Below are 135855 nucleotides of genomic sequence, written 5' to 3'. Positions count from 1 at the left end.
TACATCACAAGAAAACTAGAGGAGAAAACAAACGGCGAAAACAATGTTTCATTTAAGGATAAGAAAGCAGAGCTAATTGCCATACGCCAAATAATACGAATATAACTGATTTTGGTTCAAATTGATCTCTGAACCTTCCTATATGGTAATGCCAAGTGTGAAGAGATAGGGACAGGCCGACAAGGGCAGCTTCCTTGGTAACACCATTTCTTATGTCACCATACCATTCCAACACCTTTAACATTCATTTTTAATATTATCTCCTTAGTTTCCTTTTCACATTTTCATCTTGTTCATTTTGCGAACTACTTTTTGTGTCGTCTCGGCCATTATCTTCCGCATTCTAATCAGCTTAGGCTAGAACTTGTTTTGGGACGTCCTGATGGCTTTGTTATCTGTCAATTTTAGTTTCACTATGGCTCTTATTAGTGACTAGTATTAGTTAAATTATAAAAAAGTTATAATCAATGTAACTCGAAGTAAAAATTAAAATTATAGATTTACAGAGTGTGTTTACTGTAAAACTATAGGATACTATATATTGAAAATAATTTATAACGTTTTTGATGTATAAGTCGTATTGAATCAGTTTTTATAAATATTACAAATAGTAACATCTATTAAATTTAACAAAATATGTCTAACCTCAATGGAAGTCACGAGAGGTGCAAGAATGTGCGATGATTCTGATTCTTCCGCAAAGTTTAAACCGGAGGTGATTAGTCTCAACAGATGTAGGCAGAACAAATATCATATCTTACATATAACTCAAATAAGATGGAACTGGACTTGAGCTATATACTTGAATAACATGGAACTGGAAAGTCGGATAACGAAACAATAGAAGATAGAAACTTAAAAACAGAACTCTGCAGCAAACAAAAACCTTCCATGATTGCATACAAACTTCATAGGAACGGGAATAAAAAACTTATACAATTAGACCTCATTGGTAAGGGACCAAGCTTCAAAACCCACTCATTGGCAACATCATTTAACTAGGGAACTTGGCGTCTAGTCCATTTCGTTCAATCCAAATCTCTCATGACATCCTGCGAAGTGAAAAACCAAACTCTCTCAACAAAGCAACAAGCGTGAAGTTTTTTATAGCTTCAAGAATCAAAAGCGTAAAACACATCTAATAAGACTTTACGAGTAGGAATAATGGGAGTGACGTCGATTTTGATTTTCAGAGCGTCGATAACGGAAAGAACTTCTTCGTTTCCAGACGCCATAAACAGTCTTAGAACTCTCTCATTCAACTTCCCAGCTTCCAATGTCCTCTTTTCATTACCCACAAAAACAGAGCAAAAGAGAATCAATTGCAAAAACAGAGCAAAGCTCGAAAGATTCGAACTTTACACTAAATTCGAGAAACCCAGACTAATAAAAAAGGAGGGTTGAGATTTTCTACGGCGAAGAGTTCCGGGACGATGTGATCGGGGAGATGAGAGAGATCGTTGATGCGAGAGAGGTTTAAGACGGCGGCGTTGACGGTGAGGGAGAGCAGAGACGGAGGAGGATTTCTCATTCAATCAGGCGAGAGAGAGAGAGAGAGAGAGAGAGAGAGAGAGAGAGAGAGAGAAAGGCTCCGTCTTTGATTTGTTCTTATAATATCTGAATTTCCACGATCAGAGAGATATCTTTCCTTTCGTTTCCTTTCCACCAAGAAAAGCGACGAAGAACCAAAGGGGACAATGTTTTCCGCGTTTGTCTAAATGAAACGCTAAACGTGGCGTTTGGGTAGCGTTTCTAGAAACCGCCATGACAATTTTTGTGGGGACGTGTTTAGTTGGACTAGTTAACGAGAGTCCAATTAATGGCTAACTGGGCTGCTGGGCCTTACTGGAAACAAACTAGAACATCTTTTTTGTAAAAAAAAAAATAATTTTGCTCTAATATTCTTCTACTGAAAAATGTTACCAATGTAGGCATGTAGCTGTTATAGAACTCTTATATTTAGATAAATCTTATATAATAAATATATCTTTTTGTGTTCATAATTTATGCTAGAACGTAACAGAACTACCACTTTTGCCATCTAAGTTCTAACCTAAAAAGAACTGAGCAAATAAGACATGTGAAGTGTAAACCAAGCAAATTTTTTAAAAAATGAAGATTTAATTGAGAAGCATAGTATAAATGGATAATTAAATCTATCAAAAAGGTATTGATTTAGCTAGTTAAGAAAAACCGAACGCGTGGTGAAATTGCTCCAACCCACTTCTATTTCTTTCTCTATAATAGAGATCTCTATTTTTTTCTCTATTTATAGAGAAAGAAATAGCATTTCTCTATTTTTTTACTCTATATTTTAGAGATTGCTATTTTAGGGGAATACATTGGAGCATATCTTACTTCTATTATAGAGTTCCCTTATTTTAGAAGTGAAAATAGCAAAATAAGTCTAAGAGAATATGTATGTTTTGTTTCTTTTTCTCTCGTTGTTTATGGTTATCAAGCGCTTTCTTCCTTATTAAATTAGCCTGATTGATGGAACATGGAGTATTGTATGTATGTATGTATGTATGTAAAAGGCAAAGGAACTGTTTTTACACAGGTTGAATTGAAACTATTGTTTGTTTGTTTTCTTATAAAAAGGTCAAACATATTGTTTGTAAACAAGTCAAATATATTATTCTCTGCCAGCTCATATGAGCTAATTTTCCTTTCCTTTTACAAGTTAAAGTCTGAATGAATTTGTTACATCTCAAAATATGTTTTAGTTATGAGTGAGACGTTGTCTATTAACTAATAAAACTGAGCCAGAGATAGTTTACGTATATATTTATGTGTATATATTATGTATTCCCCATATTTTACTCTTTCCGTTCACGAAAGTAAGATTTTCTAGAATTTATTCTTATTCCACAAAAATAGATTTTCTATATTTCTAAGGTATTTTTGTATACTTTTGATATACATTAATGGTGAATATTTAAATTGATTAAATTTTATTGGTGGATAGTTATTGGAAATTGTATTGAAAAATATATTGAAAACATTTATTATAATTTTAATAAACGTGAAAACACTAAAAAATCTTACTTTTGGAAACAGAGGGATGGAGGAATATGTTCTTTTCCAATTTTTTGGGTATATAAATGTCTCTTTCTTTAGAATGAAAAACATGCCAAAAAAAGCAATACATGCTAGGGGTGTTCAATCCGGATATCGGTTCGGTTTCGGTTCGGTTTTTTTCGATTTTCGGTATTTCAGTTAGTAAAATATAACTACCATTCTAGATCCATATTTACTTCGGTTCGGTTCGGTTTTTATACCGTCGGTTTTCGGTTTATTCGGTTTTATACCAAAAAAACATAATTATTTTGTTTGAGATCATATTATATGAATTTTTAGTCATATTGTCAAGATAGTCATTTATTAAAAAAATATTACATGTTCAAATAAATGAACAAATAAGTATAAATGATTCTACCGTCAAATAAAATAATCAAATCTATAACTAAAATCAAAACTTGAAATTTTGAAAATAAAAATATGAAACAAAACAGAAACATGAAAGAAAATGTTTTTCACTCTTCCATATTTAGTGTTCATTAAAATCATGCTTTTTCAATTGAAAACTTTCCATTAATTATTGTCCATCAAATTTATAATCTTCATATTAATTTAGTGAAGACTAAAATAAATCAAAAAGATAAAAAAAAAACTTAGAAAATAAAATATCTGAATTGCGATGTATTGTTATTTAGTTATAGTTCAAGTGTTTTACAAATTAAGGTTTTTTATTACTATAAAATTATGGTAATAGTTATTAACACAAATTTAAATTATGTAACAAATAGATTTTCATGTATTGTTATAAAATAGATACATAATTATATGTTTCTACTTTTAATCGGTTTTATTCGGTTTAATCGGTTATATACCAAACCATATCCAAATCCTACGGTTTTTATAAAATTATATCCATTCGGTTTATATGGTATATACCAAAACCAAACCATATTGTCTATTTCGGTTCGGTTCGGTTCGGTACGGTTCGGTTTTACCATATTGAACAGCCCTAATACATGCATATCTTATTATATAAAGCTTGGTTCTTCAAAGTTGCTAATTAATATGATCGCGACACATGTCAATAATATATTTAAGATTGTGACATGTGTTAATTTATCTAATAATTAAAAACATATATACTAAGATATTAACAAAAACGAATTTATTAAAAATCTTATTATATATATTATTTAATAGTAATTTTCCTCTGTTTAAGATCTTACTCAAAAGATAATTGCAAAAGATTATTTGATAATAATTTTCCTTCTAATATTGTGACATGTGTTTAAATATACAATGACTAAAAAAATATATATATATTAAGATAATAAAACGATTTTTGAAAAAAAACTACTTAAAAAATTATTTAAGAGTAAAAAAGATTTAAAAAATAGTTAGTTAAGGGTGTGACATGTGTTAATTTATCTCATAATTAAAAACATATATACTAAGATATTAACAAAAACAAATTTTTTTTTTTTGGTAGGATAAACGAATTTATTTTATTATATAAAGCTTGGTTCTTCAAAGTTGCTAATTAATATGATCGCGACACATGTCAACAATATATTTAAGATTGTGACATGTGTTAATTTATCTCATAATTAAAAACATATATACTAAGATATTAACAAAAACGAATTTATTAAAAATCTTATTATATATATCATTTAATAGTAATTTTCCTTTGTTTAAGATCTTACTCAAAAGATAATTGCAAAAGATTATTTGATAATAATTTTCCTTCTAATATTGTGACATGTGTTTAAATATACAATGACTAAAAATATATATATATTAAGATAATAAAACGATTTTTGAAAAAAACTACTTAAAAAATTATTTAAGAGTAAAAAAGATTTAAAAAATAGTTAGTAGTAATTGTTTTAGAAAATTTCCTTTTTTCAAAATCCTAAAAAATAGATTTGAAAACAAATTATTTAATATAATTTTTTTCTTATTTTTAAGAAAAATCCTTTTTTATTATTTTAGTATATGTATTTTTGATTATGATATAGTTTAACACATAAATGTTTTTAGAAAAATAATGACCATGTGCAACAATCATGTTAATCATCAATTTTGAAGAACCAATTTCAATATAATATTTTATAATTATATTTTCATTAAAACTAAGAAAACAATTCTATTAAATAAAAATATATACACTAAAATAATAAATTATTTGTACAAGTCGTTTTTGGTATACACTAAAAACGAAAATTATATAACTTTTTTCAAAAAAAAAATCAGATTTTAATAAAGGAAAATTAACATTAAACACTCTTTTACAATTTTTTTAACAGTATTAAAAAAATCCGATTTTAATGAAAGAAAATTAACATTAAACACTCTTTTACAATTTTTTGGTTAAAATTTTTTTAAAAGGATAATTACTATTAATATTTTTTACAGTCTTATTATTATTGTTATTATTACTTATTGTTATAATTGTTATTATTATTATTATTTTTCATTATAATGTTTTTTTTAAAAATATACGAAAGAGTGAGAATTATAAAAGATAAACATTAAATTTTCAGAAAAAATGTTAAACAAAAACAAATTGTAAATTCCTACAAGTACAATAAATTATTTAATAAAAACATGAAAAAACTAATTTTAAAATAAATAATATTACTTTTTTAAAAGCATAACTAAAAGAAAATTGTAAAAGTAATCTTATTATTTTCTTATAAGTAAATAAATTTCCTTTTTAATAGATAATTGTATGTTAAAAAATTATGACAAAATAGCTACAAATATTCAAATCTATATTTAGGTTTAAGCTTCCACATATTATTTTACAAAACACAATAGTATTTACATGAAAAGTATTACATGAGTATTTTCTTTTAATTTCTTGATACAACTCAACTTTTTATTATCCTTATTACATCTTATGATGCTATCATAACTTTTAATTTTGATGTTATTGGCGTACATGAGTATGTGTAAATATGATAAATATGTGTTTGTATGTATAAGACAAAACATATAAATAATTAAACATAATTTTTCTATTAAAAATAAAATAGTTGGATAAAAATCTAAAAGAATTTTTTTTTATTAATTTCCTTTTTAAAAGTCCAGATAAAATAAAAACGTAAAAATAATCTTATTTTTCTTATAATTAACTAACTTTACTTTTTTAATAATTTTGTGTTATGAATATAAACCAAAATTAACTTTAAATATTTCACCTGATATGATTGTGATATGTGTCAATTAAAAAATTAGATTGTGAATACGTCAATAAAAACTTTCATTATGTGAAAATAACTTCTTATTTTCCTAAAAGCATAATAAAAGAAATTTCTAAAAGAAAATTATTTTCTAATATTACCAATTAAAAAATTTTCTTTTTGTTTAAATCGTGACCAGAGAGAATTGTAAAATTTTATTTAATAATAATTTTTACTTCAATTAACAAGAAAAATTGTAAAGATATTAATGTTATTGAAAAAAACGAATTTTAAAATTTGCAACTTTTAAAAATAGTTAATATTAACTGGAAATAGTTATTTGATAGAAATTTTATTTATTTTTAAATCCTAGACAAAATATAATTGTACAAGATTATGTAATATTAATTTCCTTTTCTAAAATCCTACAAAACTGCAAAATAATATTTTATAGTTGTTTTCCTTTTTTATAAAAAAAAATCCTAAACCAAAGAAATTTTTATAATATTTTTAAGTCCTAACCAAAAGAGAATTGTAAAACTTTGTTTGATATTATTTTTAAGAGAGTATTTGGTGATGAACATGATGATAAAAATTATTTAACTAACAAAAGAAGTGTAAAATTAGTATTGATATGAATTGTAAAAATAGCAATTTTAAAAATATTCATTAATAACTAAAAATAATTATTTGATAGCAATATTTTTTCTGAAATTCTAAAGAGTAGATAATTATAATAGGTTATATGACAGTAATTTACTTTTTTTTAATCTTAATCAAAATTGTAAAAGAGTATTTAATATTTTTATTTTATCTTTTAATTGTAAATAAAAAGGAGATTTATAAAATATAATGTTTTTATTTTTAAAAGAATCATAGCAAAATAAAACTTTAAAGACTTATTTAATAAAATATTAAATTAGTACAAAAGAACATGTATAATGTTGTCATTGATTCGATCGGTGTATTTAATTTTTATTTTTTTTACTTTTTATTTCTTATTTCGGATTGTGTTCAGTTTAAGTGTTTACGTATATTATTTTCTCTAATCCTTTGTATAAAGTTTATAACAACTAATCTATACACCATGATTATAAAATACAAATATTAACTTGAACTTATGTGTGAAAACGAGTTTCAATTATAAAATAAATCTCAAACAATATATGCAAAAAAACAATCATAATACTATAATAAAATGATTTATTATTTTATGGTTTTTATTAAATTAAAACATCAAACAAAACCCGTTGCAACGCAACGGGCTCATATCTTGTAAATAATATGAATTGATATAATAGTAACTAATTAAATGAAACCGAACGATAATCATAACTACATAAGGCAAAAAAAATGTTAAAAAAAAATGTTATAACTAAAATCACCATAATGTAAATGAAACTTTCCTATAAGCGTATATAAATTTTCTTATGTACAAATACAACTTACTGTCGTATCACATTTTCCATGTCCATATAATATACGGTCCTATCGACCAACAATGATCTCATGATTTCACAAATAATCTCGTGCAAAAAAAAAAGTCTTTTACCGTTCAACTCCAGCATCAGCAGCATCAACAATACTCCTCATCACATTCACTTGTGTCTGAAGTGAGACAATGTAATCTAACGTTTCTTGTATCAACAAGACGTTATTGCTCATAAACTCTCCACCAGGGACAATGTTTCTTAACCCTTGAGTCTTTCTCTTGACGAGCTTCTTAGCTTTTGCTGCGACCTCTTCCATCGCTGATTTCGATTTCCTCCTCATCAAGATCTTCTTGCTTCTTCTCACAATCTTTCTATGACACACAATCTTAGGCAACTTCTTGTTGATTAGCGTTTCCTCTTTGATGCCAGAGAGCATTTGACGTACGAGGAAATTGTCCTGGGTGGCGGCTTTCTGGATTAGGGCTCGGCTCCAACATGTCGTTCCTTTTCTTAGAGACGCCATTGCAACGTCTGCAGAGAGCTTTATTGCTCTCTTTCTCTCGGAGACACTCGTGTTGTCTATCGAAGGACGGAATATTTGAAGACCCATTTGCCATTTCTTTAGGAATTGTTCATTCATTGAGCTCGTAGGTTGCATCCTGAATCGCAATCAAGTAGAAATACTCAAAATTCTGAACAATTCTCTTTTAAATTGTAAATGAATTCTAAGAAAGTAATCATTCATGTTGCCTTTACACATAAACTGGTTTGGAACATACAAAAGAACTCCTTTCAGAAAAAAAAAGAAACATATGCAAAAGAACTGCTCGCTCTTTTGTCATCACGATTTATGCGACAATTTTAGTTTTAGTTGTATGTGTAGGTATATGAAAAATAAAAACACAAACTTATTTGAGGGTATGAAATTATGATTTTTTTTAAAAAAATGTCAGACCGACACTACGTACACATCAAAGGGCTGGGAGACATGTAATAAAAATCAAATCATAGACTGCCCATATATATTCCGTTTAGGGATCCTTATCATCATAACGAAAAGAGACATGAACCATTACCCTTTTTGTAGAATATTTCTTCAGCTTATTTTGTTGAGTGTCGAAGATTGCTAAGAAAAAATCTGCGATCAGCTCACGAATTAGTGAAATCGACAAGATAGAGACAGAGATGTAAGGGAGAGAGAAAGGAGAAGAAGATGGTCCATTTTATTCGTTTCAAAACGAGAGGGAAAATGGTGGGGGCAATAGGAGATAGGAGAAGCACATGCATGCACATGCTATTGTATGGCCCACGTACCCTTTTGTATAACCCTATAATTTAGGAAACTTTTGTCGATTATTATTTGTTTCCGCCGAAAATTTGTGATGATGATTTATGTTTATGATGTTATAAATTTGGTTCGAGAGTTAGATAAATCTATTGATCAACAAAAGGTGGTTTATATATGGACAATGCACCAATAGAATACATAAAGTGGTAATTTGAAGCACAATTAACTGGAAAGCAGTCCCTGAACCAATGTTGGAGAAAGTTGAGAAACCGTAGATTCTCGTGATACTGAAGTGATATATACCACGATTTTCGACTCGATTTGTAATAATGTAGAATCGGTGGTGATCGTTACAACTATCTCACATATAATTTCTTTCTGACAAGATTATCCGATCAGCGCGTTCACGTACAAGTACAACATAAGAGATCCAAGCAATTAGAGGCTCTTAAAAACTGGAAAAAGGCACGCGAAATAATCTAATATTGATTTAACTTTAAAAATTTTTTTGACAAAGGATTTAACTTTAAAATTTGATTTGTAAAAGTTTCATTATATACTTAATCTCAAGTTTAAGATTTAATGTTAAAGAACGTAAACTATTATATAAGTTTGGTGGACTGGTGGTCGATATTGCAGATTGAGTCATCCATCAATGTTTATATATACTCACGTTAGTTAAATCGTCTGTTTGTAAATTATTAGGTCCATCCATAATAATCAATAGATTTTTATCAAATAAACGTGTAAACAAATATAATGTTAGTTTTTATTATGACAGCAATTATAATGCTACAAGACCAGTAATTTTATTATGATGGATTAGATAAAGATACATGCTTAACTGTAACTGATTCACACAGTAGAAATTAACGGTTTTAGTGATTTATGACACCGACCAATATTATTTAATTTGTTGGGACCAATTTTAGATCAATAATTTAAAAGGAGAATTTGAAAACTTTATGCTGCATTGCTCACGAGCCCTAGTTATACGGTGAATTATTCCTTTTTTTCTATATTTTTTTTTTGAACTGAAAAGTAGTGATACATTCACTTAGGGGGCGACTGGTTTTCCCGCTACCACCCGCAAACGCAGTTTTTGCGGTTGTTAGCGGTTGTCGGCGGTTTACAACAATCACTCAAATCGCTCTAAACCGCTTCAAACCGCTCTGAATCTCATAAATTCAAAAGCTGACTCCAGCTAGCGTTTGCGGTTGCGGGAGGGTAAAATTTTTTTCTTTTTTTAAAAACAATATATATACAAAAGTAAAAATATTTAATAAAAAATTTAAAATTGAAATTATGAAAATATTAAAATATATCTATTATAATTTAATTAATATTATAAAATTTTATAATAAAAACAATTTCAATAAATTTTCAAAAATTAAAATTATAACTTTCTAAATATAAATTTTATATTTATTATAATTTTATGATTTTTGATATTTTTATAATTATATTAAATGTAAATATTGTTAATTTATTATTTGACTGTTACCGCATTTGGTAGTTAACCAGTCATAAGTCACCCGCAAACACACTAATTTTTAACCGTAATACCAGTCGTACAAATCTCTTAAAACCGTTAGAAACCGCAACCGTCCGCATCTACAAACTCCTGCAACCGCAACCGCAACCGCTGCGTTTGAACCAGTCAGACCCTTACTATACGTATCAAATATAAACGCATATTTACAACCACACTAAGTCATTAACTGTGCTTGGTATGACTTTCTATACACATACCAAACAAATAACATCAATGGTTTTAGTGATGAAAACGTGGCGATCCGCAAACTTTGGGAAAGCCTGGTTTCAAAAAGAAAAGACAAAATCAATAATAATTTAATTTAAAGAAGATATATATATATATATATATATATATATATATATAAAATTAAATTTTATTATTTGGAAATTATAATCCAGAAAACAAAAAATATGATATTTATAGACGATGTACAATGCTGCACATAAATATTACACATGGATGATAATGATAATGATAATGATAATGCTAATGATAATGATATTATAAAAACATTTTAAATAATAAAAATAATATTTTTCTCCAACAAAATACATCGAACATGGATCGTCTGGTGCGAGAATTTATCAGTGGACCTCCGTAATTTACGGGAATCTCCACAATCATTCCCTGAAGTCTACACGCCCACCATCTCATGTTGTCGTCACCATCTATCTGATTTACATGATAAAAAAAATTCACAAAACTGTTTTGTACCCTTAATTAATATTAGTCACACTGAAAATCACCAATATTCAAATATAGAAACACATTAACGAAGTCGTTAAGGTTTAGGGGAGGATGATCTTACACGCACGCGTCCGCCGGAAGCGCATGTGCACACATGGAGGGACCCTTGTCCATCAGGGACTGTGGGAACCACTCATTCACTTTTTATGGAGTGATTTCGACGGAGGACACCACATCCTTCTCCGTGTCTCTTAGAAGACGGCCGTGACTCGAAACTTTGCATCTTGTTGAACTACTAAAAACATGAAGCTCGTTGGAAAATTTGCTTAAAAGTGTTTGCAAGTTAGTCCAAAAAGCGTGTTTGCAAGTTTCTAAGGAAAAGAGAGACTTTCATTTTATTAAGTGGGCTGCTTCTTTTTTGGAAAGGTGAGCTGCTTAACCTAAATTACATTAACCTGGTTGTTTTGTTGTTGTTTAAATACATCAACAAGCTTGATAGTTGTTTGGCCTCGGTTAAAGTTCGTTTTGTTGTTGTTGTCTGTATAGGGAGTTTGGGACACAACAAAATTAGAAAATATCTAAGTAAGTAGATGATAACCCGCGCGTATGCGCGGAATGAATTTTTATAATAATGTTTATTTATTAAATGATTTTAACATTTTGTAACACTATCCTTTTTATCGATTATAAAATGAAGAATACAAATGTTGATATATTAAATATATCCTCGTTGTTGAATAGTTAACATATTATATTATATTTTAATTATTTTAAGATTTTATATGCACAAAAATAAATTAAGTTTTGCAGCTCACACAAATCACCAAAACCAAATAGGCAACATCGATTGTATAACGATGAAAGGGGATTATGTTTTCTGCTCTCGATTGTTTACTATTGACTATTCATAAGTGATTTCATTTTCTACTTCTATAAAATTATGCTTTTGTTCTCTTCTTTGTTTCATTGATATGAGTTAATTTTTTTTACTTCTTCTATGAATTCAGTGAATTACATAAGTGTCAATTTAAAAAATAGACATCTGTAAAAATTAATTTCACTCCGGATACATATCTAAGAATCAAAATTTTGAAAAAAATCACCGGCAAACAATATTAACACGTTAGTGTTCAAATCTAATATATCAAGTTGTTATAGAATATAAGTGCATACACGAAATATAAATGCATGTCTAGTATATATTCACCTGCTCGGTCTAAAAATCATCTAATTTTAGAACAACAAAACAAATTACCTATTTACCAGTTCGAGTAATATCGAAATCCGAACCGGTAATATCCAAACCCGAATGGATATCCGAAAATAGCCAAACATAAGTATACTTAACCATATATTTCTAGCTTTTTCTCTCATTTTATTCAAATATTTATATTAATGATGCTTATTGCTCAAAATTAGATAATATCTATCCTATACTAAAAGCACGATATGCAGTGTTTTTAACATGTCCACGTCGACAGATTTAATTGCCCAATCAAAACAGAATTAATGTCCACGTAGGATACCAGAGGCGTACGTTTGGTTTACTGGGTTCGTCTTTATCTCGATTTGGTTAATACAAGGTTGCGTGTTATTATCAATTTTTCGTGAGTCCTAATTATTTTTTCTCTAGTCCGTTTGGGTTAGGTTGCAGATGGATGTGTAAAAGAAGCAGTATATTGATAAAATATATATATATATATATATATATATATATATTTCCAAAATCAAAAGATCTCATATGATTTTGTATGGGCTTCGTTATGGTTTATTGGGCTTGGTCTCTTATCGGTATATTAAAAAAAAAAAACAACACGAGACGGAAACCCCGATGCTTTGCGCCTCCATCTCTTCGTCTTCCCCCTTTGTTCTTCATCGTAACAGATCTCTCGATCCACATCTCTACAATCAATACCCCACGACTTCTCGATCCATCAATTTCTTCTTGATGAGTTCGTTTCCGTTTGCTTTTTTCCTCCTCCTTTATATACTGTTATTCTCTTTCGAGTGGAAACCAAACCTCGAACTTCTCTCCTTAATCTACGGCGATGAAACCGAATGGAAAATCCCCTGTTACCTCTGATCACGATGAAAAAATCATGCTTTTCCGCGATGTCACACCGGGTCCCCACGAAACCCAGCTGCGTTTTCGCTTGATTCATTTCTGGGAGGCTTGGAACCCTCTAAAGAAGACGCTTATTGGCCTTGAGATGCTTCTAATAGACGAGCAGGTATTTGATTTCACCCAACATAGTTTTTAGCTTCGTTGTTATTTAGATCGTCCTTAGAGTTGTTATTTAGATCGTGATTTATATCGATAAGTTTCTTCGTTCTTTGTTATTTAGATCGTCCTTAGAATTGTTATTTAGATCGTGATTTATATCGATAAGTTTCTTCGTTCTTCCATATTAGATCCTTCTTAAAGTTGTTATTTAGATATTTAGATCTTGATTTATATCGTTAATTTTTACACTAACGTTAATTTTTACAAAATTAAAACAAAGATTTGATTGGTGCTGTATTTTCTCGCAGGGATCTGTTATCTCAAGTATTCATTCCGCCAAGCCGTATTGAGAGACATTTGCCTAAAATGAAGCCTGGATCGCTTTACAAGCTCAACAATTTCTATGGATCAGGCAACAAAACCGTGTATCGGGTTTCTGATCATGCTGTGACGGTGTCTTTCTCATGGAACTCGGAGCTCTCTGTTCTTGAAGACAGTCCCACCCCTTTTGATGAAGACAGATTCCGTTTTCATTCCTTTGAGGATTTTCAAGCTAGCTGTGATCGCAAAGGAGACCTCTATGGTAATCTCTGTTATCACCCACACCATCTCTGAGTTGTATGTGGTATTTGTCTTCGTTGCTTCTCAGATATAAATCTAGAATTTTGCTTACAATGTGCTTAAAATTTGATTTTTTTAAATGGTTGTATTGTAGTGTAGTATGGTTAGGATCTGTTAGCTGCTTCAGTACTATGCGTGTTTGGTTTTGTTTGCTCATGAGAAAGTAGATTACTTATTGCACACTCTTCTTACTTTCACGGTTGATCTCGAAATTTGGTTAAAATGTATTGTAGGTTTGTGATAAGCATTCTCTGGAATCGTTGTCTTTATCAGTCTCTGCGATCACTCTTTCAGAACATAACATGACAAATGAGATTCACTAATTGTGTTTATAGCCTTAGGGAGGATTTTTTTACAACACTCGGGTTTTGGTTTTTTTTTTTTTTTTTTTTGAGGGTTCTATTGTAGTATAGTTTGATTAGGATGCTTGAGTTCTATGTGTGTTTCAGTTTTGTCTGGTCATGAAATAGTAGAATGCTATTGCGTAGTCTTCTTACTTACACGCTTGATGAACAATGGTATAGATGTTGTTGGGCACATGAAGGTGGTTAATGGACAATGTCTCATTGGGACCCCAGTTCTTGATGAAGTGGAGATAGCTAGGGCGAGACATGTGTTGGTTCATGTGCAGTCATACGAGTAAGTTTTTTATTATTTCTTAAACACTTTATCTGTATACTTATATTAACCATTCAGTAAAATATTTTGCAGTGGGCCTGTGATGAAGCTCTACCTTTGGGACCCGGCTGTAAGAGACTTCTGCAAAAAATTCAAATCATACGAAGGCACCCCCACCGTGTTATTGGTCACGACCGTTAACACTAAGAGTCTCGGAGGTTCAATTTCTATCTTTAGAAAACTTTCTTGTAATTAGATATCTACTCTTTTTGGTCTTTAAATGGGTGTTGCTTAATACAAGAGGTACTATTGCACTGACTTCAATGTCCTCCTCACGTGTCTTTATGGTACGATGTCCAACCTACGATCGACTACTTTAGCTGGTAAATCTATATATATTTTCCCTTTTATATTTAATCTTTCGCTGCCTCGCCCCATATCAATGATTGAATGGATCAAAATGCTACTACTCTGTCTCAGGTTGGGCTCTAACCCACAGAGTGCTGAGCTGGTTAATGCAGAAGTGGTTACTAAAAGGGAGACACTGACTATAGGAGAAATATTCTCCTACATCAAGCAGGAATCTAATAAGGTACGACTTGGTCTAATTATTTCTTAGTCATTTATCAAAAACTTTGAGTCTTATATAGCTTTGCTGTCCAGGAGGCTTTTTTTGAGTGCACGGCTACGATTGATGATGTGGTCCATGGTTCAACCTGGTATTACATATCATGCAGTGGTTGCCATACTAAGGCTACAAAAGGCCCAACTTCTTTGATGTGTTCAAAATGTGGGAAAGTCAACATATCAGGAGTACCACAGTATTTACTCTATACTCACTTCTCAATTCTCAGTAGCAATTTCTTCATGGCAGGTACTGTGCACAGATATCTGTCTATGACAACAGTGAGCAAGCTGTTTTTGTACTGCTTGGTGATGCTGGTTTTGAGTTAACTGGGAAGCAAGTAGCCGAGTTAGTCAGCAGCTATTTTGAGGTAAGTTTCATCAGTCGGAACTGTTAGTCAATATTGGTCTTCAAGTTGCAATTGAATATTGGTAATCTTGAATGTCAGGCTAATGGAGACCAAGGAGTTACCCAAGAGGTACCTTTCCCGGAAGCTTTAATCAGCACTATTGGTCAGAAACATAACTTTTGTGTGAAAGTTACAAAGCACAACTTAGATGGGAAGTCTCGATCTTTAACCAGTGGCGGAGCTAGATCTCACGTTTATATGGGTCATAACTCATTTATTAGAGACAAAAATATACATCTATGTGGTTTGAACCTAGGAACATGTGGGTCAATAGGAGAGATCTTGACCAAATTACCACAATAGCAACATGAAAAATAGCCTTACAAGTTTATTTTTATTAATTTCACATGGGTCATTTGACCACCATGCTTCTAAGGTGGCTCCGCCACTGTCTTTAACTGTGACCAAGATTCTCCCTCTGGACACTCCACCAGTCACAGAATCTTCGGGAGGAAACTACAATCCGGCAACTTCGGAGGAGACATTTGAGACTGGAACGAACGTGTGTGAAGCTTCCAAAATCAGTGTGGATTCGGCAGAGGGAAGTAAGAGAAATGGTGACATTGATGAAATGGGCAAAGCAAAACGCCTCAAGCGTGGGGTGTAGATCTTTCGTGTGTCCTCTTATGTCTTGCAGGGGATTACAGCTAAAGTTTTTTTTTCCAATCTATTATTGACTCATGATTTCTTTCAGTTTTTCTAAAGTTTTTCATATACTCTGAATGCTTATGTTTTGATAATCATTATTCTACTTCTTAAGGCTTATAACTCTGTTTCTTTAGGTGTTTTGAAATCTAGCTTTGTGACAAACAGGTCAATCATTTCTGTATTTTAAAATCATTCTTCACGAACTGTGGATGTTCTTTGAAAAATGCCTGTAATGAAAGCAACAACATTTAAGGAAAAAAAGGAGGTTTTCAAGTACATATTTTATTTTAGAAAAAACGTGTTTTCAATCAGCATAATTACTCCGCTTTCCTTAAAAGTGTTCAACGGCATAAATTTAGTACCGTAATATGAAAAAACAATCAATCAAGTAATTGATATTTCTTTCCAATAACGTAAGAGAATATTTGCATATCTTATGCATTAGCTGCAATGCCTAAAGCATTGTTTTTTATTCCGTAACTCTCAGCAAAATAAGAAAATAGAAGTACGAAGCATCCCCTTAAGCTGTTGCACGGAGAACCAAGCTTTCTATTTCCATTTTGAAAAAAATACTGAAATCACCATTGGAAGTGTCTACCAAGCTTTAATCAACGCTAGACTCCAACCAACTGTGAAAGGGTAAGAATTTTTTAATCATCTAAGAAGATACAAATCTTAGTTCATCAGTCTAACTGGTAATCGGTTTCATTATAAGGATAGAAATATAAAAAAAATGGAGCACCCACCTCCTCCACCCCCTTCGCAAACTGCAGGTAAACAAATCTTTGCCCCTTTTTTTTTTAGTTAAAACTTATGTATTATCCAATACAAATATTTAATAACCCGATCACATAATGTCTATATGTTGTTTTGAGTTATTCTTTATGTTGTATCAATATATTTAGTTATACAGTTGGCCATCCACCTAAGAAAAGCACTATCAATATTTAGCTCTCATCAGAAAGTATTATATATTCACTTAGAATTTAATCCAAGTATAAACTTAGGGATAATATAAAAAGGTTGAATCTTGGTGGGATGGGGTGTAGTGCTGGCCTTATAGCCATGGACTTCGCTAGATGTATTATGTGAATATTGTGTTATAGATTACTTTTATGGTCTTCTTTTTATTCCATAAAACTATTACTGTTATTAATTAAATATGTTTACTGATTATTTAAATAGTAAAATAAAAGTTGATTATTTAGAAACCAAAATATCGCCAGATTATAATTAAATTTAAAGCTAATATCTAATATTATAAAGTTAAATTCACAAAAAATTTTAAAAGATAAATATATTTACGGTTTTTTTGGTATAAAACCGAGTAAACCGAAAATCGACGGTATATAAACCGAACCAAACCAAATTATATATGGTTTTAATATGGTGGCTATTTTTATAAACCGAAAACCCCGAAAAAACCAAACCGAAACATAATTGATATCCGGATTGAACACCGCTAATGTATATATATTATTTCTGTAATTACTCCGTTTTATTAAAACTATAAGAATAATTTTGCAGCCAGTATATGGGACTGTTCGTAGTTATTTAAGTGGGAAATATATGTAGTTTAATACAATTCAAAGTTTCTTATAAAAGCTTCCTTAAAAAGCCACCTCAAGTTCGTAATGGAAAATGTATTTTGATGTATATATATATTATCAGTTAATTTAGACATAGGTTAATTATTAAAAGTTATCTTATAAATCTCCGATAATATTTAACCTTAAAGTAAAATAACATCACCATCACTATAAATACCATTACACATAAAAACCTGAATCTAATATATCCATGTGTGTAATAATTAAAAATATACAAATAATATTTATACATTATTAAAATCGAATTTTTACAGTGACATCTTACATGGAACAAATTCCTCAAAAAATCCACCAACTGAGAGAAGGGATTTCAGTGCGTCCCATCACGGTTTGTATAAGAAATGTCTGGGACATCAGAAAACACCAAACCGATAGTACTCAAATTTGCATCGGCTTCCTGTGCTACGACCACAACGTAAGCCTTTTATTAACTTTAATATATACATATATATATATATATATATAAATGTATTTTCCAATCCACCATATTTGATTTAAACTACTCACTATTTACTAAATCGGTTGGTCACAACAAAATTTGTTCACACTCAGGGTCAACTATTAGAAGGTCGGCTCAGCGGAAACATTCAGCCGAATGATCCAAAATACTTAGCTGAAGGAGATATATATGAGTTTTCGGGATTTTCCGTCATAAATAATCCACGAAATCGGAGACTCACCCAACTGCCGTATTACATTCGGATCGACCAAACGACAATAGTATTGAAGTCACACTCGACGGTCCGATATATCCAGTTCACACTTTAGTTCCTCAGAATTACAGAAATCTATTGCGGTTAGCAACTACACCCACATACTTACCAGGTAAGTAAGTCATTCCATTAATTAATTAAATAAACATAGTTTTTTATTCTAAAATCAATGTGCAGATGTCGTCGGGCAGAAAGTCATAATACAAAAAATAAAACCTTGCCACCCAGAACTCAATATTGATGCCACGATTGGTCTACGGCTGAACAGGTAAGTCTAACACAATAATTAAAAACGAAATAATAATCATCTTCATATATACATCACTATCTCAGGTCGACAATTGTAAAACTCATACTTTGCGACAACCAAGCAGCAGATTTCAGCATCCTACAAAGCAAGAAGGATAAGAAATTTAAAGTTGTCATCATCACAAGCATAATTCCTAAACTTTACCAAGGTAAATACTTTTACAAACACATTCAAAATAATAAAGATCTATGTTTTTTTTAATCAACATAACAATGATATCCAATATGTTCCAGGCAAACTACTACTCCATTCATCACCAGCAACAAATTTCTACTTCAACAAATCAATTGATTACATTAAGCATTTCAAAAGGAAAATAAGAGATCATGCAAAACCATGCAGCACAGAGTGATTCTAATTCATGCATCATTCGGATTGTTATTCTCTTTCTCACAAGACTTAATACGTTGATTCAATTACATTTTAAATTTTTTTTATCATTGTTGTCTTTAGATTTCTACACCTATATTAAATCTGAAACTCAACTTCTTTCTTTCATTCTTTGCTAATCAATGAAAAATATAGAGAATAAATTAAAAGACATAAGTTATGGCTACATGTTAGTCACCAAGAAAGAATGATTAGAGTGAATAAGAAGTCTACCATAAAGATGAGTTTTATTGGGAGATAAAATTGTGTAGAGTTTGTGAATTTAAAAAGTTACTTGAATAATAAAATATATATACACTACTTAAAAAGTTTGCTCACACTTTTATAAATTGCTACTTTACGAATATTTTCCGAATAATTCTGATTTAGTTTCATTATATTTTGCAAATTGAACCTAATTTTATTTAAAATTTGAAAATAATTTCGATTTTTATTTACATATAACTTGAAAGCTATATTAAACTTAAAGCATATAATTTCAATTTTCGGTTTTCAATTTCAAGTAGGTTGTTCAAGCACTTTTTATTTTCGGGAATTTAATTAAGATGAGATCCGATCTTTTTAAATAAGAGAATTATTTTAAACCCCAATGGATAGAATGGTGGAACCAAGGTTTTAAGTTAGATTCTTGATTCTTATGTTTACGTTAATGGGTGTAAGTTATTGTTAACGCAAACGTTCAGACTGAAACACCTTTCTTTATAATTATGATTCGTAATTCATAACTTCTTAAGACCAAGATATGTTTTAAAATTCATAACTTATTTTCTATTCAAACTATATTAATGTTGTATTATAAAACTTACATACTTGCCATCTATTTAACCCCTTGCACCATGTATCCATTATACAACTCATCCATTTATCTAAACAACTCCACGAAAATCTTAACATGAGCCAAATTACTTGGATTGTTCTCCACAAAACGACACCAAGTCTAACATCTCCAAAAAGAAACATTACAATGAAGATTAAGAGACCAGGTACACAACAAACGAAAATTGTGATATCTATTGACATGAAGGCAGCAAGCAGTGGCCATCTAAGCCATGAAACAGCACGCAATATGGAGTACATGCTTGGCTACCACGAGATAGATTTTGACTCGGTTACAGAGATTATCGAGCGGACTTCTGATGAAGCCGCACGCACTATCACTGCGTGGTAGCCAAGCATGTACTCCATATTGCGTGCTGTTTCATGGCTTAGATGGCCACTGCTTGCTGCCTTCATGTCAATAGATATCACAATTTTCGTTTGTTGTGTACCTGGTCTCTTAATCTTCATTGTAATGTTTCTTTTTGGAGATGTTAGACTTGGTGCCGTTTTGTGGCGAACAATCCAAGTAATTTGGCTCATGTTAAGATTTTCGTGGAGTTGTTTAGATAAATGGATGAGATGTATAATGGATACATGGTGCAAGGGGTTAAATAGATGGCAAGTATGTAAGTTTTATAATACAACATTAATATAGCTTTAATAGAAAATAAGTTATGAATTTTAAAACATATCTTGGTCTTAAGAAGTTATGAATTACGAATCATAATTATAAAGAAAGGTGTTTCAGTCTGAACCTTTGCGTTAACAATAACTTACACCCATTAACGTAAACATAAGAATCAAGAATCTAACTTAAAACCTTGGTTCCACCATTCTATCCATTGGGGTTTTAAATAATTCTCTTATTTAAAAAGATCGGATCTCATCTTAATTAAATTCCCGAAAATAAAAAGTGCTTGAACAACCTACTTGAAATTGAAAACCGAAAATTGAAATTATATGTTTTAAGTTTTATATAGCTTTCAAGTTATATGTTAATAAAAATCGAAATTATTTTCAAATTTTAAATAAAATTAGGTTCAATTTGCAAAATATAATGAAACTAAATCAGAATTATTCGGAAAATATTCGTAAAGTAGCAATTTATAAAAGTGTGAGCAAACTTTTTAAGTAGTGTATATATATTTTATTATTCAAGTAACTTTTTAAATTCACAAACTCTACACAATTTTATCTCCCAATAAAACTCATCTTTATAGTAGACTTCTTATTCACTCTAATCATTCTTTCTTGGTGACTAACATGTAGACATAACTTCTGTCTTTTAATTTATTCTCTATATTTTTCATTGATTAGCAAAGAATGAAAGAACGAAGTTGAGTTTCAGATTTAATATAGGTGTAGAAATCTAAAGACAACAATGATAAAACGGTCCCATATACTGGCTGCAAAATTATTCTTATAGTTTTAATAAAACGGAGTAATTACATAAATAATATATGTACATTAGCGGTGTTCAATCCGGATATCGATTATGTTTCGGTTTGGTTTTTTCGGGGTTTTCGGTTTATAAAAATAGCTACTATATTAAAACCATATATAATTTGGTTTGGTTCGGTTTATATACCGTCGATTTTTGGTTTACTCGGTTTTATACCAAAAAAACCGTAAATATATTTATCTTTTAAATTTTTTTGTGAATTTAACTTTATAAGATTAGATATTGGCTTTAAATTTAATTATAATATGGCGATATTTTGGTTTCTAAATAATCAACTTTTATTTTACTATTTAAATAATCAGTAAACATATTTAATTAATAACAGTAATAGTTTTATGGAATAAAAAGAAGACCATAAAAGTAATCTATAACACAATATTCACATAATACATCTAGCGACGTCCATGGCTATAAGGCCAGCACTACACCCCATCCCACCAAGATTCAACCTTTTTATATTATCCCTAAGTTTATACTTGGATTAAATTCTAAGTGAATATATAATACTTTCTGATGAGAGCTAAATATTGATAGTGCTTTTCTTAGGTGGATGGCCAACTGTATAACTAAATATATTGATACAACATAAAGAATAACTCAAAACAACATATAGACATTATGTGATCGGGTTATTAAATATTTGTATGGGATAATACATAAGTTTTAACTAAAAAAAAAAAGGGCAAAGATTTGTTTACCTGCAGTTTGCGAAGGGGGTGGAGGAGGTGGGTGCTCCATTCCTTTTATATTTCTATCCTTATAATGAAACCGATTACCAGTTAGACTGATGAACTAAGATTTGTATCTTCTTAGATGATTAAAAAATTCTTACCCTTTCACAGTTGGTTGGAGTCTAGCGTTGATTAAAGCTTGGTAGACACTTCCAATGGTAATTTCAGTATTTTTTTCAAAATGGAAATAGAAAGCTTGGTTCTCCGTGCAACAGCTTAAGGGGATGCTTCGTACTTCTATTTTCTTATTTTGCTGAGAGTTACGGAATAAAAAACAATGCTTTAGGCATTGCAGCTAATGCATAAGATATGCAAATATTCTCTTACGTTATTGGAAAGAAATATCAATTACTTGATTGATTCTTTTTTCATATTACGGTACTAAATTTATGCCGTTGAACACTTTTAACGAAAGTGGAGTAATTATGTCTGAAACCCGTTACCTCCTATCTGGAGAACAGCGTGCCACCAACAATATCTCATAACACAATAGCCCATATACACGACTCCACTCACCCTAAGCCCAAATAAAAATCCGAATAAAAAGCCCAGTAGCACCAATCCATCCAAATATCATATACTCGTCAGTCTCACCTGAAATGGGGAAGAGAGAGGGGTGAGTAACAGGTAAGTCACTCAATGAGGTATGGGATACTAAACCCGAAGTCCATGGACCCGGACAGAACACTCCGAATAAATATAATTTAATCCTAACACGTTGCAAACACGGTACCTAAAGTACCCAGAGATCAAACAATGATCCTAGCGAGGTGCACACTCGCTGCCCACTAACAGGCCAAAAACACCACCGAATATGTGCTCGGTAACACACGTCCGTAGACAATTTATCGATCTCTGAAGCCTTGGCACAACAGGTCGACTAAGCTGTGCCGCAGCATACACCACACCCAATGTACTGGTCTCCAGCCGACACACAGAATTACGTCTCCATGGTCGGCTAACATCCAAATCACCTCAATATACTATATACATATATATTATCAATTATAAATGAACAATCACTGTTGAACCATCTAATAACCCTAGTTCTGGTTTAAGCAAAGAACCTAAAAACTAAACAAGCAATGACAGACTCGATTTCACACAGACGGAACACATTAGAAATAAATTATACTTATTCGAGGTCCTAAGCCGTGTAAGAGAAGCTCGGGAAAAGACCCTCACCTGAGCCAATATTGAATATAGCTCATGAAATGCTCGGGAACGATCTCGCCTAACATCACTTTAAAAGATTCCTTCCTAATCATGGTGTTGAATAAAACGTGTTCCATAAACCTTCTTACGCCTTATTTAAAATGATGGGCAAGTAACTGCAGGTTGGCATAAGATTCACTACACATAAACACATGCAAGGACACGTTTATGATTGTGCTATATACGTTTCTTGTATCACAAGGAACAAAGGAGGAAGTCACTTAGATAATACGGCTTGGATCACGGTTGATGATGGTGGTTGGTTGACATGCCTTGTTTCTCCAATGGCTCACGGCTAACGCGGTATAGATCGGAGCCGGTGGTGGTGAGCCGCGGTGGTCCAGCTTTGCTCACGTTCCACACTTCTCGGACTTGGTACATAACGTAAACGGTTTGCGGTGATGGCCTCTGAAAACACAACGTCTCATCTCTGGTGGAGTAAGACTCGTGGTGGTGATCCATGGTGGACGGTGGCTCCGTTTTGTTCGTCTCTTCTCCACATATCGGATATGTTCACATTAACAACACGTGATAAAGAATGGTGATGGATCCAGTGAACTGTGAACGATTGCTCCGGTTGTTGTGGTGGCGTCTCTTGTGGTGAGTATTGATGACGGCAACGACGAGGCTCTTTTCAAGGTTACGGGAGTGAGAGAAGGATGAGAGATAGAGAGGTGGTGCGGGAAGAGATGGTACAACGATGGTGGTCTCTCATTTGTAAAGATGACGGCTAGGTTAACATGAAGAAGGAGATGCATACAAGTATATATATTGCTTTGGTTTTGTAATTATTTTGGTTTAGTCTAATTAAATAATCAACCCAATCCCAATACCGGTTTAGAGAAAACCGGGTCGTTACATTATGTTGATTGAAAACACGTTTTTTCTAAAATAAAATATGTACTTGAAAACCTCCTTTTTTTCCTTAAATGTTGTTGCTTTCATTACATGCATTTTTCAAAGAACATCCACAGTTCGTGAAGAATGATTTTAAAATACAGAAATGATTGACCTGTTTGTCACAAAGCTAGATTTCAAAACACCTAAAGAAACAGAGTTATAAGCCTTAAGAAGTAGAATAATGATTATCAAAACATAAGCGTTCAGAGTATATGAAAAACTTTAGAAAAACTGAAAGAAATCATGAGTCAATAATAGACTGGAAAAAAAAAACTTTAGCTGTAATCCCCTGCAAGACATAAGAGGACACACGAAAGATCTACACCCCACGCTTGAGGCGTTTTGCTTTGCCCATCTCATCAATGTCACCATTTCTCTTACTTCCCTCTGCCGAATCCACACTGATTTTGGAAGCTTCACACACGTTCGTTCCAGTCTCAAATGTCTCCTCCGAAGTTGCCGGATTGTAGTTTTCTCCCGAAGATTCTGTGACTGGTGGAGTGTCCAGAGGGAGAATCTTGGTCACAGTTAAAGATCGAGACTTCCCATCTAAGTTGTGCTTTGTAACTTTCACACAAAAGTTATGTTTCTGACCAATAGTGCTGATTAAAGCTTCCGGGAAAGGCACCTCTTGGGTAACTCCTTGGTCTCCATTAGCCTGACATTCAAGATTACCAATATTCAATTGCAACTTGAAGACCAATATTGAGAGTACCAATACTAACAGTTCCGACTGAAGAAACTTACCTCAAAATAGCTGCTGACTAACTCGGCTGCTTGCTTCCCAGTTAACTGAAAACCAGCATCACCAAGCAGTACAAAAACAGCTTGCTCACTGTTGTCATAGACAGATATCTGTGCACGGTACCTGCCATGAAGAAATTAGAAGCTAATACCATTCAAATTGCTACTGAGAATTGAGAAGTGAGTATAGAGTAAATACCGTGGTACTCCTGATATGTTGACTTTCCCACATTTTGAACACATCAAAGAAGTTGGGCCTTTCGTAGCCTTAGTATGGCAACCACTGCATGATATGTAATACCAGGTTGAACCATGGACCACATCATCAATCGTAGCCGTGCACTAAAAAAAAGCCTCCTGGACAGCAAAGCTATATAAGACTCAAAGTTTTTGATAAATGACTAAGAAATAATTAGACCAAGTCGTACCTTATTAGATCCCTGCTTGATGTAGGAGAATATTTCTCCTATAGTCAGTGTCTCCCTTTTAGTAACCACTTCTGCATTAACCAGCTCAGCACTCTGTGGTTTAGAACCCAACCTGAGAGAGAGTAGTAGCATTTTGATCCATTCAATCATTGATATGGGGTGAGGCAGCGAAAGATTAAATATAAAAGGGAAAATATATATAGATTTACCAGCCAAAGTAGTCGATCGTAGGTTGGACATCGTAGTCCATAAAGACACGTGAGGACGACATTGAAGTCAGTGCAAGAGTACATGTTGTATTAAGCAACACCCATTTAAAGACCAAAAAGAGTAGATATCTAATTATAAGAAAGTTTTCTAAAGATAGAAATTGAACCTCCGAGACTCTTAGTGTTAACGGTCGTGACCAATAACACGGTGGGGGTGCCTTCGTATGATTTGAATTTTTTGCAGAAGTCTCTTGCAGCCTGGTCCCAAAAGTAGAGCTTCATCACAGGCCCACTGCAAAATATTTTACTGAATGGTTAATATAAGTAGAGAGATAAAGTGTTTAAGAAATAATAAAAAACTTACTCGTATGACTGCACATGAACCAACACATGCCTCGCCCTAGCTATCTCCACTTCATCAAGAACTGGTGTCCCAATGAGACACTGTCCATTAACCACCTTCATGTGCCCAACAACATCTATACCATTGTTCATCAAGCGTGTAAGTAAGAAGACTACGCAATAGCATTCTACTATTTCATGACCAGACAAAACTGAAACACACATAGAACTCAAGCATCCTAATCAAACTATACTACAATAGAACCCTCAAAAAAAAAAAAAAAAAAACCAAAACCCGAGTGTTGTAAAAAAAATCCTCCCTAAGGCTATAAACACAATTAGTGAATCTCATTTGTCATGTTCTGTTCTGAAAGAGTGATCGCAGAGACTGATAAAGACAACGATTCCAGAGAATACTTATCACAAACCTACAATACATTTTAACCAAATTTCGAGATCAACCGTGAAAGTAAGAAGAGTGCGCAATAAGTAATCTACTTTCTCATGAGCAAACAAAACCAAACACGCATAGTACTGAAGCAGCTAACAGATCCTAACCATACTACACTACAATACAACCATTTAAAAAAATCAAATATTAAGCACATTGTAAGCAAAATTCTAGATTTATATCTGAGCAGCAACGAAGACAAATACCACATACAACTCAGAGATGGTGTGGGTGATAACAGAGATTACCGTAGAGGTCTCCTTTGCGATCACAGCTAGCTTGAAAATCCTCAAAGGAATGAAAACGGAATCTGTCTTCATCAAAAGGGGTGGGACTGTCTTCAAGAACAGAGAGCTCCGAGTTCCATGAGAACGACACCGTCACAGCATGATCAGAAACCCGATAAACGGTTTTGTTGCTTGATCCATAAAAATTGTTGAGCTTGTAAAGCGATCCAGGCTTCATTTTAGGCAAATGTCTCTCAATACGGCTTGGCGGAATGAATCCTTGGATAACAGATCTCTGCGAGAAAATACAGCACCAATCTAATCTTTGTTTTAATTTTGTAAAAATTAACGTTAGTGTAAAAATTAACGATATAAATCAAGATCTAAATATCTAAATAACAACTTTAAGAAGGATCTAATATGGAAGAACGAAGAAACTTATCGATATAAATCACGATCTAAATAACAATTCTAAGGACGATCTAAATAACAAAGAACGAAGAAACTTATCGATATAAATCACGATCTAAATAACAACTCTAAGGACGATCTAAATAACAACGAAGCTAAAAACTATGTTGGGTGAAATCAAATACCTGCTCGTCTATTAGAAGCATCTCAAGGCCAATAAGCGTCTTCTTTAGAGGGTTTCAAGCCTCCCAGAAATGAATCAAGCGGAAACGCAGCTGGGTTTCGTGGGGACCCGGTGTGACATCGCGGTAAAGCATGATTTTTTCGTCGTGATCGGAGGTAACAGGGGATTTTCCATTCGGTTTCATCGCCATAGATTAAGGAGAGAAGTTCGAGGTTTGGTTTCCACTCGAAAGAGAATAACAGTATATAAAGGAGGAGGAAAAGAGCAAACGGAAACGAACTCATCAAGAAGAAATTGATGGATCGAGAAGTCGTGGGGTATTGATTGTAGAGATGTGGATCGAGAGATCTGTTACGATGAAGAACAAAGGGGGAAGACGAAGAGATGGAGGCGCAAAGCATCGGGGTTTCCGTCTCGTGTTGTTGTTTTTTTTTAATATACCGATAAGAGACCAAGCTCAATAAACCATAACGAAGCCCATACAAAATCATATGAGATCCACCTTGTATTAACCAAATCGAGATAAAGACGAACCCAGTAAACCAAACGTACGCCTCCGGTACCCTACGTGGACATTAAATCTGTTTTGATTGGGCAATTAAATCTGTCGACGTGGACATGTTAAAAACACTGCATATCGTGCTTTTAGTATGGGATAGATGGTCGTCCCCTCAAATCAAGGGAAAGATTAAATTAGTCGCTTCTGCCGTACTCTTCGAAGTACAAAAGTAAAAAACTCTCATCGGTGAAGATTGAAAAGGTCAAAAAGCTTGACCCCCCTGAGTAAGTAAGACTCTCTAGCCTTAAAGAAGGTGGGCTTTACTACGAAGCGGAACAAACAAACACGTTTCTAGAGCAGAACCTTAAAATACAAAACAAAAATTAGAGAAGTGGGCGTCTCCATTTACGAATCTTCTCTTCTTAATGGCAGCCAACCGAAGGTTGACTTTGGGTCGTTTGCCCGTTTTGTACTTAGTAAATTGTGTTATAATAACACCCCGCCTTGAACATATTGTATTTATTGATGTATATTGTAACACAAATTCAACCATATCCTGAAATCATATTAGGGGAGATGATATAAGCATGTAATCGGACTACGGTTCACCATATGTTTTACAGTTAACATTATCATATTATTATGAAAAAGACCGTATGTATATAGATTTTCACGGAGTAATCATACGATGCATATATATGACTACACATATGGGTCTAGTTGAGTGCTAGCTACCATGTGCAAACTTTTGTTAGTGATCAAGGCTTCAGACAAGTCCCCTTTTCACATTTTGTGTATTTTAATATGATTTTCCCATGCATTTTAAAGGTTGGATCTTAATTTAGTCTGTCTATTAGTAAAGTCTCTGGTAACACATGTAATCACATGTTGTATATTAAAGATCAGGTTAAAATTCAAAATCCTCAATATACAGTCGATTAATTTAGTCTATCTATTAGTAAAGTCGCTGGTAACACATGTAATCACATGTTGTGTATTTAAGATCAGGTTAAAATTCAAAATCCTCAATATACAGTCGATTTAAAATAACATCTTTCCATATATATTTTATGGCTTTAACTTAATTAGGAGAAACACAATTTTAGAGTTATATATAATAAGCTTGTCGACCAAATTGAATTGATTCAACTACCAATTGGGAAATCGTTACTAGGAGCTTTTAATGACCAGGACATGTATTATATTGGTTTGTTTGTTCTAGTTCTCTAGCACTCTTTCCTGGTCTTTTTGTCTCACATTTCGGGTAAACTTCATCAACAAAAAAAAGATCATTAGGTTTTTTTGGGCGGTGACTTGCTTTACAAAATGGGATTTTACTACAATCTATATACATCATCTTGTATATATTTTGATGCTTTCTAGCTTAATCGGAGGATTATGTGTAATAATGACTTTACATTGTGCTCTCTGGGGTAAAGCAAAAGGTGCAATAATGAATCAAGAGTAAAAACTCTATAAATTAATAAAATTGAGATTCAGTTGCATAAATAAATAAATAATAATGTTGAGATTATGTATTTTATTAATTTACAAACTATTTCTTTTTAGAATTATTTTTCATAAAATAAGAAAATAGTTAATTTTGTTGTATATATATTAATTAAATTTTAGAATTTTGTTTTTATATCATTTTGGTTATACTATTTGGTGTATACGAAATATGTTTCATAGAATTAAATGTAGGTTTATATATAGTTTTACTAAATATTATTAAAATATGCTGAAGTGTTCAGAAAATAGAGATGAATTTTATTACGAATATAAAAAAAATTACAATATTTTGTTTTTACTTATATAAACTTTATATAAAAATTATTAATTTATGATTTCAGTAGGACTGTATATTTACATAGGATTTACGAAAAAAATATTACCTTATTATTTTATCAATTTGTGTCATATTTTAAACTAATCCAATTTAGAGCAAAAAAATTTAATTTAGCGTGGTTATTAATTTATCAAATATTAACTTATAAACTTTGAACCAAATTCCACTTCTGTAATAGAGGTTTTCTATTTTAGAAGAAAAATATAGAAGTGGTTGGATATTTTCTAAACTCAACTAGTTTTTTCAAAGTATAATTATATTTGTTCAATTTCAAATTTAAACAGGATCCAACAAGAATAAAAGATCTGAAATGGTTTAATATTTTTTTAAAGGATTTGTTTGCTCCAAAAAAAAATAGATGACACGATGTATAGTCATGTCGAATACATCCAACTTCGAGAAAAGACCACTTGAAGTTTGAAACCCCTATACGACAACACAAGTACGTGGTCGCCAACCGAGTCGTTTTGGTTTCTTTTAGCATATGTAGTGTATTATTGAAATGATTAACATTAGTTTATACTAACAAGAACGTCATAATAGTACTTACTTGTCTATTTAACATGAGATGATTCGGTTTTGTGAACACGTAAACGTTGGTATATATTGTTGGAACTATTTCTACAAGCTTTTTGGGTTGAGTAAAAATTAACGGTGTGCGTAAATAGAATTTTACAAACCTATTAGACTAAATAAAAATCTAATCTAATGTAAAATAAATGTTATACTTTATATAAACAAAATCTATCATATTTGCAAGTCCATGGACTGACTAAAATGATGGAAAAGCTTTTTACTAAAATTGATGACTAAGCTAAGTAAATTTGTGACAAATGAATTAAGCTAAGTAAATTTAGTGACTAAGTTATGCAATTTAGTGACAAATGTCAAATATTAAAACTCACTTGGTGTCTAACCTTGATGATTTAGAAGTGTCAAAAGCTTAAGAAAACTTAATGACACATGTCAAAGTTGCTTTATGACTAAGTTTTGTGAATATCTCCTATAAATAGACATCTTATGTCTCCATTAAGGATATACTCTCATACAATTAAGAACTTACAAATTTATACATAAGCTTCCACATACAAAAATTTCAGCAATACCTCTAGTCTTTCAAAGTAAGTTTCAAGAGTATAGTGTGGTAGTTGGTTCGCAGTTTCTGTTTTGGGTGAAGCAAAACAGTCTCATGTAGTTTTATCCTGGATTCAAAATCGTACAGAAACCGTCTCACCTACGGGCGATTTATTGAGTTAAGGAAAGTGATCAAATCACGACTCCACGTATTTGTCCTTTTCATATTGGTTTTAAAATGTTTTTACCATTTTATATTATCGTTATCATCACATATTGTTTCGTAATTTTCAATTTGGATTCTCGCGTCCTAACATACTTAACTCAATAAATCCGCTTCCTGCTTATCAGTTGAATCAGATTTAATATTGGGAACAATATTTCTAATATAAACGTTTTTAAATCGTCTGAAACAGTTCTGAGAACACTCTTTAGTTTTTCATCAAACTTTTTGTTAAAAAGACGAATCATCTTTAGAAAATGATTTTAAGTGACATTCATTGAAAGGTTCACGATCTCATTTTTCTAAAAGAAAAAAATAGTGTTTAGGATAGCCTTTTGACGAAATTCGAAAATGACTATTAAAGTTCAAAAACGCTTCTTAGGGGACGACTGGTTTTCTCGCTACCATCCGCAAACGCAGCTTTTGCGGTAGGTAGCGGTTGTCGGCGGTTTGCAACAATCACTCAAATCGTTCTAAACCGCTTCAAACCGCTCTGAATCTCATAAATTCAAAAGCTGGCTCCAGCTAGCGTTTGCGGTTGCGGGCGGTTGCAGGAGGGTAAAAAAAATTCTTTTTTTTTTAAACAATATATATACAAAAGTAAAAATATTTAATAAAAAATTTAAAAATTAAATTATGAAAATATAAAAATATATCTATAATATTTTAATTAATATTATAAAATTTTATAATAAAAACAATTTCAATAAATTTTCAAAAATTAAAATTATAACTTTCTAAATATATGTAAATATTCTTAATTTATAAAATGTAAATATATGTAAATATTTTTAATTTATATATGTAAATATAGAATTTATATTTAGAAAGTTATAATTTTATGATTTTTGATATTTTTATAATTATATTAAATGTAAATATTGTTAATTTATTATTTGACTGTTACCGCATTTGGTAGTTAACCAGTCATAAGTCACCCGCAAACGTACCAATTTTTAACTGCAATACCAGTCGTACAAATCTCTTAAAACTGCTAGAAACCGCAACCGCCCGCATCCACAAACTCCCGCAACCGCAATCGCAACCGCTGCGTTTAAACCAGTCAGGCCCTTAGTGATTCTGAGAACTATTATTTGCATTTAAATTACATGTTCGAATTGAGTCACAATACTTACTACGGTTTGGAACTTGTGAACAGATTCAACAATGACTACGGCCAGTGGGGCGAAAAGTGATTCGACAAGTGAGCCGATAACCTAATCCGGGAATATTCTACCACTTGGAACACAACCTATACAAGTTCCGGTTGTTCCAAGCAACGTAAGTCGACTTCATCCTGATAGGTTCGATGGATTGAACTTCAAACAGTGGCAGCAAAGAATGCACTTCTTTCTGACAACATTGAATTTGTCTCGGTATCTTACTGAAGTGAAACCAGTGCTACCTGCGGACAATACTGATCCAAGGGCACTGACAAGCCTTGAAGCATGGAGGCATAATGACTTCCTATGTAAAGGCTATACCCAAAACCGTTTGGTGGACCAGCTGTTCAATGTATACACTGAGATCGAAATCTCCAAAGATCTTTGGGATGCTTTGGAGAAGAAATACAAATCCTTCAATGTAGGCTCGAGGAAATTTGCTACATCAAAAATTTCTAAACTTCGTGATGGTTGATTCACGACCTATCATGGAGCAAGTACATGAGCTGCAATTGATCTTTCAAGAGATCGCTGACGAAGATATGAAGCTCTGTGAGACCTTCACAGTGAATTGCTTCATCGAGAAGCTTCCTCCAAGTTAGGAAGACTTCAAAAATTATCTTGTTTACAAGCAAAATACCTTAACTTTGGCACACTTAATTACCCGGCTTCAGAGTGAGTCACTGAAACGTGACAAAGATGGGCCATTCCGTTCTCAAGATAATAATGTTGCTGAGTATTGGAACAAGGGAAAAAGGAAGGCAAGATTTCAAAAGTCAGTGTCGAAGCGTGTTCAAAAAGCATCCTCGAGCTTCAAAAGACAAGCTCAACCGTCCATGAAGAATAAATTCGGACGGAGATGTGGTAGTTACGGCAAGATGGGATATAAATCATCTGAATGTCGTAGAAAAAACATGGGAAAAAATTAATCCAATCTAACTGAAGCGGATCTGTGTGTTGTGGTCACAGAAGCTCATATGGTTGAAGAAAATCCCAAAACTTTATTGTATGACACATGTGCCACTACACATATTTGCATTGATAGAGATATATTCAGTACCTATCAGAAATGTAAATCTGAAGATCATATAAAGATGTGAAAGATATCCCAATCTAAGATCGAAGGTACTGGAAAAATTGTATTGAAGATGACTTCTGGAATGGTAAACACTCTCACCAACGTAAAGCATGTTCCAGACATGATGAAAAATCTGATTTCCGGATCTCTGATGAGTAAGCACGGTTTTGGAATTCACTTTGAATCCGACAAGCTGATACTCAGAAAGAATGGTGTTTTCATAGGAAAAGGCTTCGTTAAATCTGGATAAATCAAAATGTGTGTAATGACAATCCTTAAAATAAAAGATGTACCTATTTCCAAAAAGTGAATAAGAATCTAGTTGCTTATATCACTGAGTCATCTAATATTTGGCATGAGATTAGGATATGTAAATCAAAAGTCTATACAAAGACTAATGAATTTAAACATGATCCCAAGGTCCAAAATTAGTAATGACAAATGTGAAGTTTGTGTCTAAGCAAAACTCACGAAATCACCATCGCCTCATGTCGAAAGAACCACCGAACCTCTAAGTTTAATACACACATAGTTGTGCGACTTAAAGTACGTAAAAACTAAAGGCGGTAAAAAGTATTTTTGTGACTTTCATTGATGACTGCACAAGGTACTGCAACATATACGTAGTAAAGATGAAGTTTTGGAAAAATTCAACGAGTATAAACTCGAAGTTGAAAAACAATTAAAAAAGACTATCAAAATAGTCAGAAGTGATAGAGGAAGCGAGGCGAGTATGATGGGCGTTTTAATACGTTTTGTCAACAAAATGGCATCATCCATCAAACAATCACTCCTTATTCACCAGAATCTAACGGAGTTGCGTAATGCAAGAACCGAACTCTGAAAGAGATAATGAATGCAATGTTGCAGGAATCTGGTGTAGCTTAGCATCTGTGGGGGAGGGGGTGGAGGGGGAGCTCTTCTCTCCGCAAATGAAATCCTTAACAGAATACCTCATAAGATATCTGACAAAACGCCATTTGAATTTTGGAAAGGTAATGTACCTTCGTACAAATAACCTCAAAGTGTAGGGGTGCCTAGCAAAAGCGGCAGTGCCATCTCCTAAAAAAGTTTCAATTAGACCGAAAACCGTGGATTGTATATTCATTGGTTATGCACGCAACAGCAGTGCATATAGGTTTGGTTTATAAATCAGATATGCCGGACATTCATGTCAATACAATCATGGAATCAAGACTTCTTCATTCTTTGAAAATATATTTCCATGTAAGGATAAACAAAAAAAGAGATATGGTGACCTCTTTTAATGAGGCAAGTAATTCTGGCACTTTTGTAACTAGAGCAGAAGAAATGAAAGACGAACCTAGACGAAGCAAAAGAGCTCGTAAGAAAAGTCGTATGGTGAAGATTTCACAATGGTAGTTCTCACAGAGAATGAGCCAAAATCTTACGCCGAAGCCATGTCTACACCCGATGCACCTTTTTGGAAGAAAGCAGTCAATAGTGAAATGAATTCTATAATGCATAACCATACCTATGAGTTAATAGAGTTACCTCAAGGGTTCAAAGCATTAGGGTGTAGATGGCTGATGAAAACCAAATTGAAACTTGATGGGTCGATTGATAAGTACAAGGCCAGACTTGTGGTGCAAAGAAACATAAAAAAAAAAAAAGAAGGTCTAGATTTCTTTGACACTTGTTCTCCTCTGATGAGAATAACTTCAATCAGAATATTGATTGCAATTGCAGCATTAAGAGACTTGGAAATCCATCAAACGGATGTTAAAACTCTCTTTTTGAACGGAGATTTATAAGAGGAGATATACATGAAGCAACCTGAAGGATTCATATTCCAGGATCAAGAACACAAAGTCTGTCGAACTGTGAAGTCATTGTATGGGCTCATGCAAACACCAAAACAATGACATGAAATGTTTGACACAATAATGATGTCAAACGGATTCAACATCAATGAATATGATAAATGCATCTACCTCAAATGTACTTCTAGCGGGTATGTTTTGTTGTGTTTGTACTTTGATGACATGCTCATTATCGCAGTAACAGAGATATCAACCAACGAACCAAGAACATGCTTCATAGTCGGTCTGACATGAAAACATGGGTATTGCGGATGTTATTCTCGGCACTATAATCACTCAAACTCCTGATGGGATAATTTTTTCTCAGGATCATTATGGTGAAAAGATACTTTGAGAAGTTTAAAAATTACTCAAATGGAATTACAAAAACTCCACTAGACACTCAACTGTTGTTTCAGAAAAATGCAAATGAGTCAGTGTTGCAAGTGGAGTATGCAAGGGTCATTGGAAGTCTAATCTACTTAACCAATTGTACACAAACCGATTTAGCGCATGCGGTAAAAAGTATTAAGTCGCTATACAAGCAATCCATGTCATATACACTAGAAAGCCATAACAAGGGCATTGAATTATCTACGGTACACCAAACGTTATGGGCTGCACTATGGTAAAGAACCATGTCTTAGAAGGATACAATGATGCAAACTTGATATCTGACTCTAAGAACTCGAAATCCACAAGTGGATATGTGTTTACACTTGGAGGTGCAGCGATATCTCGGAAATCTTCCAAACAAACAGTATTGACCATATCCACAATGGAATCTGAGTTCATTACTTTAGACAAAGAAGCTGAAGAAGCAGAATGGCTTTGTAACCTTTTGGAAGATATTCCAATGTGGGAGAACCAATCCCAGCTCTAAAAATACATTTGCGATAGTCAGTCGGCTATAGCTCGAGCACTGAATACTCTCTATAATGGCAAGTCACAACACATAAGACGACGTCCTAAGACCATTAGACACTTGATCTCAAGCGATGCAATATCTATGGACTATATAAAGTCAATTGATAACCTTGCGGATCCATTTACTAAATGTTTATCAAGAGATCAAGTTTTAAAATCATCGAAGGGAATGAGTTTATTGCCGACGACTAAGGATGTTTGATGGAATCCCCACCATCGAGACTGGAGATCCCAAGAAGTTGGTTCAAGGGGACAATTAAATCAAATAATATCCGATAAAAGCACTGAAACCTGCCCGTATCCCAAGATGATAACAATGCTCATGTAAGTAAAAGGTTAAGCATTGGCTTTTAATGAGATAAGACCATAGCCTTCATATACATGTATATAAAGTATAACATGTACTTTATTGTGTTTATGACAAGTTCAATTAGCAATCACCTAGTGAGTGTGAAATGTGGCCGTTTCTAGGAGGTGATCAGGCTATAACCTCCAACTTCATTCATGAAACACCAGGCAAGTTCACAGCCAAAATGAACACAAACATGAGAACTTAACACCACGAGAAAACACAGCTGTGTTAATATCTGTTGACTCGGTGTACATAAACTTTCAGGTGGTTCATGACATCAAGTTCACCACTAGAAAAGTAAATCTGACAGATACTAACAGTGAGTAGTTCAAGGCTAGAAAATGCTACTACATCACATACAGTTAGTTTTTCGCTTATACTCTCGTAAAGTACATTTGTCTAGTCTTAGTTAAGTCTAGTCGTCGAGTCTGTATAAGTTTTTTCGAATCTTGCATATGTTTAGATTATTTCTATTCATGTAGGGGATTATTGGAACTATTTTTACAAGTCTATTGGGCTGAGTAAAAATTAAGTATGTATGAATAGAATTTTACAAGCCTATTGGGCTGAGTAAAAAAATTAGTCTAACGTGAAGTAAATGTTGTACTTTATATGGAGAAAGTCCATCACTTTTGCAAGCCCATGGGCTGAGTAAAATGTTGGAAAAATCTTTTACTAAAGTTGATGACTAAGCTAAGTCTATCCGTGATAAATGGCTTAAGCTAAGTAAACTTGGTGACTAATCTAACTTAGTGACTAAGCTATGCAACTTAGTGACAAATGACAAATACTAAAGCTCACTTGGTGTTTAACCTTGATGAGTTAGTAACAAGTGTCAAAAGCTTAAATACACTTTATGACACATTTTGACACATGTCAAAGTTTTTATGACTAAACTTTGTGAATCTTTCCATTAAGGATATAATCTCATACACTTGAGAACTCACAAATTCATACATAAACTTCCACGTACAAAAATTTCAGCAATACCTCTAGTCTTTCAAAGTAAGTCTCGAGAGTGTAGCGTGATAGTTGGTTCGCAGATTCTGTTTTGGGTGAAGCAAAACAGCCTTACGTGGTTTTATCATGGGACTCAAAATCGTACAAAAATCATCTCATCTACGGATGATTTATTGAGTTACAGAAAGTGATCAAATCACGACTATTTGTCTTTTCCATATCGATTTTAAAACTTTTTTACCGTTTTATATTATCGTTATCATCACACATTGTTTCGTAATTTTCAATATGAATTCTCGCGTCCTAACATATATAACAAGAACGTCATATAACAATAGAGTCTACTACTACACTTCATATAAACAGACAAAGAGAACCGAGAGAGAGAGAGAGAGAGAGAGAGAGAGAGAGAGAGAGAGAGAGAGAGAGAGAGAGAGAGAGAGAGAGAGAGAGAGAGAGAGAGAGAGAGAGAGAGAGAGAGAGAGAGAGAGAGAGAGAGAGAGAGAGAGAGAGAGAGAGAGGGATAGCAAGATTCTAGAGGAGATGGGAAAGTTCGAGGAGCATAAGCCAGCATTGGCCATGATCGGGATTCAGATGTGTTACGCAGGAGTGACTCTTTCTGCAAGAGCTACTATGGTTAATGGATTAAGCCCTCGCGTTTTTATCCTCTACAGACAAGCTTTTGCGACCATTTTCATCTTCCCGTTTCTCTACTTCTCAAGGTAATTTTGATCACATCTATCTCTTTCTCTCACAGTATATGGATATGACTAACAAAGAACTAACCAAGTAACTAAAAACTCATAGTAGAAGTTTAAAGGGTCATGGGTTCGATTCCCGTTAGAAAGAATCTGCTCTCCTAAGAAGAGTTAATTTTAACATAGTTTGGATTTCTATTAGGAGATGTACGATCCAGATAGAAAAAATATTAATATGATTTGGTAATTACTAATTAGTTCTTGATAATTCTTGTTTTTAATACCTTTTGCTCTGGGCTGTAGGGGAAAACCGAAGATATCTTCACTGGATCTCAAGAGTTTTTCTTTAATTTTCTTGGTCTCGCTTGTAGGGTAAGTGTATACGTATTACATTTTGAAATATTTTACTAACTTTTTTTATTTCTTAGCAACTCTTGTTTATAGAATCTTGGACCATTTTGCTATATTTTTGCAGCATTACAATCAATCAAAACCTGTATCTTGAAGGTCTTTACTTAGCTTCATCGGCAATGGGAAGTGCCGTGGGTAACATCATCCCAGCAATCACCTTCCTCATCTCATTTCTGGCAGGGTACATACACAAATCTTAATATGATAACTTATAAAAACAAGATTCATCATGTGTAACTAATCATTGCTGATCTTTAGATATGAGAAAGTGAATCTCTGGGATAAAAGAGGCCTAGCGAAGATAGCAGGGACTATCCTCTGTGTAGCAGGAGCGACCTCCATGACTCTGCTTCGTGGACCAAAGATTCTCAACTCAGGATCCACTTTACCAGTAGCCAATGCAGTATTAGGAGATTTGAAAGACCAGAACACGTGGCTGTTTGGTTGTTTGTTCTTGTTTTCTAGCACTCTTTGCTGGTCCTTTTGGCTTACACTTCAGGTAAATTTTACTCCATTAAGAAAATCAAATATAATAACCTTTTTTGTTAGATGTCTTGCTTTACAAGTAAACTTTGTTTCAACAAAACCCTAGGTTCCAATCTCTGCCTATTACCCAGATCACCTCTCTTTATCAGCTTGGATGTGTTTATTTGGAACATTACAATGCGCAGTGGTCACTTTCTTCCTTGAGAAGGACCCAAACAGTTGGATTCTCCATTCATACTCCGAGTTTGCAACCTGTCTTTACGCAGTAAGGGCATAAAGCACTCCGTTGTAGCATTTTTTGAATAAATTTAACATTTTTTTATTTTTTTTTAACTCATCCTCTGTGACCCAAAGACTAATATAAATCTTTTTTTCTCTTTTTTGTATAAATCTTAATCTTGAAATGTGTTTGTTAGGGAGTTGGGGCGTCAGCACTTTCGTTTACGGTCCAAGCTTGGGCTATATCAAAGAGAGGTCCTGTTTTCTCTGCTTTGTTTAATCCTCTCTGCACAGTCATCGTCACAATCTTGGCTGCTCTGTTCTTCCAAGAAGAGATTTACATTGGAAGGTAATAAAATATCCTTTTTAATCGTAAGAGAACTATAATCCATAAACATAATCCTGTTTTATCATTTTTGATCTTTTGGAATAGTTTAATCGGAGGATTAGGTGTCATTATGGGACTTTACATTGTGCTTTGGGGTAAAGCAAAAGATGTCATGATGAATCAAGAACAGATAGACAGTGAAAACGACTCAGAAGTGAAGATTCATAACGAAGATTTTTCAAACACAACAAACTGTAACAGGGATCTTGAGGATCCCCTTCTGTCAAAATAGATATCAACTGAAGAAATCAAAACACAGCAACAACTAAACTGATTCAAGAATATTTCATTCTTCTATTTTCAGAATTTTAAAAAGATGTTTTGCTATAGTAAAAAAACAGTAAAATGATTTATTAATGAAAAATATCATAGTCCAGTCTAAATAAGAAGCATACTTCTACGATATGATATTTGCCATAACAGGGGGAAATCAAGAATTCTAGATCCGTTTAGAACTTTGAGTCTTGTTCTTGAAATGTTTTCATATTTAAAAACACATGCTAAACCTTGAAAGGCTATATACCAAAAAAACTTCAATGTTATCATAAATTTTCGAAAACTTCAATACCATTTCTTCAAGTTCCTATTGATGGGCTCTTCTTCTTTGCTACCTTCAAATACAAAATGATAACTACAAAGGTTTTACTTGTTCCACCAGAGTGCTTACTATGCGGTACAAGTCATGAATCACGACAACATCTACTCTTTGATTGTGTTTACTGTAGGAACGCAAATTCTACAATAGGGCGAACTTTTTATTAAAATTTAAAATCAATACTTACAAGGTTTTAGGCATTCGCTTGCTCTCGGATACATCACGTGTATTTGCACTGAGCTTGATATGGCGTTTACTCACGAGCTCTGGATCACTTTGGGTCGCTTGGACAACAGCTTACTTGTTGCGTTCTTAAGTGTTGAAAGACTTTTAAATATTACAGGTGACTATGGCACACAAGTCTTAGGCGTTCCTCGCTATGCGACAGTCTCGAAAGCGGCTTCTGGTGGACAATAGAGCATTCGTCGGTGTCGTGGCCATCACCTACGGGTGATGATGGCCTGCATCCACTCTTTTCCAGCTCCGGCAGAAGACGCAGCTGCTGATCGTCGTCTATGGTGGCACGGGGAAGATGACTACAAGCCGACTTTCTCTAGCAAGGAAACATGGGAGCAACTTCGGACCCATCACCCACGGCTTAACTGGAGCAAGGTTTTCTGGTTCCAACAGGGCATACCTCGATTTTCATTTATAACATGGCTGGCTTTTCAGGACATATTGGCGACACGAGCGAGAAGCAGAGCATGGGGTTGTATCCAACCGTGTATCCTTTGTGGTGAACCGGACGAGACTCGCGACCACCTCTTCTTCGCTTGTTCCTATTCTTTTACAGTGTGGTTTGACCTAACATGATTTCTACTGGGCTCTCGTGTGAATCATGACTGGTCTATCACTATTGCTTATCTTCTTTCTCCGCGTAGGAAGGAGATTGATACATGCCTCCTAAAGCTTGCTCTTCAAGCTACAATACACACAGTGTTTGGCGAGAGAGGAATAGCAGACGCCACCATGGCGATCCTTTTAGCAAATCTCAAATGGTTCGCTTCATCGACAAAACCATTGGAAACAGGATATCCCTCTTCTCTACCGGAAGCCAGCCTTCTATAGCGACATGATGCAACGATGGGTTGCAAGGACTGTTCCTCCATAAGTTTTCAGTTCTCTGTTTTCTTTTTGAAAATTGTATTCAATTTCTGAAAGAATACACTTCAATAGCCTGTATTTTTTTTTTTGTTGATAATCAATTTAACAATTCAACCAAAAAAAAAACACGATAATCCAGGCCATGTGCTTTATGATTGAATCAAAAGACTTATAAAAAAAGAAAATAAATTACTTTGTCATCAATAGAGAATATTTGGAAGCTTGTTGTTGACTCTTCGTTCAAAAACATAACAATTCCATAAAATTAGCAGAGAGGAGTTGTGATAAAGAGATAGAACAAGTATACTCCATATCAAGTGCTAAGAGATCAAAATTTAAAGAAAGAACCAACAAAATGCCATCGTATTGAATCCCCAAAGTACTCCACACATAGGTCTTGATTGGCAGAACATATGATAAAGCAGTAACATTATGCTATAGAAGGAGTATGCTGCAGAAGTTGTATGTTTTTGATAAACTGTTTAATAGGATGATTGATAGAGAAATATGAATATATTATTTAAAATTATTATAAAAATTAGTATATAATATATTTATTTTTAATGAATATATTTCTAATATATATAAATATATTAACATATAAAATTAAAAAGATATATAACTAATTTATTTTATTTATTTAATAATTTTAAATTATGTTTATATCTAAAATATTATTTTAAAATAAATTTTATAATTAAAATATCCATTTTTTAAAATAGTATTTCACATTTTAAAATATAATTTAATTATATATAATTTAATTATATTTTAAATGTGAAATATTATTTTTTAGAAAATATTTTTATGGTAAATTAATTTAGAAATCAAAATTTTATTTTTTGAATATAAAAAAGTTATGATATTATTAAGTAAAATAAATTAATTAATTATATATTTTCCTTAATTTTATAAATTATAAATGCAAATATTATTTTAAAAACTTCATATGAGAGCATTTGCCAGAGAGCATTTGAAGAGCATTATCATTTATTAAATACTTTTCTAAATATTTTTCTAACAATTATTAATTGGATAATGTAAAGAATATTGATAATGCGAATGCTCAACCAATGAAGGTCTATAGTTGATCATAATCTGATTCATAAGCCGAAAACTTGCGGCTTATATATATAATAAATTATTTTTTGAGTTTTATGAGTCATTACCTAAATACTATATATATATATATAATTTTATTTTCTATACACCTTATCTTTATCTTTTTCTGATTTTTTGCTTGTTTTTCCAAAAATAATAATTAATTGCTCATTCGCTTGTCCTTTGTATAACTTTCTTTTCGAGTGAACCTTCATATAAATTTTTAGTTATAGATATATTCAATATATGTATTATTCTAATCGTTTGTAAGCACACACAAAATAAAATTATTGATAATCATTAAAAAAACTGACATTAGTCCCCTTAACATCTTCGAACGACACTTCGTATGAGTAGCCGTGATGACAAGTATGGTTATGACCACAAGCGCATTTCTATTTCCATCTGATATGCCGCTCATGTAACGTGTCATTGTGTTGAGCATTATTCGCAGAAGTTAACCGGTGACCTTAAAAATTCAGACGATGTATTGACTTTAGATAGAGAAGCCTTGCTTTTTCCACCCGATTTTCTATTGGGTTTTTAGTTCGTTTGTCCAAGAAGCGACCGTTGTCTCGAAGGAGATCAAGGGGTGTGAAACCATTTTTTGTTCTAGGCGTTCTGGTCAACACAGAGGAATTTCAACAACGGCTTCACTGCCTGACAAATTCCCACCCTCATAAAATATATTATTTTCTGTTAAACTAACATGAAAAAGAAAACAAATATATATATTATTTCTTCGTAGTGATGGGTAATTTAGTAGTATGGCCAAATAGCCCAAATGACAGATCTCATAATACTATTTTCGAATGGTAAAAGCAGTTCAAGTTCAAGGAGGACAGATCAAACAGGATAAGTACAGATCAAGCGGATCATGCATGAGAGAACCAGATTAAATAATTTAGTATAACTTATGAATGACAAAATCAGTTCAAAACTATAGATCAGATATTAAAACAATAAAAATAACACTTAGATATCTAAACAAATATCTTAGATGTTATAGGATCGACCGAAATGCCTGTAAATGTTTTTTTAAGATACTTATACTTTTTTTATTTTCTTATTTATAAAAATTAAAAATTATATGACAAAAAATAATAAATAGAGAATGATAATTTTGTATTGTTAAAGTTGTAAATAAAATAAAATAAAAATATTGTATTCATAAAACTAGATAAATATATTTTTAAAGTTATGTGTTGTAACAAAGTTATTTATTGACCAAATAAAAAAAAAGCAGATCAACACCACCAAATGTTGGATCTCCTGCTTTTTCCACAAAAAGATAGAAAATATTGAATTGCATGCAGATCTCCCGCTTGAACTGCTTTTGCAAACAAAAAATGGTGAATGATGAATGCAGTGCGGGAGAACTGCATGTGCAGGAGATCTGCACTTGTCCCGCTCCTCCATTCGGACATATGTCTTTCTCTTTCTTTCTTTTTTGCTCAAATTAAACTTGTCATTGACCAAATGGGAATTAGATGTTTTCTACCACAAGATCATTCGACTATATTTACATACAAAGTAATTCAGTTTCATCCAGGATCGCTACCTTGGATCCTACACAAACCAAATTTACCCTTTGATATAATTAAACCAAGTAAGAACAAGTTTTGTCTAAGACAAAGAGATGCCTCTTAAACCCCTAACATTCGACTTCTATAGTGAAGAACATATACCCAGATCTAAGCTAAAACCAGATAAAGATTAATCATTAAAAGCACAAGCGCTAATCACCAAAATATATGAGTGCAGAGCCCGGACTAACACCTCATCACTGGAACATTGCAATCCCAACAGGAACCAGCTACATCGGGCACCATGTCTCACTCCATAGCCAACAACCGGAACCACTTCATAATGAAACTCGGGCCTTGGAACCAAAAACGCTGGCAGGTACCGCATACCCAAGCTTTCAAAGAGAAAGGAGTAAGTAAGGGGAAATGGGGATTCTTCGGCACTGGCAGACCCCGAGCAGAAATTAGGCGTTTTGACATTATTTCTCTTTCCTTTTAAATGTCAAATCCAACCTCCCTATAGATATTTAAATTAATAAATAGAAAGTATTAATATGCGAAAATCATCAGAATCAAAATCAAAGAGAATTGAATCATGTGCATTTGAGGAAAATATTAGATCAAAGCCATGCTCGACAAATATAAAGTAGAAATTCTATAAATTAATATTCTACAAATAAATAAATATAATATATTAATAAAAAATTCCCTAACAAGGATACCATTTCATTTAAACTCTAACGAGAAGCATATTATATTATTAATAATAATAATAATAAATTTTATTGATCCTAACTCTAAAGGAATATTAATTCAAAATGTAACATAAATTGATAAAGTGTTAAGATAATAATATTTAAAATGCTATGTAGATATGTAGTTTTATTAACATATTAATTAATAATTTTATATGTATATATATATAGTTAAAATAAAACAAATAATAAATTATATTATTTTTTATATTCACAATAGACTTTATTTCTATTTGCTAATTTTTATTAATTTTAATGATACTTTATAAAATTATATTTAAATATATATTTAGTAGTGTGATACACATTTCATATACATCAAATAATATAATAAAAACATATGAAAATTAAATTATAAAATTTAGTGAACATATAAACTATGAATTTCTTATTTTACAATAAAGTTTATAAATATAGAAATCTAATAAATGAAACTATTTATAAAATAATGAAATAATCTTAACATTATTAATTCCTAAACTGTTTCTATAGTTATTTTAAAGTACGAATAATGTTCAGATTAATAGTTTGATACATATTTCATATACATCAAATAATATAATAAAAATCATTTGAAAAATCAAATTATAAAATATAGTGAATATATAAACAGTGAATTTATTATTTTACAAAATAATATAAATCTAGAAATCTAAAACAAGGAAACTATTTATAAATTAATAAAATAATATAATCTTGACATAACTAATTTAGAGACTATTTCAATAGTTAATTTTAAAGTACGTTCAGATTAAAAATGATAAAAAAAAAGTATGAAATATATTTTCAACACATTAATGTTGCGCGAACTTATAAAACCGGCGTTACTGACTTGCGACTTACGGATTATATGATGGTCCTGGTCAAGAATAGATGATACTTGAGAGAGAAAAACAAGCGAGGTTTGATACGATTTTTCAAGTTCAAAACTTTTGATTCTCGGTCAAAAGCGTGCAATAAATAAAGACAAAACTAAAGAAGACTATAAGAAAATTTCGAATTCTAAATCCAGGTGCCTAAGAAATTTACAAAGCTATAATATAGTCAAGCAAGTCATCGATAGTTAATTCTTATTCTATCTAAACAAGTTTGATTTAAATATATAACTTGGATTTATTATTGATGACTTTAATTTCTTACTTTTGAAAAGAAAATCACATAAATGTTTTTTTATTAAAAGGCTTCAGGTATTTGATATTGGCCATCACACAAATATATATATTTTAAAAATAATAGTGATGCTATTATATCAAAAAATGTTTTCTAAGTTTTTCTTTTGAAAATGATTTAATAAGTTAATCAGTGATGTTGTAATAAGTTAATCAAATATATAGATATTTTAATGATGTTCTTAGAAAGGTCTAAATTAGTCAAGAAAGTCGATCAATTGGAGCTTTAACGATCCGATCCGATTTACATAACGAAACATTATATACTTTTAACAAAAAAAATTCCGATGCGCGTTAAAGAATTGCTTTGGGCAGGATAATAAATCCAATACAAACAATTCTATTAAATTTTATTGTTGTCAACAATCAATGTAAAAATTATTTATAAATGGTATCCTTAAGAATTCAATAAAGGTCAACAATGGTAAGCTAGCTGTCCATTACATAACACTACTACATAAAACGTGGAAGTTTCAAAACCAAGTAGGTGGGTCTACCAAAACCAATCTTATATAAATACTTATAAAATCTATGCCATTGTCTCCATCTCTACCTCCTAATCATTCTCTCTCTCTTTCTCTCTCTCTTGTGTTTTCTTTCACCGAGAAAATGGTTGAGCAGAAAAGGTACGCTCTGTTTCTAGCGACTCTTGATTCAGAGTTCGTGAAGAAAACGTACGGAGGGTACCACAACGTGTTTGTGGAGACGTTTGGAGACGAAGGAGAGCACTGGGACTCGTTTAGGGTTGTCGAGGGCGAGTTCCCTGAGGAGAAAGATCTTGAGAAGTACGATGGTTTTGTTATTAGCGGAAGCTCTCATGATTCGTTCGAGAATGACCCTTGGATTCTTAGGCTATGTGAGATCGTCAAGAAACTTGATGAGATGAAGAAGAAAGTTCTTGGCATCTGCTTCGGTCATCAGGTTCTATTCTTCTTTTCCCTATTATTATCCCTTTTTAGAATATTTTTTATTTATTTATTCACTAATTTAGCTATTAACTATTGGTTTTAAATTGAAATCTTTCACTTTAAGACTATATATTGATTTTTATAATTATATTTAGTGACATTAACCGTAGCATATTAAGATACCATTCTACACATAGAGACAATTTATTGGAATTTTTATTCCCTGTTACGAATTTTTTCGTATGTAAACCTCTCTTATATCTCATAAGTTTTGCTGATTCTAGGCTTTTAGCCATTTTAGAGCATTTTCGTTAGGCTTATTTTGATTTGTTTTCAATTGTTAACATATGAATATTAAAATAAAAATAAAAATCAGAATATCTATATTAAAAATTGAGAAACTTTAGAAAAACGAATGTGTATTATTAATTTATACATTTTCTAATTTTAAATTAATTAATCACCTAACTTAGTTATTGTAAAATTATTACTATTATTATTATTATAGTGAAATACTCACATGAGTTCTTACCAGTAATGATGTCTTTATTCGAATTTTGCGTAAAAATATAAAATGCCTATTAGAAAAATAATTTGAAGTTAATGAATGAATTTGGTTATTTTTTGATTGGTATAATGTTTTGAAATTAACAAATGCATCATACTCCTTTGTTTGTATAGTAGTGTTTCCGATAAGTAGGTGAAATATATTTACGAGTGAACTAGTGAAGAAGCATGTCAATAAAAGTTATAGGATCTACTAGTATGAAACTCACTAACCACTTAATATAATATTTTCGATTGAGATTACGAGACTCATCTAACCAGAAAATTTCCGATCTCCTTTAGATCATAGCCAGAGTAAGAGGAGGAACAGTGGGAAGAGCAAGGAAGGGACCAGAACTCAAGCTTGCAGACATAACCATCGTGAAAGATGCGATTACACCAGGAAGTTACTTCGGAAACGAGATCCCGGATAGCTTAGCGATCATAAAATTGCACCAGGATGAAGTGTTAGTGCTACCAGAAACTGCCAAAGTACTAGCTTATTCCGACAAGTACGAGGTGGAGATGTTCACCATTGAGGATCATTTCTTCTGTATTCAAGGACATCCTGAGTACAACAGAGACATTCTCTTTGAGATTGTAGATCGTGTCCTTCGTCTTGGCTACATCACGGTTAGCTTCATTTCCCTTTATCCCCCTTTACGAAACACAATTATATAAAAAAAAATTACCAAAAATAGAACTTGGTATATTATTATTTTTGTTTGTAAAAATATGGTATTAATTTGAAAAATAATGAATTAATTTTGCAGCAAGAAATGGCGGATTCGGCAAAGGCCACGCTGGAGAATAGGGGAGCAGACAGGAAACTATTGGAGACGATTTGCAAGAATTTTCTTAAAGGCAGAGTTCCAGCTAATTAGTTTCACTCCCATATGATCTATTTGGCTCTTCTTATGTTACGGTTTTATCATCTTGCTTTATCCCTTTTCAATGTATAATAATAACCTATTAATCTCAAGCGTGGCATCGTTACTTATGTTTTGTGTGTACCCATAATGAAATGAATTTTAATAAACACCAGTTATAGCTTTTGCATTGTTTACTTATTATTTTATTTGATTAACCTGCGGGATACCATTTACTGTTTTTTTTTTTAATTTAAATATTATAAATATAATATGCCTATATCGGGAATCAGAGACGGTTACAAGCTTGTTTTGAACAAAATATCGAAATCAAACTATTACAACCTAGCTTCGCCCACCCACTAAACCCGGCACGTTCCGCTAGTTTGTTTTTTAAAATCCTTCAACATCGGTAGCCGTTCTCAACCATCAACGTAAATCTTGGGAAAATGAGGTTCTCCTCGTTGCCTCGGATGCCGGAAATTCCCTTGACGTCTCCGGAGTAGCTAGTTCCCGATGATCTCCACAAAGCTTATACCTTTCTCTGTCTATGAAGCTTAAACGACCAAAGGGGATGGTTCAAATACTTACCAAGGCCTTGCAAGCCACAAAAGCTGGTTTGTATGAAGCGCCACACAACGCCTTGAACCGCATCCCATAAGAGCAAGCGTTCGCTTCTGTCGCTAACGGATCCTGCAAAAGATCGAGTTGTATCCGCCGACACATTCTGAAACGAAGTCTCCAAACCTACACAAGAAAGTCAGTTGCACCACCGTAGAAGTAACAAAGCCTACACCACGGCCGGGATGTGAACTAGACGAGATGTTGACTCAAAGACGGCAATGACTCCCGAGACCATTTATACTGTTAGCATGCACATATTGACAACATAACAATTTTGATCGGTTAAGCGAAATATATTAATGATTGGTGTCAGTCATCACATTAATTAACAAATGCATACTTTGAAATCATATAAACATGTCACGCAACAACATGTACTAAATTAATTTTTATGATTCAAAGTAATAAAGATTAAAACCTTAATACTCCAATTTTCTAAATATTTATAGTCATATAAACATGTCAAAAAATATTTCTCCCCAAGAATAATATAAGAGACGATCGAGCTTAATATCTAAAATGATTGAACTATGGAGAATAAAACATCAAATTCCATATAAAAGACATACATACATTCACACATACTGTATCACTAGATCACAATGATATAGTAAAAGCAAATCTAGCGATGGGATACACATGAATGTGTATTTTGTTTGATCATCTTTTTGTAATTAGCGGTGGAGTACTGTTCCTTTTCACATAGAGAGAGATACAGCTAATAAAATAAAATAAAATAAAGTAAAATAAAATAAAAAGTCTGAGCCTTTATTTAAGGGATCTTCCAAGTAGGATTCTTCTCCAAAACGTATTCACTTATTTAAAGCGTGTGCGAGCGAGCGAGAGATCAGAGAGCGATCATCTTCTTCCTTCTTCTCCTCTATTATAAAGTTGACCCCGAGAATAAAAAAAAACAATGGTGGTGGAGCAGCAAAAGAAGAACAAGAAGAGGTTCGCTCTGTTTCTCGCCACGTGCGACTCCGAGTTCGTGAAGAAAGCTTACGGCGGCTACTTCAACGTCTTCGTCTCCGCTTTCGGCGAGGAAGGCGAGCAATGGGATCTCTTCCGAGTCGTCGACGGCGACTTCCCCGACGAGAAGGATCTCGATAGCTACGACGGTTTTATCATCAGCGGTAGCCCGCACGACGCGTTCGCAGACGCTGATTGGATCGTCAAGCTTTGCTCGCTTTGTCAGAAGCTCGATGAGATGGAGAAGAAGGTTCTCGGCATCTGTTTCGGCCACCAGGTAGGGTTTCTTTGATTTGGGTGTCTGATCGAATTGGATTCAGCAACTATTTGGGTTTAAAGTCTCAGACTTTGGTAATCTATAGTTAGTTAAATTGCATTTTTATTACATCTTCATGTTGTGAAATATTATTATTAGCTAAAGTCTCAGACTTTGGTAATCTATAGTTAGTTGAACTGCATTTTATTATAACATCTTCAAGTTGTGAACTATCTATCATTAGTCAAAGTCCCAAACTTTGGTAATCTTATTTATTTACTGGGGCATTTTCGATTTTTATCCAATTGATCACTGCATTTTACGAGATCTTTTCATGATATTTTGACTTCATATTCTTCCTTTCAAGTTTTCATAAAGTTCATGTTTAATTTGATTGGTAGGTTGAAACCGTGTCCCTACCATTCTTTAAGTCTCTGAAGAGAAAGTCAAATGCTTTTGGCACTGTTGAATCATTTTACTTTCTCCTCTAAATGATCTTTTTGATTCATTGGCATGAAGAGATTATTATTTTTGTGGTGATGTGTCTTGCGAATTGATTAAGTAAGCGGTTTTGTTTGATCCATAAAGTGTTTCTCTCTTCTTCTTTTTTTTTGGTCCAGATAATAACTAGAGTCAAAGGAGGGAAAATAGGAAGGGCTCGTCAAGGCCCAGACATGGGACTGAGAACCATAACCATTGCAAAGGACAACGAGAAACTCGGCCTTTACTTTGGTGACGAGGTCCCCGCATCTTTAGCCATTGTGAAATGCCATCAGGACGAAGTGTTGGAACTCCCTGACTCTGCCACAGTCTTGGCCTCTTCCGAGGTATGCCAAGTCGAGATGTTCTCTATTGGAGACCACTTGCTATGCATCCAAGGTCATCCCGAGTATAACAAAGAGATTCTCTTTGAGATCGTCGACCGTGTCCTCAACATGAAGCTTATGGAGGTTTGTTCATGCTCCCCTCTATGTCGTTTAACGTTTAAGTGTTTCAATGTGATCCATCTTTTTCTTGGTTTTTTTTTTTTCAGCAAGAGTTTGCGGATAAGGCTAAGAGTACGATGGAGAGTGCGGAACCAGACAAGGATCTATGGCAGAAGCTCTGTAAAAACTTTCTGAAAGGTCAAATCTGAGCATGTCTATGCCATCTCTTGCTGAAAACCTGCAACTTCCTTCATATTTATTTATCTCCAACAGACATTAAGGAAAAACATGAAAACAATCAGAAATAATCATTTTATATTACTACCACTTGTTTCTTAAAAAATCAAACTAAAAACAAATTTCAATCAAAGAGTCGAAAGCGTTCATAGGCTGAGAAGCGTGTATATATCCAGAAAACTGTGGTGGTTTGATACATATACAGCATCCTTGGAAATTCACTTAACCTCCGTGATCTCTTGTCATGAACTTTGAAAGGATCACATCTTATAGAGAATAAGAATCAAGAAATAATCCATTGTTCACCGGTACACCTTCCTCTCGAAGCAGCAGCTAAAAAGGAATATAGACATGAATCAAGAAACTCATAAACTACAAGTGTTTTATATAAGAGCAGACTGATTCAAAATATATCAGCAACATGACCGCATCAAGAACTAACGAGTGTGTGTTGTAATCTTCAGAAGACAAAAACTTTTTTGTCTTACCATGAACTTTCAAAGGATCACATCGATTTCAGAAACGGTGGCATGAAATCTCTAAGTGAAACGGCTGTACTAGTAATTAATCAGATTTGACAAATTAATTAAAAGCCACTAAAAATCGATCTATTTTCTAAAATTGTATCATATCAGGCTATCCTATCCACCCATCAATATTCAAATCTTGTTTTAGTATATCAAATCGTGATTCAAACCGTAAGAATAGACTTTGGAGAGTGAATATCACATAACACAAATCAAAAGAGAGAGATCTTTTATGTTGATAAAACAAGGAACAAAAGAAAACTTAACGATCTGAAGAAAAAATTCTGCTAAAAGTTTAAAACAATAAACGCTACATTCTCTCGATCAATCTCTCTAAGCCATAGCCAAACCAATCGCAACCGCTGCCAAGAACAAACCGCTTCCAACATCCAATCCACCCGCAGCGTTATGGGCTGGAGCTGGAGCTGGAGTGTTAGCCGGAGGACTAACAGGAGTAACCTTAGGATTGTCACCGGCGCCGCGGTCAGCGCTGCCACCACCACCACCAGGATTGCGTTCAGCCAATACAACAAGATGAATCTTCTGGCCTTTGGCACAGTGATCAGGAGCACCACTGATGAAGAAGCAAGCTCCTGAATTGTCTAGCTCGATCTTTGTGTCTCCATCATTGAATTGCTTCAAGGGCTTTTCTGTGTTACAACTATCATAATCTTCTTTTGTAACTTGTAACACCGAATCAACTTTCGCGTCGTACTTCCACACTAATAATAATCACATGCATGCATGAACACAGATCACATCGTTGTAAAACCATATATATCATGTCAAAGCTTAACCAAACTTCCTTTTTTTTTGGATCAAAACTAAACCAAACTTTTGAAATGGATATTTATGCATGAGTTAATCATTATAAAACCTTATAGTATATCAAATATGTGATATGATTGCATGAAATCATGTTTCCGGAGTATAAAGGAAAAATAAAGTAAACCAAATTTGTGAAATGGATATGAATTCATCATTATAAAACCATATAGTATATCAAATATATATATATATGATATGCTTCTGGAATATAAACGAAAAAATCATTAGTAAACCAAACTTGTGAAATGGATATTATGCTTATGAAGAGATGAATAAATAATAGAGTACCGAGAATGTCTCCGAGTTTGAAACGACTGTTCTCAGCCCAGTGATTTAGAGTGTTGCCTGGAGAATCTGGAACCTTCCATGCCTGTGCAGATCCGCCGACCAGAATCATCCTCGGTTTGGAGGCAGCATGGCTCATTGTGGTAAGTAAGAGGAAGACAAGAGTCAGAACTGGAACTATGATACCCATTTTCTTGAGCTCTCCTTTAGTAGGAATTAGTTTTGTTTTTGGAGTTTTTAGAGTTAGTCTCTCGTTTGGTTTGGTTTACACAAAGGTGAAGATAATTGGAAGTGGTGGATGCTGTTTATATAGCGATTTTGGGTTGGAGTTTAACTGTGTTTTCTGCTTTTGAAAATCTGGTCTTAATTAATACTTAAGTGTCATCTTTCTCTCTGATTTGCTAGATCGATGTCAGTTTTTAATCACTTTTTATTACAAAATTAATGTTCCAGAATTCATTAATTAATTTAGAAACCGACGACATGAGTTCTTTGGTTTGAATTATTTAATAGATTTATACTAAATAGTTACAGTTTTAAAAATAATAATTAATAAGAGCTAATAAAACAGTACCTCTAACTCTCGTATTAGTGTGGTACGTTAGCCATGCAAGTCTTCTGAATACAATTGATAGTTACGACTTACGGTGCGGAGACGTTGTGATCGAGAACGGATTCAAACATCTTAATGGCTATTAATTAGTAGACCAACGACAGATTTAAACATGTCTGTTTTCCCTTAAAACATGTCTAAACATTGCCTTTGATTGATCGCATGAATCACCATTATTCATTTGACTTATGAATCTAATTCAGATATAATGTCTAGACGTTGGGATGTCTACATTCAAAAAAAGAATTAATTTAACGTGGTTTAAAATTCGTTTTAAAAGAATGTAACAGGTTTACTAGAATCTCCTAGTCATTCAACTGGAAATCTTTTAGCATGTAACGAGATAGATAATCGTGCATTCGAATTTTAAGTCTTGTTCTTTACCTGTATGGCCGTATGGCCAAGGCGCTCTACCCTTTGATGAGATAACTGGTCCGTCAAATGGCCTAGATTGAGAATTATAGAGATGAATCAACTCAAATGATTAAAGCAAGTAGCCAAGAATTGCATGATTATGATTCGTCTATAGTTCAAAACAAAAGTTGCATCATATAAAGACATGGATGGGACAACAAAACCGGTTCCAATCTGTATCTCAACAAGGTTCCATGGAACAAAGGTAAACTATATGACTTTATTTACAATAATATTTCATATAGAGAACATTATTTTAATTTTGAAAATTTATTGGAAAGAACTATTTATCTAAAGTTTATTTTCTAAATGTTTCCACTAAAAGATGCATGCAAACACAATCTGGATATCAGATTAGAATCCATTCCGAGTAAAATCTTGTTGTGTCTTCTCCTGTGTAAAGCTTCTCGATTCATTTCCACAATTTGGAAATCAGAAAGACGATTTGAGAGCATTCAAGAAAATTGTTGATATTCAAAGAAGTACAAGGGCCCCAGATATTTCTCTCTTGGCTCATTAGAGTTGAGTACAGAGGTCTAGTTTCTTTTTGCCCGATTGATATACAAAAACAAACTGGACTTCTCTCTCATACCTGAAAGTTGAGTATAAAGACAAAAAAAAGATCTGGTTCTGTTACTTTAATCCATCACTGAGACCTGGTGGCATGCCTAAGCTCTGAGCAAGATCACTCATTCTCTCTTTCATAGCCTGTGAAATACAAAAGGTTGTATTAAGCAAGAGATGAAAGAAAATGAATAGTGAAAAAAAAAAGAAAAAAAAAATGAATAGTGGCAGTAGTTGTATGGTAAAATAATACGGGTATGTGATTGTCTTTACCAGTACACTCTTTGCATGTGCGTCCTTGTATGCTTCTGTAACCAGTAGTGATAGTTTCTGCCAAAGGAAAACATAAATCATGAGAATATAGCTTTGATCATTCCCTTGGTAAGAAGTAAACGCAAGAGACAGTTACTCACTTCTGAACCTAATTCCATAGCTGCATCAGTAATATCAGTGCGGATTGGTTGCTGGTTACCAGATAACGTAACCTGGATGCAAATTCAAACTTCCGAATGGTCACATACCACATAAGAGATATAATCAAAGAAAACATAGCACTCTGATTGGCTAGAACTGCTGTAATTTATCCAAAAAGTAACAAATTAGACACGGTCTCACATATATCAAATCAGACATAACAGGTCTCACAGAGATAAAGTATGGAGTAGTTAAGAGTGGCTAATCAGACACAATTGATATGATAATAGACGAACGTAGTGTGTAATAATGATCTATTAGGACAGAGATCAAAAGAGTGTGTAATAAAATACCTTGACAAGCTCGCCTTCACAATAACCATCAAACTCAGCACTGAAAATAAAAGCAGCATGAAACTCATTCAGACATGAGAAGAAGAAACTTAGTAATGATTAGGGGACATACACAGCAAGCTCCTTCTGGACACGAACAGCCTCAACTTGGACAACCATTTGAGCTTTCTTCACAGTCTCATACAGATTCTGCATATTACCAAGTATCCCTGCCTACGAAGAAGAACCATTACAAAGAAACTCACTACAGCTCAGAATGAATGTGATATTATTGTACAGAGCAAACCCATGGTGACATTCAGCTTTTAAAAAGTTGCTACCTTTGATTGTCCCTCCTCGTTATTCTCTTTCTTTCCACCTCCGAACAACCCATTAACACGAAGAGACCTGTTAGGGCTCTTCCGATTCAACCATACCACGTTGTTCTTCTGTCTACTACCTCGTTGCTGCGCCGCCGCGTTCCCTGGAATTTAAAACAGTGTGGAACTCATTGAAATGTGTAATTGAGATGGTAAATCACACTGGCGGACTTTCTCAAGATTCGTGATTCAAAATCTCATTTTCGGAAGCTCATTAAACCGAAAGCTATACACTTCAATTCACACATACACACTCAAGCACATACCTATCGCCGAAACGCGACAGAGAGAGAGAGAGAGAGAGAGAGAGAGAGAGAGAGAGAGAGAGAGAGAGAGAGGCTAACCATTGGAGAAAGGAGAGAGGAAAGGCTTGAAGAAATCAGTCGTCGTCGCCGTCGAAGCCATTGTTCACCTCCAAGAGAGAGAGAGAAATCTCGAATTCGAGAAGATAGACTGAAAGAGAAAGGAAGGAGATATTTCTATTGACGAATAATATTATGACACGTAGGATCTTTTAATGAGTTTATTGGAGGCATTTAGAAGAGTAATTGGCCTAGATGCACCCAGAAACCATGTAATTTATCATATAACCTTTTTAAAAAAAAATATTTTTAATAACTATAATACCCTTATTTCTATCTCTCTCTTCTCCCTTTTATGTGTTCTAATCTCTTTATCTCTCGTACAAATTATTCAAATCATCTTCTAATTCAACACAAATCTTTATTTTTTTATTCTGATTCTTTTGACACCCATAATGATAATCTTATTATCTCACCACAATTCCAATGTTTCTAATTTTAAATCACAATCAACTTTTAAATAATATATACGTTAGTAGATATTTTATTACTTACCTGCTATTATTTAGATTTTAATGGATTTTTAATTGATACATGAAGTGTTAGCTGTTACAAATAGATTTAGAGCTATTCAATAGATAACTAAGTAATTGTTAATAGTTTCATTAACTGATATATGATTTGTTAGTCGATACATTTGTTTGATACATAGATTGTTAGATGATACTGAAATTATTAGCGGATATGTTAGTTGGTATGTAGATTGTTATCTGCTATGTAAATATTTAGCTGATAAATCTAGAGTTACTTGTTTTCGACAAAGCATAAGGGCATTTTCGTCTGCACAGTATCAAAAGGTTACTCTTTTTTGGGTTATCCATAATTACGGCCATTCAACAAATTTGGACCTTAATTGGGGATATTCCACACATTGTCTTGTTAGAATTCAAGTAACATTGGCCCCATTAAAGCAAATCGGATAGGATGATTGGATGCGAAAACCCGAAAACCACAAAACTGATTATTCTCCAACTCGGTGTTCAATTTAGATTATAAAGAGAATTATAAAATTATTGTATTTTTTTTTTAATTATTTGTAAATTTTAGATAGAAATGGAATAGATATAGAATATATTTAAGAAGTTTTGAGGTGATTTGATTTCTTTTTAAATCATATAATTTTAGATGAAATATAAAAGTTACTATGATTTTAATTATTATTATTTTTGCCAAATATATGCATTCATTTCAATGAAATGGTAAGAAAATACAATAAATTTTGGATCTAAAGTTCCGACCGAGTCCCCCCAGATAAGATAAAAAAAAAACACCTCGATACAAGCTCAGGTTTGGTCTAAACAACATGATAAGACCAAAGCTAAAACTGAAGTTCAAGATGTGAGCTTTAGCCTCCGTTCAAAAGCAACCGGATTACAGAACCTGCAAACAAAGTTCATTTGTCATTCATTAATACATTTTAAAATCGTGGGTTCGTGCCCCACGGAAAAAAAAAAAAATCTCATGTAAAACCATGCAATTTGAATTTTGATATTTTAACGATATCAAAACATTTCACCACAAAGGCAATGAAGATACATCGTTGCAAGATTGGATATATCAGAAACTTCTTAAAAGAAAAAAAGATATAAAGAGGAAATTGAACAATTAATATGAAAGACCAAAAGTAAACAAAAAAAACAAATGAAATGGCGAGGAAGGAAGGATTGCTGAGTTAGATTTTTTTTTTTTGAATTAATGTTAAATTTATTCATGCAAAAACATATTTACATCATGTGCAACTGTTTATGAATCAAAGAATCAGACTCATGATCAACTAAGAACAAAATTCCTAAGTTAAGGATCCACTCTAGACCCAAACCATGTTGCAAGCCCTCCTTCCATTTTTCCTCTACCTTGGAGTGAAAGCAACCAAAGTCTAACATTTTTATCTACAAGCTTTGCTAGACACTGAGCTTCTCTTTCTTGTTCCCCATGTCGTCGAGCATTGCGCACGCCAGGGAGAAAAAAGTCGTGAGAATAATGTTACTAAATTTCATTCGTTATAGAAAAAGGAAAACAAACCATTTTGATATATAATATGTGACCAAAATGGTCTAGAAATATTATTATTTTAAATATCATAGAACGTCAAACATTTTGAAGGTAGTAGGTGCTCCGTCATCGCGCCCTGAAAACTATAAGTTCTCCTTAGCCATTAGCCAAAAGACCAAGATCTCTATTTATAATGGAAGTCAACGACGAAGGAGAAAAGCTCAAGATGGGATCCTTACTCAGCCCGGGTTGGGCTGACTTGACTAGAGAATGTCTCATCGACATCTTCTCACGGCTAAGCGTAGACCAAAGATGGATCGGGCCGATGCTGGTCTGCAAGACCTGGATGAACGTATGTCATGACCCGTTATTCAACACGATATTCGATCTCGAAACTCGAATTCAATCATTCCCTGAGTCGATCAACTGGTGGAATCCTGAATTCGAGGACAAGGTCGATTCCTTCCTCCGATCTGTTGTTGACCGGAGCGAAGGCGGTCTCACTGAGATTCGAGTCAGGCACTGTACAGATCTCTCTCTATCTTACGCTGCTGAGAGGTACGTATCACTGCGCTAGGTTTCCCTATTTCAGCTTGCTTTGCTTGGAAGACAAGGAACACAATTGCATAATTATGATTGAACGAATGTAATCATGGCCATAGGACTCTGAAGAATATAGATAGTTTAGTAAGAATTTTAATAAAAAGATTGTTTTAACAATTAGACCATGTGTTATATGGATTTTAACAGCATTTTCAATGTATTATTTCATTTTCCAAAAAAGGAGTGAATCTAGATTAGAATTTTATTTTATTGGATGGAAAATAGATCACTAAGTAAAAAAAATAAAATCATAACTCTAAATGAAGTAATCTCAATTTTATTCTGTTATATATATATAACAGAAAATGGAGTATGATTGGAAGATTTTACTGCAAATTATATTTTGAAATAAAAATGGAATAAAGTTGGAGATACTTTAAATCTTAAAAATCTAGAGATTCTAAGTTAGTGTTTTACTTGTCCATCCGTAGAACCGGTTTATGAATGTAATGTGTTGTAGTATAAAATCTAAAATTTATTATTTGTAGTTTTGTAGCAACTAACCTTCTTTTGCTTGATTTCTTGCCAGTTACGTTTCTTTCAGATGATGATGCTTTTATTGCTAAATGAAGTGATCTCTTCGTTAATGATTCTTCCATTTTCAGGTGCCCTAAACTAGAGGTACTTTGGATAAAGAGCTGCCCCAATGTCACAGATGCATCAATGACAAAGATAGCCTCAAACTGTCCAAACCTGAAGGAACTCGACATGAGCTACTCTTATGGCATATCTCACGAGTCTTTGGTTATGTTGGGGAGGAACTGCCATAACCTAAAGATCCTTAAACGGAATCTATATCCTCGGCTTGATCCCAACATGCCCACAATCATCGCGCCACTAGACTATCTTGCTACATATCCTAAACACGCCAATGTGGAGGCTGAGGTGATTGCAAGGCACATGCCTCAGCTCAAGCAACTGGAGTTTCGGTACACTACATTGACTGCTAAAGGTCTTGCTTTGGTTTGTGAAGGATGTTTGGATCTTGAGTACATGGACTTATACGGGTGTATATCATTGAGGAGCGAGGAGATAACTAGGTGGACCTCGAGCTTGATGAGTTTGAGGGAGATCAATAAGCCGAATTTCATGTTCCCAATGGCGATTCTACGCATGTCAAGACCGGATCATCCGAGATATGGATGATCTTCCAGCTTTGATGCTCTGCTTTCTCTATATCATGTCCGCTTTGATCTTAAAACAGTTTGGAACTCTTCTACTCTGTGTCTGAATATGTTTGTTTCTTGAAATTGTTCACTCTTTGTACCCAATAAGCTGTATTGTAATGTGTTTACTTATGTACTGAAATATATTTGTAAAACATTGTGTTTTGATACATTGGTTTCTCCTTTTGGTATATATATATGCAAGATTGAAGGTGAGATTAGTTTATGCATCAAGACCAGTTTGCTCATCAAGAAATAATTTATCAATGATTTTTTACATTTCAGTACAAGAAAAGATGGATCAGAATTGCAAATGTTACTTGAAGCATTGCAAGTGAAGCAGATTTAGTCATGGAGGCCATGGCCATGTTCTTTTTTCCTTTAGGTCTGATAAGAGATCCACCTCCATAAACACCTCTTGCCCTGCTCATTTGTGAAATGCTTCCATGAGCTCTCTTGCCACTGATCACTAGTCTCTCTGCAACAATACAAAGGTCAGTTGATAAATGTATGTATAAGATGTTAAAAAAATACTGAAAGCAACCTTTGTGAACCAAGTCGGTTGTTTTGTCTGAACAACATTGAAGCTCTTCGGAAAAAGCAAAGGTGATGAAGAAGATGGTGATGATTAGCAATAAATCTCGACAGTATCTCTTCATTGAAATTGTTTTGAGATGATCTTTAAGTTAATCACTGAGTACTAGAATATATAGGGATATACATCCGCACAAAGAAAAAAAAAATAGAGATATCAAAACCTTAAGGTGGAAGATTACAACTCACAGACAGAACAAAGATTGATAATTTGATATGGATAAAAAAGCAAAAGCAGTTATTGTCGGGTAAACTTTGATTCTTATAGTCCCCACCTGACCTTGCTTCTTTCACTTTTCATATGTTCTCTTCATGTATGATTTCCTGATACCATGAGCCCATGGAGGGTCCTACTAGCCTTCTCAGATTATTTGAAATTTATATTTATGCCCGGTAATGAATATGAGAGGAGTATGTTCTTTGAGCAATGAACAAGCTAGTCTGTGTTTGGTATCCCTTACTTATTAATACAGAAGCATTTTAATAGAGTAACCTTAATTTTGTAATTTATTCATAAGTTTGCCATTTTAGCTTATGTGGCATCACCACAATTCTTCTCAGTTCATTATTAAAATCACCCTCTAATTACTAGACATATTACATAAATTGCCATTGGTACCTTACTAATACATATTATAATTTTATATGATACTACCATTTAATGTATTACCTACAAATAGAAATAACTAAAACGAGGACCCCTCATCATTTTCTTTCAAGTTCCTAATATCAACATTAACCAACATCATCAATTGCAAACAAAATTGATAATTTCGTATTTCATCAGGCTTCGTATAACATTTGCTTACTACTAAGTCTGTTGTTTACCTATACCAAAAAAAAAGATTCAGTCAGAAACTAAGAAACAATGTTCAAATTTTTTTAGAAGGATATGCTTCCTCTGATGTGTCACTATCCCATCAAGTTACGTGATGTTTATGATGTTTTATAAGAATTAAAATTTGAACTCACAAATTATGCATATATATATATATATATATATCATGTAACTTGATGGTATATATATATCATATTTAACTGAATAGTTCATTTATATTTATCTATTTCTCTATACATATCTTATAGTTTTTTATAACAGAAAAAAAACTAAATTGTAATGATACGCATCTTATAGTTTAACAGGACAGCTCTCAAAAAAAAAAGTTTAACAGGACAGTGTTATGATAAATGGTTAAAACTATACTGCAATGAAAATGATATGGACGGTCCTCTGTAAATATAAGTTTCATGATATACAACAAACGTTAGCAAAATTAGCGCTATGCAAATTTAGTTTCCATAATTCTAAATATATCTTGACCTTATAAAACTATAGAATTTATTGCATGATTCATGATGTACAATTCAAATCTTTGACTCTTATTTGGGAATTGATTGCAATTATTTTACAAGTAAAATCTTACCTTAAAGAAAGTAATTCATTTTGTTACAAAAAAAAAAAGTAATTCATTCATAATGTGTTTACGATTTAGGTAAAAAAATTTAACTACTTAATATTGAACTTGATCAAAGTCCATTATGAAGTTATAATGTACTTTTCAAGAAAACTTATAGTCCACTTAGTTAATCCAATTGAGTCCTTTTTAGTATGAAATTCACGTTTTGAATTGAAATAATCAAGTTAAAATATACTTTATATAACAAATTATATTTCATGTAATATTATCCCCTATATATTAATTGAGGAACATTACAACTTTTTTTTGTAACCATGTGTCATCACTATGATGATTCTTAGAATCATTAGAGAAATAGTTTGGTCCATCTAATTATATAATAAACTTTTTATTAAACTAACATAAATTCATTATTAATGTTCTTTATTATTTTCTTAAATAAAAGTTACGGAATTTTCTAATGTGGTTAAAGTATATATGAAAATTAATAATTTTGAATAACAAAGATTTGATAAAAATTAGTACATCTTCTATCATATTTGTTTAATTTTGAAAACTATTAAAATATTAAACAACACATTAACCATATAATAAAAATTTAGATTTTTCTGTATATGTTATATTTTGAATTTTTAAAAACGATTATAAATTACTAAAACTGTTAAAAGTCTCATATTCAAATTTATATTTTCTGTATATTTTATATTTTGAAATTAAAAAATGACTATAAATTCCTAAAACGGTTAAAAGTTTCACATTCAAATTTTGTGATTCATGATTTAAAAATTTTGCTATGACAAAATCATATAAGTAAAAAGTATAATTTAATTAATTATTAATATTAGAAGATATATATATATATATATACTATATAAAATACATAAATATTTTTAAAATATATCGTTTTAAATTAAAATATATACCATATACAATACATAAATATTTTAATTTTGAAATTTACTTTGAAAATGTTTCTTGATAAAAGTTTTGAACAAACATTGACAACTTAATTTTTTAAAAATATAAATTACTACAACTATTAATCCCACAATGAAAATTTTGTTATCAGTATTTTAAAATTTTTGCTATAAAAGATACAAATGATCAAAAAAACCATATGAGTAGAAAGCATTATTTAATAGACATTAATACTAAAAATATACTATTTATGTTAATATCATTTAAATTATTTATATATCCTATTAAATAGAAAAAAATTGTTTGGATTAATAAAATTGATTTATATACTCGCACCAATTTAATTATGTATGTAATAATTACTGACTTTTAATTATTTAATATATATTTATTATTTTATAATATGTAACAATACATAATATGTAAAATTATGTTGATATATAATGTTCACTCCGCGCAAGGCGCGGGTCTTAACCTAGTAAAGTATGATTTGTTTAACATTGGTTTAAAGTATGTTTCATTCTTGCTTTCTTATTTTCTTCAAACTCAACATCTATGTTACAGATTTTCTAATGTACATGTGTAATTGATAACTCATAAAGTAATTTTCTCTATATTCTATGCGTGATTAAGTAATGATGCATTAGGTGAAAGTCATCATTCGATCCTAATTAATCTGATGTAGTGCACAACACGTAACAATTAACCACTCTAAAACTCCTCGCTACTGCATTGAGATTTGAGAATATAATATAAGATCATATGTTTAAATAAATTATTTCAAAATGTTTATTCACTTAAAACGCATACTGAATATATATTACCAATAAAATGAGAACAAAAACAGCACTGATCAAATTAATACATATCACAAAATAAAAAGGCCAAAAATAATAATTAGAAGATGAAGAACATCAGCAAGACTCATGATCGCTCACGAGTCACGACCGTGGAACGGGACACTATCGAAAGAGAAGGTTGAGTTGTAGCTAACGAATTGAACCACCACAACAAGGGACAGGAAGGCGAATACTACGACCCTGACTGCCACCACCACGAACTTTCCTCATGAAAATTGAAAACTCAAAGAGATTCACGATGATTTGATGGATTGAAGTCGCCTTGTTGCAAAAGCCTTCGTCTCCAAGAGGTGTCAATGTTTGGGCATTGTTTTCTTGATTTTCAGGTGAGAATGGCAAAGGCTGATCAGAGAGTAACAAAAGGAACATATTCAATGAACAATAAAAGCCCCAGTGAAGTCATCATTTATGATTTTATCAAATAATATGTGTATATGTATATTTATTTGATACAAATAAGATCATATATTAATTTGTGTTAGTGAAATTATTGGGTTCAAGAAGAGTGACTTGTATATTATATGTTTTTTTCTTCAATTTTTATTATATTGATGAATTAATGTAATCACAATGAATTACATCAGTGAGTGACTATGGGCACATATTGATGAAAACCCGTGTATATGATATGTTATATTTTAAGGTCACATCATTGTAATGTATTTTTAAAATTCCTGCGTTAGGCTGCCTACGATGTCGTTTAAACTTACCACTTGGAAGTCTCTCGTTGATCAATGAGAAAAAAAGGAAAAGGCATTCACAAAACGGCCTCGTTTCAAATTAAGTAGCAATCCGACGCCGTTTACGCCACCGTTAGTCTGAGTAGGTTTCTAGAACTTTCTATAAATCACTACGCAAGCTTCTTGCGAGTGTCACTCTCCTCTCCTCTCCTCTCCTTCTCAGGTAGCTTTCTCCTCCCTCTTTCATAGCCGTCTGTCTCTCTGTTTGTTTTCGCTTATCTTGCTTTCGTTCCTCCATTGATTCTGCTTTGTAACTTTGCCTCTGCCGTGCAACTAATGAACAAAGCTGAACTTTGATATCTACGTTTAGGGTTTCATTTTTTTTTTGTCTTGGATCTGAATCTTTCTTTCAGTTTAGTGTTCCTTTGCTATCATGTTACTCTAGGAAGCTCTAAAGCTTCTTTCTTGCCGATTATTTTCTCGGAAAGTAGCTATCTTTATGCAAGCTTCGAGCTTGAAACCATGTTTCCGCTTTGCTAGTTAGCTGTTGGCTTTGTGTTCTTCTGATGGTGTCTGTGAATGTCTGACCTGATTATGAAGCAACAATGCTGAACTTTGATCTAGCGCTTTAGGGTTTTATTTTTTGTTTCTTAGATCTGAAGTCATCTTCCGGTCTAGTGATTCTTTGTCGTCATGCTACTCTGTCTTACTCTAAAGCTGCTCTTTTGATGTTTTTCTCCCTGAAAGTTGCAATCTTTATGCATAAACCGAACCTGAAACCATGTCTTCGCTTGCTGTTGGTCTCTCTTTCTCTGATGTTACTTAATATAACTTCTTTGTGAAACCGAGTCTCATGGAAAGGAACAGTCTTTATACTCTGCAAACAACGAACTTGAATCTATGTCTCCGCTTGCTAGTTAGGTGTTGTTTCTGTGTTGTGATGTCACTTTATATATCTTCTTTGTGTTCTCTGCTAGTCTCTCTTTGATGTTTGCTTTACATGTCTCTTGTGCTTGAATCTGATTGAAAGCAACAGTCTTTAATACTCTCTTGATTCACTCTACTTCGAGAATGTGTAAAGTAACATCTTTTTGGTCTGCAAGTTTCGTGTTTGTGCAGAGATTAAGTCAATTGCAGAAGATGTCTCACGAGTGTCATCCCGACTGCCAACGATCAATGGCTTCCAAAGAAGAGCATGGTAACTTCAAATGACTAACTTTGATCCGTTTTTTTGCGTGATCGATAGTTATGTTTGGTTTGTTTAATTTCTGTCGTGTAGATTCAGCTGAGAGAGCTGCCACGGTAGCAGCCAATCTGATCAGCGCTACGAGGCACGCACTCAAGCTTGACAGTGAGATGACCGAGTACTCGGCTCAGTTCCTGGTGGACAACGCTCTCCTCGAGGAGAAACCCGGGCAGAGTCCACACAGCTTCACGTTGACCGTCGAGGACTGTCTCCAGTATCTGGTGAACATGGCTTCTCCCAAGATCGAGGCCGAGCTTGAAGAGATGGAGAAGCAACAGCAGCGACGCGCCAAGATCACTGTCAAGGACTGCCTCGAGTGCGCTTTCAAGGAAGGGATACCGAAGAGAGAGAGCTGGGCGCATTTGGGATGTGTCTCCCCTGTTCCTGCGTTTGCTTCTTTCATGCCTCGTGTGCCCATGAAAGGGAAAGTGATTGAGGTTAAGAAGCTTGAGGACGCGATTAAGTTGATGAAGCGTCATCCGATAGCAGCGAAGCTTCTTGTGTTCAGTCCTGAGATTGATCATGTTGGAAATGTACAGTACCTGTACCTCTCTCTTTCTCTGATTAGTTGATAATTAAAGTTTTGATTCTAATCTTTGTTTCTTAATTATGTGTCAGGGAGTCTACGTTGGTCCATCAGGTGCTGTTGGTGAATCACGTTACGTGGGACTAAGAGACGTGATCCTTTGTGGAGAGGAGAAGTTCGAGGGAGATGATGTTATGAATGTGCAGATTTGCTACAAGAAGAGGACTTCGATCTTCAAAGTGTCTTTGACTCGCATGGTTACCACACTAGCGGATGAAGGAGACAAGTCTCAGACCATTGAGCCGTCGGGTCTTCTCGTTGACTTCGTCGTCCCTCGCATATTCAAGTAAACACAAGGTCTTAAGATGATCTTGTGGTAAGTTTCGATCTAGAGAAAACAATATGGTATGTAATAAGTGAAGTAATCATGAAAACCTTATGCTAGTAGTTCTTGTGTGACTTGTTTGATGTTTAAAGCCTTGTTCTAGGAGACTCTTATGCTATCAGTAAAGATGTTTGTGATTTTATATCAGTTTGTTACACATGATTCCAATCAAAATCCCTCGTTAATTGCATTCTACTTTCTTATAAAACTATTTAATAAATCGGAGATACCATAGAACATGCAAAGGTGTACGTTTAGTAGTTCCATGTGACAATTTTTTTTGGGATACACTTTCTCATTAAACTAATCAAAAGCAAGATGTTGGCACAAAAGGAACACAAGGAAAATACAGAAATCAACAAAGAAAGAAAATAAGTAACATATGGAGAACAAATTGTTTATGTTTATTTTACATTACTAGACTTAAAGTAATGAGACTATTGCTTAAAAATGGGTGACTTGTTCTTTAATCTGTGTACTAGATTTTTTGATCCGTGCTTTCAAAACAAAGATTATGTTTTTAAAATAAAAACTTTTATCTAAATAAATGTATATTTTAAGTTAATATTTACATTAAATATTTGAGTATGAAGTATTTAATTGACCAATTTTGTATTTTGATGTTTCAAATTATTTTTTTAGCCTTTTTGACGTGAATTTGTAATATTATAGCTTAATGTTTTGTTTTTAATAATTATTTTTAAAAGTAAATAATATATAGTAGTTAATAATGAAAACAAAAGTTTAAAAATGGAACCAAATTTTACTAATGCATAATAATATGATGGTCCACGTTTTGTACTGAATATATAGTATTTGATGACTAAACTATAAAAAGGAAGTTTAATCAATTAAGTCCAGAAAATAAAAGAGAAAATCTGATCAATTTAAAATATTAATGAAAATTTTAAATAGAAATGATATACTATTGTAAATAATTCTAAAAAGTATGGGCATAATCCTATTATAGATTCTGCTTTAATAGTATAGATATTTTATACTATGTATAGTTTCATCACAAAATTATACTTGTGTATATATATAAACACTTAATTTAAAACGTTCTATAAATTAAACTCTCTACGCAAGCTACTTGCGAGTTGTTCTCTCCTTTTGCCGTCGTTTCTCTCCGTCTCAGGTAGCTCTCTCCTCTCCTCTTTCTTTCATACTTGTTTCTCTCTTTGTCTTCTTCGTGTATCTCTTGCTCTGTTTTCTCCATGGATACTGCTTGTTTGTGACTTTGCCTTCCCCGTGCAACTAGTGAACAAAGCTCAACTTTCTGATTTTCTCTCGGAAAGTAAAGATCTTTATGCTTGAAATCATGTTTCCGCTTGTTCCTTAGGTCTCGTTCTGATGTTCTGTTGAGATCTCTCTCTCTCTCTAATGTTTCATTATATATGGTATTTGTGGATTGTGATGGAACATTTTTCTTATTATTTGTACAGGGTTAAGTCATTGAAGAAGATGTCTTCACGCTGTCATCCAGATTGCCAACGAGCAGCTGCTGCCAAAGAAGAGGATGGTAACATTGATTTGGGTTTTGCCTGATACTAATTACTATATAGATTGATGCATTTTGGGAACTCATTTATGGTTTGGTTTCTTTGTCTTGTAGATTCTGCTGAGAGAGCTGCTACGGTAGCAGCTAATCTGATCAGCACTGCGCGAGTGATCCTCAAGCTGGACCGTGAGTTTACCGAGTACTCAGCTCAGTACCTGGTGGACAACGCTCTTGTCGTGAAGGAACCAGTGCAGGGTCCACCACGCTCCACGTTTACTATTGCGGACTGTCTTGAGCATTTGGTGGACGTTGCTTCTCCCAAGACCGAGGCCGATCTGGAAGAAATGGCAAAACAACAGCAACGACGCTCCAAGATAACTGTCAAGGACTGCCTCGAGTGCGCTTTCAAGGAAGGGATACCGAGGAGAGAGCATTGGGCACATTTGGGATGTGTGTCCAAGGTTCCACCATATGCTTCTCTCATTCCTCGCGTTCCCGTGAAAGGAGAAGTCATTGAGGTTAAGAAACTTGAAGACGCACTTGAGTTGTTAAAGCATGGACCCGTAGGTGCAAAACTCCATGTGTTCAGTCCGGATATTGATCGTGTCGGAGAAGATGTACTCACTGCTCTCTCTCTATCTAATTAGTTAAATTTTGTAACTCCCTGATAAATGTTTTGATCTACTCTTGTTGAATTGCGTGGCAGGGAGTTTACCAAGGCCTGGCAGGTGCTGAAACACGATACGTGGGACTTAGAGACGTGATCATAGGTGGAGTGAATAAGATCAATGGTGTTGAAGTTGCGACTGTGAAGATATGCTACAAGAAGAGGACTTCACTTATGAAAGTGGCTTTGAATCGTATCATTATGTTACTACAGCATCATGCCAACGAGTCTCAGAGCGTCGAGCCAACGCATCTGCTTGTGGACTTCATTGTGCCTCGCTTGTTCAAGTAAAAACAAGATCTTAGGATCTTGATGAGTAAGACAAATATCTAGAGAACAATAATATGGTATGTAATATGTTGAGAGTATCGTGAAAACCTTATGCTAGTTGTGTAACTCGTTTGTTGTCTTATGAAAACCTTATGCTATAATATCAGTAATGAAGTCGTTAACAAATTTAGTATATGTTTGTTAAACCGTATGCTAGCAATCATTATCCCTCGTTGCATATAACTTTATTCTAGGCGACTTTTTAAAACTATTCAACATGTGGGAGAGACCAAAAAAGACACCACTGGCTGCCACCACTAGGGATACTGCCACCACGTGTCCTCATCGAAGAAGGTCACGATGATCTGATGGACTGGAGTTGCCGTGTTGTGCAAGTCTTCGTCTCCAAGAGTGTCAATGTTTGGGGCTTTGTTTTTTTGACTTTCTAGATGAAATGGGAAAAGGCTGAGAGAATAACAAAAGGAAAATAATGAATGAACATTAAAAAGCCAATGAAGTCCTCATCATTCATGTGTTTATCAACTGATATGTGGTCTATGTATATGTATTTGATCCAAACAAAATGAGATATTTCTGTTTATTGAGTAATTAAGTAATGTGATTGCATTATAATGCATAGTTTGAAGACTTTCTATTACCCAAAGCCAACTTTCAAAAGAAGCATCCAAACGAGAAGTGATACATGTTTAAGTTCATTCCTTTACGCTTTAGCAATCTCATTGTTTGCCAGCAGGTAAAGCTCCACTCACCACTTTCCATAGAAATATTTTAATTTTTGGAGAAGAATCAAGAGACCATATACAATCTCTTTAATGCCATTGACTGATTGAGGGGAGGATATTTCCATTTGCAAAATTTTCTTTGTTTGCTACTCTCTCCACTAACCACTAACCAGTAACCAGAACGAACAGAGTACTCTCCAGAGCTGAGTATGGTTCCAGCAGAAGTAACCTTCAGATGAAATGACTGGTTTAATCCTTAAGATTATCTCTATGTCCTGAGGGTAAAAAAATGATCTTCCAGCTTATCAACATCCCATGACGAAGTTCCTGGCACTAGCTAATAGATCCTTAACTCTGAGATTTAAGATCAATTAGGATATTCTTCATCAAAGGGATCCTCATTCGATCACCATCAGCTAACCAGCTTCAAAATGGGGAACTTGTTATTTAAACCGTGCATATTTATACAATGTATTGTTTGATCACAAAAATTATACTCACTTGTGTATTTATAAACACTAACATCCTACTTAAATCGCCTAGACGATGTCATGTCACCACTTGGTCATCCATGAAAGAAAATTAAAAAAGGAAATTATTGGCAGTAAAAACGGCGCCGTGCCAAACAAAATACCAATCCGACGTCGTTGTGTCACTAGCCTGAAGAGAGTGAGGGGTTTTAGAACGTTCTATAAATTAACTCTCTACGCAAGCTACTTGCGAGTTCTTCTTTCCTTTGCCGTCGTCTCTCCTCGTCTCAGGTAGCTCTCTCCTCTTTCTTTCATAGTTGTTTCTCTCTCTGTCTTCGTGTTTCTTGCTCTGTTTTCTCCATGGATTCTGCTTTGTGACTTTTGCCTCTCCCTGCGTGGAACTAGTGAACAAAGCTGAACTTTGATCTACTTTTAGGGTTTCATTTTTTTTTGTCTTCAATCTGAAGTTTTTCTTTCGGTTTAGTGTTCATTTGCTCTCATGTTGCTCTGTTAAACTCTAAAGCTTCTTCCTTGCCGATTTTTTCTCGGAAAGTAGCTATCTTTATGCAAGCTTCGAGCTTGAAACCGTGTCTCCGCTTTGCTAGTTAGCTGTTGTCTCTGTGGTCTTCTGATGGTGTCTCTCTGGTTTTGCTTTTTATTATATCATCTCTGTGAACGTCTGACCTGATTATGAAGCAACGATGCTGAAGCTTTAGGGTTTAATTTTTTGTTTCTTAGATCTGAAGTCATCTTCCGGTTTAGTGATTCTTTGTTGTCATGCAACTCTGTCTTAGTCTAAAGCTGCTCTTTTGATGATTTTCTCTCTGAAAGTAACAATCTTTATGCATAAACCGAACCTGAAACCATGTCTTCGCTTGCTGTTGGTCTCTGTCTGATGTTGCTTTATATATAACTTCTTTGTGAATCGAGTCTCATGGAAAGGAACAGCCTATAAACCGAACTTGAATCCATGTTGCCGCTTGCTAGCTAGGTTTTGCTTTTGTGTTGTGATGTGATGTCTCTCTCTCTGATGTCGCTTTATATATATTCCTTGTGTTTGAATAAGCAACAGTGTTTTTACTCTCTTAAGAGAAACGTCTTTGGTTTCGCTTTACTTTGAGAATGTGTTATGGAACATTAGTGTGTGAGCAAGTTTCTTATTTGTTGCAGAAGATGTCTTCCCGCTGTCATCCTGATTGCCAACGAGCAGCTGCTGCCAAAGAAGAGGATGGTAACTTTGATTTGGGTTTTGCCTGATACTTACTATATAGATTGATGCATTTTGGGAACTCATTTATGGTTTGGTTTCTTTGTCTTGTAGATTCTGCTGAGAGAGCTGCTACGGTAGCAGCTAATCTGATCAGCACTGCGCGAGTGATCCTCAAGCTGGACCGTGAGTTTACCGAGTACTCAGCTCAGTACTTGGTGGACAACGCTCTTGTCGTGAAGGAACCAGTGCAGGGTCCACCACGCTCCACGTTGACTATTGCGGACTGTCTTGAGCATTTGGTGGACGTTACTTCTCCCAAGACCGAGGCCGAGCTGGAAGAAATGGCAAAACAACAGCAACGACGCGCCAAGATAACTGTCAAGGACTGCCTCGAGTGCGCTTTCAAGGAAGGGATACCGAGGAGAGAGCATTGGGCACACTTGGGATGTGTGTCCAAGGTTCCACCATATGCTTCTCTCATTCCTCGCGTTCCCGTGAAAGGAGAAGTGATTGAGGCTAAGACACTGGAGGATGCGTTTAAGTTGTTGCAGCATGGACCGGTAGGAGCAAAGCTGCATGTCTTCAGTCCTGAGATCGATCTTGCCGGAGAAGATGTATTGTCTCTCTCTCTCCTCTCTAGCTAGTTAGAATTTTCATAAAGCTTTCATCTAATCTTGTTTCTTATTGTGTGGCAGGGAGTTTACGATGGCCCGTCAGGTGGTGGAACAAGCTACGTTGGGCTTAGAGACGTGATCCTGGTAGCAGTGGACAAGATCAATGGAGAAGCTGTTGGGACTGTGAAGATTTGCTACAAGAAGAATACTTCGTTCATCAATGTGTCTTTGAGCCGTATGTTCACCACACTGGCGCACCATGGCGACGACTCTCAGACCATTGCGCCGACGGGTCTTCTCGTTGACTTCATCGTCCCTCGATTGTCCAAGTGAAAACAAGATCGTGGTGAGTATCTAAGTAAACAAGATGTTGGATGATCTTGTTAAGTAAGTGTCTAGTGATCAATGGTATGTAATAAGTGAAGTAATCATGAAAACCTTAGGCTAGTAGTTGTTGTTTGTGTGACTTGTTTGTCGTCTGATGTTTAAAGCCTTGTTTTAGGAGACTCGTATCTACCAGTAAAGATGTTTGTGATGAGTACTTTCTTGTGACAAGTTTATTATCCTTTTGTTAAACCTTGCGCTACCATATCCCTCGTTGCATGCTACTTTTAAAAGTTATATAACATGCTGCGTACAGTTAATTGGTCCATGTGACGAATTATACCTTATTATAAAATTTTGAGATGCACTTCCTCATCATTCCAACCAGAACAGCATATAGTTTATTCAAATACCATTCTCGCTTGTTAATTAAAATGTTCACTCAAAGATTGTTAAAACTACCGTTCAAATACATTCGTCTTGCTCATCTCGAACTAATCAAAACCAAGATGTAGGCACCAAAAGGAACATAAGCAAAAATACACAAATCAAGAGAAAACAAAACTGACACTAATCTCGATTACAAGTGTTGTATTATAACATTTTCTCTAATTAACAATATCAAGAAAGGGCTCATCTGTTTACTGGCGAGCACCAAAGCTTTACACCAAACTACGGCAAGCCTCGACTTCTGCTGCTTGCGTAGCCAACACAGACTCGCTTACACTCTTCACCACAGCATCCAAAACTGCTTTCTTGAACCACTCATCCTCCATTTTCAGATGCACTGGCCATAACCAAACTCCCAAGGATCTCCCCAAAGTTGTTTGGCGCCTTTGGCAGATCAATCCCAGTGTCATCCAGCGTAGGCCCGTAAAGCACACAACCACTCCCTATGTCTTTAGGAGTCAGAACGTTCTTAGAGACCAAATGATTCAAGAGTTTCGCCACTGGTTCAACGCACGGTGGGTTTTTCTCCAATCCGAGTGAGATAGCTTCCCTGACGAGCTCAGGATGGTAAGATGGGGATTTCAGTTCCTCTACGCATTGTAATGCTTCATCCAATAAGCGGACACTGAAGTATTCTTCCAAAAGCGACTTGGTTTTTCTGCTGAGCGCTTCTGAGTTCAAGCTAGTAGCCATCTCCTGTGGGCTGTGGCTGTGCAAAAGGGCACTTCGTCTACCATTCAAGATGCCTCCACTGCCTTGATGTAAGAGCCTTGAGTTAACAGAGAGTGACTTGTCCATTATAGAAGAAGACTGAACATGCCCTGAGGGCTGCGGATTCTGTCTATTCACTCTAGGCACGGAACGGGACCTTGCCATCTCCCAGACGTCATCATCTGTTCCAGGAATCTTCCTAGCCCCTGGCATACCAGGCATCATTCCTCCAGTACCAGAACGTCCAAAGAAGCCTTCAGACCCAATAGCTTCAACATCTGCACCACCACGGTTGTTACTGCTTCTCATATTCGCCATTGCACCGGGGCGCAAACCAAGATTCCTCTCTGCCTCTGAATGAATCTCAGTAATTTTCTTGGCTTTCTTCTGCCATTTCAAACAAGCAAGAAGAAAAGGTAAGCACAGAGATAGATACCTCCGTAAGTAATTCGTACCTCTTCACGCCTTGGTACCCAATTGTTAGCTCGCAGGTCAATAACATTACGGACCATAAACCTCAGGCGTGGCGCTAGCTTCGGGTGCATGGCTAGTTCCTTCAAACGAATGAAGTACGTGTCGTTTATACCTCGTGATTTTGGACTCTCATCAAGCTGTTTTCCAATAGTGATGAAAAGTTGACAGAGAGCCTCTACATCTTCTTCTGCCGGACAAGCTTTATTGTCATGTCCTATAAGCTCCTATGACCAGAGACACAAAAAATACCATGAGCTCCACAGAAAAGTATCTTTTAACGGTGCATAAGGAGAGGGTGAGTCATCATACTTGGACGATGTGATGAACTATCTTCTCAGGCACCATCTTCTGCTTCAGAAGTGATCCCAGAGTCGATTAATTGACCTTTGAGGAGATCATACTTCTCAGGTGTCATCTTGTTCAGAATACTGCAGAACAATAATTACACAATCCAATCAACTATATAAAGAAAATAACTCCAAACACAAAGAGATACACTCATTATAGTAATGCTGAATACAATACCCTTTGACAGTCTTGAGAACTTGGTCCTTTTCTGAAAGAGTTCCTCTTCTAGCTGACCAAGGAACCTCTGCTTTGGTCAAAGCAAAGCAGGAGGAGGACCAGACTGTTTCAGTAAGTTATCATGTAAGTTAAAAGTAATAACCACAACAAAAAAAAAAAGAAGAAGCAAACTAAGTTATTGTAAAAAGAAAGTGCCAGAATAGTTAACACTCACCCTTTGGACTGATCCAGTATGTGCATCTCTAGGTTCACGTTGGCCTTGCTGTACTTGGGGAAGGAATAGGTGCACTACTATGCCAGTCACGGTTATCATCAGTCTCCGAGTAACGATTCTGAACTTGAACCGCAGGCTGAATAGAGCAAACAAGAAGGGGAATATTAAAAAACCTGAAATAAGTAACATAATAGAAACCAACATTTCTTTGACTCACCTGACTTTCAGAACGGCTCCAGCTCTGGTCTTCTCCAAAAAGATCAGATGAAATTTCCTGATTGAGCTTCAGGATTGCCTCAGAGACTTCCACCGCCTACACAGACAAAATGGTGAATGACTAGAAGTTCAAGAACCGGAGCCTGCCACTTAGTTAAGAAACTAGTCAGAAACTTCTATGCAATTAAAAAGAAACTAGTTACCTCTTTAAGCTGAAGCAGCTGTTCTCTGGTGAACCTCAAAATCTCATGACCCTCAAATCTAGAGTCTCCTCTCTACAAACACACAAACAAAAGTCATGAGAACTCCAACTACAGAACTCAAAAGCCTACAAGTATCAATCTTTGTCCATATTTACAGAAAGGTAACATTGGCTTAAGCTCCCCACCAAGAATCAGGACGTTGCATGTGTCCAACAAAGTAAATCTAAAACTTCAACCTCAGAATTCAAAGCGCAAGATGAAAAACATGGAGGGATGATTAAAAGCACATGAGTTCAAATCAAGAAGATGAATCAATCATATACGTAGGGTCCTTTATGAGCATCAAAGGACTTAAAGAGCGCCCACCTAAAAAAAGCCTACAAGTTTCAATGTTTGTCCATATTTACAGCAAGGTCGCATTGCTTAAGCGCCCCACCAAGAATTAGGACATTGCATTTGTGTGTTCAATTCAACAAAGAACGAATCCAACCATCAAAGTTACAAACTTTCAGCTTATCTATCTCTAGAAGAAGACAAAAGCAGAGGAATCATCTTACCTTAACGGCAAAGGAAGGAGCGTCTCGCACAACGGTAAGATCAGAGAAAGAAGATAAGGTGGAGTGTGGGGGAAAAGAGTCTACTTCCTCCACGACCGCCTCCAGGCCTCAAGCTCAACATCACTCCAATCTTTCGTTGTAAAGGAAGGGCAGGAGCAGATATGGTTAAGTTATGGGTTCTGGTCGGTGAGAGTGATCGGCTTGACTCTAGAGACGAAGGCAATGTAGACCAAAGAGAGATATTGGAGAAGCTTTACCTGTGAGAGAGAGTTTTGTGAGGAAGAGAAAGAGATAACGCGGCGCAGAGTGGTGAAGACTGAAGAGTGTGTTTTATTTTCTCTGTTAGGGCTTCGGACAGTGATTAAAACACTATAATAAAGTTTTCGTAAGTATAAAGAGAAGACTACTTAATCTTATGATCAGATCATAGTCCTAATGCTGACAAAAAAAAGGATCATATATAGTCCTAATCTAAGGATGGTTTAAAAAAGATTTTAAAAGAGTAATTTAAAATCATTTTCAATGTACATTGCTATTTTTTTTCTAAAATATAGTATTTTGTAATAGAATATTTCTTTATAATAGCATTACTCTGTATATCGAGTAAAAGATAAACATTACTATTTATTTTTCTAAATATATAAAAATAAATATATATATATATATATTTTAGAGGAAAAATAGTAATGAATTGAAGTGAATTTATTATATAAGTAAAAAGAGCAATGGTTTAAAAATGCTCTAAGATATATATTATTATTTACTTTTTTGTTGATATTTGTTTTATTGTTTTTATTATTAAAATAATAAATTTAGGTGTTAGGTTTTATATCAACTTTTTGAGGTTTTGGATTTTCAAATTTAACTTTTTATATCCCATTCACGTTTTATATATGTTATGATCAGATTCTATTCAGTTATATTTTATAGTTCTATATAATACCCATCTTAAAACTAAATACATTTTGGTTCAATTAATAAAATTTTAAAATATATGTATTTTTAGATATCATATTCGAATAAATATAGAACAGAGTATTTTAGATATTTATTTGTTTTAAGATATTTATTTTAGATACTAATGGTTTGGTCGTTTTTCATATTATTCGAAAGATTGTGTCCTGATTAGTGTTGGTGAAACCAATGTAATTATGCGTATGTGTGTTTATAATGGAATTTGAATTTCGAGCTCTCTTTACAAGTTCATAAAGTTCCTATCCAAATTACGCATGTCAATGCTCGCTAAACACATTTTTTTGTTGTTGTATCAAGAAGATGTAACTATATATTGGTTTCACCATCATTATAAAGTGAGCCATTTGCATATGCCAGCATCCGATATCTTGGCTCGTAAGTCAAGTTCAAAAAACCTCCAAGTGTTAGCCCTAAAATCGAAGGCTTCACAACAAGTATTATATTAACAAATTAAACTAGTTATTATATACAAAAGGTACATGAATTTCATGAATCTCAAACGTTAATCTACCCTATAACATCATATCAGCATTACGCATGTACCACACCGAAAACATCTTAATCTATACCCCTTGTAACAAACATTTCTCTCTTGATTTTTAGGGTTTGTGTTTTAGGAGAACCTTTAGTAATGGTAAAAGGTGTAATCTCCCTTCTTCTTCTTTTTTTTTTGTCGAATCTACAAATCTATTTGTATAAGATACAAAATAAAAACAGCAAAATCTCCCATGTTTTCAAGAGGCTGCTTAGCATCTCCATCATGATGCTATCTATACCAAGAATCCCTTTTTCATATCAAAACATATATGATCATGAACCCATAGAAATGGCTAGTGGCATCTCACTTTCATGTGAATCAACAGTAGAATTACTGGAGGTTGACATTCTTTTCTTCGATTGGTTCCCTTCAACTTGCCCTTGTGGGTGAGCTATTGCCTCAGGATCATCATCTTGAGCCTCTAAAGATTGCTCGGGAGGATCAATATCACGTGCATTGGACTCTCCGGTCGCATTGTTGTTATTACCACCTGATCCAATGACCATCCTAAACCCAAAAGTGCGGGAGACAATGCGGTAGGCAAATGTTAGGATCCAAAAAAACCAAGGGAGACAAACAAAGAAAATGCCGAGGTAAGAAAGCCAAACTGGAGGGTAAGGGAGGATTGTGTATGCAATCAGACAACCACCTCCAACAGCTATTGATAGGAAAAGAAATAAGGTAATGAGAAAGATGAATACTCGCCCCGCCCCTGGATCTGGCACAGGCATTGTTCTTTTAAGGAAAATATCGATCTTAAATTTGAAGAAGGATCAAGATCCTACTATAATCATCCTCCATTTTAAAAGTTGATCCTTCTTCTTCTTCTTTCAAGTTTTTTTTTTTTTACAAATGAGGTTGATGGGTTGAAGAGGATAGCTTGAAACAATAATCAATCCCACACACACAAAGAAAAATAGCGATGAGGAGAAAGAAAACACAAGAGGATATTTTTGTTTTGCTTTAATTTGTTTTATTTGTGTGTGACTTATAATTTGACAAGAATAGCCATTAGTCATTTTTTTTTTCTACATATGCCATTCCATAGGAGAGGGACGTCCGTAGATAAAGGACCTATAACATTGATCAAGATCATTTTTAAGATTTTTGCAATCTTAATTAATTCGAGAGATATGTACTCATCGTGTATACGAGTAAACTCATATTATACCAAGATAAAATGCGAGGAAACTTATTTTACTGTCTTTACCATAAAAAAAATAGACTATTCCAGTTCTGGGGATTTGTTTTCTATATTGTTAATATACTATTTATAGGACGTGGCAAAGAATATGGTTCTTGCAAGCTCTTCTACATGTTTAGAATTCAAATAAACCAAGAGTTAAAAATGAGTATGATCCAATTTTAAGAATTTGTATGTTTATGATATTAGTTTTTATTTTTTTACAAGTTTATGATATTAAGTTTATCAGTAATTATACGATTGTATTTTTGTTATTAACGTTTACAGATGGGACTCAAGGAATTTAATTGCATTTTCTGCTTGATTTAAAAGGAAGTTGGAAAGAAGTCTTGTTCTATTCTCAAGTCCCGGCCACAGTTAGAGAATGGGAATTCAATTTTCAATATCTACCTTATTAAAGTAGAAGTAATTTAAGCTTTTGTTTGGCAACATAGATAGCAGTTTAAAAAAAATAGTATTGTTTGGAAACATCAATAATAACACTAAGTTAGAAAAAAAAAGTAATAGGTTTATGCAATTAAAAAAATTGAAAGTCTATTACATTATACTAAAAAGTAATGAGTTTATGTTACTTGAAATACTTATTCAAATCAAAATAATAATTTAAAATTTATTTATATCAAAATTTCATTCAAAATATATATATATATATATATATATATATTCAAAATTTGATTTTTACTAACCGTTATAAAAATGTTTTCCATATATATAAGAAAAATATAATACAAAGCCCAATTTCAAACACCAACTTAAATTACAGTTTTTATATTTCACACTGAAATTTTAAAAAATAATATATGTGATTATTTATATGATTGTATGTATAAAATATTATTAATTATAAAAAACTTATTTGATGGTACATATAAAATACGATTAAGTATATGATAACACATATTTTTATAACATATGATGACACATATATGATATATAATAGTGATTAAGGGTGGGCGTTCATATTCATTTTCGAGTCTGTTTGGGATTTCGTGTTCATTTCAGATTTTTTAGGAGATTTGGATAACACATAAATTGGTTTGGTTTAAATATTTGGATAGAGAATTAATAATTATTTAAAAGTATCATATATATTCTCGATGTTTTATATATATTAAATCTAAAAATTATTAATATATATATAAGTATATAAATCTATTTTGGATACTCAAAATACTTCGGATCGGATTAGTTTTCAGTTTTTCAAATACCAAAATTCTGAATAATTTGGATATTTAATTAATTTTAGTTCGGATTTGGTACTTATTCGGATTAGGATTGGTTCGATTCTTCGAATTCGAGTTTTTTGTCCAACCCAAATAGTGACATAAAAACAAATAGCATCATATTTTTTAAAATATACATCCGCGCGAATGCGCGGGTCAAAATCTAGTTCCTTTTAAATTAAATACTTTTCCTTATAATCTTGTCTTCTTTTGGCAAACCTGGTTTACAAATATTTGATTTGACTTGTATATGATTAAGATAAGAATGTAATCTAATTTATGTTTGAATACCCTAAGAACACACTATTGACTACTGACTACTGACTAGTGACTACAACAAAAAGCTAAGTAGAAAACCAGTGATGACAAGTGACACGTGGCGCGTTCTCTAGCTATAGCCGTCAAAGGAATAAACAAATGCGGGTCCCATGTAATATATCCATTATCCAGAACTACTGGCTCTCTGTCCGCCAGCAAACTAATATGATACGTAAATAACCATATTACCCCTCCTCCAGAGCCACAAAGCGGTGGCTAGTTCCGTAATTTCAAAGAACTCCAATTTACTTTTTAATCAAATGACGATAGCGCGTGTCAGTACATAGCCGGATACTCGCGTCGATAGCCGCCAGGAGAATCCACCGTTTCAATCAAATAGAGAGAGAGAGCGAGAGAGAGAGAGAGAGAGAGAGAGAGAGAGTGATCTACTCTAAATTTCTAGGCTTTGCTGATTCTCTGTGAAAGTTTCTTCCTTTTTTGATTCTGGAGAAAGGGTTTTGTCCTTTGGATGGTTGAAATGAGACCCGAGTCTTATTCAGCGGCGAAGTGCCGAGACGAGCTCCCGGTGAAGCTGGAGATCGCGGAGGACGGTTTAGAAGAAGAGCACGGTCCTTTCAACAAGCGATCTAAGGTTTGTTAACTCCCAATTAAGCCAATCTGTTTAAGTTTCCTCGAGAATTTGATATAAAGTTTTCTCCTTTATTAGCTTATTATTGATTGTTATTGTTGCAATGGATGATCAGTTGTGGAGCTCATCGCCGATGGCACCGGCCAAGTATAGCCCGTTTGCTGAGCCGAGTCCTCTTGGACTAAGCCTTAGAAAGAGTCCATCTTTGCTGGATTTGATACAGATGAGGCTAACGCAAAGCGGTGACCCAAAAGCCGGAGGCTCTGGTGGTGTTAAACAAGAGAGTAAATGCATTACTGCTGGATCGAACTTGGGGCCAGGAAGTATTGAGAAGCTGAAAGCTTCAAACTTTCCTGCCTCGGTATTAAAGATCGGGCAGTGGGAGGTGAGCTTTTACCTTTTGTTTTGATATATGTTGCTTTCAGAACCTGACTTGTACATGGTTCTGTTTTTTTTTTTTTTTTGAAGTATAAATCGAGGTATGAAGGTGATTTGGTGGCGAAGTGTTACTTTGCAAAACATAAACTTGTTTGGGAAGTGTTGGAACGAGGTCTCAAGAGTAAAATCGAGATCCAATGGTCAGATATTGTGGGGTTGAAAGCAAACTGTCCTGAAAAAGGACCTGGGACGTTGACTCTCCTGGTACAAGATTCACTCGTGCGTCCGAATGCTTTTTGTTCAACTCTAATGTTTGGTTTCTTTTTCTTTTGTTTCAGCTTTCTAGGCAGCCTTTGTTTTTCCGAGAAACAAACCCGCAGCCTAGGAAACATACTTTGTGGCAGGCAACTTCAGATTTTACCGATGGACAAGCCAGTATGTACAGGTACATACATTTTGTGACTGGATAATGTTTTATGTCCTAGCTTCAGCTTATGATAATCTCACTGTGATTTGTTAGGAAGCATTTTCTGCAATGTGCTGAAGGGATAATGAACAAACATTTGGAAAAGCTTGTTCAGTGTGATCACCGCCTGTTGTATTTAAGCCGTGAGTCAGAGATAATTATGGACTCTCCCTGCTTTGATGCACGGCGATCTATCTTTGAGGATCCGAGTGAATCAACAAAGGGTAATAATCCTTTTGGGAGTTTTAATCTTAGCAAAGCTCCTTCAGTATCTGGGACTCGGAACTTAGCATCTCCTGTTGGAGCACAGTCATCCTCTGAGCATATGTATCTGTCTCATGAAGCACCGTCTCCCAGCTCAGGTATCTGTCTTTTTTGTAGTTTTCTTTTACTTTTCACTTTTGTTGAGCCAAGTTAAGTTAACGTGTGTTTTCTTTGTTTGATTCATCTCTAATGATAGATGCTCGTGCAAATGAAGCAGTCAATTCAAGAAACACAACGGATTGTGGTCAGATGGGAGGACTGCGCCAATCTATGTCACTGAGTGATTTCCTTGCAGTTCTCTGTGATCCAAAAGATACAAGTGATTCGAGTCAGGTTGAAGAAGTAGCTGGACTACACCAATCTATGTCAGTTAGTGATTTCCTTGCAGTGTTATCTGATTCAGGAAACATAACTGATTCGAGTCAGATAAAAGTACCTGGACTACAACAATCCATGTCAGTGAGCGATTTCGTTGGACTTCTCTCTGATTCTGCTGTTGGAAACCATCCGGAACATATGGAGAATTTCAACGGCATGAAGCAGCAATTGCTAAGTGATAACATCCAGTTCGATGCACCACAAGATGAGAAGTCTCTCATGCCAAGGGTTGATTCCTTATTCAACCTCTTGTACAAGGATCTCAACGGCGCTGCAAACTCACAGCTCAATACTGAAGTCTCGGTTGGATTGAAGTCTGAACTCAGTGATCTGAAGGGGATAGTTCCGGACAATAACAACAACAGAGTTCTTGATCCAGCTTCCAGCAGCAGACCACAGGGTATGTTGAGGAAAGACTCGTTCAGCGATCTGCTATTGCATCTCCCCCGGATCACATCCTTGCCAAAGTTCTTGTCCAACATATCAGAAGAAGATAGTGATGCATATAATAGATGATTATATATATAGATTCCTTCTTTCTGTTTCAGTATTTGGCAAGTATAGGAACCTGAAGTAGCAGCTTTATGTTTTTTCTTGTAAATCAAATTTTGTTTCTTGGTCACTAAACCCCATAAGGAATTGAAGAAACATGTTTTGATAATGATTTTATGTAGTCATCCCATTTATAAAACAATGCCTGAAGAAGCTTAGGCATTCCATTATATTGTTCTTTTATTACAGCATCTATAAAGCAAAGCAGAATATGTACAAGGATAAAATATTAAACTAAGATCAGTGCTCATCAGCTGTACAGAACGACGAAAGAGATGAAATGAAATCAATATCTGAAGAGACAAATGAAACCCAACACCCAAACTAGATGGTTGTGCTATTTGAATAATAAGTATTTACATTTTTTAATTCCTTTTTAGGGAGGGGTTTCTTCCATCACATCAATCTGCCTAGAGAACAAGCAAAAGGATCAGGAAGCTTTTTGATGAATGGGAGTGTCTGGAAGCATTGCTATTGTCACAATGAAGTATTCACATCCTGAAGAAAGACCATAAGGGTTTGTTGGTGTTGTTCCTGAAGATGATGTTGACCTTGAGCTTGATGCCAGAGTTCTTGAGCCCAGATAGTCCGACTTACCCGCCTCTGGAGATGAAGAAGCTGAAAGTGCTGATGGCTGCTTCACTGCTTGGCGCTCGATGTGGACAATCTGTCCAACGATGTATGTAGGTCGGTTTGGGAGGTGATCTGTGAACAGTGCCTCGGATTCAGAGGACAAGTAGTAGTTTGGGCAGTTCCTGCTAATCGCCTCGTAATGCCCTGCTGGATTCAGCACAAATGCTGCTACCTCATGGACTTCAAGACGACCAAATGATATCTTTTCTCTATTAGCCTGTCAACAAAAAAGTTCACCGATTTTGCTCATTCAAAACTGAGGACGCTCCAAATTTCATATGCGCAGCAGAAGAGAAAGTTTGGGATAATAAACACGTTTGCTGTATTAGGGATAACAAGAGTCTACCTGCTTCCCAAGTTGATGCTTAGTGTACAATGTTTTCACCAGCTCTTCCTTTTCCTCCAAGTCCTTCCTTGCCTGGTCACTTGTAGCTTCAAGATTCCGGCACTTTTCAAAAGATTCCTCCCAGTGTTTGGAGAGGATGCTAACTTTGTCTGCCAGGACTCGGATGCATTTCCGGAACTCAACAGTACCGACATCTTCATTGTCATTAATGGACCTGTGATATTCCCAAGAAAGAAAAGAATGAGAAACAAGAACTCCAAAAGAGAGGAAGGACTAGGCTATATATTATTGGAAGCAAAGTGGAACTTACTTGGCTAAAGCTTGAGCCAAAGTACGCAAGGACTCGGCAAAACCAGCAACCCCACCACCAGCACAGACGGAGCTTCGGAGTCTTTCAAAGAGGCCTCGCATCTTCACAGATGATGCGCGTAGTGTATTGTACTCAGAAGCTCGACGATCAGCAGCGCAGAGATGGGTCTGGGCTTCTTCTCTTGCTTCATGTAAGCAGTTCTCCAAATGCGCACAGTTCATCTACAACCAAGATAGTAATATTTTACCACATACAGAAGGAATAATTTAGCTAACTGGAACTGATTGGATTTAGCTAATTTAGGCATTACGGTAAAGCATATTGAACCTTCCTAGAGTTCATTACCAAAGATCACAGAAAAAGGCCTGATACTAGCCCCTTGGATACCAAAAACTTGACGTGTAGGACAAAGCTAATACCAGCAACCAGAGGAGTCACAGAAAAGGATCACAGGATAACAAACCAAAAAGTAAAGACTAACTCCTAAACTAGCAATGCAATGAGTATCAGAGTTGGAAGGATTAGAAAAGGAAAAAAAAAGATGAAGTAGCTGCAAAACCTGGGATTCTTCGAGAAGCTTCTGATTCATTCCCAACTCTCTGCTCAGACTGGCTACCTCTTCCATAGCTCCATTTAGCTTGGACTCTGTCTCACTCAGTTTACTGGACTTCTCCATCAGCTCATTTCTAAGTTCCAAGACAATATCATCACTGTGTTTGGTATCTAAACCTACGCCAGTCGCCACATTATTATTCAAAGATTTTGGTGAGCTCTCGGCGGTCGAACTGTTACTTAGAAACACACCCATCTCCCCCTCTGCGTTACCCTTTCCACCTTTCTCATTATTTTGCTGGCTTTCCAGCATTGATGAATCAAGCGGATGACTGAGCACCAGAGAGGAATCCACCATATTCTCATCCATACGTTCCCGAGCCTTACACGGCTGCTTGCTAGAAAGATTTGAAACACACGAGCCCTCCTCATCCATGTGCTCCGAGCCAGATACATGAGCTTTGTTGCCTTCCACGTCACCTGAAGCTTCTGCTTTGTACTCAGTAACTTCCAAGCCAGACGCATCCGTATTATTATTAATATTTCTCTGTCCCAGTAGATAATCATCGTTGAGACGTTGTTCCAGTTCACGGATTCGCTTCTCATATGAATCACAATGTCTTTGTTTTTCCTTGAGCATAGATAAGAGATGTTTCTCATACTCATCTTTGGCCTGCAGTGCCTCTGCTGTCTTCTCCGCGGCGTTTTTCAGCATATGTTCTACTTCGCTTTCATCCATCACCTCATATTCAACTTGTGGGCCTAACGAACAGATCCGAGAGATTGCAGAAGCGAGGTCAGCTTTCAGTTTCGCATTCTCAACTTCCATCTTGCTAGTTCCAGCTATCTCCACTAATTCAGAGGCTGCTAGGTAATCATCAAAACTGTCTAAACCTATCTCCTCAGTCTCACTATCACTAGACATGCCCAGTGAACTCCTTGAGGATGCAAACTTTGAATGTAACCCAACTAGATACTCAGGAGCATATCGATCAACGTCTGCCATTTCAATATTGATCAAACTTGTATCATAAGGAGCTACATTGACATCACACTGAGTGGGCGTATCATATAAACCCATTGAGGCCAACACGTCACGAGGTACAAAGGGACCATGCGTTTTAAGAAACTCCTCACGTCTCCTGACCTCTGTTTCCCTCTTCATAGCAAGCTTCTCTGCCAGTTGCCCAGCCATTCCCATGTAAAGTTTCATAGAGGCTTTTCTTCTCACCGCCTCTGCGAGGCAGGCTCTATAAGCAGGGCCAACACCACGGAGTAACTTCAGGTCTGCAAATAAGTCATCCTGACGCACCATCGCCTCTCTAAAAACAGGAAACTGTAATTTAGCATCTTTGATGATATATGTGACGTACGTTATCTTTTGCATGTAGCTGTGTACAAAGCTGTTCATCTCGTTCTTCTTGTTCTTGCAGAAACCCAGCAATTCAGAGATAGAGTTATAACAAGCCTGCATCTTGGGGAGGTGGTTCTTATCATGCACTTCGTACATAGGACCCAGGGCTGAAACAGCATCATGAGGTCGGAGACACGAGGACATTTGGCTAGACATGCAATCATCCACAAGCTTCTTAACCGTATTGACATCTTTGCTGTTTCAAGATTCATACAACACCATCAGATAACAGAAGACTCCATATATATAAAGTGGAAAACATCATCATTTGCAATATACCTGAGAGATTGCAATATGCTCTTTTGCTCGTCAATGAAGCGTTCGTGATCCTTAACAGTCACTTCTAAGTTCTTCACCGATAAAGAAGCCCTGCAAGCAAACAACTCCTCTACCTTGCGCTTGACCTCCACAAACATCTGCTGGAACTGAGCAATCTTATTCTCAAATTGCCTGTGAGAGCTTGCACAGTTCTCCACAGCCTTCTTGAGGTTATCCTCCTTGACAAAGTCCAGTAAGCATCTCCTCGAATCAGTTAGCAGACAAGGGTGAACCTTAGCCGACCTCAATCTCTCGATATCCCTTTCAAAATTCATCAGCAAATCTGAGTGGAGGCGGTGTTGATGCTTATAACGCTTCATAAACTCAAGAAAGTTCTGATAGATCACCTTGTAATACTGCTCCAGATTCCTCGTAGCAACTTCAACAGCCCGCTGCTGCACCTTCTGCTCTCTCGTAAACCTCTCGCAGTTCTCATGCTTCACAACAGTACAGTTGTAAACGGTGCGGCCTTTATGGAAATGGTAACGAAACTGCCTTTCATACAAAGGTAAAGCCTTTAAAGCCGGATCTAACGCATCATCCAATGGATGATGATGATCATGCAATGAAGCAGGTGGTAAAGCATCATCATCAACTCCCTGTGAATCTACAACCTCTTCCGGTGATGGCGGATGAGAGTTGCTTTGCAGCTTAGCCTTGTTGAAGACAAACACTTCTCTGTCATTAGCGGGAAGTCCAAAAGCAGAGAGCAGCTTCTGCGGCTCGAGTCTCATGTCCAGCGAGAGAAGAAGCTGGTCAGAGAAGGCAATGCCAGAGACAGACTCAACGAAACGCATCACAGACTCAACTGAAGTCGTCGTCTCGCTGCATTCAAACTCAAAAGAGTGGCCACTCTCAGCCACACAGAGAATAAGCTTGCCACTGGCATCACCACTGAAGCTTGAGCTCATCGTAGACTCACCTAATGAATTACGAATCTGTAAAAGACTAAGACTTTATGTATCTACTACGATCCTTGAGACCAACATACCGATCAATCAACGAACTGATTACGACACAGAAATATCCAACAAGCGTTCGTACCCAGGACAGTTTTTGATTAAAAGGAACAAACTTTATGAACGTAAGAGCAGATGTGATACTACAAACGAAGGCGATTGCGGGAAGAGACGAGGGATTATACTTCTGATGATGTAAGTTTTACGAAACAGAGAGACGAGAATTAGATACCCTTTCGCCTATCTCCCTCCCTCTGCGCAAGAGAGACCAGATAAAAAGCCTAGTTATGTTTTATTTTTTATAATAAAAATAACTATTTTTATTTTTCCCCGTTAGTTATATAAGATGTTATGTGTCACGATCGTGTTAATTAGCAACTTTGAAAAACCAAACTTTATATAATAAGATATATATATATATAATCTATTATATTAAAATGAAAAAATAAAAGACAAAACTTCACTTCATGTGTAATAATTAACTTTATGTGTAATACTTAAATCGGACCATTTAATCTTTTTTATTAATTGTCGATTTGTATTATTTTCATAATATCTCAACAATATATATTTATTAATGACTAAATAATCTTTATTGAACTGGACATAAATCTAATTATTTCATTGACGGTTAAATTATACTAGCATTTTGATATATTTAAACTCCTAATTTATTATCTTATTAATTATACCGAATGGTCTTAATTGAATTTTTGGATGGAAGCTATGACATTTGATATGAACATTTATTTAAACTATGTCATTAAACAACGTTTTTCTATTTTGAATTGTAAATCTAACATATGGTATTTGATATGCAATATATTTTTAATATTATTTGCTATTATTGACAATTACATGCAATCATACTCTTAATATTTTTGATATGTTAATTATAATAATAAAATTAATAGTATTTTATTGTACTTAGTATAACAATTCAAATAAAAGCTTTCAAAAGTAATCATTTTTAATGATTAAACTAGCCGTGTAGAGAATTCATGTTAAGGAATATAATCGACTGGTGCTATTGGAATTGGGGCTTTCTTGATGAAGTTAGTATCCCATGAAAAGGAGAGATTAAGATATGGGGTTTCAGTGCTGGTGCTGATGAAGAAGATTGATTAATGTCAAAATTTGCTAATCGACAGCTTGGCATCACAAATAGCTGGGATGATAAAGAAAATAAACAAGAGACGAAGAGAAAAGATTATTTGGTACATTTGAATGTGTTATTTGCTTAGATTCTTTTGTGATGCAAAAACTTTTTGGAAGCTCGTGTGGAAGACATAGATCAAGTGCAGTTTTCGTAAAAACTACTGAATTATAAAAGAGTCGATGGCAGAAAAAAAAAGATAACAACAAACACAACAACATAATATCATATAATATTTTAAAATAAACTCTGCTTAAGTTTATAATTACCTTCAATTAAAGTCAGTGATAATCTACACAAAAAAAAAAGAATTAACAAAATCTATATATCATCATAACACTTTTAAAATCAGTTTAATGATTTATTTTAAAATCATCAAAACTCTTTCCAAATCACAAACCAATAACAACCCCTAAGTATATTAGTTATATATATTCACTTTAAAAATAATTTTTAAATAGTTTATTAATTGATATATATTCATTTTATAAAATAGACATAAATGTATTAAGTATTTAAATGAGGATAAATATATGCTTAAATAATTTGAATATGATTATAATGTACTAAAATATATTTAATAGAATCCCAAATATATTTAAAGTTGATCATTTAGATTTGCATTGATGAAATTTAGGGGATGCATAATTATACTAACTAAATTCTAAAATTTGAAATTAAAAATCTCAACTTTAATACTAATATAAATTTAAGATGCATAGTTCTTTTTAAAAATGTTTTAGGTGATTGCTTCATATAACTTACTTCGAAAAAATAACATATATTTGGTAAATTATATATTATAGACGTATAACAATACACAATTATACTAAATAACTATATTTATAAACAAATACAGTTGAAAATGGTCCATATATTAAAATATGATCAAATAACATTATTGGTTAAGGATCAAAAATTTATTTGTTTTAAATTGTTAATGATACCACATTTTCAATCATGTGATACAAAATTCTAAATTGAATAACATTATTGATTAAGGATCAAAAATTTAATTTGAAAAGTATAATACTCCTTTCGTTTCAATTTAATTATCATTGTATAGTAAAATTTTCATTTCAAAATAAGTGTCATTTTATAATTTTAATACAAAATTTATTAACTTTATATTCTAATATATTTTTCTACTGGTTAAAATGTGGTTATGTGTATTGGTAGTGATGTTTTTCTTTTGAAAAATTAATAATTAAATATTTTCTTAATATGTGTGTCTAACTCTAAAACAAAAATTAAAATGAAACAGATGGAGCATTAAATTACTAAATCATATATGAGTTTAGTTATAATTAAAAATACAAATTAGAAATTTAAAAGGTTTGTTTAGTTAAAATGAAATATGCATTTATTTTTTAAATAAACACAAAATTAACTAAATATTTAAAAGTTTTGTTTAAGTGAAAAATTAAATATACATTTATATCTTACATAAATACAAAATTAGTTAATTGTTTAAAAGTTTTATTTTGATGAAAAATAAATATGTATTTATATTGTAAATAAAAAATACGAAAATATTTTATTCAGAAACAATTTTAGAGAAAAATATAGGAATATCTGATTTGTTTGTTTTAAAATAATTCAAATATTTATATAAAAATAATTAAAATAATTTTCTAAAGGGTTGTCCAATTAAAAAATCACACATGAATTAAGTCATGACTTTTATTTTAATAGGTATAGATAGATTGAAGTTATCATAGTAGACCCAAAGGGGGTCGTGGATATGGAGAAAATTACTGAAGCTAAGACCACTTGTCTACCAGTTTCTACGGATAGAGGTAAATGATGGACGCACGGCGTTTTTCTGGTTTGATGATTGGCTACAAATAGGGAGACTCATAGACATCACAGGATCTATTGGAACATGCTATCTTGGAGTTCCTCGTTCTGCACGGGTGTGTGAAGCTGTTACACAGTCGAGTTGGAGCGTACGAGGGCATCGAAGTCGCCAGTTTCATGACTTGCACTCTCGCATTCAGAGAGAGCCAGTTCCAGACATCAACAGAGGCAGCGATGTTATGCTATGGAGGCATTCTGATGAATCCTATAAGCCTTGTTTCTCTTCGGCTAAAACATGGGAACAGATCAGAGAAAGAAAACCAACAGTTTTTTGGAGTAAAAGTGTTTGGTTTGCTCAAGGAGTTCCAAGGTTCTCCTTTATAGTCTGGTTGGCTGCTAAGAACAGATTAGCTACTGGTGACAGAATGAGAGTTTGGGGGTTGCAGCAAGGTTGTATGCTGTGTGGAGAGCCAGATGAGACCCATGATCATGTCTTTTTTGCTTGTCCGTACTCATTTACTATCTGGGATAAGCTGGCAAATAAATTGAGTGGGAGTAGGACTGATCCAGATTGGACAATAACTCTGCAGTTTGTGTCTGAGAATAACCTGCAGGTCATGGATAAGATTCTGCTCAAAATGGTGTTTCAAACAACCATCTATCATATCTGGAGAGAAAGAAATGGGAGGAGACATCAGGCGGGTTTTCGTAGTGTGGATCAGTTGGTTCGTATTATTGACAAGGCGATACGAAACAGAATAACGTCACTCCGGTACAGGGCTGATCACAAGAATGCCGGCTTAATGCAGAGATGGTTTGTTGTTTCGGACAACGCTTAGATAGAACTTCTTTTTGCAACATTTGCCTTGTAAATCTTATAAAATGGCACTTTAGAGTCTTGTAAATGTTCATTCTTTTTACAGTATCAATAAATTTCAAATTTCATCAAAAAAAAAAAAATTGTTACAAACTTAAAATCGCATAAATATCTCATACTAGCTCTCTGCTTCATTTGTTTTGGGCTATAAGAGTGTGTATCAAAGTCTCCTTAATCAGTCGATATTCTTTACACGACTAAGATAATCCATTCCATCGGCGTCATCTGTTTGAGCTACAAGGTGATTTAGTGGTTATAGTTTACATTTAGCAGTTATATAATAAGAGTGAAACTGTGAATACATCTAGAGTCGCGGCTGCACCACATAAGTTTTTAACAAAGTCATTGTAGTATAGTGGTAAGTATTCCCACCTGTCATGCAGATGATCCGTGTTTGATCCCGGCAACAGCGTTAATTTTTAAACCCTTTAACAAAAAAAAAGCCTAGAACCGTACCAAAAAGTAATGCTAAAGAAGGGATGCTACGAACGTGCAACAACAACCACAAATAATCTTCTAGCTAGTAACCTGCACCTTGTGCAGGATAAATGAATTAAAAAATTATATTGTTTAATTTAATAGATATAATACACATAAAGTGATACTCGAACAAAGTTTACGTGTTAGAGATCACTCGTAGTCTTTGTGTGTTTTCAGTTTATAGATTGTGATACTGTAGATTAAAATTTACTCTGATATACATATAGTAATAATTAATTGAGTTTAACCGCGCCTTACACATAGTGAATAGATTTAAAGAGATTATAACTTTGAATCGATAGGTATTAGAAGGGTAAAAGTCATAGAAAAAATTACATTTTATGTAATAAGGGATTCATTGAAATTGCATATGTCTATATAAAGCAAGATTTTTTTAAGTTGTGTATTTGTTTTGTTTAATTTAAGTATATATCGTGAAAGCTAATCTATAAGAGTAATTAAAAACTTATATAAACTAAATTATGAAGCAAGAAAACACATGCAATAGAATTATTGTTTTCATAAAATAAAATATACATATAAGATAAAACGAAACATAAGCAATAGACTAGTAAAAATTTTGAAAAATACGAGCAAAAACACCATAAAAACACACTTAATGATGACGTTACTGTAATCATAAAAACATAATATTTCAGCACATGTCATAGAATAATTTTTTTTTCTCATTCGTTTCCTGAAGACTGTGCCACAAAAAAAGCTTGCTGGTGATGCCCAAGGGGAACCTGACGTTTGTTCTCCCGCCGTACTCGTTCTCATCCTTCCTTCGATTTGTTGAAAGAATCTGCCGCACATACCAAGATGCCAATATCTGATTCTTAAGCAATAAGCAAGTAGCCGATTTTACTTATTTTAGTGTCAATAAAACGTGTAGAGATCCGGAGGTTTAAATAACAACTAGATTAAGATTTGCGCCTTGCGCGGGATAATAAAAATTATTTTATGTATTATATGTTCTTACATATTATGAAATAATAAATATATATTGAATAATTAAAAGTCAATAACTATTACATATATAATTAAATTGGTGCGAACGTATAAATCAATTTTACTAATCCAAACAATTTTTTAAAAAAAATTTGATAGGATATGTAATTAAATTTAAATGATATTAACATACATATTATATTTTTAATATTAATGTCTATTAAATGATGTTTTTACTCATATGTTTTTTTTATCATGTGTATATTTGATAGCTAAAAATTTAAATTACTGATAACAAAATTTTTATTGTGGCATTAATAATTTTAGTAATTTATAATTTTAAAAAGTTTATTAATGTTAGTTTAAAACTTTTATCAAAAAAAATTATTCAAAGTAAATTTTGAAACTAAAATATTTATTTATTCAATATGGTTTATAGTTTTATTTAGAATGATATATATACGTATATATTTTAAATCTTAATGATTAATTAAATTAGATTTTTACTTATATGATTTTGTAATCATTTGTATTTTTTCATAACAAAAATTTGAAACCATGGATCGCAAAATTTGAATGTGAGACTTTTAACAGTTTTAGTAATTTATAGTCGTTTTTAAAAATTCAAAATATATCAAATACAAAAAAATCTAAATTTTTATAATATGGTTATTGTGATTTTTTAAAATTAAACAAATTTGATAGAAGATACATTATTTTTTATCAAATTTTTATTAAAAATCATTAATTGTCATATATACTTTAGCCATATTAGGCAATTATGTCATCTTTATTTAAGGAAATAAAAAGTAACATTAATAATGAATTTATGGCTAATTTAATTAAAAAACTTATTATATAATTACATGAACCAACCTATCAATTTAGAGAATCATCGTAGTGATAATATGTAGCTACAAAAAAAGGTCGTAATGTTTCACAAATAATATATAGGTGATAATGCAGAGGACCCCTCAAGCTTTTATCAAGTCATCGTCTAGGAAGGCTCCAATTATATTATAGAGTCACTTAAATGCAAGATAGAGATTTGTCAAAATAAAAAGCGACACAAGATTCTTCATTTGAGCCTATAAAAAAATATTCACATGCCTTTTTTTTTTTGAACACAATAAATATTCACATGCCATGGACTGATATTACCTTACCAAACGTAAAGAATGGTATAAATTCAGTTTTTTTGTTTTGTTTTTTTGTTGTTGTCAAAGAAAGCAATAATTTCGTTGAGAAGTGTGAGGTTGCTTGGAAACGGTCCAATAGCAGAAAACACGTGAAACCATTTGGCACTTGCTTCTGTTCCACACATCTACATCACAGTTTCTGCCTCTTACACGCAACCATTTCCCAACGCAAACGCAGCGATACGTTTTTCTGCGTTCGCGCGTTTGACCAACCGCGTTTACCGTTTAACGCCACATTCGTTTTATGACGACCACACACACGCACGATGAGTGAACTAAAAAGGTCCGAATCTTTGGGGGATTAGTCAAGTACGCTTGTGACGTCATCTTCCACATGCTTTCTAATCTCTCATCCTTTTAAAATGCACAAATGATCTTGTGCAAGGTTGGTTAACAAAGAACAACAACAATGGCTAAAACCACCAGAGGATCTTGTTTTGTCGTAGTCGTCGCTCTTTTAGCGATCACCCATCTGTGTATCTGTGAAGCTCTCTTGTCTCAGAAAGAACAGGACAAGGTCACGAAGTTGCCCGGTCAGAACTTCAACGTTGACTTTGCTCACTACTCTGGTTTCGTTACTACTAATGAGAAACTGGGAAGAGCACTCTTCTACTGGTTCTTTGAAGCCACCGATGATGCTGCCTCCAAGCCCCTTGTTCTCTGGCTCAATGGAGGTTTGAAAGCTCTCTCCTTTACGCCTTAATCAATAGTACCTAAATGGATTCTCAACTCATTATGATGATATAGATCTTAATTACTTTTGGAGATTGTCTTGTAGCTACTTTGGTTTTGATTTGTTTACTTATTGTTGCTTTTAAGATTCTTGTAGTTATGACTGCCACTATATTGTTTTGATTCCAAAAAAAAATGGAAAAGCTTCAATAAAGTTACTCTCTTTACAGGACCTGGATGTTCATCTGTTGCATTTGGTGAAGCAGAAGAGATAGGACCCTTTCACATTAAGTCAGATGGGAAGACTCTTTACCTTAACCAATATTCTTGGAACCAAGGTAATGATAGTAACATGTTGCAGTGTGTTCTGATTCAAAAAGCTTAGAAATCTTTTTTGTGTTTGCAGCTGCGAATATTTTGTTCCTTGATGCACCTGTTGGAGTTGGCTATTCATACTCAAATACTTCCTCTGATTTGCGTAGCAATGGTGATAAGAGAACTGGTAAAAATGATGATTCACCTCCTTAATCTCATTGTCTAGTTAGATCCTCTTGTTTTGTTTAGTGAGTTTTATTATGATTTTCCACAGCTCAAGACTCACTGAAGTTTCTGCTGAAATGGGTTGAGCGTTATCCGGAGTATAAAGGAAGAGAGTTTTACATAGTTGGGGAGAGCTATGCAGGTTAAAGAAAAAACATCAAACCTCGCCTTACGTTTTAGCCTTATAATTACTTAAATTCTCTTTTGATGGTTTTAGGACATTACGTTCCTCAGCTGAGTCAAGCCATTGTAAGACATAACAAAGCTTCTGGCGACAACACTATCAATCTGAAGGGCTACATGGTGAGCCTCTCCTCTTTAATGATCTAAAAGGTTTATAAAACTCTTTTGATGGATGTTTTGTTTACAGGTAGGAAACGGTCTGATGGATGATTTCCATGACAGGCTTGGTCTTTTCCAGTATATTTGGTCGTTAGGTTTTATATCCGACCAAACATATAGCTTACTGAAGCTTCAGTGTGGTTTCGAATCTTTTATTCACTCCTCCAAAGCGTGTGATAAGATTCTGGAGACAGCCGACAAGGAAATAGGTAACATAGACCAATACAGTGTCTTCACACCAGCATGTATTGCGAATGCTTCCCAGTCAAACATGTTGCTAAAGAAAAGACCAGTAAGTGACCTTACATTTTAGTTTTGATGGAGATGATGGTAAGGGTTTTGAAGTAATGTCATTGTTTGTTTTTTCTTAGAGGACTAGCCGTGTGAGTGAACAGTATGATCCTTGCACGGAGAAACACTCTAAAGTGTATTTCAATCTTCCAGAGGTTCAAGAAGCTCTCCATGTCCCGCCAGGACTTGCACCATCCAAATGGGATACTTGCAGGTAATATTAGCCTGAGAAAGCTTTTGGCTTTGTAACAGTTTGTGATCCGGAGAGCTTTGGTTTTTGCAGTGATGTAGTGAATGAACACTGGAAAGACTCTTCTTCCTCGGTTCTAAACATTTACCATGAGCTTATAGCTGCTGGTCTACGCATTTGGGTTTTCAGGTCTCTTTCTCCTCTATATAGTGTGTGATCTTTTAGTTCAGTATGGCGTTTGGATGGTTAGAGTAGTTTTATTCTTTGGTTAACAGTGGAGACGCAGATGCTGTTGTACCAGTAACAGCAACCCGGTACAGCATTGATGCACTAAACCTTCGTCCATTGAGTCCTTACGGTCCTTGGTACATAGACGGACAGGTATTTTAATAAACAAACTCAACTGAGAAAGTGAGAGATTCTTTGTCTTGTTTATGTTTTTTAGAAAACGTTTTGAAACCTTTAGTGATGATTTTGAAACTAGGTGGGAGGGTGGACTCAGCAGTATGCTGGTCTAAACTTTGTGACAGTGAGAGGAGCAGGACATGAAGTTCCTTTGCATAGACCAAAGGAGGCTCTTGCGCTCTTCAAGGCTTTTATATCTGGAACCCCATTGTCCACACCAGAGAGCAGCATCAGCAAAGACATGTCTGAACTCGTTAGTGACTCATGATGAGTGGGATTCTCAGTCAGAATGAAGAAGAATGATAGAATAGTGAATAAGAGTTTTAAATGTTTCGTTTGGATTGGTTCTTCTTCTTGTTGTTTGTTTGTTTTTAACATTTAATACTGAGGATTATATCAAGCTTCTTCTACCATTTGAGTTTGAGCCATAGACAATCAAATTCATATGTATATTTTAAAAGAAAAATATGGATTTATTATGGGCAATTGTCAATAATAGCACCTTTTGAAGTTTATGTCTCAAAAATAGCACTAGAAGGAGAAAGTCACAAAAATGACATTCATTAAAGGGTAAAATATCTTTAATACCTTTGGTTTAAAATTAAATAAACAAACTAAAATAAATAAAAATAAATAAAACAAAAAATAAATAAAATGAAAAAAAAAATTTATTTTTATAGTTTCAGATTATATGTTTTCAGATTCGAAATTTTTATAATTTTTTTTTGAAATTTTATTTTATTTTTTTTCAAACTTTTTTTTATAATTTAAAAATACTTTTTGAAACTGTTTTTAAAATTTTTATTTTTTATTTTAGTATTTATTTTTTATAAAATTTTAAACTCTAATTCCAAAACCCTACCCCTTAACTCTAAACCCTAAGGTTTAGATTAATTAACCCAAGGGGTATAAGTGTATATTTACCTCTTTAATGAAACCTATTTTTGTGACTTTGAGCCTTGAGTGCTACTTTGGGAACAAAAACTTGGTTTAGTGCTATCCTAGTCTTTTTCTCATTTATTATTGTATTATAAATTATGAATAATATTACATACATTTTCAAAAGTAAGAAGTCTACATACATTTTGATAGTTATTTTCTTACATCAAATTGAGTTGCTTTACGAATATTCACGTTTAATGTTAAGTATTGGATATCTCTATTGGGACTTCCACTAATCCAATTCAGTACATTGTTTAATGAGAAATTGAGTAAAACTGTAATAGGTATGAAGAGTATTGGTAGAAAAATGCAAAATAGAATTTTTACGAGGGTCTAAATGAAAGTTTGGGCTTAACTTGACCCAATAAAAGCCCAATAGGTAGATTCTCCCGGTGCTTCTTGCGTTGCATCTTGCGTTTTCCTCCGGAACTTGGAGAATCAGTTGATCGGTAACTGAGTTTTACGCCTGAAGTTGCTCCAAAACCGTCATGTAATGAAATATCCCGTTTCTCATCTCTGAAACACTGTTGTGTTGGAAGCAGTAACTTCAAAGGTGAAGACTTTTGATCTGCTTTGGTGTGCTTGCTCTCTTTTAACGGATTGAGATCTACGACGTTGTGTAATTGAAGTTTCTAACTATTAGCTCGCTCGCTCAGGTTCTGATTTTTATTATACTTCTCTTCTTGATTAAATTATTGTCCTTTCCGGTCTCTAGTTGTTCTCGAGTGGCTTGATTGTATCAAAGCTTATAATCTTTAATCGAAATGATTTTCAGATTCCTCCCCAGATTGTAACTTTATGTTGGGAGTTGCAGCTTTTAGTTGTAAACTCATGTTTGAACTTTGTAGCTAGAGAGACGAGACAAGAAGCAGAAGTCATGGTGTTGGTGTCTAATTCTAGCCATCAAAACAAGGAAATTCATATCAGAAGGAGAATCTCTGAGATGTATTCTTCTTCTTCTTCGTCCCTTTCTTATTTTGCTCTTGCCTGTGCATCTAAAACCTCCAACAGATGAATCTATTTGGCATTGGTCAGTGCTGACTGGTATCATTTATAGTCTGATAGGAATCGTAAGGCAATATATAATAAATTGACCACATGCACTTGATAAAGCAATTCACTTGATATGGTGACTCACTCACATGAAAGAAAGGATGGTTTGAGTATCTCAATCTTTTTATTAATGGAAATGCAGATACAATAAAAGGGAAGAGGATTTTCCATCACTTAAGGACTACAATGACTACTTGGAAGAAGTGGAGTGCATGGGTTTAGTCTCTCTCACTTGTTTCCCACCTTACATTCTCTGTATCTATGTGTGATGATGAGACCAATGTCTATTATTATATCTTCCGTTTGTACAGTATTCGATCTGGTAGATGGAATCAATGTTGAGGCCATTGAAGAGAAGATAAAGAAGTACTCTCAAGAGAATGCTGAACAGATTATGATCAACCGAGCCCGCAAGGTAATTAACTGCCTCCAATAGCCTCTTTACTTTTCTTGTCTTGGTTAGGTGAGTAGAAATTCAGATGAATGTGCAGAAAAAAAGAAATGAAATAGTAGAAGCACATATAATAAGATCATGCATTATGTTTTGTAGTATTCTATTTAAGCTTTTCGTCACTGTAAAACTTACAAGACCTCTGTGCAAATGGACAGTCTTGTTTCATTTTCTGTTCCACAATCTCAATTTTCTTTTTGGTGTATTCTCACGTGGTCCTACAGGCTGAAGATTTGACTGCAGCCTTGGCGGCTTGCAAGGCCCAACAACCACAAACTGATGTTGACACGGTAAATAGAGTTATTGTTTTTCATATCGACAAGAAGCTGTGAACGTTTCTGACAGGGAGCTTGTTTATGTATTGTTTAGTCTACAAACAATGGGAGTACGTCTGGAACTGCATACAGTCAGGCTGCAAGACCAACGGGAATGGGTCCACAACCTGTACCTATAGGAGGAGGAGGAGGAGATCATCAGCGTTACTCAATGGAAGACGAAGCTATGATGAGGCTCAAAGCTGAGAGAGCTACACGGGCTGGAGGATTTTCTTTAGAGATAAGCAAGAAGAGGGCTTTGGAAGAAGCATTTGCAAGCATTTGGGTTTGATTCCTCGAGATAGAGAGACTTTACTTTTATCTTCATTACAGTGACAAGGAGGTCGTAACTGGCTGTTTAGCTATTATGATTATGGAAGTAACTAGACTCTCCATTATTGTCACAGTTTCTCGTGTGGTGTTTGTTTTCTTTTTGTATAGTTTGTCAAACTCGGCTACAGCCAATCAACATATAACTGAAGTTTTGAACCATGGCTCAATAATGAAGCCGGTTTGATCTCCGGTTTACTAAAATTGGCAGAGCAATTCTAGAAATTAGAAAACAATTGTATTTATATTAATAGGTATCTCAAATGCTTTGAGATACTTTTTTTATATAATTGTTTTCATTGATTGGTTATGAGATAGCCACATTTGAGAACCCCCTGCAACGAGGTTGATCTAAGCCTCTTCTTCTATCGTTTTTATAAGTGAAGAAATGTTTGGGGCTTTTACGAAAATACATAGAAATACAAGACCTTTTCTGTAAAATTCGAGGACAATGCCAAATCCTTTTTTGACTCTTTACAAATCTCCCGCCTTAATTTCCCTCCATATTTTTTTGTGGTTTTCTCTTACCAAACTAAAAGTAACAGACTTTCACTTGTCCTCTTGACTTCACGTGTGAACATGTTAGATCTGGACAACATGTCTATGTCGGCATCCGTGTCTCTCACTTGCTGCCCTGCTTTTCTCCCGGCGGCAACAGGGCCGGAACTAGCTAAACCGATCGATTCCCCGGGGAACATAGCCGAAGACTGCAATCCAGAACATAAACCGATGATTCCTCCTGCGGAAGAGGTCAGAGACATCAACAATGCCATCACTGTTTCTAACGGAAGACAAGATCCGTCTGAAAAATCAAAGAAAGGGTTGGTTCTTGAAGATCATGTGAAAAATTGGGTCAAGAGAAGAGTTGAATCCGGAGTTTCTGAGTCGAGATGTGTACTCCCTTTTCTCGTTGGAGCTAAGAGAATGGTACAAAATGGTGTTATCTGTTTATTTAATTATCAAAGTGTTTTACTTTCACTGTTACGATTGACTATGTGGTGGGTTTGGTGTTAGGCTGAGTGTCTTGTTTGCCGTAAGCTGGTGTATCCTGGAGAAGAAGTGCTGTGCTCTGTTCGTGGCTGTCAAGGGGTCTATCACTTGCTCTGTGCCAAAGAAAGTCTCGGTTTTCATAATCTTGGGAAGTTTAGATGCCCTCAACATGTAAGATCCTCATGTGTATTAGATTGCTGTCTATTCAAAGAATTCATCATTAGGAAGATTATATGAAATGACATGTCATGAAAAAGATGCTTAATCGTTAGTTCTGTTGGTAAAGAAATGGTGAATAGCTTAGGTGAATGAACTGGATTAGATTGACTTTGCAGTTATCTAATGGGATGCAATGTGCAGGAGTGCTTTGTCTGCAAACAAAGAACTCAGTGGCGGTGTGTAAAGTGCCCAATGGCGGCTCATGATAAGCACGCTCCATGGCCTAAAGAGATACTTCACATGAAAGACCAACCAGGGAGAGCAGTCTGTTGGAGGCATTCAACTGATTGGCGGCTAGACACAAAGGTCTAATTCTCCAGTTTCTTGCTTTTAATTAGATATTATCTGTAATTTATTACAAGCTGTATTCTCATACAGACTCACTTACAGAACTGATAAAATATAATATTCGTTGAGCAGAGTGGAGATGCACAGAGTGAGATAGAGGTCAGTGTTTTCTTTGACTCCTGCTACCGATGTGACTATTGCCAAATTAGCTAGTCTAGTGAAGAAAAACAAAGAGGGGAGAGTCTGGAAAGCTGGATATTGTTTCTTTTCTTTCACAATTTCAAGAGCTAAGCAAGTAAATTTAATTTACTTTGAAATTCAGGAGGTGTTTTGTCAATTGCCTTTGCCATATGTGGAAGAGGAGTTCAGGATTGACTTGACATGGAAAGATTCTGCTGCTAAAGATGATCTGCCTCCTTATGTGCACATCAGGCGTAGTATCCTTTATAGTTTCAGTTCACAAACTTTCTTCCAATTCAGTAAATAGTTCTCATTTTTCACTACTGAGTCCTTGACTAAGTTAAGATATTTATCTTGTGAAGAAGAAACGTGATAATGCTAATGATGGTGTTGGGTGCACTAACTGTGGCCCTACTTGCTGTAGAAGCTGTGTTTGCAGGTATTCTCTTTGACTAACTAACCAACCAACCAACCTCTTCTCAACAACTGAAACTTTGCTTGAATGGTTTCTGTTTTTGAAACAAATTTGTTTCAGGGTTCAATGCGTAAGCTGTTCAAAGCGATGTGGATGCCCTGAAACTTGTGGAAACAGACCATTCCGCAAGGATAAGAAGATCAAAATTGTTAAGGTAAACTTAGTATTTAGTTTCCTGATTCCTACATTATACACTCTTTTTGTCTTGACATGTCATGTTGTTGTTTCTTATAGACCAAACTTTGTGGTTGGGGGGTAGAGGCAGCAGAATCCATTAACAAAGAGGACTTCATTGTTGAATACATCGGTGAAGGTAAAGCTAAACTGATTGTGTATAAAAAAGAGAGAGTGGTTTTTAAGTGATTGTGTTCTCTCTATGCACAGTGATTAGTGATGCTCAATGTGAGCAAAGGCTTTGGGATATGAAGCACAAAGGACTGAAAGACTTTTACATGTGTGAGATTCAAAAAGACTTCACAATTGATGCCACCTTCAAAGGAAACGCTTCTCGCTTTCTAAATCACAGCTGCAACCCAAACTGTGTTTTGGAGAAGTGGTAAAGCATATATTACATCATATTAATATGTTTATGCTTAAGATAGAGAAACTGAGTCAGTCTAATTATTGTATATGTGTGGTTAATACAACAACAGGCAAGTTGAAGGTGAGACCCGTGTAGGTGTCTTTGCAGCTCGTCAAATAGAAGCAGGAGAGCCACTTACATATGATTACAGGTCAACTTCTGGATCATTGGTGATAAGCTTAAGCAATCTGAAATTCTGATGTATTAGTTTGTTTTTGTTTTCTTTTTGTGCAGATTTGTGCAGTTTGGTCCTGAAGTAAAGTGTAACTGTGGTTCTGAAAACTGTCAAGGTTATCTTGGGACAAAGAGGAAAGAACCAAACTGTTTGGTTGTATCTTGGGGAGCAAAACGCAGAAGAGTGTCTCACCGACCTTTAGCCCATAAGTTGCAGCAAGACTAGCTTCAACAAACCCTGGAGAATATCTGTAAACAAGCTTGTCTGTTGTACTTCTGTAGTAACCTCTGAGGAGTTTCACTGTAACTTCTATTTTCTTACACACAAACAACTCTAATGAGCAAAAAACCTGATTCTTTGTGGCTTATGCTTATAGTTTGTCTTTTATGTGATTGTGTTTTGATTATGGACAGTGGCTGATGAAAACACTTTTGCTTGTAATAAAAGCTTAGAGGTTCACAAAGGTTTAACAATGCTAAGATAGTTGTCTAGCTGTTAGCTTCTAAAATGGACTGGTTATGCTTGAAGATGTGTGACTGAAGAACCTTTTTTTGGGCTGGGCTTGGCCACCGCCTACTTGGTAATGGTGGATGCTCATTGGCTGCCTGCCCCTGTAGTTGTAGTTGTAGTTACGAGGAAACTCATCAGAATCTCACATAAAACTTACAACTATTTTTGTCACATGAAACCAATAGGAATTGATCAACAGTATACAGTCTCAACATATAAAAAAAAAGGAAAAAAAAAGTTCACATGCAAGCCTAAACCCATTATATAAGCCCTTTGGGCAGCTTCCTTCAAAACCACACAGACTAGATTCAAACTAAAAATGGCGATAGGTTCTCATGTTTTGACCGGTATAGTAATGATCCTTTTCATATCAGGAGAACTAATAGTTCCAGGGAAAGGGACGTGCCAAGGAGACATTGAAGGTCTTATGAGACAATGTGCGGTCTTTGTTCAGCGTCCAGGTCCAAAAGTAAACCCGTCAGCAGCCTGTTGTAAAGCAGTTAAGAAATCAGACATACTTTGCGCATGTGGTCGTATCACATCCTCAGTTCATAATGCAGTAACATCCTTATTTTTGCGGTTTTGGCGGGAAACGCATTTTACCACCGAATAAATGATTGAACTTTTGAGAAATTTATGATTTTCCAATTCTATCAAATTTTAGAATTGGGTGGTTTATTCATGGTTTTTTTAATTGAAAACAAAATGGGTCAGAGTTGACCCAACCAAATAAACCCATTAACTTGTTAACCCATTAATTTGTTAACCCATTAACCTATTAACCCATTAACCCATTGGATCAAAAATAAAAATTCATTTGGATTAATGAGTCAACTTGGGTTGGGTCAACCCATGGATCATGATCCATGGGTTGACCCAACCCATGGATCATGATCCATTTTGATGTCCCTATCTATACATATACTATAATTTTTATTAAAACTATAAAATTAATTATTAATGTACAAAAAATACTCTTCATTATTTCTTTAAATAAAATCTATGGAAATACCTTATTTTATTAAAATATATAAGATAATTATTGATAGTTAATAATAACAATTTGATGACAATCTATGTATTATATATCATTTTTGTTTAATTTTATATTATTAAAATAAATTAAACAATCATTTTAATCATAAAATAAAATTTAAATTTCCGTATATATTATATCTTGAATTTTTAAAAACGACTATAAATTACTAAAACTATTAAAAGTCCTACACTAAAAATCTTTGATCAATGATTTAATTTTTTCTTGTTATAAAAAAGATAAAAGTGATCATAAAATCATATGAGTAGTCTCATTTTATAGATATTCAGATTATATATATATATATTAGTTTCGTTTAAACTAAACTATATACCACATAAAAAAATATAAATATTTTAATTTTGAATTTTGCATTGAACAAGTACTGAGAACTTAATATTTTAATTTTGAAATTCGCATTGAATGTTTTAAATGGATTATAAAATTACTAAAACTATTAAAAGGCTGAGGATAAGCCACAATCAGCTGAGGATAAGCCGTCAGTGGCCGTGGAGGACCTGGTGGCCATGGAGGACCTGGTGGCCGTGGAGGACCTAGTGGCCGTGGAGAACCTAGTGGCCGTGGAGGACCTGGTGGCCGAGGAGGAGCTGATGGCCGAGAGGGACCTGGTGACTGAAGAGGAGACACAAGCAGCTGAGGCGACATCAAGTCCATGAAAGAGATATTTTCCCTGGGACGACGTCGCCTCAGCAAGGTCTACATGCACAAGCTAGCCGTGGGAGACATCAACAACAACTTAATATATCAATATTTTTGAATTTTAGTTTCTAGGGATTTTGAGACATTTTCTGTGCAGAGTGATACTTCTGACATTTACTATTTTTTTCATTTACAGAAACTCTTTTGTCAACCTTTCTCATTTGGTTCCATTGAAAAGTTCGCACAATGACCTATTACTAGTACCAAGTAACTACATAGCTTTGATTATTGTACCTAATTATTCTTGTTAATTGATCAACAGTTACAATAAGACTACTAGGCACTTGACAGAACCTAAAATTGTAAAAGGGACCTAAAATTGTTTTTACAAGCTATCCTTAGAATGTATCTAATGATGGAAGTTGCATCATTGATGTGTGCTTCATGTATTCTCCCATCCGTAGGCTCATGCTCTAACTCTAAGCTTTTAAACAATTCGCCACGGTAACCTAGAAATGTAACTCTTTGATATGCAAGACGGTTCACTTGTTGTACTGCTAACAACAAGGCCATTGCTTCTGATACCAGAGAGGAACTGGTAGGTTCAATTGCATAGCTCACTTGAAGTCTTGGAATGCCTTCTTTGCTGAGTAAGGAACACCTTATTCCAGCTTGATCAACAGGTGATTTACAAGATGCATGTACAATACAATAGAAATCTGTTTCTCGTGGGAAAATCTTGAGAATTGTGCTTGGAAAAGAGACAATATGAACTTGATTTCGAGCTGTGTGATAGGACATGGTGCTTGTGTTATGAATTGTTGCGTCATCCTAGAGTTTTTGTCTAAGATTGTTGCACTGATGACTTGAGTTATATGGTCCCTTCTATTAAATGCTTAACCGTTAGAATAGAACTGGTGAATAGGTAGGGGAATGAACTGGATTAGTTCGAGTCTGCAGTATAATTCAGTCATCTAATTGGATGCAATGTGCAGGAATGCTCTTTGTTTGCAAACAAAGAACTCAATGGCGGTGTGTAAAGTGCCCAATGGCGGCTCATGATAAGCATGCTCCTTGGCCAAAAGAGATACTTCACATGAAAACCAACCAGGAAGAGCAATCTGCTGCAGAGTTGTTAAGAGATCAGACAATAATAAACATGGATAAGGTTGTTCATGTCACTGGCTTTTGTGGGAAACCTCTCGCTCATGATACCAAGTGTGGAAGTAAGTCTATTGCTAGTTAAGAAGCTTCATACTCTTTTTTAATATAAACACAAACATAAATACAAACATTGCAAGATTTTAATGTGCTGCTGTTCCTATGTGGCAGGCTACGTTGTGCCATGAGACTTGGGACCAGAACTTAGCTAAAGGTTTGTGGAATAAATTATTTGTGCTTGGGACCTTTACTAGTCCCCACTTATCTACTTTTGTAATCTCTACTATATTGAATAAACCATGATCTGGTTTAGTTAACAAACATTGGATCCAGAGTATCAACCGTACTGTTAAAACATCATATAGACTAATACAGCCAAATCTTTAAACCAGTTTATCTATTAATTGCTACAACTTTGATTTGGTTCTAGCATCAATAACAAGAAACTAGGCAGCATAAATCAATAATTTCTGAATACAAGTCTATTAAGTAATAATAATAAACGTTTGAATCACAATAAAAACACTCCCATCTCAAAGGAACCAAAACAAAACTTTCATGTAAACCAGGTACTCTAAAACTATTTACCTATTGAGATGTTGCTCTCCTTCAAAGTTTTTATAAGGAGAAACAATGTTACTCTCTTTTCCCCAGACCATGTAAATAGATTTGCTTTTGATTCTCTTACACTTGTTTGTAGAACAGAACATAAGCTTGGTCGTGCAAAACCTGTTTTGTCCCTACGGCAGTCACAGACGCATCATCAAACCTAAGCCATTGATTGTTCTTTCGTCTAGCATCTGTGGTGTAGTGCCCTTTCGAAGGATCCCTTCCGTGGTGGGTAATGGTTGCCACAAGTTCATATTTTAACCCCTAAAAGAAGAAACCTGAGTTAAGTAATAATAGTTCAAAGTCATAGAAAGAGAGAAGCAAAGACAGTTTTGTTTTCAACTTCATACCCCGTTGGAAGGAGAAACAAGAAGGTAGCGGCCTAGGTTGAGATCGAGGGGAAAGTGAACACGTTTATGGAGCTTAGTACTCCCTTGGTTTCCATAGCTAAAACGCATAAGGTGCAGTATCATTATCTTTGAGAGTTTCTGTATCTTTATTGACTTTCTAGCACTCACTACACCAGCCTGGTAACAAGCAAATAGGCAAATTATTAAGGAACCTTTACTCAATATAGTGAGAAAGAGAAAGATAGTTTACCTTCCCAGTAACCGAAGCTCGATATCCTTCAAGATCTTCTGGGGCAGAAAACAAATGCAATGCATCTTCTATTGTACTAACAGCTTCTGGGTGGATATCAAGGTGAAGTAAGAGATATGGCTGTACAGTAGCAGAATCTTTGTTCCCTGTTTCCATAAACGACACATTAAGTAAGTGTCTTAAGAAAGCAGAGAGTATCAAGAATGCAAAATACCTTTTGCCTTCACAACGCTTCTTAGCTGCCCACCGAATATATCACTGAGCTGAGAAGGAACAAAGCTTTGTGTTCTTGTGACAGCAGATTTGTTTTTGGGTCCAACTGTTTCCCATTCATCATCATCGTTGGCAGAAGAAACAACAGAGGACTTCGAAGCATTGAGTTTGGGGGACACTTCCCTGAGTTTCAGCAGCTCATCGTGCATTTGGTCCATTATAAAGCTCAAAAACTCCTGAGCATCTTCCTGCCTGGTCAACACAAGCACACAATGTGTTAGAATGAAAATAGGTTAGGAACAACAAAATTTCAGACTGTGTAAGATAATCACAGACCTTGGCCGGCCAGACATGTTGTTGAGTACATCTGGGGTAAAGTTTCTAAGCACCCCTTCAAACATGGCAGGTGTAAAAGGTCTACCAGACTCAACAACGGCAACGTTATTTCTGAAGCTTGAACTGCTTGGCATATCTAACTCAGAGATGAACTCAGAAAATGCAGCCAAGGTTGGAGACTCAGCCTGAGAACGAAGAACAATCACGATAAGACAACAAAGACAGAAGCTAGAATTAAAGCATGGAGAAAGAAAAATGAAGATCATAAACCTTTGGAATAGCTTGGAGTTGTATTCCCTGGAGGAGCTGCACAAAAGGAGAACAGGAGAGCAAAGCCTGCAGTGTCGCGTTGAGGAAGCACAAGTTTCCAGCGTTTATTAATCCTCTCGGTGTAAAATCTTTCATGGCTGGAATAGATTCAGCAGATACCATATGGCTATTCTTTCTTGGTATGGTGGTGCCAGATGAAGAATCGTTTGGGAAAATATCCGTGTCCAGGGCTTGGAATTTTGAGCTCGAAGCTATACACAAAGAATCACTTTCACCATCTGACACACACAGCTTCTCCAAACCAATATGATCCGCTGCCTTCACCGCCACACCGTTGTTGAGAGGTGGGTTTCTTTCAGAGACCTCGTTAATTATTCCATTTTCTTCCACATGCTCTCCTGAAGAGTGTTTTCCAGAGAGTTTTTTTGCAGTATTATCATTGATCTTATCAGAGCTGGGAGGTCTAGAAGCATCAAGGCTCTTTTGAGACTCAGCATATTGAAAAGTTTTATCTTCCTTATGAGAGCTTGAAGGTCTAGAAGCATCAAGGCTCTTTTGAGTCACGGCAGACTGAATTTTTTTATCTTCCTTATGAGAACTGGAGGGTCGAGATTTAACTAAACCATCAGCTGGACCCTTCTTCAACTCGCCATTAGCGCTGTTTACTGGATTAAAGGAGCCGAATTGTATACTCTTGACAGACTTTTCTTTATGACATTGAGGAGGGTTAATGGGTTTCTGCTCAAGTAGTGACCTTGTTTCATGTTCTGTAAAGGATCCAAACACAAATACCTGCCATGAACAAAAGCAAAGTGTCAGTTAGAGAGGCTTTAAGCAATAAAATGGCTTTTATAGCATCAAGTGGACAAATTTAAGAATCTGAAAAGATAATTAATAGTCTCTTTGCATACACATTGCCTCAGAGAATAACTACAAGTATCAACCAACATGATAGCTACATAAAAATCAAAACTTTTAATATCATCTACAGAATATCAAAGCAAAGATACTAAAAGGTACTAGCTTTTGCCTGTTTAAAGTTCACAGCTTTTTGTCGGGAACAGATCAAACACACTTGATAAACGACAATAACAGAATCTCAGTTCGACTCTAAATGTAACTCTGCAAACAAGATAGGTGAGAAACTCAGAGGCAGACAAGATGCAGGAAAGTTACCTTCTTATCACTCATGTTTGGCGGCACATACAAGGCGACGGAGAAGGTTAAGAGCAGGGCAAGGGCTTGAAAGAGAGATCCAAGATGAAAGAAGTTTGAGAAGATTCAAAAGCGGAAACAAAATCTCTTAGGGTTTGAGACCCATGATGAAAGTCAGCGACTTGAGAAGACATGAAAGGGGAAGAGGAGCCCTCTCTCGGTTATTCTCTGCAGCTTCGAAATGTGGAATCATCCCAATTTGAAGGAGGAGAAAAAGTATGTGAACAGCCTGAGAAGAGAGACGGATCTTTTTTGGGGATTTGACAGAAAAATTAGGGTTCTTTCTCCTTTTGGTCGGATAGTTTTGAGAGGAGGAGTCGAGGACGGAGCTTTGTGAAACGCGTCGTCGCGTCTTTTACAGTTAACATCTCGGTTCGATTGTTAGTTTACTTCGGTTTAGTTCGGTTAAATATAAAATCGTGTCTTAAACAAGAACAATAACTCCGGTTTGGTGTGAAGGTTAATTGTGGTGGTTTTGGTGCAAAGACTTTACCTATATGATCAAACCTAACTCATTACAACACTTCCTGTTTGGTACCACTCTGGTGTGGTTTCCTATTGTCTTTACAGCAACTCTTATGTCTTGGGTTCGATTGTTAAATTTATTTCGGTTTAGTTCGGTTAAATATAAAATCGTGTCAAAACAAGAACAATAACTCCGGATTGGGGTGAAGGTTCTTAAATTGTGGTGGCGGTGGTGCAAAGACTTTACCTATATATGATCAAACCTAACTTATTACAACGCTTCCTGTTGGGTACAGTCTGGTGTGGTTTCTTATTGTCTTTATAACAGCTCTCTTATGTCTCGGGTTTGAAGCCTGTCTTACTCTTTTTAATTTTCTGAAACTGATTTTATTATTGTTAAAGAGAGTGTATAGCATGACGTTCACGGAATTTCCGGCAGCAAAACAATAAAACTTGATCTTACAGGACAAAAGCATAGTGCAGCAACAACCACTGTTTCCGCAAATATTTATTTTTGAATTCTGAAACAAAAACAAACAGGATCAAAGGCCTGAGCCAGTTTCTGTAGAAATAAAGAGCAAAATCAAACAATGTGGTGGAACGAGATAGCTAAAGGCAATCACGTTCATATCTTAGGAGCCTAGTGATTGCCACTAACTTACCAAGAAGGCCTTTTCGTTCTTTCAGACACTAGTTCTAACTTGTAAGAAAAGGTGAACTTACTTCAACTTATTGGCATCAGTAAAAAACAACAAAAAGCAATTCGTCTCTCTAAGCAACTAGCTCAGCCTCTGTATGAGCTGCCTTGGAAGGCTTATGGACAATCTTCGGTTCTGGTTTCTCAATTCCTTGTATATCCGTTATTCTCAACTTCGTTAATTCCTGGAAACATAATTAAAAAAAAAAACATACTTCATGAACAGAGCTTGAAGACAAGTAACTGACAAAGGTGAAACAAATAAGGGAGTTGTGAACTATACCTGTCGATGTCCTGTGGTTCTCCTATAGTTCTTCCTTCGTTTCTTTTTGAAAATGAGCACTTTTTCATCCAATGCCTGTCACTCGCACAAAGAAACTCAACTAGTTATTAGACACAAAAAAACGAGTAAATCTTTCTACCCCTCACCTATTCTAAATAAAGGCATTCAGAACAATAGATAAACACTAATCTAGTAACTCGTCGTCCGCAAGACTTTCAATCTCTTATCAGTAGTTGATTTAGTTTCTTCTTTCATCCACCATCACCAGATTCAGCAAGCAAACTCTCATGAAAGTAAATGTTTATTGACTACTTAAACGCCATTTTCAATTGCCAATTTATTTAAGACAAGGAGACTACTTACATGCTCTTCCACAACAGCATGAACAGTGGCATCAGGCAAGATAGGCCTCCCAATAATCGTCTGGCTTGCCGAGCCCAATAGAAGAACCTTGATCAGTACCAACTGCCAAAAGAAACATAAAGAGACAAGCTTTAAGAACAATTATATACCGGAACAAAGATCTCAACTGTTAGAACAATCTTCATAAAGAAGCTAGCACACCTTATCATTGATGTCACAGAACTTCAACTTCTCAGTGAAAATGGAGTCTCCGTTGCTTACTTTGAACTGATGCGAACCAATCTACAGCGAGAGCAATACAAACATTCCTCATCAGCGAAATTCAACCAGAGAGAGAGAGAGAGAGTGACGAAACCTGAACAACGGCAAACACTGGCTCGTAGAGTTTGAATAATCTCTCCGAAGGTTTCAGAGGACCCATCACTTTATACCCAATCTCCGCCGCCGCCTCTACTTTCTCCGCCGGTGAATACTCTCTTTCTGCTTCCATCTCCGCAGAATCCTCCTCGTAGTCCTCATCATCTTCTCCTTCACTGCTTTCATCAGTGTCCTCTGTTTTCGAGGAGAAATGCCGACCTTGGGAGCGATACCATGGCAAATCCCTAGTGAGAGATTGATTCGTAATTGGGATCACATGAGTAATGCTGGTCCCGGGAAGCTCTAATCGCCGAACTGAAGTGATCAAACGCGTTTGGTTGATCGAGAGAACCGTCGTGGCGCGGCGGCTCAGCTCTCGGAGGCATCGGAGGCTCGCCATCGGAGAGCACGAGTAGAGACTTAGGGTTTATGGAGACTAGAGACGTATCCACTGAGTAGTGGTTTAAGGGTGCGACTTAGGCCTATCCATCTCTGTACCGAATTAAAACTTGATCCGATCCAAACCGGTTTTAAAAAAAATACTTGGGTGAAGTGTAAGGAATGAATATTTGAATTGAACTCAAATCCGGATTAGTATACAGAAACATTGAAATAGCCACTAATTTTTTAACTGATGAGGAACGGTCTCTTTCAGTCCTAGGTCTGGCTTGCCTACACCAACAGATTCTTAGAGAAGCATCTTCTACTTGCTCATAGATCTTTGTTAGCATTGAGCGTATTTGTGTTTCTCGTTTTCTTTTTGTTTTTGAAACTCTTTGCCAGTTGAGCTTCATATCAATGCAGTCGTTAAAAAATTAATTCACATATTTAAAATATTTTTGGAGATCTTAACAATTTATATTTAAAAAATTGGTTATTTTAAATACTTTTTGAAAATTCGGATAGCTTTTTATCCATGAATAGTTCAGATACTTTCCAATAATATTTGGTGAAGTTTTTTTGAATGATTTTAGGCATTGAGTATTTTCCAATTCCCATTTCGAAAATTATAGAACTTCAATGGAACTTAACTCCACAAAAAAAAAAAAAAACTGATTAAAGGGTGACTGATGATGCAAAATAAGAAAATATAAGATTAACATTCAAACCATTACTATAACTCTATATAAGTAATATCTTCATGAGTTTTGTTTTATTATATAACAAGAACAAGACAACAACTTGAGTCTATCAAACTCTAACTCATACATACAAGGGATCATCAGCATTGCTTTATTTCGAATCCAATGCTCAACAAAGTCCGAGCTGATTCCATCACTTTCTCGCCACCACCAACATCCACTGCTTCACTGTTCTGCTTGTCACTTCCTCCTCCCACCGAGCTATGCCCTGAGGTGGGAATGTTCACCTGATCCTCTAACCTAGTTCTCATTGATGTTGGTGCAGCTGCAGCCACAAGCGCTGAGCTAGGAGGACCATGGTGTTTCTTTGGCACCGGCATGTCGTGGTTATGTACTCCTTTGTATGTGATTACGACAGCTGTTCTGTTCTCTAGTGCTGTCTCGATGTGTTTACGGACAGAACAACCAGCAGAAGTACATCTGTAGTAGTTCCTGATATGTTTTTGAACAATAATATATCAAATCATACATGTATAGAGAAAACGTTTTAGAAAGAAATGGGTAAATGTGTTTTGGTTTATACCTCGGATTGGGATTCCCCTTCACCATTTTCTGTCCGTATTTGCGCCATCTGTATCCATCACCAGAGATACCGACGTCACCAGCTGCGTGTACTACAACTTTATGTTTCTTTCCAGGTTTAGAGACAGAATCTGAACTTTGTGAGTTACTCTTCTTCAGTCTGAAACACAGGAAAGAGGAAAGTATGTTAGTTTTATCCCTCAATGTGAAGGGTAACAAAATTATACAGAACTTGCCTTCGTTTTGGCTCTGGTTCCTCCACAGCTTCGTTCTCACAATTTCTCTTCCCTTCAACGATTGCTAGCGACTGGCATACGTTTTCTTTAGTTGAAATGGACAGAGCTGAACCGGTAGGGACTACTGTATTGTCCTCCATAGGCGGGATAACTGATGCAGCTCTAGTCTCTCTTGGCGAGAAGCTATTCTTCCGGAGAGGTTCATGACTATGCGAACCTTTGTTAACAATCTCTATCACGTTTCCTGAATCGTTGGAGCATTCAATTTTCTTTGCGCAACAATCAGAATACGTACACCTATAGTAGCTCCGTGAGCCCTTGGGACTCTTAACCTGCTTCTGCCCATATTTTCTCCAATGATAACCATCACGAGCCGGTCTCCTCAGAACAGGAGAAACTGACAAGTTGCTAACCACCCGAGAATCAGATCTTTGCTCTCGTTTAGACGGAACTGAAACCGGTGATACACCTTGAGCAGCTGAAGGATTCGAAGATAGAGATGCCTCCACCATTGATGGATTTATCAACACAGTCATAGACGTAGATGGTTCCACCACATGGTTTTCTACTGCAACTTCATCAACCGGCACAATTGCACTTACTACACTTTCCTTGCCGCTACCTCTATCCCTCTCCTGCCAATGTTCCATAGAAAAAAAAAATCAAATGACTAATAAAAAACTCTTATTGGCAAATGATTAAGACTGATCTTGGCCAAAAGATAAACACCACTATGATTACTACTCTTCCCAAGTACTAGTATAATCACTAAACGGGTACCTGTCCAATCATTAAAAGAAACAAACTTTCCTTCTTCTAGTTCATAAGTAGCCAATAGTCTCAATGTTCAAGCAGCTTTGCCTAGTAAGTAGTAACTTATACAAGTCAATTTGATCCCTTGTTTACAAAGCGTAGGCCATGACATCGAGTACAATGAAGTGAATTTGTAGATTTGGTAACTTCAATTTCTCCAGATATCAACGAGAGAATCTAACTCGTTAGCGTTCAGAATTCAGCTAAGAAATGAACAAATATTCAGCAACTCACCTTGACATCTTCACGATTTGGTTCCACCGACGAATTTTCTCGAACATCTGGTGAACACAGACATCATTTCATCAACAATTAAACACCCTCAGAAAATCAACAAAGAATCTTCGTTGGGGGATAAACCGTTACCTTCGTCATGATCCTTAGCTAGGGTCTCTCGCACAGGTGATTCTTCGCCTCTGAGTTGACTCAATCCATCATCGTCACCGTGACACAGCTCCTTCTCCGGTTCCACTTTCTCGCCCTTTTCTGTCTCCGCAGCCGCGTAAACGTCAGCTTCGCCGCTGTCCTTGTCGTCCATGGACAATTCTCTTGTCTTTTGTTCTGTCTGTCTCCTCCAGGCCTGTCTGTATCGTGGGTTTGTAAGGAAAGAGTAAAAGAAACAGAACAGATTCTGTAAGGCAACAAAGGTAGCCGCTTTCCGACCGATAACAAAACGCTGCGTTTCATCGGTTATGCTTCCGCTCTAAAGCAGTCTTTTTTTTTTCTTTTAACAAACTCCTTGTTCTATTTAATTAGTGATTTTGGAACGCCAAAAAACAAAATTAGTGATTTTAGAATATTTGTTTTAGAATTATAACAAATATTATGTCTTGTTGCATGATGGTTATGTGCATTGTGTTAAACTATATTTTCTTCTAAAAAACATCAATTCTTTTAGTTGAAGATTTGCTTTTTAACAACAATCTCAGTGGAGCCTAACCAAACATACAATTTCCTATAGAAAAAAATGAAAATTACAATTTCGGATTGCATTCCAAAAAAAAGAAAAAAAAATTTCAGATTAAAAAAATAAACACTATTTCCGATTAATAGTTTTACAAACGATTTCTTAATTGCGAAAAAGAAATTGCAACATATAATATATACAAAACACACATAATTTATGTGATTAATTAGTCTCAGAGAAAACAAACACAAGAACCTTGTCTTCATTGATGTCCATCGCATTTAGAAAGACCAGCATCTTCTTCTTTGTCTAACTCGTCTTGCTTTTTATGGAAGCTTCACATGTTTGCTTTCCCGAATCACTAGAAACTTTTTTTTATAAACAGTGAGAGAGTCATATCCTATGATGAAGAAAGAGGTTGATGTCTTGATGATGAAGACCCAATCAACGAGGAGGTGAAATTGACATACCTTGATGACTTAGTGTTTACCGATTTAACTTTCAGGCTTTTGTTTTGTATTGCAACATGTAAGAAGAAGTCGACGATGGAGCTCTAGAGTCGGAAACCAAGTTGTGATGCGGATGTTTTACAGGTTGTTTAAGGAAACTAAAGGTTTGACACTTGTTCAAACAATGTCTTTTAGGTTTTTGTCTAACAATATGAACCTAGATCGTTTTGTAATTGTTATCTAAATCCTCTTTTTAATTATGTTATTTTTGTTAAATATATATATATATATATATATATATTTAAACCTAAATTAAACACATGAGATCCATAACGTAATATTTTTGACTTAAATCTTATTGGAGTGGTACATGTTAAAGAACGTAATGGAGGTAAAAAGGAAGTTCACACACATAGTCAATGTTATTATGCTTTGGGGACTCATTTTTATAATCAAATAGTCTTATAAGAATATATCATGATTTTGAAGGTGCATATAAATGAAACATTGTTCAGTACTCTAAAGCCATTACATTCACAAGATGAGTGAGTTTATTTCTTAAAACTTACATTTAGTTTTATTATTTTCTTTGTTGTTTTTCAACATCTATCTTCTATTTGTGTCTAACCTACGCTATACAAATGTTTCATTAACATCTAAATAAACAAACTGATTTATTGTGATGATGAATTGACTAACTTAGAAACAACTAAAAATGTTTGCTATGAGAATAATTTCGTTTACATCTAAATAAATAAACTGATTTATTGTGCTGATGAATTGACTAACTTAGAAACTACTAAAAATGTTTGCTATGAGAACAATTTCACTTAAATATGTTGAATTTTAGTCTAGTCAATATACCCAAAAACCAATTATATCTAAGAATTTTGACACCTAAACGCGAGAAAAACACTGATGACCATGACTAAGCAACTGAAAAGCAATATTTTAGTCTATAGACTTCAACTTCAACTTCTCTCATTTGTCTTTAATGTCAAATTTTCTCAAACAGAAAATGAGAATCAATTATGTGATTGTTACAGTTTTTTATATATCAAATATAACAAATGCCCAAAACTAGCCCATTACAAAGACGCATCACAACGCTAAACAAGATAGTTTCACCAAAAATTTCTCAGTATCTTTGCTTGCCATTAGCTGTTGATCGGAGTGCATTCTTCATTTCTTCTCAATAAGCTTTACCGGTAGGCGTCCTGATCACGTTCAAGCAAAATTTAGTTGGTGAAAGCTTGGTAAACAGACTCTTGGCATCCAGCGAAAGCTCTCCGGCTCCTGTAAAGTGACGTGGAGGATTGATGTTTTCTGTGTCTTTGTTTTTCAGGTGACAAAGTATCTTTAAATGGTCTCATAGTTTAGGCTAAAGAACTGATCAGGTATAAAGAGTAACTCTTTCGTTAAATTTCATGCTGAAACTTATCTCTAGAACTTGTCTCACACCCTTTTGGTGCTCTTTATTTAATTTCCTCTATACAATACTATCTAAACATAATTATAGTTTGGTTGCATTATCTTTGTAGGCATGGTGTCACACTCTTCTGCATTGTGCTTGAGCCGTATGATGAACCATCGTGAACGTGCTCATCTATAGAGAAACAAAAAATGTGTAACCATTGTGGTTTATGATGCTTTCTCAAACGAAAAAGGAGAGAGAGAACAGAGAGAAGCATTTACCCAAAAGTGATAGCCCAACCATGGCATCAACCAGAACTCAACCCATCCTAATATGCCAAAATTTGTATATGATCAGTGGCCACCCAACGGCCATGAAGGCGAAAACACAAGCCAAGCTAATCTTCACCCTATTCACTTCGCTTGGTCTGAACTTTCTCAGATTGAAATGCCAGTTCACCCTATCACAACATTTACTATTAAGTAAACAGGTATACGGAGAAAAGAAGAGTAAAAGAGCTTCATGTATATATATATATATATACCAGTGAGCTATGGACAGCCAAGGTCGGATTGGACTATATCCAAGAATGATTGCTTTTCGCAGGACTGGTGATGAATCAAAAACTCTTCTGGTGGAACTGGTTGTTAAGCTGTGTCACGAACTAACCTATAGAGAACAAAAGTAAGACGTCTCATCTCTTATCCAATTGTGAACATGTATATATATAACAGTGTTAAGTAAGTAAGAGTTACGTGTTGGTTTTGGCGTGATGACGGTCATGCTTAAACCTCCATGGCTCATAGGGGTCGACAAGAGGTAGGAAAGCTAGAGTACCCACAATGTCTTCAACCAATTTGTTATTTGAAAATGATTCATGAGCACAATCATGTCCTATCACAAAGAACTAGAAGAAAGATCAACCCCTGTAACTGCAGTTCCTGTCCAAGCCCAAGCCAACAGAAGCAGATACCATGGCGCTTTTGCGATCATGAAGAGCCCCAAAGCGTAGGAAATCACAGATGCCAACACAGACTTCCAAGCTTTCAAAACATCAATCTTAAACAGCTGAAAAAGAAGAATCATAAAACAATGAGTAACAAGCAGAAGATAATGTGGGAAGGAGGTGATCATTAAGTCGGTGGTTACGGCTCTGCCAAATCATGTCATGTCTGTTTATAGATTACCAAAAGCTACAGTTAAAAAATTAACGAGTGCTGTAGCGAAATTTTGGTGGAGCCCAGGGGGAAGCACAAAAGGAATGCATTGGAAATCATGGGATAAATTATGTCTCCCTAAAGATAATGGTGGTTTAGGTTTTAAGGATCTTATGGATTTTAACACGGCGATGCTTGGAAAGCAACTGTGGAGGCTGATTGAGAAGCCAAACACTCTTTTCTCGAGAGTCTTTAAAGGACGGTACTATAGGAATGCTTCACCTCTTGAACCGATCCGATCTTACTCCCCGTCATATGGCTGGAGAAGTATGATTTCTGCTAGATCTCTGGTTTGTAAAGGACTAATTAAAAGGGTGGGAACAGGTTCATCTATTTCGGTATGGAATGATCCTTAGATCCCAACCACTCGCCCGAGACCAGCAAACAAAAATATTCACAACAGTTACCCGGATCTCACAGTGGATTCCCTCATTAATTTGGAATCCCGAACTTGGAATATCGAGGCAATTAGGGCTTTGGTGGATCCTCATGATGCAAAGCTTATTGAAAGTATTCCCTTAAGTAGACACCAGATGGAAGATAGGAATAGATGGCATTTCACTAATAATGGAAAATATTCGGTTAAATCAGGGTATCAAGTGGAACGAGTCTATCCTGATAAAGAAAAACCACCAGATTTTTATGGACCCACAGTGGATACGTTAAAAGCTTTCTGTTGGGAAGTGCGGTGCCCGCCGAAGTTAAAGCATTTCCTATGGCAACTCCTTTCGGGTTGTATAGCGGTAATGAAGAATCTTCGGGGGAGAGGGATACAAGGAGATATTTGTTGTGCTCGATGTGGAGACCCGGAGGAATCAATAAATCATGTGTTTTTTGAATGCCCTCCAGCACGTCAAGTGTGGGCTTTATCTAAGATACCATCGAATCAGAACTATTTTCCTACTTGTTCGTTTTTTGGTAACATGGATCATCTCTTTTGGAGAGTTACTACAAAGATGGATGATCACCAATTCGCATGGATATTATGGTATATATGGAAAGGTAGGAACAATAAGGTGTTTAGTAATCTGGATATTGATCCAAGGGAAACACTTCGATTAGCAGAACTGGAATCGACACTTTGGGCTGAAGCACAGGTAATCACTACTCAAAGTAGGGAGCGACAAGTACAGACCAGACCTATATTAGAAGCTACAGGACGATGGTGTTTCATAGATGGTTCGTGGAAGGAGAAGGAGATATTTTCGGGACAAGGATGGTATAGTACCTTACCGGGTTTTGATGGTTTACTTGGAGCAAGGAATGTAAGGGCGTGTCTATCACCTCTTCACTCGGAGGTGGAGGCTTTGATTTGGGCAATGGAATGTATGAAGAACTTACGACAGTTTCAGGTTACGTTTGCAACGGATTGTTCTCAATTGGTGAAGATGGTTTCGGAACCAGAAGAATGGCCAGCATTTGAAAGCTACGTGGAAGATATCATGCTTTTACGAAGAAGTTTCCTCAACTCAGACATCATCCATGTACCCCGAACGGAGAACCAAAGGGCGGATAGCTTGGCACGTAGTGCTAGGAAACAACCGTCTTTCGTCGTTCATATGGATGCGGAGTAACCGATTTGGTTTACAGAGTCAACATGAGTCTGTGAATGTCTTGCTGTCAAAAAAAAAAAAAAAGCAGAAGAAGTTCCATGCCAGTGAAGTTGCCTGCCACAAAGTATGTTTCCTAGGCTGTGGGTTTGTTTCCCAAAAAAACAAAGGCTGCCTAGAAAGCTGAAACAGAAAAGAAACCAAAGATTAGAGTTGAACAAAACCATTAGGACGCACGAATGAAAAGATCATGAATGAATCTTGTACCAGGAGAGTCAACGTCCCAGGTCCTTCAAGTCAGTTTGCTTTCAATCCCACAATATCTGACCATTGGATCTCGATTTTACTCTTAAGACCTCGTACCAACACTTCCCAAACAAGCTTATGTTTTGCAGAGTAACACTTCGCCACCAAAGCACTTTTTTTTTTTTTTTTGCTAACCGAGTATTCTGGCTCCATCGAGGTGGTCCAGACTAGAGACCGAAGTGAGCATGGACGCTGCCAGGACGTCACCATGTGGTTCACCGTGTAACGGTCTTCGGTCTCGGATGCTGCAGCCCATATGTAAATTCCGCAGTGGCCAAGACTCGAACCCAGGGGCGGGCACTCCAGCTGGAGCTCCTATACCACTAGACCAAAGCACCTTCTTACCTTGATTTATACTTTTTTTTTTAAACAAAACCATGTACAAGTCAGATCTTGAAACCACCACGAAACAAAAGGCATATATTTTCAAAAGGGTGGCAGGAAAGTTGGGAATATATATTATGAATTTATGACTATACGAAATATCACAAGTCTTGTTGCATGATGGTTATGTGCATTGGGTGTGTTAAACTATATATTTTCTTCCAAAAGGCATATATTTTTCATAGTTGAAGATATGCTTTTCCCAGATTAAAAACTTACAATCTATATATATAAAAAGGAAATTGCAATCTATGATTAAAAAATTACAAATATTATTTCCAATTATTAGTTTTAAAAAACAATTTCCTATTAGTAAAAGGATTGTGCAACATATATATATATATAGAGAGAACACAATTGTCTCACAAAAACAAACACGAGCCCTAAGTAACCTTGCCTCCAACAATGTCCATAAGATTCGGAAAGATCTTCTTCTTCTTTGTTGCCCTCGTCTTGTTTGTGGAAGCTTCGCATGCTCGTTATCTACTGCCACCAATAACTGATTTGATAAATGGTGAAATAGTCGAGCTACATCCTATGATGAAGAAAGTGGTTGATGGAGAAGCCAACAAGAAGGTGAAATCGAGATACATTGGTGGCACCAGACGTTTTCGAGTTCGGAAACCAAGTTTGATGAGGATGAGTATGTTTTAGAGCTCAGATTAATTAGGTCTTCAAAATCTGCATAATGTTGCTTCTTCTTTTTTTTCTGTTTAATTATTTAATCAATGTTGCTCCAAGCTTTTTACTTTTGATTTCTTTGTACCATCGAAAAAAGTTCAATCAATCTGATTTTTGTTTTGGTCAAATTCTTATTTCGTGCTTCTTTAAGTTATAGTTGGTTGGTAGTTTATTATTGTGAATTTGCTGCGAAATAATGTATACTCGGGCTAATGTGATGTGTACGTTCATATGCCTAATGTTTCTTTTTGGCTTGTTTCCAAGATAGGATAACGTTACATAGGCCGCTTCACGTGTGTGAAGGATCAACTCCCAAGTGAATTCTCAAAGCTGTACGGTATTCATGTACGACTTTAAACCCCAAAAAAATCTTGAATAACACAACAACAAGAACCAATCTTTGAGCAACAATGAATCATCCGGGGGATAAACCCGTTACCGTCAACATGATCCTTAGCTAGGGTTTCTCGCACCGGTAGGCCTTCCATATCCGCAAGTGATTCTTCGCCTCTGAGTTGACTCAATCCATCATCGTCACCGTGACACAGCTCCTTCTCGGGTTCCACTTTCTCGCCCCTTTCTGTCTCCGCAGCCGCGTAAACGTCAGCTTCGCCGCTGTCCTTGTCGTCCATGGACAATTCTCTTGTCTTTTGTTCTGTCTGTCTCCTCCAGGCCTGTCTGTATCGTGGGTTTGCAAGGAGAGAGTAAAAGAAACAGAACAGATTCTGTAAGGCAACAAAGGTAGCCGCTTTCCGACCGATCACAAAACGCTGCGTTTCATCGGTTAAGCTTCCGCTCTAAAGCAGTCTTCAATTAAAAGCACATCGCTTAAGCTTCCGCTTCTGTTTTTAATTAGTGATTTTCGGACGCCACAAACAAAATTTAGTGATTTTGTAATATTTGTTAGAATTATAACAAATATTATTAGTCTTGTTATAATTCTATTCTTTTAGAAAAAAATGGAAATTACAATTTCAGATTGCATTCCAAAAAGAATAAAAAAACATTCTCAGTTTAAAAAAAATAAAATACTATTTCCGATTAATAGTTTTACAAACGATTTCTTAATTTCGAAAAAGAAATTGCAACATATAATATATACAGAACACACGTACTTTATGTGATTAATTAGTCTCAGAGAAAACACACACAAGAACCTTGTCTTCAGTGATGTCCATTGGATTTAGAAAGATCAGCATCTTCTTCTTTGTCTAGCTCGTCTTGCTTTTTATGGAAGCTTCACATGTTTGCTTTCTCGAATCACTAGAAACTTTTTTTTATAAACAGTGAGAGAGTCATATCCTATGATGAAGAACGAGGTTGATGTCTTGATGATAAGACCCAATCAACGAGGAGGTGAAATTGACATATCTCAGTGACTTGTAAGCGAAGCTTATAAATAAATACGACATCAAAGTGATGTGGATTGTGGAGGATTGATGTTGTCTGTGTCTTTGTTTTCCTTTAGTGTTTACCGATTTAACTTTCAGGCTTTTGTTTTGTATTGCAACAGGTAAGAAGAAGTCGACGATGGAGCTCTAGAGTCCGGAACCAAGTTGTGATGTGGATGTTTCAGAGGTTGTTTAAGAAAAATAAAGGTTTGACACTTGTTCAAACAAGGTCTTTTAGGTTTCTGTCTAACAGTATGAACCTAGATCGTTTTGTAATTGTTATCAAAATCCTCTTTTTAATCATGTACTTTTTGTTAAATAAATATATATATATATATATATATATTAAACCTAAATTAAACACATGAGATCCATAGCGTGATATGTTTTACTTAAATCTTATTGGAGTGGTACATGTTAAAGAACGTAGTGGAGATAAAAAGGAAGTTCACACACATAGTCAATGCTATTATGCTTTGGGGATTCATTTTTATAATCAAATAGTTGGTTTAGTTATAACTTATTGGAGTGTTACAAAAAAAAAAAAAAAAAGTTATAACTTATTGGATGAAACAGCAAATGGTGATGGAAAATTAGACAAACAACAGTTAGCAAGAATCATAATTAATATCATATAGGGTGAGTAAAGTTAAAAGGCAATAAAGGAGAGCTTTAAACATATGGATGTTTAAATAGACCAATTTCAATGGGACTGACTTGCTCCATTTTTAACATCTCTACAAATAGTCTTATAAGAATATATCATGATTTTGAAGGTGCATATAAATGAAATATTGTTCAGTACTCTAAAGCCATTACATTCACAAGATGAGTGAGTTTATTTCTTAAAACTTACATTTAGTTTTATTATTTTCTTTGTTGTTTTTCAACATCTATCTTCTATTTGTGTCTAACCTACGCTATACAAATGTTTCATTAACATCTAAATAAACAAACTGATTTATTGTGATGATGAATTGACTAACTTAGAAACTACTAAAAATGTTTGCTATGAGAATAATTTTGTCTACGTCTAAATAAATAAACTGATTTATTGTGCTGATGAATTGACTAACTGAAAAACTACTAAAAATGTTTGCTATGAAAATAATTTCACTTGAATATGTTGAATTTTAATCTAGTCAATATGCCCTCCAATTATATCTTCCAAATCGTCCACACTAACACCAAAAACCAATTATATATATCTAAGAATTTTGACACCTAAACGCGAGAAAAACACCGATGACCATGACTAAGCAACTGAAAAGCAATATTTTAGTCTATAGACTTCAACTTCTCTCATTCGTCTTTAATGGCAAATTCTCTCAAACAGAGAATGATAATCAATTATGTGATTTTTACAGTTTTTTATATATCAAATATAACAAATGTCCAAAACTAGCCCATTACAAAGACGCATCACAACGCTAAACAAGATAGTTTCACCAAAAAAATTCTCGGTATCTTTGCTTGCCATTAGCTGTTGATTAGAGTGCATTATTCATTTATTCTCAATAAGTCTTTTGTAATATCTGACACCAAACCTCATTGTCATTGTCTTCGATACTGAAGCTCATGTCGATCATTGCCGAGCTGGAGGATGGACATTTGGTTAGCAACTCTTCAAGGAAGACTGGATTGAGCTCAAGATCAGGTGTTGAAGATATGCTTTGAGCTATAATCCCAAATTAAAAAAAAACTTATAAAATATTATTTCTTATATAGAGGGAGAAAGATAAAAATAAATAGGATATTATGTGATATTTCCAAAGCCTATCCAAACATACGACTTCCTAATATACAAAGGAAATTGCAATCTCTAATTAAAAAGTTACAAATATTATTTCCAATTATTAGTTTTAAAAACCAATTTCCTAATAGTAAAAGGAATGTGCAACATATCTCTATATATCTCTATAATATTATTTTGTAAGTCAGTTTCCTATGTGTCGCGCTCACGTTGATTTTCATGACGGTTAATTACAAAGGTAACCTTTGAACTAAAAATATTATTTTTGATTTCCATTTATATCAATTATTTATATTTCCTGTTCTTAATAAAATTGATATTAACTTTTAAATTTAGTTTTCATGTTCTTACAAAACATACTTATCATCATAAGATAAAATTAAACTAAATCTAATTAACAAGATGTTCTAATCTTCGTCTAGTTGTAACAAACAAATTGTGATTCATTTAAAAAAAAATGATACAACTAATATACTAAAATATGAATAACAAAAAGTCAAATCAATACATTATTATGAGTGGGTATGAATTTTCATAATATTACAAGTTATGTATATTAATGCCACTCTGATTTGCAAATATTTTTACAAATATAAGAGGATAAATTGAACTACATTAATTTAAGAAAACAATAATAAAATTTTAAGAAAAATCTGTGTTTAATTTAAAATATTAGATGTAATTCAACATATCAAAAATAAATATTTGAAATAATACAAAATATTATATGTGAAATCACATATCAAATTAAGATGGGAACATGATGATACATAATATATTTTCTTATACATTTAAACAACAAAACAACTTTAAACTTATAAACAAACGAAAAATATATTTATCATTTGTTATAATTCAATTATTATGTAAAATGTTTGCTGAAGAATCACCAGTATACTATAGAGAGAAAACAATTGTCTCACAGAAACAACACACGAGCCATAACTAACCTTGCCTCCAATGATGTCCATAATATTTGGAAAAATCATCTTCACATGCTCGTTATTCCCAGCCACGAATAACTGAACATGATAAGCCCTGTTCGTTTCAAGAACGCAGCGGCAGGGAGGAGCGACCAGAATTTAAAGAGAAACAAAAAGAATTAATAGGAAAGAGAAAGCAAAAGTGAAGGAAATTTATGTGTTTTCAGTCGCTAGAAAAGGAGAAAGAAGATGAACACTGACGCTGCTTTTTTTAGCGGCCGTGGCACCACCGAATTCGTTTGATTATTTAATCGCAGCGTCTTCTGTTTTTCAGTCCACCGATGAGTGAAGAAGGAAATCATTAACAGTTTTTTGACGCTGACTCTAGTCGCAGCGTTATCAAAACGAACAGGGCTATAAACGGTGAAATAGTCGAGCTACATCCTATGATGGAGAAGCCAACAAGAAGGTGAAATCGAGATACATTGGTGGCACCAGACGTTTTCGAGTTCGGAAACCAAGTTTGAAGAGTAATTTCTTTGTACCATCGAAAAAAGTCCAATCAATGTGATTTTTTTTGGGTCAAATTCTTATTTCGTGCTTCTTTTAAGTTATAGTTAGTTTATTATTATGAATTTACTGCGAAATAATGTTACATTGACTTGTTTCCCGGTACAAGAACATGATCTAGTCTTGACCTGTCGGTGCTTGAGAATGAGTTGGGGGTGGGGAGGATGTAAAAAGCTTTTAACTGTATTTCCACATTCATATTGATGTTACACTCTGAAGTAAAACGAACTCTGTATTTATATTCTTCCAACGAAATGTGGTCTGTTAATGTTACTTTCAATTGCTTATAATGATTTTATGTTTTAGGGTTGTTAGGAAACCACATAGTGGGAGAACAGCAAAGATAGCTATCATGGTGGTGTGACAATGATGTTTTGTCTCATTAATCTGACTTCTTGCTAAGAAACTGATCAAGGACTTGCAATTAGACCCCAGTTAAGTCTCTGCTGATAAGTTTAGAAACAAATACAGTATAAAAGCGTTGGTGAAACGTTACATATAACACTGGGGATTGCAAAAAGATATTGAGATTTTCAAAAAGACCAGTACAGAGGCAATCAAGCTCCGTAGTCAGGCATTGCTTTCTTGAGGAATGTTATTGGCTGCGACTCCTCTGGGGCTAATCTGTCAAAAGGAATGTAGTTCTCCTCTTTGTTATAGACATGACACACAGTCATTATTGTCTTCATCAAGCGCCAGTTCCATGTAGCCAAGTTTGTGTACTGCCAACAACACCACGCAAGCAAGAAACAAGAATCATTTTAGTCTCTTATAAAATGCATAGAGATTACCGCTTTACAGGATAAGAAAGTGGATATTACCTTTCCCCAGTTCTCTTGAATAGACTCATGAGCGGCACGGAGGTTGTAACTAGGTATCCTTGGGCTAATGTGATGTGGGATGTGTACGTTGATATCATGGCAGAGAATCTCAATCCTGTCACAACGAAGAAACATCAAACAAATGCTCTCAAAACTCATCGAATACCAGCTTAGCAGGGTGGAGATGCAGTACCAACTAGGATAATCACAATGAACAGTTCCGTTAAGCTGTGCCTGAGCCGCGTTCCACTCATCAGCAGGCTTGAAAGGGATGTGTGGAGCTGTATGATGAACCATCGTGAACGTGCTCATCTATAGAGAAACAACAAATGTGTAAACCTTATGGCTTCCGATGCTTTCTCAAACGAAAAAAAAAGAGAGAGAGAACAGAGAGAAGCATTTACCCAAAAGTGATAGCCCAACCATGGCATCAACCAGAACTTCACCCATCCCAATATGCCAACTTTGTATATGATCAGTGGCCACCCAACGGCCATGAAGGCGAAAACACAAGCCAAGCTAATCTTCACCCTATTCACTTCGCTTGGTCTGAACTTTCTCAGATTGAAATGCCAGTTCACCCTATCACAATATTTACTATTAAGTAAACATGTATACAGAGAAAAGAAGAGTAAAAGCTTCACGTATATATATATACCAGTGAGCTATGGACAGCCAAGGCCGGATTGGACCATATCCAAGAATGATTGCTTTTCGCAGAACCGGTGATGAATCAAACTCCTCTGGTGGAACTGGTTGCCAAGCTGTATCATGAACTAACCTATAGAGAACAAACTCAAGACGTCTCATCTCTTATCCCATTGGGAATATATCTATAACAGACTTAAGTAAGTTAGGAAGAGTTACATGTTGGTTTTGGCGTGATGACGGTCATGCTTAAACCTCCATGGCTCATAGGGGTATACAAGAGGTAGGAAGGCTAGAGTACCCACAATGTCTTCTACCAATTTATTCTTTGAAAATGATTTATGAGCACAATCATGTCCTATCACAAAGAACTAGAAGAAAGAACAATGCACTTAGACAAAAGCAAGTAACAAGCCGACATAAAAAAAGAGACAGTGGATGATTGAGAGCTTTACCCCTGTAACTGCAGTTCCTGTCCAAGCCCAAGCCAACGGAAGCAGATACCATGGCGCTTTGGCAATCATGAAGAGCCCCAAAGCGTAGGAAGTCACAGATACCAACACAGACTTCCAAGCTTTCACATCATCAATCTCAAACACCTAAAGAAAAAGAAGAAGAATCATATTAGAAACAATGAGTAACAAGAACATCTTTTAAAAGCTATATACCTCTTTGGGGAGTGTGTCCATAATATCTTTTAAAGTGACATTATCAGGAAGATCTTGTCCAATTTGTTTGAACCCATAGCTTTCTGCTAACTGCTCCCTCTCTTCTGCACTGTCAGCTGAAGGAGGTGCGGCTGGAACAGCCACCGCTTTTATACATCCAACCCTTTTCTTTGCAGAAACCAAGAACGTTCTCCTTCTATGCGTCTTCCCCTTTAATAGAAGATCAATAGGTCTCACAGCATACACACCTGCATGCATCCACCAACACAATAGAATCATTAATCACTGCATTAGCCCTCTACATTCACATAAAGCAAACCCACATAGCAAAGACTAGAACTTTACAGAGCAAAGAACATATAAAACCCCAAAGTCTCTTCATTTATAACAAAAGGAGTACCTGGAGAAAGACGAGCATGAGCAACTTGAGGAGCCCTAGGAAGACATTGTTGTGGGCCCTGAGAAACCAATAGCAAAGAAGACAAATTGAGTATGGGGAACTCAAGTAGAAGAGATGGGCAACAGAGAAGAGTGCTAAAGGTGAAGCCTTTACATACCGTGAAGGCGAATAGAGAATCAGCAATTCTCGAAGCCATGGAGGAGGGGCGCACAAGTTTGAACAAGCCACAGGAGTTTCTCTGCTAATGTTTTTTTTAAAGGGATTGAATGGCTGTGAAGAGTCCTCTCACCTCTTCAAGTTCATAGCAAAGGGTTTTGTTTTTTTTTCTTAATATCAGAAATAAAAAAAATTGTATAAAGCATTTATACTCAGGAGAACTAGGGTAGTATTTTGACCAACCACCAGAAAATGTACTTTCTTCTGACCACATTTGACACTGGAAAAAAGTACTGCTCATTTGAAAACAATAATATAAAATTACAGTTATGATGATTATCAATTTAAACCAGTAATTTTTAATTTTCGAATTTTAAATGTAAATTAGTTACTAATTACTAAATATCAACTGAATCTCAATTGGAAAATCCGGTTAATTGGCAAGTGGTGCTAGATGTTGATTTTGTAAACTTTGATACTTTACAACTTGTATGTTTTTTCGCAAAGGAGAGTAAGTAATATACGCTACAACTTGTAACTTACAAGTGACGTGATAATTTTTTTCATGTCATCAAATTGACGTGTTTTTGGATCACTAATTTGTTTTGGAGCTTCATAGAAATGTAACATGCGTTAGGAGTGATACCTGCATCTGCATATCATATAGTATATAAAATAATACAACAAATTCTTTCGTCAAAAAGTAAAAATTAAAAAAAAAAAAAAAAAAATTAAAAAGCAAACCAAGCGCTCGTAGCTTGGTGGTAAAGGAGGTACAGCTTTACTGCCCACCACCCGGATTTCGAGTCTTGGCTACAACGGATTTAACATCCCTTCCGTTGGGGCGCTGGACCCCTTTCGGAGGGATAGTTGGGAATGTGGCTGCCCAGATACCAGAGTTATCAAAAAAAAAAATTAAAAAGCAAAATACAACAATTTATTATTTAGCAAACAGTATACCTATGACGCAGAATAATATATTTTTTATTATTTATAACTTTATTTAAGAAATAAATAACTCAATAATCAACCAGTTGAGAGCTGAGGGATTCTCCAACAGTGGGAGATTGGAAGTATCTAATAATTTTAGAAAAAAAATAGAAAATAGGAGAGAAGGTAGAAATGCCGTACAAATTCAACTCGACATCTCCATTAAATATAGTCTCACTTTTTTTTTATAGTAACTCCATTGTTTTATCCCTCATTTCTTTCTCCTGCAACTTAAAAATAGAACAATTAATTGGTTCATAGCATTCGATTTGATTGTCAATTATAAAGAAACAAATTTTTGTATATATCACAAGTTCGATGTTCATACATATATATTAGTTTTTGGTTAACTTAATACCAACTAGGGATGTCAAAATGAGTTATAGCTCATGAGTTGGCTCAGCTCAATTCAATTTTTCATGAGTATGAGTTCTATTTTTTATGCTCATTCAATAAATGAGTTTAATGATCGAGTTGAAATTCGTTCACGAGTTATATAAACGGCTTTTAATTAACACGAGCTAACTAATGAGCTTGGTCATTTTTATAATATATATATATATGACTTCTATTTTTTTATGTAAGAAAAATAGTTTACATATTAATCAAATTTATCTTCTAAAAATGTAAACCAAAAAGTTTTAAATATATATAAAATGTAAAAAAATATTGATATCAATCCTCATATCAAATGTATTTAGAACTAAATGTAATCAAAATATTTTTAAGATTCTCATGCGAAATATATATCTTTATGATTTGAATAGATGAAGACTTTGAATGAATCATCTTAAGACTCTTATGTGGAATGAATTTTTGGATCACTAATTTAGCTTTTTTATAATTTATTATTAGGTTTTGGTTTTATTCGGTATAAATATTAATTTTTAGATTTTTAATATTTAAATTTTAAATTATTTTATAAAAAAAATTTATTCTATATTTATTTATATTTTTTTAATTTTTTTTATATATTTTGACTATGAATTAACTCATTTAATTCATGATCTAGATGATCTGAGTAAGAGTTTACATATGAAAGCTCATATAATAAATGAACTGATATGAGTTGATCAAACTAGCTCATTTTGATACCCCTAATACCAACCAGTATTAAAATTGCAATATAAAAACTTCCTTCATTGTTTGACTATCATTATAACACAACAATTATTAGTATTAACAACTATTTTTCACCGATCAAGCAAGCTAACATTTGAAACTACAATTTATAAAATCTTCAAAAATATACATGATATTACTTGCAATCAATTTTAGTATTTTTTTTAAAGAAATTTTTACACTTACACATACTTTTTCCTTCTTCCATATCACTTAGACATACTTTCCTCATGTCCAGTACTTTATTAAATTCAAATGACTCAACTATCCCTAAAACTACAAACTAGCTTAGTTACTTTTTTAACTCATATTTTCTTTTATTTCATTTCTTTTACTTTGCCCCACCATAACCCACTAGCTCGTCTCTCTCCTTTTTAAAACTCTAATATGCTTCCGCCGCAACTCAAAAATCAAACCTTTTCCACCGCCTAGTTAATCTCAGATCTGCGATTCCTTCATTCTCTTGTTGCGAGACATGTAACTAAGATGCATCTTTCCTCCGTCTAGATGAAGCCACAAACCACCCTTAATTTGCTTCAATCTTCAAGAATCACCGGCGTTAAGATATCATCTTAAGGCTACACTCCCCAGCTTCCCGCCGTAACAGAACTCCTTCATGACGTTTTGCTCCAACTCACTCAATGTAATGCCGGCTAAGCGAGACATCTGCGTTTTGTATACCACAAGATCCCAGTTTCCTTGACAGATCCATTCACCTGCCATGACCATACAATGCTCGTCCATCTCTTGACCACAAGTAATTAACCATGCAATGCTTGTCCATCTCTTAACCACAAAAAACTTGCGAGACATATGTGTTTTGTCTACAACAAAATCCCAGTTTCTTTCGTCTAGATAGACCCATTCACCTGCCATGACCATACAATGCTCGTCCATCTCTTGACCACAAGTAATTAATGAGAGCTGTCCGATTCTTTCCTAAAATATATTCATCAAACGGCTCACAAATGATACCTCTGTTTCATGTACTACCAATCTTTGACCATTTAATTGCAACCACCCCATGTAACGACAATTTCAAAGGAGGTTGCTTAACTCTTGTAGACTTAACCAAGGTTAGAAAGCTTGTCTACCAGAAGGGTTTTTTGGAGAGTGAAAAATTTAAAGTAAGGGAAAAAGTACACCTCATTCACAAAGCATGTGAACATGCAAGAAACAATAGAAAAGTACCCTAAAACATAAACGTCTCTTTTTTTAATGACCCTTTGTGTACCATAATCTATTGTTCCATAGTCATACATTCCCTTGCTGATGATTTAATTTAAAATTTCCAAATATAATAAAAAATATCTTTCTAAATAACAACTACTATTTAATTGTGATTTAATATCCTTATTTTTCTCTACAAGAAATACGTATCACTTAACCAAAATATTTAGAAACCAAAATATTTGCAAATTAAATCATTTATCAACAACAATATTTACAGAGAATCAACATATATTTTTAACATTTTTGATGTTTTGAGTATTGTCTAGTTATTTTAGATATTTACTTTTGACTATTTGTATATATTTACTAGTATTTTTGAAAAATTTCAAAATATCTTTTATATTTTGAAAACTTTTTGATATATTAAATCTTAAAATAATTAATATATTTAAATATATAAATATGTTTCAGATATATTCAGATATATTCAGACACCCAAAATATTTTGATTCAGGTCGGTTCGGTTCCGGTTCTTTAAATACCAAAGTTTTGAACCAGTTCGGATATCAAACTAATTTTGGTTTAGGTTCGGCACTATATGTTCGGATTAGAATCGGTTCGGTTCTTCGGATTCAGATTTTTTGTTGAGCCCTATACTAGACATATAACTATATAAGCCCAAAATTTATTAATCTATCTAAAACACGAGTTATTGAGTGAGTTCACATGTTTATTTAAGCTCATTTTTATTATGTTGTTCGATCATTTATCATTCTAAAATTATAAACCAAAAAAACTAATCTTACTAAATCATAATTTAATAGTGTACATGATTATTAGTGTACATGATTATTTTAAATATTAAAAATATAAAATAAAATTTATACATAATTACTAATAATTTAAATTTTATTATACATGCAATTATCAAATTTATTTATATAAATTACTGATACAAATAATATTCAAAAATGTAATATATTATATAATCTAGAACTCTTATGGTAAATGTTAAAGTATATATCATTAATTTTGAAAACAATATTTACTTATAAAAAGTAAAATCAAATACTAGTTCGGGCGAACGGATCAAGCTTTAGTAAGTTCTTAAATTGAACGTTGGAAAATACTTATAACAACCCTTCCCTCCACTCGGCAACATCTAATTAATTTAGTTGTTTAATTTTAATTAAAAATTTAATTGTTTAATTATAATATATTAAAATAATAATATTTTGTTGTTAAAAACTTCCTTTTAAGAACCCAAACGTCAATGTTGCTCTGAGAGTAGAAAGACTCCTAAAGCGTCCACGATACCACAAAATTCCAACCTCACCAAATGCATGAAAAGTCCATAAATGTGAGCCAAAGTTGATCAGACATTAATTAGCTTTTGACAATGAAATCTATTAAATGTCTGAAAATCATGTTTACGGCCAAGGTTGATAGATTGGTTTTGCGTTGGCCGTTGAGTATGCACTTGAGTTCGTTAGATTTATTTTTCAATTTATGCGCTTTATAATTTTTGTAAAACATTATTTAGTAAAATATCGAAATAAAATAAATAGATTATATATGTGTGTATTGTGTGAAAACTCAGTTTAAAATCTAAACACCAAAAAAAATATTATGCATAAAACTGCAAATGGAAAAATTGACAAAAAGTAACAATTTTTTTTAAAAATTTACGGTTTAAATTTGAAAACTTATTTTAAAATTATTGAGTTTTGTAAATTATTAAGATGTGAAAAAATTATTTTTAAAGAATTTTTGGCCATCTCTATAATGTTATTTGAGAAGTTAGGTGATGTGTTTTTTTTGAATTATACAGAGTTATTCTGGCCCCACAGAAGTGATCCAGACTAGTCACGTGTTGCTACGTGTCGGTCATCTGTCCCTGGCGATGCCGAAATGTTAATTCCCCAGTGACCAGGATTCGAATCCAGGTGGCGGTACTCACAGCTGTAAGCCCTTTACCACTAGAGTTAGAAGCCCCGGTTTAGGTGATGTGTTCACGTTAACTCTCATTGATATCTTTAATGAATTGAGTTTATTATTATAATTGAATTGTCATTAATTATATTTTATTTTTATAAACATTCCTTTTATAACTACATTATTATCAAAAAGGAATTTAATATAAAAGGCAATATGTAGAAATATTTTATTTTTTATTTTCATTTTTTAACCATATTTTATCAAAAAAGAAATTTATATAAAAACAATATTTTCAATATTAAAAATAAAAATTATTATATTTGAAACATGTGATTTTATAAAAATGAATTTTTTTCTTTTATATAAATTCAAATTTTTTCATTATATTTTTAAAATTCATGTTAGTTAAATTAGTTATATTAGAATGTTAAAAATCAAATATCTCATAACTTAATAAAGAGGAAACTATGTGATTATATATTTTGATAATTATACATTTTTTATTTATAAAAAAATCATCCTCACAATTTTATGCAATTATGTTTCTTGCATTATAAAATTCTTAATCCTAATACTACTTGAATGCCTCTAAAATATATAAATAAACAACTGATTCTCCTAAATCTTAACTATCAAACTATGAACATAAATTTAAACTATCAGTCTATCATCCATCGTTCATAGAAAATTTTGTTTATTCATAAAAAAATATTCTTTTATTTGTAGGAAATGAACTTTCGAAGTAAATATTCATTCTTTTTTGGATACATGCAAGATCAAAATGAATATCTTGGAGTTTTGGAAAAAAATATCTTAAATGTGTTGTTTATAATTTTGATTGATGGTGATATGATTTCATCATATTTTCAACTTCTGTTAATCCTACAATTATGCAAATTCAAATTTTCATCTTTCAATTCTATATAACTTTTAACTTATTTTTCATTATTTCACAATGAAACCGTATTGATGCAACAATTGACAATAATCTTTTACAACAATGATTTTAGAATTTTAGAAAAATTATCATGGCCAGATTGAATATATTACAAAAAAAATTATAACACCACAACTAAAAAATTATAAATAAAACTTTAATTAAATAACATAAAAATATAAACTAAAAAATTAAAACTAATAAAATATTTACTCAAAATTATTATATCTTATATATTAAAAGAGAAGTCATAACTTTTTTGATGTGTGATATTTCACTTTGGACTGGACCATCCCTAAAAAAATTATTTATGCTCAAGTGATATAACATTGATTATAAAATCAACAAAAAAAATCATAATTATATCACATTTGCATAGTTCCCATTTCTTCTTTTGATCTTTTGCATACCCAGCCTAGGTCATCCATGGATGTTCAAGCCGAAATACAGGCTATACAGCCTAGCTCATTCATTAGGCACTTTTCCTTTGAATATGTGCATCCAACTTCGTTTATATTTAATGGGTTTGATCTTGCAAGTGTCTGGGATTAAGGTTGATCGATTTAATGAAATTTGAATATTTGGTGGTTGGGTAGATCTTGATCTCGAGATTCACCGAGAATCAAATCTATACAGAGATCACTTCAGTAAGCTGTTGGTTTATCATTGTTATTTGATACAGTATGAAGTTTAATCCCAGCTGTTTCATATGGTATTTGTTCCTATGGCATTGGTCTTTATTAACGAAGCGGTGAAGCAGTATCCACACTCGATAACTCGTCTAACAATTCAAATATTGATGCTTATCAACTATTAAAGTTATCTCTGTTCGTCAAACTACATTTACTTTATTTTCCCCCAAAATGCTAATTATGAATTAGTCTTGGTTTTGCTTTTCGTTGGACTGTGTTAGCAAATGGCTACTTTATTGCTTAATAGAAAAAAAAAATACATTACAGCCAAAGGAATCGATCTGGCCACTGCCAAAATGCTTCTCCAGGTATCTATATGCTCTTGCACGGTTGAAAGGAGTTAGTATGCTTATGTATATTGCCAATTAAAGGCTCTTTTTTATTGCTGATTATCTCTGTTTGGTGGCAAGCCAACATCTCAGTTATATAGTATGTTTTGGAATTAGGGTGATATATCTAATATTAAATTTTATCATGTTTCAAGCGCTGAATCTCTTGATCACATTTCAGGTAGCTCATGTACCACTGACAGCTGCAGATTTTGTAATTTCAGCTTCTGAAGATTTTTCTTTTGATCTTTCCGGGTATGGTTTGGTTTTAACATCTGTCTTTTTGCAAGTTTGTTTCATTTTTCTTTTTCCTTCTCTTGCATCAATCTTCCCAGTAACCATATGATAGAGAAAGCATATTGTTTGGCAGACCATGTACTTTGTGCTGGTTGAGAAGTCTGATGCAGAAGACGGGCTTTCCTCCATCAAGACAATGTTCTATAATAGCCTTTCCTTCCCTACCATTTTTTGCCTTCCTCATCGTAATTACATGACTTTGTGAGGGCTCTCCTTTTATGCAATTTTTTGGGTGCTGCGTAATACTGAGAGCTTATAGCTTCTGATTGTTCTTACTTTGGATTCCTGAACGACTCCAAAAATGCTTCTTAAAGTTCCTTTGTGATTAGCCTTTTTGCCTTCAAAAGTTTCACAATTTGGATTCACCTTTTGAATACCCTTTGTGTTTTTTATGATGACTATGTATGAAAAACAATACTCAAGCTGATTAATTACAGCTCCTTAATCTCTGCTTTGTCTCAACTTCTTTGGCTTCGAGTAGAAAGGAAGGAAATTCCAAAGAAGATATGAGAGAAGTTGTGGAACTCATGTTTGTTTCTTGATGTCTTCGTTATGGTGGTTAATTTGGATTAACAAGTTGGGATTTGTAGATTGAGATGATCATAAGGTTAGACCCACCAAAATATAGGTGTAATTATATACAAGTTATTGTATATATAGTAAGAAGAAATACTATACAATAACTTATTGATGAATAGTGAATACATATCAAAACAATCCGCAATAGAGGAATGTACTGTTCTTTTATTCACAAATAATTATTTTTTTTAAACAAAAGCTAGAGTTAAAAAATATAATCCAGACTAATTAGAATTTTAAAATCAATTCACTGAATTTAGGATTTGAAACTCAGAAACAGTTAGTCCAAAGGTTAACATGACCTCAAAACTAAAGT

The 135855-nt window shown here is 34.5% G+C and overlaps 23 protein-coding genes, 4 long non-coding RNA genes, 1 other non-coding gene and 1 pseudogene across 37 annotated transcripts; 14 read left to right on the top strand and 15 right to left on the bottom strand.

The window, feature by feature from the left end:
- Positions 1-735: 735 nt before the first annotated feature.
- BNAA08G13090D lies at positions 736-1715 on the bottom strand. Its single transcript, XM_013864844.3, has 3 exons — positions 1415-1715; positions 1154-1283; positions 736-1052 (listed from the first exon to the last, which is right to left on the bottom strand). The coding sequence occupies exons 1-3, from the start codon at positions 1529-1531 to the stop codon at positions 1015-1017; spliced, it is 285 nt and encodes a 94-aa protein (XP_013720298.1). The 5' UTR covers positions 1532-1715; the 3' UTR covers positions 736-1014.
- A 5848-nt stretch (positions 1716-7563) lies between these two features.
- BNAA08G13080D (transcription factor IBH1-like 1) lies at positions 7564-9436 on the bottom strand. The gene is made up of 2 exons (XM_013864900.3): positions 8719-9436; positions 7564-8301 (listed from the first exon to the last, which is right to left on the bottom strand). Exon 2 carries the CDS (start codon positions 8298-8300, stop codon positions 7758-7760), a length of 543 nt encoding a protein of 180 aa, XP_013720354.1. The 5' UTR covers position 8301; positions 8719-9436; the 3' UTR covers positions 7564-7757.
- A 12389-nt stretch (positions 9437-21825) lies between these two features.
- On the bottom strand, positions 21826-30107 carry LOC111200083. The gene is made up of 4 exons (XR_002653809.2): positions 23520-30107; positions 22778-22928; positions 22436-22587; positions 21826-22354 (listed from the first exon to the last, which is right to left on the bottom strand). It is a non-coding gene; the product is annotated as an uncharacterized LOC111200083 (long non-coding RNA).
- Positions 30108-37724: 7617 nt separating this feature from the next.
- Positions 37725-41348, top strand: LOC106424166 (WAT1-related protein At4g30420). Its single transcript, XM_013864910.3, has 7 exons — positions 37725-38115; positions 38395-38463; positions 38567-38683; positions 38761-39001; positions 39095-39253; positions 39405-39556; positions 39641-41348. The coding sequence occupies exons 1-7, from the start codon at positions 37937-37939 to the stop codon at positions 39825-39827; spliced, it is 1104 nt and encodes a 367-aa protein (XP_013720364.1). The 5' UTR covers positions 37725-37936; the 3' UTR covers positions 39828-41348.
- A 5033-nt stretch (positions 41349-46381) lies between these two features.
- Positions 46382-48352, top strand: LOC106424211 (gamma-glutamyl peptidase 1). The gene is made up of 3 exons (XM_013864964.3): positions 46382-46766; positions 47603-47932; positions 48073-48352. Exons 1-3 carry the CDS (start codon positions 46455-46457, stop codon positions 48181-48183), a joined length of 753 nt encoding a protein of 250 aa, XP_013720418.2. The 5' UTR covers positions 46382-46454; the 3' UTR covers positions 48184-48352.
- A 1235-nt stretch (positions 48353-49587) lies between these two features.
- On the top strand, positions 49588-51270 carry LOC106424103 (gamma-glutamyl peptidase 3). Its single transcript, XM_013864845.3, has 3 exons — positions 49588-50038; positions 50638-50967; positions 51051-51270. Exons 1-3 carry the CDS (start codon positions 49709-49711, stop codon positions 51150-51152), a joined length of 762 nt encoding a protein of 253 aa, XP_013720299.1. The 5' UTR covers positions 49588-49708; the 3' UTR covers positions 51153-51270.
- A 627-nt stretch (positions 51271-51897) lies between these two features.
- Positions 51898-53561, bottom strand: LOC106364329 (early nodulin-like protein 3). The gene is made up of 2 exons (XM_048738530.1): positions 52824-53561; positions 51898-52429 (listed from the first exon to the last, which is right to left on the bottom strand). Exons 1-2 carry the CDS (start codon positions 53008-53010, stop codon positions 52041-52043), a joined length of 576 nt encoding a protein of 191 aa, XP_048594487.1. The 5' UTR covers positions 53011-53561; the 3' UTR covers positions 51898-52040.
- Positions 53562-54297: 736 nt separating this feature from the next.
- On the bottom strand, positions 54298-56062 carry LOC106361143 (nucleoid-associated protein At4g30620, chloroplastic). Its single transcript, XM_048738531.1, has 7 exons — positions 55882-56062; positions 55499-55641; positions 55291-55391; positions 55179-55218; positions 54825-54896; positions 54685-54741; positions 54298-54555 (listed from the first exon to the last, which is right to left on the bottom strand). Exons 1-7 carry the CDS (start codon positions 55940-55942, stop codon positions 54481-54483), a joined length of 549 nt encoding a protein of 182 aa, XP_048594488.1. The 5' UTR covers positions 55943-56062; the 3' UTR covers positions 54298-54480.
- A 1347-nt stretch (positions 56063-57409) lies between these two features.
- LOC106424161 (putative F-box/LRR-repeat protein 19) lies at positions 57410-59663 on the top strand. The gene is made up of 2 exons (XM_013864906.3): positions 57410-58449; positions 59100-59663. Exons 1-2 carry the CDS (start codon positions 58085-58087, stop codon positions 59638-59640), a joined length of 906 nt encoding a protein of 301 aa, XP_013720360.1. The 5' UTR covers positions 57410-58084; the 3' UTR covers positions 59641-59663.
- Positions 59664-59900: 237 nt separating this feature from the next.
- Positions 59901-61915, bottom strand: LOC125577263. Its single transcript, XR_007315622.1, has 2 exons — positions 60205-61915; positions 59901-60138 (listed from the first exon to the last, which is right to left on the bottom strand). It is a non-coding gene; the product is annotated as an uncharacterized LOC125577263 (long non-coding RNA).
- Positions 61916-64112: 2197 nt separating this feature from the next.
- Positions 64113-66429, top strand: LOC106424116 (protein HEAT-INDUCED TAS1 TARGET 4-like). Its single transcript, XM_013864859.3, has 4 exons — positions 64113-64353; positions 65234-65328; positions 65410-65909; positions 65995-66429. The coding sequence occupies exons 2-4, from the start codon at positions 65271-65273 to the stop codon at positions 66250-66252; spliced, it is 816 nt and encodes a 271-aa protein (XP_013720313.1). The 5' UTR covers positions 64113-64353; positions 65234-65270; the 3' UTR covers positions 66253-66429.
- Positions 66430-66677: 248 nt separating this feature from the next.
- LOC106364365 (protein HEAT-INDUCED TAS1 TARGET 4-like) lies at positions 66678-68907 on the top strand. Its single transcript, XM_048738529.1, has 4 exons — positions 66678-67425; positions 67733-67809; positions 67903-68405; positions 68495-68907. Exons 2-4 carry the CDS (start codon positions 67752-67754, stop codon positions 68744-68746), a joined length of 813 nt encoding a protein of 270 aa, XP_048594486.1. The 5' UTR covers positions 66678-67425; positions 67733-67751; the 3' UTR covers positions 68747-68907.
- A 1262-nt stretch (positions 68908-70169) lies between these two features.
- On the top strand, positions 70170-72303 carry BNAA08G12920D (protein HEAT-INDUCED TAS1 TARGET 4). The gene is made up of 4 exons (XM_048738528.1): positions 70170-70229; positions 71109-71169; positions 71260-71762; positions 71844-72303. Exons 2-4 carry the CDS (start codon positions 71112-71114, stop codon positions 72093-72095), a joined length of 813 nt encoding a protein of 270 aa, XP_048594485.1. The 5' UTR covers positions 70170-70229; positions 71109-71111; the 3' UTR covers positions 72096-72303.
- A 208-nt stretch (positions 72304-72511) lies between these two features.
- On the bottom strand, positions 72512-75850 carry LOC106424095 (annotated as a pseudogene).
- Positions 75195-75306, bottom strand: LOC125577494. The gene has a single exon (XR_007315905.1). It is a non-coding gene; the product is annotated as a small nucleolar RNA snoR103 (small nucleolar RNA).
- Positions 75851-76436: 586 nt separating the features above from the next.
- On the bottom strand, positions 76437-78433 carry LOC106424127. Its single transcript, XM_013864868.3, has one exon. It carries the CDS (start codon positions 77678-77680, stop codon positions 77222-77224), a length of 459 nt encoding a protein of 152 aa, XP_013720322.1. The 5' UTR covers positions 77681-78433; the 3' UTR covers positions 76437-77221.
- Positions 78434-79980: 1547 nt separating this feature from the next.
- Positions 79981-82433, top strand: LOC106424190. Of its 2 annotated transcripts, none has more exons than XM_013864935.3 (6): positions 79981-80286; positions 80399-80668; positions 80752-80925; positions 81000-81106; positions 81182-81489; positions 81588-82433. In XM_013864935.3, the coding sequence occupies exons 1-6, from the start codon at positions 80164-80166 to the stop codon at positions 82283-82285; spliced, it is 1680 nt and encodes a 559-aa protein (XP_013720389.1). In that variant the 5' UTR covers positions 79981-80163; the 3' UTR covers positions 82286-82433. The 2 variants fall into 2 exon arrangements, with proteins under 2 accessions (XP_013720389.1, XP_048594484.1); XM_048738527.1 differs by having other exon boundaries at positions 79987-80286; positions 81582-82433.
- An 18-nt stretch (positions 82434-82451) lies between these two features.
- Positions 82452-87151, bottom strand: LOC106424188 (autophagy-related protein 11-like). Its single transcript, XM_013864928.3, has 5 exons — positions 85856-87151; positions 84170-85772; positions 83611-83831; positions 83301-83514; positions 82452-83171 (listed from the first exon to the last, which is right to left on the bottom strand). The coding sequence occupies exons 1-5, from the start codon at positions 86803-86805 to the stop codon at positions 82752-82754; spliced, it is 3408 nt and encodes a 1135-aa protein (XP_013720382.2). The 5' UTR covers positions 86806-87151; the 3' UTR covers positions 82452-82751.
- A 2602-nt stretch (positions 87152-89753) lies between these two features.
- On the top strand, positions 89754-90648 carry LOC106424129. Its single transcript, XM_013864870.1, has 2 exons — positions 89754-89808; positions 89861-90648. The coding sequence occupies exons 1-2, from the start codon at positions 89754-89756 to the stop codon at positions 90646-90648; spliced, it is 843 nt and encodes a 280-aa protein (XP_013720324.1).
- A 2919-nt stretch (positions 90649-93567) lies between these two features.
- LOC106424203 (serine carboxypeptidase-like 29) lies at positions 93568-96169 on the top strand. The gene is made up of 10 exons (XM_013864957.3): positions 93568-93990; positions 94219-94326; positions 94395-94490; positions 94578-94670; positions 94746-94831; positions 94899-95162; positions 95242-95375; positions 95445-95540; positions 95627-95732; positions 95836-96169. The coding sequence occupies exons 1-10, from the start codon at positions 93726-93728 to the stop codon at positions 96022-96024; spliced, it is 1437 nt and encodes a 478-aa protein (XP_013720411.1). The 5' UTR covers positions 93568-93725; the 3' UTR covers positions 96025-96169.
- Positions 96170-97089: 920 nt separating this feature from the next.
- On the top strand, positions 97090-99050 carry BNAA08G12870D. Of its 9 annotated transcripts, none has more exons than XM_048738523.1 (6): positions 97090-97354; positions 97474-97643; positions 97894-97961; positions 98063-98166; positions 98427-98492; positions 98572-99050. In XM_048738523.1, exons 2-6 carry the CDS (start codon positions 97576-97578, stop codon positions 98806-98808), a joined length of 543 nt encoding a protein of 180 aa, XP_048594480.1. In that variant the 5' UTR covers positions 97090-97354; positions 97474-97575; the 3' UTR covers positions 98809-99050. The 9 variants fall into 9 exon arrangements, with proteins under 9 accessions (XP_048594480.1, XP_048594479.1, XP_048594478.1 ...); XM_048738522.1 differs by having other exon boundaries at positions 97091-97354; positions 97547-97643; XM_048738521.1 differs by having other exon boundaries at positions 97095-97354; positions 97551-97643; positions 97894-97967.
- Positions 99051-99379: 329 nt separating this feature from the next.
- On the top strand, positions 99380-102162 carry LOC106424147 (histone-lysine N-methyltransferase ASHR3). The gene is made up of 11 exons (XM_013864887.3): positions 99380-99773; positions 99861-100007; positions 100197-100361; positions 100476-100502; positions 100666-100780; positions 100869-100962; positions 101059-101152; positions 101233-101311; positions 101383-101554; positions 101652-101732; positions 101816-102162. Exons 1-11 carry the CDS (start codon positions 99426-99428, stop codon positions 101979-101981), a joined length of 1488 nt encoding a protein of 495 aa, XP_013720341.2. The 5' UTR covers positions 99380-99425; the 3' UTR covers positions 101982-102162.
- Positions 102163-102373: 211 nt separating this feature from the next.
- On the top strand, positions 102374-105397 carry LOC106424130. Its single transcript, XM_048738525.1, has 2 exons — positions 102374-102813; positions 105095-105397. Exons 1-2 carry the CDS (start codon positions 102586-102588, stop codon positions 105206-105208), a joined length of 342 nt encoding a protein of 113 aa, XP_048594482.1. The 5' UTR covers positions 102374-102585; the 3' UTR covers positions 105209-105397.
- Positions 105398-105559: 162 nt separating this feature from the next.
- LOC106424204 (ubiquitin carboxyl-terminal hydrolase 24-like) lies at positions 105560-108702 on the bottom strand. The gene is made up of 7 exons (XM_013864958.3): positions 108328-108702; positions 107152-107943; positions 106882-107066; positions 106547-106797; positions 106333-106478; positions 106083-106259; positions 105560-105996 (listed from the first exon to the last, which is right to left on the bottom strand). Exons 1-7 carry the CDS (start codon positions 108340-108342, stop codon positions 105808-105810), a joined length of 1755 nt encoding a protein of 584 aa, XP_013720412.1. The 5' UTR covers positions 108343-108702; the 3' UTR covers positions 105560-105807.
- Positions 108703-109306: 604 nt separating this feature from the next.
- Positions 109307-111005, bottom strand: LOC106424111 (50S ribosomal protein L21, mitochondrial). The gene is made up of 5 exons (XM_013864855.3): positions 110530-111005; positions 110376-110456; positions 110175-110276; positions 109812-109886; positions 109307-109713 (listed from the first exon to the last, which is right to left on the bottom strand). Exons 1-5 carry the CDS (start codon positions 110929-110931, stop codon positions 109603-109605), a joined length of 771 nt encoding a protein of 256 aa, XP_013720309.2. The 5' UTR covers positions 110932-111005; the 3' UTR covers positions 109307-109602.
- A 597-nt stretch (positions 111006-111602) lies between these two features.
- LOC106424092 (probable WRKY transcription factor 32) lies at positions 111603-113980 on the bottom strand. The gene is made up of 5 exons (XM_048738519.1): positions 113611-113980; positions 113479-113525; positions 112432-113066; positions 112197-112355; positions 111603-112105 (listed from the first exon to the last, which is right to left on the bottom strand). The coding sequence occupies exons 1-5, from the start codon at positions 113780-113782 to the stop codon at positions 111754-111756; spliced, it is 1365 nt and encodes a 454-aa protein (XP_048594476.1). The 5' UTR covers positions 113783-113980; the 3' UTR covers positions 111603-111753.
- Positions 113981-115019: 1039 nt separating this feature from the next.
- Positions 115020-116645, bottom strand: LOC106424093. Its single transcript, XR_007315621.1, has 3 exons — positions 116559-116645; positions 116296-116474; positions 115020-116206 (listed from the first exon to the last, which is right to left on the bottom strand). It is a non-coding gene; the product is annotated as an uncharacterized LOC106424093 (long non-coding RNA).
- An 8551-nt stretch (positions 116646-125196) lies between these two features.
- LOC106424191 (omega-6 fatty acid desaturase, chloroplastic-like) lies at positions 125197-127676 on the bottom strand. The gene is made up of 10 exons (XM_013864937.3): positions 127484-127676; positions 127327-127384; positions 126927-127174; positions 126714-126857; positions 126478-126629; positions 126269-126391; positions 126015-126192; positions 125804-125922; positions 125611-125725; positions 125197-125511 (listed from the first exon to the last, which is right to left on the bottom strand). The coding sequence occupies exons 1-10, from the start codon at positions 127520-127522 to the stop codon at positions 125347-125349; spliced, it is 1341 nt and encodes a 446-aa protein (XP_013720391.1). The 5' UTR covers positions 127523-127676; the 3' UTR covers positions 125197-125346.
- Positions 127677-133631: 5955 nt separating this feature from the next.
- On the top strand, positions 133632-135408 carry LOC106424164. The gene is made up of 3 exons (XR_001284815.3): positions 133632-134642; positions 134845-134918; positions 135034-135408. It is a non-coding gene; the product is annotated as an uncharacterized LOC106424164 (long non-coding RNA).
- The last annotated feature ends 447 nt before the right edge of the window (positions 135409-135855 follow it).

The sequence above is a fragment of the Brassica napus genome, chromosome A8, assembly GCF_020379485.1.
Source record: "Brassica napus cultivar Da-Ae chromosome A8, Da-Ae, whole genome shotgun sequence".
Classification (NCBI taxonomy): Eukaryota; Viridiplantae; Streptophyta; class Magnoliopsida; order Brassicales; family Brassicaceae; genus Brassica; species Brassica napus.
The sequence above is the reverse complement of the archived record's forward strand: the minus strand, read 5'-3'. Positions and strand labels throughout refer to the sequence as shown.

What these genes read in the sequence shown, in the direction of transcription:
- BNAA08G13090D (XM_013864844.3), bottom strand. Translation starts at nt 1,531, where the DNA reads ATGAGAAATCCTCCTCCGTCTCTGCTCTCCCTCACCGTCAACGCCGCC. An exon ending in TCGTCCCGGAACTCTTCGCC is followed by an intron (nt 1,284 to 1,414) that starts GTAGAAAATCTC and finishes GGTAATGAAAAG; the next exon opens with AGGACATTGGAAGCTGGGAA. An exon ending in CACTCCCATTATTCCTACTC is followed by an intron (nt 1,053 to 1,153) that starts GTAAAGTCTTAT and finishes TTCACTTCGCAG; the next exon opens with GATGTCATGAGAGATTTGGA.
- BNAA08G13080D (XM_013864900.3), bottom strand. Translation starts at nt 8,300, where the DNA reads ATGCAACCTACGAGCTCAATGAATGAACAATTCCTAAAGAAATGGCAA.
- LOC106424166 (XM_013864910.3), top strand. Translation starts at nt 37,937, where the DNA reads ATGGGAAAGTTCGAGGAGCATAAGCCAGCATTGGCCATGATCGGGATT. An exon ending in CTCATCTCATTTCTGGCAGG is followed by an intron (nt 38,684 to 38,760) that starts GTACATACACAA and finishes GCTGATCTTTAG; the next exon opens with ATATGAGAAAGTGAATCTCT. An exon ending in CCTTTTGGCTTACACTTCAG is followed by an intron (nt 39,002 to 39,094) that starts GTAAATTTTACT and finishes ACAAAACCCTAG; the next exon opens with GTTCCAATCTCTGCCTATTA.
- LOC106424211 (XM_013864964.3), top strand. Translation starts at nt 46,455, where the DNA reads ATGGTTGAGCAGAAAAGGTACGCTCTGTTTCTAGCGACTCTTGATTCA. An exon ending in GCATCTGCTTCGGTCATCAG is followed by an intron (nt 46,767 to 47,602) that starts GTTCTATTCTTC and finishes GATCTCCTTTAG; the next exon opens with ATCATAGCCAGAGTAAGAGG. An exon ending in TTCGTCTTGGCTACATCACG is followed by an intron (nt 47,933 to 48,072) that starts GTTAGCTTCATT and finishes TTAATTTTGCAG; the next exon opens with CAAGAAATGGCGGATTCGGC.
- LOC106424103 (XM_013864845.3), top strand. Translation starts at nt 49,709, where the DNA reads ATGGTGGTGGAGCAGCAAAAGAAGAACAAGAAGAGGTTCGCTCTGTTT. An exon ending in GCATCTGTTTCGGCCACCAG is followed by an intron (nt 50,039 to 50,637) that starts GTAGGGTTTCTT and finishes TTTTTGGTCCAG; the next exon opens with ATAATAACTAGAGTCAAAGG. An exon ending in TCAACATGAAGCTTATGGAG is followed by an intron (nt 50,968 to 51,050) that starts GTTTGTTCATGC and finishes TTTTTTTTTCAG; the next exon opens with CAAGAGTTTGCGGATAAGGC.
- LOC106364329 (XM_048738530.1), bottom strand. Translation starts at nt 53,010, where the DNA reads ATGGGTATCATAGTTCCAGTTCTGACTCTTGTCTTCCTCTTACTTACC. An exon ending in CAAACTCGGAGACATTCTCG is followed by an intron (nt 52,430 to 52,823) that starts GTACTCTATTAT and finishes GATTATTATTAG; the next exon opens with TGTGGAAGTACGACGCGAAA.
- LOC106361143 (XM_048738531.1), bottom strand. Translation starts at nt 55,942, where the DNA reads ATGGCTTCGACGGCGACGACGACTGATTTCTTCAAGCCTTTCCTCTCT. An exon ending in ACGAGGAGGGACAATCAAAG is followed by an intron (nt 55,392 to 55,498) that starts GTAGCAACTTTT and finishes TCTTCTTCGTAG; the next exon opens with GCAGGGATACTTGGTAATAT. An exon ending in GTCCAGAAGGAGCTTGCTGT is followed by an intron (nt 55,219 to 55,290) that starts GTATGTCCCCTA and finishes TTTTATTTTCAG; the next exon opens with TGCTGAGTTTGATGGTTATT.
- LOC106424161 (XM_013864906.3), top strand. Translation starts at nt 58,085, where the DNA reads ATGGAAGTCAACGACGAAGGAGAAAAGCTCAAGATGGGATCCTTACTC. An exon ending in CTATCTTACGCTGCTGAGAG is followed by an intron (nt 58,450 to 59,099) that starts GTACGTATCACT and finishes TTCCATTTTCAG; the next exon opens with GTGCCCTAAACTAGAGGTAC.
- LOC106424116 (XM_013864859.3), top strand. Translation starts at nt 65,271, where the DNA reads ATGTCTCACGAGTGTCATCCCGACTGCCAACGATCAATGGCTTCCAAA. An exon ending in GGCTTCCAAAGAAGAGCATG is followed by an intron (nt 65,329 to 65,409) that starts GTAACTTCAAAT and finishes TCTGTCGTGTAG; the next exon opens with ATTCAGCTGAGAGAGCTGCC. An exon ending in AGATTGATCATGTTGGAAAT is followed by an intron (nt 65,910 to 65,994) that starts GTACAGTACCTG and finishes ATTATGTGTCAG; the next exon opens with GGAGTCTACGTTGGTCCATC.
- LOC106364365 (XM_048738529.1), top strand. Translation starts at nt 67,752, where the DNA reads ATGTCTTCACGCTGTCATCCAGATTGCCAACGAGCAGCTGCTGCCAAA. An exon ending in TGCTGCCAAAGAAGAGGATG is followed by an intron (nt 67,810 to 67,902) that starts GTAACATTGATT and finishes TTTGTCTTGTAG; the next exon opens with ATTCTGCTGAGAGAGCTGCT. An exon ending in TTGATCGTGTCGGAGAAGAT is followed by an intron (nt 68,406 to 68,494) that starts GTACTCACTGCT and finishes ATTGCGTGGCAG; the next exon opens with GGAGTTTACCAAGGCCTGGC.
- BNAA08G12920D (XM_048738528.1), top strand. Translation starts at nt 71,112, where the DNA reads ATGTCTTCCCGCTGTCATCCTGATTGCCAACGAGCAGCTGCTGCCAAA. An exon ending in TGCTGCCAAAGAAGAGGATG is followed by an intron (nt 71,170 to 71,259) that starts GTAACTTTGATT and finishes TTTGTCTTGTAG; the next exon opens with ATTCTGCTGAGAGAGCTGCT. An exon ending in TCGATCTTGCCGGAGAAGAT is followed by an intron (nt 71,763 to 71,843) that starts GTATTGTCTCTC and finishes ATTGTGTGGCAG; the next exon opens with GGAGTTTACGATGGCCCGTC.
- LOC106424127 (XM_013864868.3), bottom strand. Translation starts at nt 77,680, where the DNA reads ATGCCTGTGCCAGATCCAGGGGCGGGGCGAGTATTCATCTTTCTCATT.
- LOC106424190 (XM_048738527.1), top strand. Translation starts at nt 80,164, where the DNA reads ATGGTTGAAATGAGACCCGAGTCTTATTCAGCGGCGAAGTGCCGAGAC. An exon ending in TAAAGATCGGGCAGTGGGAG is followed by an intron (nt 80,669 to 80,751) that starts GTGAGCTTTTAC and finishes TTTTTTTTGAAG; the next exon opens with TATAAATCGAGGTATGAAGG. An exon ending in AGCACCGTCTCCCAGCTCAG is followed by an intron (nt 81,490 to 81,581) that starts GTATCTGTCTTT and finishes ATTCATCTCTAA; the next exon opens with TGATAGATGCTCGTGCAAAT.
- LOC106424188 (XM_013864928.3), bottom strand. Translation starts at nt 86,805, where the DNA reads ATGAGCTCAAGCTTCAGTGGTGATGCCAGTGGCAAGCTTATTCTCTGT. An exon ending in AGCTTCTCGAAGAATCCCAG is followed by an intron (nt 83,832 to 84,169) that starts GTTTTGCAGCTA and finishes TCTTGGTTGTAG; the next exon opens with ATGAACTGTGCGCATTTGGA. An exon ending in TTGGCTCAAGCTTTAGCCAA is followed by an intron (nt 83,515 to 83,610) that starts GTAAGTTCCACT and finishes GGAATATCACAG; the next exon opens with GTCCATTAATGACAATGAAG.
- LOC106424129 (XM_013864870.1), top strand. Translation starts at nt 89,754, where the DNA reads ATGGAGAAAATTACTGAAGCTAAGACCACTTGTCTACCAGTTTCTACG. An exon ending in ACCAGTTTCTACGGATAGAG is followed by an intron (nt 89,809 to 89,860) that starts GTAAATGATGGA and finishes GGCTACAAATAG; the next exon opens with GGAGACTCATAGACATCACA.
- LOC106424203 (XM_013864957.3), top strand. Translation starts at nt 93,726, where the DNA reads ATGGCTAAAACCACCAGAGGATCTTGTTTTGTCGTAGTCGTCGCTCTT. An exon ending in CCAATATTCTTGGAACCAAG is followed by an intron (nt 94,327 to 94,394) that starts GTAATGATAGTA and finishes TTGTGTTTGCAG; the next exon opens with CTGCGAATATTTTGTTCCTT. An exon ending in TCCAAATGGGATACTTGCAG is followed by an intron (nt 95,376 to 95,444) that starts GTAATATTAGCC and finishes TGGTTTTTGCAG; the next exon opens with TGATGTAGTGAATGAACACT.
- BNAA08G12870D (XM_048738521.1), top strand. Translation starts at nt 97,576, where the DNA reads ATGGTGTTGGTGTCTAATTCTAGCCATCAAAACAAGGAAATTCATATC. An exon ending in GGAAGAAGTGGAGTGCATGG is followed by an intron (nt 97,968 to 98,062) that starts GTTTAGTCTCTC and finishes CCGTTTGTACAG; the next exon opens with TATTCGATCTGGTAGATGGA. An exon ending in CACAAACTGATGTTGACACG is followed by an intron (nt 98,493 to 98,571) that starts GTAAATAGAGTT and finishes TGTATTGTTTAG; the next exon opens with TCTACAAACAATGGGAGTAC.
- LOC106424147 (XM_013864887.3), top strand. Translation starts at nt 99,426, where the DNA reads ATGTTAGATCTGGACAACATGTCTATGTCGGCATCCGTGTCTCTCACT. An exon ending in AGTTTAGATGCCCTCAACAT is followed by an intron (nt 100,008 to 100,196) that starts GTAAGATCCTCA and finishes TGCAATGTGCAG; the next exon opens with GAGTGCTTTGTCTGCAAACA. An exon ending in ATGCACAGAGTGAGATAGAG is followed by an intron (nt 100,503 to 100,665) that starts GTCAGTGTTTTC and finishes TTTGAAATTCAG; the next exon opens with GAGGTGTTTTGTCAATTGCC.
- LOC106424130 (XM_048738525.1), top strand. Translation starts at nt 102,586, where the DNA reads ATGGCGATAGGTTCTCATGTTTTGACCGGTATAGTAATGATCCTTTTC. An exon ending in GTGGTCGTATCACATCCTCA is followed by an intron (nt 102,814 to 105,094) that starts GTTCATAATGCA and finishes TCTGCTGCAGAG; the next exon opens with TTGTTAAGAGATCAGACAAT.
- LOC106424204 (XM_013864958.3), bottom strand. An exon ending in AACTCCAAGCTATTCCAAAG is followed by an intron (nt 107,067 to 107,151) that starts GTTTATGATCTT and finishes CTTCGTTCTCAG; the next exon opens with GCTGAGTCTCCAACCTTGGC. An exon ending in AAGCGTTGTGAAGGCAAAAG is followed by an intron (nt 106,479 to 106,546) that starts GTATTTTGCATT and finishes TTATGGAAACAG; the next exon opens with GGAACAAAGATTCTGCTACT.
- LOC106424111 (XM_013864855.3), bottom strand. Translation starts at nt 110,931, where the DNA reads ATGGCGAGCCTCCGATGCCTCCGAGAGCTGAGCCGCCGCGCCACGACG. An exon ending in CAGTGTTTGCCGTTGTTCAG is followed by an intron (nt 110,457 to 110,529) that starts GTTTCGTCACTC and finishes CTCTCGCTGTAG; the next exon opens with ATTGGTTCGCATCAGTTCAA. An exon ending in ATGCTGTTGTGGAAGAGCAT is followed by an intron (nt 109,887 to 110,174) that starts GTAAGTAGTCTC and finishes TGCGAGTGACAG; the next exon opens with GCATTGGATGAAAAAGTGCT.
- LOC106424092 (XM_048738519.1), bottom strand. Translation starts at nt 113,782, where the DNA reads ATGGACGACAAGGACAGCGGCGAAGCTGACGTTTACGCGGCTGCGGAG. An exon ending in CAAATCGTGAAGATGTCAAG is followed by an intron (nt 113,067 to 113,478) that starts GTGAGTTGCTGA and finishes GAACATTGGCAG; the next exon opens with GAGAGGGATAGAGGTAGCGG. An exon ending in AAGGGGAATCCCAATCCGAG is followed by an intron (nt 112,106 to 112,196) that starts GTATAAACCAAA and finishes AAAACATATCAG; the next exon opens with GAACTACTACAGATGTACTT.
- LOC106424191 (XM_013864937.3), bottom strand. Translation starts at nt 127,522, where the DNA reads ATGGCTTCGAGAATTGCTGATTCTCTATTCGCCTTCACG. An exon ending in TGGCTGTCCATAGCTCACTG is followed by an intron (nt 126,193 to 126,268) that starts GTATATATATAT and finishes ATATTGTGATAG; the next exon opens with GGTGAACTGGCATTTCAATC. An exon ending in CATTGTGATTATCCTAGTTG is followed by an intron (nt 125,726 to 125,803) that starts GTACTGCATCTC and finishes TCGTTGTGACAG; the next exon opens with GATTGAGATTCTCTGCCATG.